At 44.0% G+C, this 144,179-nt stretch overlaps 1 protein-coding gene and 1 long non-coding RNA gene across 2 annotated transcripts; both read right to left on the bottom strand.

The window, feature by feature from the left end:
- Nucleotides 1–30,180: 30,180 nt before the first annotated feature.
- Nucleotides 30,181–34,425, bottom strand: CXXC4 (CXXC finger protein 4). The gene has a single exon (XM_062636706.1). It carries the CDS (start codon nucleotides 34,341–34,343, stop codon nucleotides 33,138–33,140), a length of 1,206 nt encoding a protein of 401 aa, XP_062492690.1. The 5' UTR covers nucleotides 34,344–34,425; the 3' UTR covers nucleotides 30,181–33,137.
- A 48,428-nt stretch (nucleotides 34,426–82,853) lies between these two features.
- Nucleotides 82,854–125,488, bottom strand: LOC134173034 (uncharacterized). The gene is made up of 3 exons (XR_009968107.1): nucleotides 125,334–125,488; nucleotides 114,771–114,844; nucleotides 82,854–83,799 (listed from the first exon to the last, which is right to left on the bottom strand). It is a non-coding gene; the product is annotated as an uncharacterized LOC134173034 (long non-coding RNA).
- Between the last annotated feature and the right edge of the window lie 18,691 nt (nucleotides 125,489–144,179).

Here is a 144,179-nt window from a genome sequence, read left to right as displayed (position 1 = left end):
GCGAACCCTGCTAAATATATTATTCCCACGGGGGCTTTCACTGCTGCTTGGTGTCAGAAATCAATATGTATGAGGCGCGTGGATGGGAATTTCTAATAGATCTGCCTGGCCCTGTGCTGCTTTTCAATATCTGCCTTGGACTATTAGTGCCGGCTCGGTGCCTGTGAAATAACCGAGATAATCTTTTAAGGTGCACTGTTAAGGTGGAACCTAAATGTTGCCGTTTCAATTAAAACAAAATATATATATATTCATAAATCAGCCCACACGACGCATAACCTTGTGTGTAGCCCGATTATAAACAATGATGGGGATTAAAGTATTAGGGCAAGTATGCTAATACCTAGATTTCTGAGGAAGAGCTTAGCTCCTTTCTTATTTTTTTATTAACAGAGAATTGCATAGATTCACGCAGGGGTGGAGGGGAGGAATTAAAAGTGGAGGGAGCGAGGGATGACACATTGTCTGTGCAATCACCTCCATGCCAGCAGAGCGGTGGAGGTGAAAGAGCGAGATCGCTATATTACTGCAGATAACGCACCCATTTTACCTAGGCGACACCAGACCGTGGTTCTGCAACGCTCTCCATTTTAAACTGGTTTGTGCACACTGAAATTATTGCCTGAGTGATCCTGAGTGCGGTTTTATTATTATTACTATTATTATTATGGAGGGTGGGGAGAGCTTATTTTTCCTAGTCATTGCATAATTGCACCCCTTCCTCTTTCAGAGGTGCTGAAGAGAAGGAGAGAACAAGCTGATGGGGACCCCCTGCAGACCCTTGCACCCAGGGCAGAGTGCCCCCCTCCCAACACCATGCAGGCAGGCAGGCAGTGGAGTGAGGCTCACATTTGAGAGCTGGCTGTGGGGAAGGCTGCGTCCTGCTCTTTCATTCTCCTTCTCACTCTTTGTTTTCAGTTGAATGCACAGAGGAAGCTGTCTCAGCTCAGTGCACAGAGGTGCAGCGCATAAAAGCAATAACTTGCTAAAGGACCTCTTGCTCTCCCTTCTAATTTTTTTCTCTTTTTTTATTAGGGGAAAGGTAATCACTAATCCATGTATATGCTCCTCCAGTTTTACAGGCAGACAGGCTGAGTTCAGCCCTGTGCTGCAGATGACAAGTGGAGAGTCACCACCCCAGAGGACCTGTTTTAGCCACATTTAGCTCCACTGTCCTTGCGAGGTTGTCACCCCACCAGAGGCTGGAGAACTGGCATGCAGCCCTGCTGTTTTATCTTCCCCTCTCTTCTCCCTGCACACTCCACTTAGCATGGCCCAATCCACCTGACAACTCTTCGAAATGCCCTCAACTGCTTGTCTGGCCTGAGCTGGAGGCAGAGGGTGGAGGGCAGCAGCCCACAGTTAAAGACATGGGCCAGGGGAGAGGCATAGGGAGAAATCTCTAACCTAGGAGTGCTCACACAGTATCAAGGCCATCCATCAGGATAAAAGTGAAGGGCTCCAATAGGAGGTTTTGCCCACCCAAATTTCACCGCAGCCCCTGAAATGAGGAGAAGACAAAGTGGGATCCGTTTGGTTCTGTTTTCCGTAACACCTGCGATTTCCTCCGCAGGTACCATAACCGTGCAGGATGCGGCTCTGCTCCCAGAGACAAAATCCCATCAGTGTTACCTAAGAAACATGAACATGGCTTTTCAGACACTTGTCTGGGTCTGCTTCAGCTGTGCTCCTTCTGGTTAAGCATTAGCATGGTACACAGCCATAAAGTGGGAGAGAAAAAAAAGATAAAAACCCTGGGTGGTTTTTGGAGGTTTTTTCCTATGCTCATCTATAAATAAGCCACAAATCTCTCCAGTCCCTAAAATATTTCACCTGAATATACTTCTGCCCCCCCACATTGTATGTAAATAGATCAGAGCTGCAGAGCTCAATTCTAGATTTAAACACTCACATGCAAGGAGTGTCGGTATTTACATCAGGGAGCAGTTTACCAGCAGCTCCTCCGGGAAGCAGGACTGGGTAGGCAAGGCAGGGGTGCATGCACATCCTGGCAGCGCTGCCTAAGCTCCTGTCCCAGCTCAGAGGCAACACCACCCCCGACCATGGGAGATAAATTCCAGGCGTGTAGTTTGGATTAACTATCCCCTGCATCCGGAAAAATGCAAATGTTTATAAAGGGCTCCACCACCACCGGCAGTTTTATCCCAGCTCACTCCCCGCCTCAGCTCCTTGCAGTATTTATAATACAAACACTTCTAATCTAACGCACGCAATTCCCAACAGTTTAATAGGGCTGAAGTTCCCTTCCCGCCTCCCCTTTCTCAACCCATCAATTAGGTAGGTATATGTGAAAACAAACAACCTATGTGTTTTCTGCATCTCTAAGGAGGTGTAATGGTGCAAAGTGCTGGTTATACTCATTTACTGATGGGAAAAGAGGAGCTGAATGGTCTTTGTAAACTGCAGGCTTGGTTCTTCCACATATGCTGAAAAAGAGCTTGAAGGAAAGGGCTTGCACAGGTGCTGCAGCCTTGCAGGGTGGCCACAGTGTCACTGGCAGTGGGAGAGGTGGGAATGTGACACAAGACCTAACCGATGCCCCAGATGGGGCAGGCACCAGGTTTCATCCCGGCACGATCAGCCTCCCTGGGTGTGGAAGTCCTTCACCTGTGTTTTCCATATCCATGTAGTCTCATGTTTTTATGCTTATGGCAGCAGAGCAGATCATGGGAGTCCCTTATGGCCTACAACTGATGGTCACTTTAAGTTTACTTTGCTTCAGTCCACGTTGACCACCAGAGCTCAACTACAGACCTGAGTCTGTATTTAAACAAAGAGATATTTTAAATCAATTTAAAGAATCCATATTTATATATCAGGGAGGTTGCACACCCTCAGTTCTCAAAGAGGCCTCCAGAGAAGCAAGACCCCACATGAGACACGTGAGACACAAGAGAGCGACACATGAAGCATCCCTTGGTCTTCCGAGTAACTCTCATGGTACAAAATGCCACCAAGGTGTAAAAGTAAGTGTGCACATGTTGAAGCAGCATGCAAGCCATTACTGGGAAAAACACCTGAGCTGTTAAGGGGAGCAGCCAGTGGAAGGTGAACCAGCCACTCACTCCTCACTCTTGCCACTATCCCGTGCCAAGTTTGTGCCATTGCAGCATCCGGGCAAAGGCCTGCCTCGGCAGAGTGCTTCTTTGTCTGTCCTTTTGCCATGCCCTCTGCATTATTGCCTCACAGCCCAAATCTGCAAAGATGGGATTTGGCAAGAGGTGTCACGTTCCTTCCATCCTAAAGGCAAATAATTGTCCCTTTCGATCACGGCTGTCACCCACTGCTCATTGCTGAGCGACACCCCAGCCCAGCAAATTACTCCTACCCCAGTTGCTGCCAGCAGCTGAAATGCAGTTGACTTGGAGACACTCCTGCATGAAGGCAGAACCAGAAGTAAGCCCAGACTGCAGGTCCACCTTGCAATACTCACATGCAATGTAGATAACACTGGCACCCAAACAGAAGACATATCACTTTTCCAGTAACTGTGCCCTTTTCGAAGGTGGGCATTACACATCATGCTGTTAAGGGAAACACAATTAAAGCAAATCACTAGAAACCAGCTGGTGGCTGTAAGAGAAAACACGCGGGTTTGAACCAGCCCACTTCTCCTCTCCGTGCTGCTCAGCACAGGTTGATGGCTCAACACCATGAGCAGTTGGAGGCCCCTTTCCCTGCACATGTGAGCACAGCCATGATGCTGCCTGCAGCCCTGCTGGTAATGGCAGCGGATGATGCCCCAAGAACCTGGGAAGGGAGCAGAAGAGGGGTGCTGGTCTGCAACAGCAGCATGTGAAAAGATAATAATACTTACTCGCATTGATAGATAGGCAATGAAGCCCATGGCACAGCCACTGACCAGGAAGAGCTCTCCAAATTCCTTCCCTGGTTCCCTACCTAGGTGCTGTGCACACCTCTGTGGGCCAAGAGCCAAAACTAAAAGCAGGCTTGAAAGCTGCCTGTGACAGGTGTCCATAAAAGCAGGAACGAAGCAAAAACATTACCAAAACCTGAAACAGATCGCCCAGAGCAGCATCATATAGTGCAGAGCCTTGGAGCCAGGGCACACAGTTGTGTCACACTCCAGCTCTCTCATGTCATTCCCATGTCTGGAGCACGGTGTCCATGCAAGGCCTTTCCCAGAGACATGGTCATATCACTTTACACCCTACTGGGCTCCTCAGCCTTTCCTCTATGGGAAGGAATATGAAGAGCATCGTTACCTCTTGTGGGGCAAGGGAGAGGTGGGTCCTCAGTTGGGATGGCTGCCACAAGGATGGAGAGCCCAGATGGGGCCATGGGCAGAGCCAGGAGTCCTGGTGCACTCACAGGGACACAGACATGCACCCACACCCCATGCTTCACCCCTCCATATGCACCAGGCAGTGCTTGTCAGGCTTTTTTCCTCTTCCCTTTCCTCACCACCACCTTCCTCTGATGCAGGGATGGGTGACATACTGACAGCACATTTCCCAGCACAGCAAGTGCTGCTTGCATGCACTTGGTTAGGGCTGTACTTAGGGCTTTTTTAGCACCTGATTGCTCCCCGAAACTTCCATACCTTTATTTGTGGGGGCACATGTTTTTAAGCAGTGTTTCAGCACTCTATCCCTGCCTAAAGCATCCTCATCAAAAGCTTTCCTCCACTACCACAGCTCTGCTGGATGCCCTGACAGCACTTGTGATCCCAACCCAAACCTGTGCTCCCCATTAAAAGCCTCCTTGGAGCAGCTCTCCCATGGGGCAGAGTTTCCCTGGCAAGGGGAAGCAGAAAGCACAGGCATGGCTGGGGCTGAGGCTGGGCTCCCCCCGCTGCGGGGCCTCTCCAGAGGCAAGGCAATTCATCTTAGCCCTTCTCAGCAAATCACTCCTGTGACCACACAAGGCGAGCGGCCATTCAGGCTGAACCCTGGCTGCGTATTATCCAGCAGCAAATCCCACAGGGCCCTGGCAGCTCGTCTCCGCTCCTGCAGCTCGCCCTGCCTCCCAGGAAGCATCTCCCATGAGCTGTTACTGCTCCAGAGGTGTAGCTCCATCCCCCGGAAAGGAGGCAAAATCTGACATCCCTCCACTTCCCCCAGAAATTATAAGCACGGCTGCTGCCACACTTGCATTCATTCCAGTGCAGACCCAGCTGCTGCAGCAGCAAGCTGGGGGTGCCAGCAGAAACATCCCCTGCTACGACACTGGTGCACGGATTTCCAGGTAAAGCAAGACCAGCCTTGATGGGGCTGCTCAGCTGCACTAACCAAGATCTAACTTCTTCCTGGTGTTCCCTCTTTTAGTCTCTTGAGGAAACAGGGGTTATTGAACCATTCAGTGGCAAGGGCAGGAGGGGAAGGGAGGAAGGAAGGGAAGGAGTGGGAACCAAGCCAAATTGCATGGTGTATCTTTTCAGAAGTAAAAAATAGTGTCAGAAAAACAAACCTAATCTTCAGCCCAGTGCTGCCTGTCAACATTCACACATCCACACACAACGAGCAAGTGCAAACGCTCTGGGACATGGTGCACCAATAGGTTCAACAGCAGAGATGGTCTTTGGGCTGTGCCTAGTGCACTAGGCACAGAACAGGCTGCAGGCACACCTGTAAGTGTGTGCATTGCCACATGCCCACACAGATATCTCTTTCTGCCCCTGCTCCTCTGCCTAGAGGTGCCCGCAGCCCCAAGCCCCAGGAGCAGAGAAGCCCTGTCTGCACAGAAAGCACAGCCTGTACCTCCCAGCTCAGCTCCTGTGGTCGCCATAGGTGAGACCAGATTCACTGGCCCCCAGGGCTCTTTCGCTGCCTCCTCCCTAGCTCTTAACAGAGGTTTTGGACAGCCCAGTTAGGGCAGAGCCTTGAGCAGTCTGACACCTGGTTTCCATGGCCGTTGGCTGCTCTGGTACCCAGCTCAGCCATGGTCTATGGCAGTGATGGCATTAGGCACAAGCACTTCCCTGGTAGGTGAGAGGGGGAGTAGCTCCTGGGGACAGTCCTTTCAACAAGTGGTAATGACAGTGCTTGAGGCACTGCAAAACAAATGGAATTTAAGAGACAAACCTCATGTCCAGGGCTAAAAAAGCAAACAAGAAGCGCTTTCAGTGCAAGTTTCCCATTCCCATTTCCTCCAGGTACAGCTTGCAGCTCCCGAGCTGCCTTCCCCCTCATCTGCAGGCAAAAGCAAGAGAAAGCAAGCAATGCTCCGAATTCAGAGTATTCTAAGAAAAATGCCAACCTGTCACAGCTACCAAGATTGCTTTTGCATGGCTCTGTATTCCAGACTATACCACTTTGATGCTTAGAGCCTGTGTTAAAGACCACCGAGGCTTGGCACAGCACAGTGCACCCGCCAGGGTGAGCACAAACACTCATATAGCAGCAATGGCCAAATGCAGCATCCTTGGGTGCTGAGAGCCACATTGAGTTTTGTGTCCCACATCTGCAAAGGGGAAAGAGCAGATCCCAGTTCTGCAGGTGTGGTAATGGCTGCAGAAGGCACTTGGCCACAAAACCATATTTGAGGGGAAAAGCAAGAAAAAGCAATCTCTTTTTGGGAGAGACAACAGACACTGGCAACCCCAACACCCTCTTTGTTTAAGCAGAAAGTATTTGAAGGAGCAGTGACAACCCACAGGTGCAAGATCCAGGGTGCTGTACATCCCACATCTTGTGCAGATCGCTGCCACATCAGTGGGAAGGTGACACTTCACAGGGAGAACAACAACTTTAAAATAATAATTAGTGAATTATTACTGACAATTGGAAAAAAATAAAAACCCCAGTCTCTTGTACAAATGAAACTTGGCTTCTGGAGTTTCTAGTGATAATAAATATTTAAACACCTTCCTTGCTTTAGCACAAAGCAGAAGAGAAATGCAGTTACTGCGGAGAGAGCAGTGATGTGTCACAACAGCAGCACGGAGCATCGCATCAAAACACGGCAGTGGCTCGTGCCTCAGCAGTGGGGAACAGGGATGGGGCTGCAGCATGCCCCAGCACAGCTCTGACCAGGCATCACCTCCGGGAGGTTCCTTTAAGCAGCCACCCTGGCTATGACCTGCCTCTGTGGCACACCAGGGAGGGAAGGGGATGAGCTGGGCTACCAGCTCTTTGCAGGCAAGCCAGAGGACAAACCATGGCAAAACCCCATGTGGCACATGTGCTGGGTGAGCATCAAGCCTGCCTGCTCTCTGGGGCACAGTTTAGCAGCCGCGGGGAGCTGTTTGGCTGGGCCTGCCTCTGCACCTCTGCTTGCCCAGCAGCCATGCTTTCCATCATACGAATGGTGGGTTATGCTAAGGGGATGCCTTCCCAGAAAGGCACTAACTCACCTTAGCTGCCTCCAGCCTTGCTGGCAGAGATCTGTCCTGGGTCTTCTCATGCAGTGCTGTGGAGTTAATACCCATCTCACTCTCTCCTTTTTCTCCCAGCAAAGCTGATGGCAACTCCTGCAGCTCACATCACCTGAAGTACCTATTACAAGGTCCTATTTTTGGTGTTTTCTAGCTTTATTCAGACCTTTAGTTCTGCAGGCTGAAAGCTTCAAGGTGAGGTGTCTGCCTTGAGCTGGGTGTGCTGTCAAAGTCCTAGCAAACCCAACTCAGCTGTTTCCAAGAAAACAATTAGGGAAAATCTAGCTAGGGCTTGCCTTATTTCAGCCTCTTTCGAAGGCTGAACTCTGGCAGGGGAAAGCTTAGGAAATGCCAGTGATGGATCAAGGACACATCTCACTCCCTGCCCTTAGATTTGGTCAGCACCAGTACTTCAGGGCAGAAATAGCCTATGTATTCACACATTGCAATCTGCATTGGTCCCACACCCTGAGCACTGTACCTACCTTGAGGTACTCCAGCCTCTGGGGCCTCAGGTCTGTGCAGCCCCAACACCTTCTTGGGACACAAACCACAGAGCTGGGGATGCGCAGGCAGGAGCCATGGGAGCTGCCTCCCTCCAAGGAAGGCAGGAGTTAAAGGAAGGGAATACAAGGGAAGGGGCAACATAAAACAAAGAAAGAAGTGAGCAAGTGATGTTTTTGCTCTGCCTGTACTGCATTTTTCCCTGGCTTCTCCTTTCAGCTGCTGCAATTCTAGATTACGTTACTGGAGTAAGCTGTGATGGGTCACAACGGGAAAAAAGAACAATCAGCTAATAATCCTGCTTGTGCTTCACCTTTGTGGTGAGATTGCCCCAGGATCATCCCTATCTTGTAAAAGTCACTCTTTCCAGCATAACTAGGCAATGGAAGGCAGGGGCCAGACTGATGCCCCTCAAAGATTCCTGGCTAGGATGGCTGTGCTTCTGCCAGGCTCAGCACAGATGGAGGCTGGGTCCCGGCTGGTCCAGCTGCACAGTTCAGTGATACTTAATCTCACTGCTTGTGTTCAAAGCCTCAAAGTTGACAAAGCATTAGCCCTCCTTCTGCTATCAAATTCCTGAATGCTCTTTGGAAAGATTAAGATAACATGTGTGCCCTGGGCCTCCAGTGGCCTGAAAAATACAGCTTTTATGCGTAATGTTTGTGACGCATCAGATTAACACATGGAAAGGGTGCTGACTTCTTTACATCGAAGGACTACATGGAGTTGTGTGCAGGCATCAGGCCAATCTATTCCTAGCCTTGCTGCATCTCCCTGCAGAATGCTATTCCATTGCAGCAGTCCCCTTGAAGAGAGCATTTAAAGGGTTACCCATTACTGCCAGCATACTCATCTACTGAGATACCTCAAACACAAGAATTCATAGTTCTTCCATTTTCTACACTTACAACCACCACTTCCAAGCTGTGTGAGACTGAGCTGGCCATCTAAGAGAGAAAATACCTCCACCACCCACAGAGTCTTTTCTGACCAGGCTTTTGCAGGTCGGGAAGTGTCAGACCCCAGGAGCACAGGAGGATGCTGGCCCTGGACCTCTGTGTGGTGAGAAGTCACCTGCCAGCACATGCTCCAGCTGTCCCCTGCACTAACACAAGCATCACCCAGCCAGAGCCAGTGAGCCAGACTGGAGGCAAATGCTCTGCTTAATTGGTCTCAGCAGGAAGCTGCTCTATGCATGCCAGCGAAGAGGAGCGGGCACTGGAGTAAGCATTTAAAGAAACCCCTGATTTCCCTTCCCTCTCTCTCCCAGCCTCAAACACTGAAAGTCTCCTTTATTTTAAACAAGGAGTGTTTCTCACTGTCAGGGAAATCAGCTCAAGAATAAGATTTTGCTATTGGTATTTCTAAGTTTACTGCTGCTAGCAGCTGTGGAGATAGCAACAGAGACCTGGTTAAATCAAGTCAAGATTTGCTCCCTTATACTCCATTTTCGTTAATTTTTTTCCTTGAAAAGCGGCAAGAAGTGACACAAGGAAACACTTCATCCAGTTCAAATCCAAGTTTATTAGCCTGTAAAAGTTTGTTTCCACACAGTAATCATAATAAATGAATGAATGTTTATGGAGCATAGCATAAAAATATACTGAGTCAGCCACAGGTTGGAGTCTATGACTGATCACAAAAATTAATCAGCAGATCACATGGCATTGCATCAAAAAGACAAATCAGTCCTAGGAATGCAAACAATCAGGATGAAAAGGCAAAACAAGTAAGAGCAGAATAACAGAAAGCAATAATTAGTTCACAGCTCCTAATGTGGGTGACAGATTTATTTAGGCCAGGTTATTTACCCACTAACTCCAAAAACAGGTTGAAAGCCGTTGTTATCATTTTGCATTAAACAGTACATTCTTGGTCAACACACCACCTGGTCAAATTCACTATCAGTCTCTAGGTATGACTATTAAAATGGAGGCACATAAGAGACTAGGTGTACTCAACAGTCCGACTACTTCTCTTGAAGCCTGGTGGCCTCAGACACCCACAGCTAGAAATCAGAAGCTAAGACAAGACATATGGGTTGAGATACTCTAATCACTGTCTGGACGTGTAAACCCTCTCTCTTAAGAGCCCTCCAGCATGCTATCTGCTCATCAGATCTGGGAGGTTCACCTCTCTGCTGGGCACAGGGGAGGCGAAGGGGTGTTGGACATCTGGCACAGACTTGTGTGTGTTGCATATACCAGGGAGGTCATAGTGGGAATGTCCCCCACTGTGTCCTGTTTGCTTTGGTGTTGATCTTCTGTAGGGTTGTGTCCAGTTGCCAAGCTGATGTATAGACTGCTCACAAGCTTCATCTGATGCAGAGAACACTCGTGTTAAGAGATTTGGGCAAGCAACAAGGGACTTCCACATAGGCTAACTCTTCTCTCTCTCTTTCCAAAGGAAAATGGCTTCTTACGTTTGTGTTTTCCTGAAGAAGAAGGCTGGTTTTATACAGCAGATGTAAAGGAGTAAAGGAAGAAAAGTGTTTTCTTCTCAAGTGTGGGATGTTTATACACATGCTGGGGAGTACCGCACTGAATAATTAATCCGGACTCTCACTGACATTGTGACACCTGCAGATCTTTCTACAAGAACTCTGATTTTTTTCCTATCCTTTCTATCTTTCCATCCAAAGATCTTTGACTCTGCAAGGCAAAGGGACCTTACACAGGCCAATGCACTCACATCTTATGGGGAAGTCCTATTACACTAGGAAGTACCTTCAAAGTTTCTTGGGACATTAATCTGTTAAGGCTAATTCCTAAAATGCTTTTGCAGGGAATGGGAATGACAAACTCTTCCTGTTTATTAGATTAAGAGTAATGCAACAATCCTTTAATATAGTTTGAAAACTTAAAAGAGCAATGGAAATACTTCCCTAACATCACAGCTTCTTTAGGCACTCCAGATGCTTGTATTGTAAGATTACAATTTGGTACCCATAACTCCTTCATTCTGCCTGTCTTAGGCAAAACTGCCTTGCTGAAGGACCCAGCTACCCGAACGATCATGTCCATCCCAACAACCAAATGTCAAACAGAAACAAAGCAATGGTGGGAGCGGATGCTAACATCTTTGCTGATGCTGAACTTCACTTTTATTTCCTTAGATGTTTCCAATGGTCTCAAACTCTATTTTATGTTCTATAGTTATTACCCAGAAAGTGTATTTCTTACCTTTATAGATTTTGGGGCCATCAATCTGTGCTCACCACACACTAGTGACTGAGTACATCCTTACAGCGAAGTAAGGCAGAACTTACAACTAAGTAAGTCACCTATATAATATCCTCCAATTTCAAGAGCTATCTAGTAAAGCCCATGGGAATGTGGGGAGAACTAGGGCCTCCCAGAAGGCACATTGCCCTGTATCACTATACCGTTCATAATTTCAGACTTGTTCCTTGGAAAAATATAAGAAAGCACTGAAATGGCTAGTGGCAAAACCAAATTGAGTCCAGGACAGCCAGGAAGAATTGAGCTTCCACACAAAAAGGTATTTTCCTTCCTTTTAATAGGCTCAGTAATGAGTTTGTCAGTTTTGGCTTTGAAGAATTACCTGCTTGTTGTCTGCGGTTTTCTTCAATTTTTTTTTTTTTTTAATTAAAAAATAAAAGCTATAAAAAGCTAGAGGTAGTTTTCAACTGCAAGGTTCATATCTGGGGAGAGTATTTCTCTGGAGCCAAGGGACGTTTTTCATTCAGACTAGTATAAAACAATACTCGAGGGGAAAAAAAGTTGAAAGATAAAGCATTAAAGGAATAGGAACTCAGAGACCTCTTCCCGCTTCCAAATCGACCATCTCATGAAATGAGTGTATTTCCTCCCTGTGAATTCTATATTTAATCCAGAGAGATCACTCACTCTGCCTGAGCAACCTGGCAGCCCTTTTCCTCCTCTTCAAACAGACCTCAAGATTCACTCTTGGCACCGTCTAATGAGCAGTCTATGTCTCCCAAGAACATATATCCTTATGGATTTCGATGAGAGCAGTCAGGATCAGTGGAAAATCCACTTCTATTCCCATCACTTTGTTGCTTTCTTTAAAAAACAAAAGGATGCACCGAGGCTCTCCCTGGAAAATCAGTTGGCATTGAAAGAATCTCACAGACTAAAGAACCTACCCCGGGTTTCAAACCCTTTCAGAATCCTGTTTTGGCACCTAAGAGCAGACATCCTGTTTATGAAAGGAATATTTGCAGAGAAATGATATTCCAAATTTCACCAAAATCAGATGACGTGCTGCCAGCACAGCCATGACCTATCAGAAGTTGTTTTAATGTTGGCAAGTAGCATGGGGAAATAAAATGGCAAGAGGAAACCCTTTCTTTTGCTATGTACAGTTTGTAAGACAGGTAAAGAGCAGAATATTGAACTGAGAAGCAGTAAAGCTAAATGGAAGATACTATTGTCATTCTCTCATAAACTGTATTTGTAATCCCAAATACTCCAACAGCAACAGGATGATCTCATCTGAAGTCTATTGTTTGTTGCAAGAGTTAGACATGAGATTTCACCTTCGTATGGTTTTCCCTACAAAGCTAACTGTAAATTTATCACATCACCCTCACTAGTCCACTCTTCTTACACAACAGAGGTCTATGTTAAAGGGTTGAAGCCTTTCCTGCAATCCACTGTGCTCCTACTTCACTGAACCTTTTCATAGTCTCAAAATGTCAACATTCCTAGTCTTAAAAATGTGGTATTTTTTTCTGCTGTTTTCAAAAATGCAGAGTATGTTACCTTCAGGTATACAACTCATGGGGTTTCCATCGACTGCTAATTGAGAAGGAATTAGTTTTGTAGCTATTGTGCCATCACTTCATAAGCATTCATTCCCATACACAAGGCTGAGGTCAGCATTTGGAATTTCTCACTCATTTTGAGGATTGTTTTTTAAAAGAGGTATTTTTTGTTTAAGATCCCACAAACAAAACCTGTTTATGGAGAAAGAGAGATATTTTGAATACTAAAGTCCTTTATTCAACAACACAGAAATATCACAAAAACAACTTTACTGGGCAAATTGAATGTTTTTATACAGTTTTGTACATGCCCCATAAGTGATTATTCTTTTTTTTTTCATAAATACACTGTATTCCAAAACTGTTTTTTTTCCATAATTGCACAAGCATACATACACCTTACACAAATATCTATTAGAAAATTTAATAGATAACTGCACAGCTCAGAAATAGGAGAACACTGTGAAAGGAGTACATTTCTGTGGCCCGTGTTTCTGAAAAACCCCTCCTGGTTCCCTGCAATCGTGAAAATGGAGTACGTTCTAACATAGGAGCTGTCTTTTATTCACTAAGAATACAGAAGAGCTCAGCGTGAAACTGCCAAATTTAATAAAAACAAAATCTGAAACATTTAGCTGTTACATGAGAACCCACTGTTTGATATCACTATGCATCTAACCATGATCAAAGACCCACTACTGCTTTTTGCTGAATGCATTCGACCCTGAATGGTATGTTCATTTAACTACTTTCTTTCTTCATTATTTGATTACAGATATGGCCCATTTGAAGACTTGATATCCTTTAACATTAATTGTAGGACTTGCCTACCAGGGGTTCTGTACAAAAGGGAGCATCTTCCCTTGTAGGGAGGGTCTGTTATTAATTGACAGAACGGGCACATGTGCCTCCCTTTCAGCCTTACCATTTTTCATAAGTTTATCTGGGGTATGCCAAAAATGCTTCCATTAGGCTTAGTGCTCACACCTAGAAGATGGCAAAAGTATGCTCTGCTTTTTATTTGCCCCCTCCCCCCCCCCTTTTTTCCTTTTTTTTGCATTGTAAGAATGAAAGACAGAAAAGAATATAAATTTTCTCATGGAAAGTGGTATCGGACCTTGTGAAAAACACAGGTTTGGTAATTAGAACCTGATAATAACCCAATTGACAAATACATGTGTAAACGGGGAGTGGGGGTAGGGTTGCAGTGGAGAGAGACAGGTCGGAAATGGGATTTCCTTCTTCAAACATCATTAATTAAGATGCTCTATGTGCACTACATCACATAAACACTGTTTCAGCAAAATCTAAAAATCTGAAGGTGCAAAGGAACAACATCCGAGATGAAGACATATGGGTAAATCAAAGAAAAAACAACTCTTGTTCATTTTCAATAATTAACAGGTTTGCTTGGTTTGCTTGTTTAACAATTTTGAATCGACATGTAAAACACCACAATTACAATATACAGATCCATCAGTTCTTGAAAACAAAACAACAAAACAAAAAAAGAAACCACATCAAGACATGCAACATTAGGGTATTAGACAGTAAGCACATTTCTATGAGTATCTTTGTACACCTAATGTAGCCTGAACTTATTTTTGCCTCTGATTCTGTAAGAGCAATCACAGTTTTCCAAAAAGCAAGGCAAGCTTACCAGCCAGATGTGCAAATAAGGCTTCAGTGTGTTCAGCGTTTTAGTAGAGAACACCTTACAGAGCTCGGATGGGTCTAGCGGTCACTAACAGAGGCCCTAACCAAAAGGTCTCCAACACAAAAAGAATTGTACATGGCTGCCATACTAACAGACATAAAGCTCATCGGAGGGGTATTGGGTGAGTATTCAACTGAGGATCTCTCAGAAACTGTAATAGGGGCACCATGATGGAAGCATTTCAAGTGTGACATTCCAACTCTGAAGCCATGACATCTTATGATGTACAGACATGGACATGTGCATTGATGTTGAGGACGCATGTGTAAGCCCAGCCCACCCCCACTCTACCAGTTACCCAGGTCACTCATGCTCTGCCTATCCCTGCTGACACACACGTGTGGCCTAAGGGGGTTTCTCCTCCTCTGTCCTTCAGTCTTTGCTTTCTGGGCCATTCCAAACAACCACCAGTTCCGTGAGTGAGCTCCCCTGCCAAAACCAGTACCTCCCCCACCTGCACAGGAACAACACTGCAGAATTCCCAACCATCCCCTTTGTGCACCAAGTGACTGTCACCAGTGGCCAAAGGCTGATGTACTTAGCAAAAAAAGGATAAAGTGCTGAAACAACAGGAGATTTGAACATGCTGTGCATCATTATCTGGTTATTTCCATGCCCAGCACCTTGTCTGTGAAACTGTCGATAGTCCTACCTTGAATAAAATGGTAAATCAATCAAATACATGGCACAACAGCATTTGCTTACTTTGATGGGATGGCCTTCTCATTCATGATTGGTATGATGAACCCAAGCAATAAAAAGTAATGATCAACTGATAATAAGTATCCCTAAGTTCAGTATCGTCCAATTTTTTATGACATGTGAGCTTATACCCCTCGATGTGCTGCCTTTTTGAGGAGCAGACACTTCCTTCATTCAGCTAGAGCAGGAAGAACAGCAGAGCATTCTTCTGGGGGCCTAAGGGACCAGCTGTTCAGCAAAGCCAAGATCAGTGGACCAAGAAGCATGTGGGGAGAAGTGGTCTGTTTTAAACATTTTTTCTTTTAAAGTTCATTTTCGTACTGCAAAAATATCCAGGCTCTCAAAAGAACACAAGTGCAAGTGAGACCCAAACCAGTCCAACTGTCAAAAACTCACTTAACTGCAATGAGCTTTACTTGGACCAGCAATATGGCATCCACTTTATAAAGTATTTACTCCATTGGCTGAAAACCTTACATAAGAACTCAAAGGTGAAGGGTAATTAAGCCAAGCCATCATTTTTCTAAGGTCTCGTACTCATTTTGCTTTGCATTCTAGAGCAACCTTTGTATAGATGACTGGCTTTGCACATTCGCCCATGCTGGGCATTCCACGCCAGAAGACAGTGAAAGGCGAGTCAGACACCAGACAGCATTTTTGGAGAGATACCCCTCTGTAAAGCTCCTTTGGAAGCAATGCAAGTGCACAAACCACTACTCTAATACAGTGCTTTTAAATGTTATGTCTTCCCCTCTTACACCACCACGACAGAAGGCAATTGCTAGATGCATCACCACCTTTTTATCTTGGGAAACTTGGCATCAAGTCTCTATGGAAGGATGCATGGTAAAACAGTGTCGCTGTTGCTGCTGCTGCTAAACAACTAGCAAAATAATAGTTAAAGCTAGAATTTATTGCTCCGGATTTAACTCGCAGAACCACACCATCGTGTACAAACCATTAATCTCCATTGATGCTCAGACGTGATTGTCTCCTTGTGTCTAAACACACAAAATACAAGCGGCTATCTGTACAGTTTACAGTACCGAAACACATATATTTGAAAATGAAGTATAGATATGTTACTTTGCAAAGATACATGACTTTATAGCAGGGGTTTACCCAAACTTTTTTTTTTCTTTTTTTTTTTACAGCCACTTTAAAAATAGACAACAACTTCACTAGAATAGCTAAGTTACACCAAAGAAAGAGTCGGTGGACTGAACGTGAAGAAGCTGGCCAATTCCCCAGGCTCCCGGATTTTTGACTTTTTGCTTTTGAGGAAACCCCTATACATAAATGAAAATAGTATCTGAGTATATTCTTCAATGGTGGACTAAGCAGTTTCTTAAAACAAGACTTTAGCTTGCCATTCACTTCCGAATGCCTTGAAAATAAGATACACTACTGCTTAAAAGAACCATCGGAATGCTTCAGCGCTGGGAACAGGTGTTCTCTAAAAAAGAAGCAAGAAAACAAGTTAAGCTTTCTTTTGCGGCATTGGCATACTTGAGTTCTTCTAGTTGTTCTTTCCTTTACATTTTAGGCATAATTTCAATTATCTAGGAACAGCATGATGCCTCACATTGCTTGACAATTCATAGACACATCCTTTCCCCAAACACACCATTTTAGGATAACACGTGAGACATCGTATTCAGTATACAACACACCTAACGTGCTGTCCTCTCCTTAGTTAAACAAAATAGTCATGGAAATGTAAATATTGCTAGAGAAAAGAACCCTGGAAAACAGTGCTTTTAGAATAACCACACAGTTGTACAATGGTTTCTCCCTGTGCCTTGCCATACTGGATATACAGTTATGTCGCGGTGGGTTTGCAGGTTAGGTACATGCTTTGGTAAGAATACTTTTGATAGGGGAATAATGAAGGCATGCATCTGCCATTCAGATCACTTTGTGCTGTGTCTACAGATGCCTTGTGAGGTGAGGATGATGTTTTCAAACCTCAGGCTGCTCGCACCATTCCACATTTAGGTTGCAATGCAGAAAGCACTTAAGCACATCCTTGACTTAATTTCAGAGAAATAAACCTCCTAACTGACTTGGGTGGGGGGGCGAGGGGGGACTGCACAAACTGACGAAGTACTTTCTTTCGCACACATGCTGGACCTTGACTTACGTAGAAATAGTCTATTTGCAGAGTTGCTACCCCTGCTTCTCTCCATGTTGTTCCCTCCCAGAGGATATCATCCACTTGCATTCAGGTGCCTCCACGCACATCTAAGTATAGGCAAGTTCCTTTCACAACTTTAAAGTACAACATACACAAGACACTGAAGTGTTGAGCATGCAAGGGCTATGTCACCCCTGTGAGGTACTTCTGGCCCTCAGTTTTCTTCAGAATCAGAAGATGCTGAAAGTGCTCTTGAAATCATCCAATCATCTCTTCTGCAGAACTCATGACTAGGCACTGACCAGGGAGGCAAGAGCAAGCCCTGAGATGACTTTGTATCAGCCAGTCCTAGCTCACAAGTACTTTTTTCACTAATAACTGTCCACAGATAGAAGTATCACACCTGACCATGTCCCCCTGAAAGCAGAACTCTGGGAATTTGCAAATAAATATTTGTAATGAAAGAGTTTTCACTGATTTTGCTGGTGTCACACATAAATACTATGTCTCCCTTTGAAGGAATTCTTTCATTTTTGTTTCAGAGAGAACCTTTTAAATGTTTCCCTAGTTTTTAAATAAAAATCCAAGAAATCATGGAGCCTACAGTGTGCATTGTACTTGATGTCAGAATATTTCTTTCTGAAGTGCAGGAACTGCTCATTAGTATGGCAAGTATTTTTTGTTGAATAATTAGCCCCTTTTGTGATAATCAGGCTCAAGCAGTACATAGCTCCTCTTTTTGTAAAAGCCATATAAAAAGGGAGCTGTTATTGTTACATTTATCACTCATGCCCATGGAAATACCAGAGACAAACATACTTCTGCTGTGTCACCAGAACTCTGACCTGTGGTCAATTCAATACCCGCTTCCCCTCAACAAATGTTAAGCTTTAATAAATCATCCAAAAATTAATTTGCAAGGACAACGAGCTTTGTTTTGAGGTTTGTTCAATACATCTCCCCTGACCACTATGAGTTTTCTATGTGTCAGTGGTCCAAAAGTAGGAATTGCTCATACCCATCTTCACCAGTCCCTGTTCTGCCCCATTAAGGGTGTTTAGCGTTAAACACAAGTAGTGACAAAGCACAGCAGCCAGGCTCCCCGAGTACACGAGGAGAGCTAATGCAATTGCTAGACCATCCGCACCAGTCTGTGTGGGCTGTAAGATGGCTGCTGAGAGTGAGGTATACAGATTTATAATTTATAAGGAGGTTGAACTGCAGAAGAGGCTGGAGTTCAGAATGACAGGAAACAATCACACAGATAAACTGATCTCAAAAGAACAGCCAAACGTGCAAACATATTAAACTCAATAGACTGTCTTCACCTGAAAGCTAAACATAATACTCCACTGTGGGTCCATCTGCCTAAACACAAAACCACAACTAGACACGGAAATTTAAAGACATAGTGACTGAGATGGCCTTTATTTATTTTCTTGCAGCATCAGGTTGAGTCACGGTCAGACATTGTCATATCAGCTGGAAGTAAAGGTGCAATGTCTGATTAAAAGGTCATTCAGACCTTTAAATACACAGAATAATACTTCTGAAGGGCAAAGCTGTGGTTTAATATGTGTGCTTTTGAAAAGCTACCAGATAAGGAATTTTGCATCTGCGTACAAAGTTCTAATTAAAGATACACATTTACAATTAAATATCCATTGCGCTAACTCCCTATTTTTGGAATGAATTATTATCCACGCTTAAACAAAAAAGAAAGCTTTTAAAATTGAGGAGGTGGATCGCATTAAATCTAAACCAATTTATGTGATGAAACCCATAGATTTTACCATTCCAAGGATCAAGGTTATTTCCAGACAGAAAGAGACCCTTCAGCCCATTTAGTGGTTCAGCACACCAACATACAAGCTTAAGTGCAATGACCATCTACCGCCTGGCTGTATAAATCCGGGAGTCCCAGCTGGGGAATCAAATTCTTGGCAAGATTACAGCACATTTCTGGATCTCTAAGCTGCCAGCGGCGAATCATTATCCTGAGTGACAGGAAAGACAGATTCCCCCGGAAGCCTGGGGAGGGGTGGTGAGGAGCAGAACCCAAGCTGATCAGCGTGGTTTTGCTGTAAAAGCCTTCACTACTCGTGCCGGTGCAAATGCTGACAAACGGCAGGCTCGCTCCCAGGAGGATGCTCAGAAACCCACAGCCCTGGCTCCTCCGAGCGGGTAATGCCATAAAGCGTGGTGCTCGAGAGGATTTATCCCTGTGCAAACCCAGGATGAAATGACCTCCGCACTTTCAAACTCCCTATTCTGTTTCCCTTCTTGTCAGCTTTCACTGCAAAAGATGCAGCTTAAACATCTGAAATTTGAGATTTTAATTGTTGCCTTGAAACTTCAGCTTCAAATGGGGCACCAAGTACATTTTTGAAGGAGGAGGGTAAAAAGGGCAACCTAAGTCAACAGAATAGTTAAAAATCCCTTCAATTAAGCAGCAACACAAAAATGATACCTACTCATCTGTCCTGGTTGCCCCTCACAGAAATGTAAAAGCAGAGCCTTGCCAGATGTGTGTGCATGCATGCACTGGCAGGTGCTGTGAATTCCTCACCAGATTCTCCAATTTGACAGCTGAGCTCTATATCTTCACTGCAAAAGCATTCCTTAAAGAATGATGCTTCCCACATTGCCCCTCCAGGTGGCCACCAAACTGATGGAGTAAGGCAAGGGGTACCAGCCCCATCCCTTGGCAAGCTCATGACTACAAAACCTGCCAGAGATGCCAGCTGCCTTGGCTCTCTGTGTCTTGCAGCTCACAGCCACCTTAAAGAGATCAGGAAAGTTGTCCGCTGCTGCTCAGGATGTCCCAGATTCACAGCTGCATAACCAAGACTCACTGTAACTCATCTGTATGTATTATTATTTTCTGCCAGGCTAGGGAATCAGATGTGTTGAGGTGAACCACATTCAGAAATAAAATAGAATAATAAAACATATCCGAGCACTACATGATTATGACCTAATACTTTACCGATGTTAAAAGATGTTGCTTTAAGTAAGAATCCTTTGATGTTTGATCCATGAGCAAAAATCCTGCCCTCATTGAAGCAAACTCGCATGATGGCTACAGCAAATTATTGGCTCTCCTTATTCCTCTTGAAGAGCCCTGGCTGAAATGATCCAGTTCAACAGAGGCCTTTCAGACAGTATATGGCAGCTGAGGTACATTCAACAAGATCCAGGCTACCTGACAGTCTTTATAGAGACCTGCACAACCACACAAATAGACAGTGGCGAAGGAACTTTGCCCTTAATGAAATCTTAAACTCACACGGCAAGGCAAATAAACCAGTGGATTTCCCAAAGCAGTGGGACTGGTGCTGGGCACATGGGAAGAAATGACCTCGCCAAGGTTTGCACAGAACCCCACATGAGCTTCTCACCCTGGAGAACAATCCCTTCTTGAAATACCTTCCACAAGAGGAGCAGTTTGGCACTTAGGCCAGTGGATGTATAGCATGAAATTTGTCCTGCTAAATTATATACGTATCTATGAGTGTTCATGTATCTCAATACACATGTACGTATACAGACCTATGATCAGAGGCGGAGAAGTCTGGTGCTCCATGGCGGCCAAAAGGTTCAGCTGGAAAGTCACAGCCCCTACACAAAATGCAATTTGGATCAATCAGCAGCCCAGCCCAGCAAACGCTGAGCACCACTGGCCACAAACCAGGGACTGTATGCTTTTCTCACACCTGTTCAAACGTTGGGTACACACCTAACCAGTCCCCCAAACCTCACACGACTGCCCACAAGAAAGCAAACTGTCCTTTCACATGTAGCCTACCTTGTATTCCCAGCACTGCAAGTTAATTTAGGTATCAGGTTGATCATGCTGGAAATGACATCAAATATACACACAGCATTGCTCTCACATAAACAGAGCAGAATCTGGTGCGAAACCATGTGCTCCAAAGCTCACTTTCCATACCCAGATTCCCTCTGGAAAAACCCTTTACCCAGCCAACCATCAGGCTGCAGGGCACATGTGGTGGCATGGACCCAGCCTCGGGGCTGGCATGGGGCTGTGTCTCACTGACACACACCAGCACCCAGCAGAGCAATGGGATCTCCTGACCCCATGGCGTCAGCAACGCCATGTCCTGACCCGCTGGCAGGTAATGTCCCAGTGGCAAAGGCAGCTCACTGCCTGGCGGTGCCGCCTCTCCTGTGCCAGCCTGCTCTGCCACTGGTGAGTGTGGTCTGGACAGCATCTCCCCTCTTTACCTGCCTAAATACAGAGCTACCCTGACAGGAAAGTGGCCTTTGAAAGTATCTATGGCCTACTTTGTTCCACTCATAAATATACATTACCTACAGCAATGACTTTGGGGAAAACCTCTTGATGCTCAGATTCAGCTCACACAAGAGTCTCCTTGAATGTTTTTCTTCAGGCAAGGAGGCTCGGGGGCAAGAAAACAGTGTGAATTGCATCTCCTGGAAATGTGGGAGGAAGGAAAAAGCAGAGCCCAGCGCTCAGAAGGGTTCTCCCAGCCCTGGATGTACACCAAGAACCCCACCATGCCGTCACGGAGGGGGCTGGCTGTGGCTGCAGGGGGACGAGATGCTGCTCCTGTGCACGCTACAGCTTGGGCACACGTGCACGCTGGCTCTGCATGGTAACAGTTCACACCTCAAATCCCTGGCATCCTCCCACCCAGCCACAGGCCCACAGGGGGGACATGCCAGCTCTGGGTGAGGTGTGAAACAGTGCACGAAGCTGCCGCTCCCCACAGCTGCCGAAATCCCTGGCTGCCCACCAACGCCGCGCTCCTGCTCGCTGTACGTGTTATCAGGCAGTAACAGATGTCCTCTAATAACAAGCTTATTATTGGACTTAGCAGATAAAAAAGGACACGTATGCCAGGTCAGAAGCTCGGTTGTGAGTTTGCTTCTGTAGCCCACCTTAAAATATCTCCCCCCACACCTGAGTGAGGGGCCTGTCTCCCTGCATAGCAAGGAAGAGATTTAACATTTATTTTAAAAGTCAGCTTTATTTGCTCCGAGAGGACGTGCATCTGCGTGCTGGCAGTTATTTTTTCACTTGTGCTGCGTATCTCTCAGACCGTATTTGAGACAAACCAGATTTAGAACATACCAGATTAGGAAACTCATTTGACTTTCTCTGCCGCCAGCTCCAGCAAGTGAAAAGTAAACCTCTGCCACGGGACACTGCAAACTGAAACCTAAAAAATGTACTCCTAAGTCGGGGCTGTGTTTTGAAAACCCAGCTCCTCTCAAATAGCTCACTCAGAGGTAACCTCAGGGAGCTTCAGTGGGGATAGCTGAGGAATAAAGGATTTATGCCCACGGGCATAGAAACCTGCCAGTGTAGGGCCAGATCCTGCCACTTAGACTCTGCACCAGCAGCAGGCAGTAGCTCCCCAACTAAATCAATAGGATTAGTCTGAGGAGTAATGTGTTTCTCCACAGGAGAAAGAACAAGCAAACGTGTCCCTCATTTACATTCAGTATACACCATAGTTTATTTTATACATTAATTTTTTTTTCACTTTATATATGAGATTAAATTTAGGGAATGGGTAAACAATTTCACTTTTCTGATCTGAAAAAATGCATAACACCACTGGGGAAAACAGATGGCAAATACAGATCAGAAATCATAAGGAATCCAGACTAATGCTGTCAAAGAGAAGCAGCTCAGTCCCTGGAAATGGTAGTGACGGAACCCCTCTCACCTACAGCTAAGAGCAGACATGCTAGCTTTCAGCGGAGCTGCTGACATACTCCACCACTGGCCTTGAAATCCCCAGGGGGCAGCTCCAGGCGCTAAGCATCGCTTGCACGGAGTCTGGCAGGCACAAGCATCACCCCAGGATGCAGGCAGAGCCCTGGAAAGGAACACATTTCCTCTCCCCTTTCTCTCCTGGGCTGGGAGTAATTGGCTATGGTCGACTTCCAGCACACTCCCTCCCTTGTGCCAGCACAGCTCTTTTGGCCAGCAAGATAAGGGATGGAGCCAAGACTCCACCTCTGCTGTTCTACTTGCTCCCAAGGGGAGCAGCCGGCTTGGCCGCTGGCTTCCCCATGCCTGGCATCCCGCACGTGGGGCTGGCAGCACCGGACAACCCAGGGTCAGGAACTCCTGCCGTCTGCTACCCTGCAGCCGTGTTCCAGCTGGCCATGCTCTGGCCTCAGATGGGAGCTCCTAACAGCTTTCTGGCAAAGGCAGCAGTGAAGACATCAGAGGTTTGGGTTTTCAGGTTACGGGGTCTCTCATATCTCACTGCCAAAGGGGATTCACGTTTCTTTCCCTATTCCTACATCCCTCTTGACTTGTTTGTGCAGTTCCTCTGGGTTTTCAGCTATCCCTGTACCTGAGGATGGAGCTGCTAAGCCTGTGGCTATTTTGTTTTTTTTTTATTATTTATTATTTGCATTCCGGCAGGATCCGAAGGCCTCAGGCAGGGTGAAGGACTGTTTCTGTCGGTTCTGCTTGTCCGGCCTCTCAACCAGTAGGTCTGGCCTGTCTCCTGCTTTTTCAGGGATGGGGATGGGCTTGTACTAGCTCTAACAGTGTTACTTCAGAGCCAAGACTGATGCTAAGCAGGTCTGAAAATCCGTCACTCAGTGCTCCCATACTGACTGTGGGAATCAGTATCAAATACTGACTGTGGGAATCAGTATCAAACAGCCAAATGTTTTATCAGCACAAAGCAGAAATCTCTGCTACCGAGAAAACTTTTACAGAGCAATTCTTGGATGCAGGCTTGTTGCCACCATGCAACATGAAACTCAGAACCCCACAATGCCAAAGACAGTAAAAAATGGAACATCCACACCACCACTTAGCTTCTGCTTTCACCTAGGACCTGCCTGGTTACTTCTGCTGACTCTCTTCTGTCAGATATTATCAACTAGAAGTGTGCCTGCCTTCTGCAATGTATGTACCACATGCATACACCTCCCCTCTCTCACACACACACATAGTTATTCACCTTTTCCCTAATCAAATCTCTGTGAAGACCATCCATCAGTCCCTATCATTTATCCTTCCCACACACACAAGCTCACAAAACAGAATTATTCTTGTTAACATTCATTCCATTAATGAGAAATCCCTGCTGGTTCGTCATCCAGTGGTACAAGTCTTTGCACTCGCAGGCTGACATCTCTATCATCATCCAAACTGCTGCTCTGGGGTACGGTAATCTCTTACAGACTGGTCTCCAAGCAGAGGGGAGGCACGTTTCTTAATACCAAACCTAAATTTAAATCTCTTTCCCCTAGAGCTGCTGGGGCTTCAGCATCTTTTTCTCCTGCATGGAACCTAAAACCGGCTATGATGCCTCATTGGTTAGCTAACTGCTTCTGTCCTTTGGGATTTTTCACACACTGTTGATAAAACAGCCAGTGAAAAATATATCCAGTAAATGCCTGGACTTTGCTTGTTTCTTTTTCTGAAAAATCGGGGGGGAGGGGATGAGGAGGAGAATAGAATGATTGAGAAAAAAATATATAAATTCACCCAAATGCAGTAGTCAAACCTGGGCTGAGGGAGTATTTTCAGCCAATGCCCAAGACTAATTATGGGTGCCAGCCTGACTGACTTCCTCAGAGCCTGAGAGCAGCATGCATTGTCCCATTAGATGCAGGGAGAGGATTGGCAATGCAAACTCTTTTACAGCAGGTCACCACAACTCCTGACTGGAGGGGGAAACATCTAAAGATTATTAACGGCTCTGAAGCTCATTCATTCCTGGGTATGTCTTCTGAAATTTTCAAGGATGACAATTAAGACCCACCTCAGTGATTATTTTCATGACACTGTCACCTCTGCTGGACTTTGACCTCCAATTTACTTTACATCAGCTTCCAAGCAACCAGCCAACTGTGATCAGTGCCTCCCAAAGCTCAGATGAACGGGTGACTTAGAGAGAAGAGGTTTTACATCACTACTAAGCTTGTGTCATTGAGTCCACACCCACCCGCTCCCTGGTGGTTAGCTATTCAAACCCACGACCCTTCTAAATATATTTTCCCCTCTTTTGCTCACTCCAAACCCAAGAGCCTTTGTTTGACTGACGCCGCTCACTTTGAAGATCACATATTTAACAACATACACTCCTTGCCTCTCCTTCTCCATTACTGACCTCTCTAACTGTACCATGACAATCACGCTCTGCCCTCCTTGTCCCTTCTACACAGACAGCTAAAGCTCTTCAGCCCTCTGACAAGCCTGTAACTGCCAAGGTGGCTGCACCACCTTTGCAATCCTCAGCTGTTAGGATGTGCAGAAGGATGGATGCTAATGAATCACAATTGGTTTGGGATATTTCTTTCATGGCAATGAAGCAAATTCTTTGTGTTAACATAGTGCAGACTGATGTGTTGTCAGAATGCTCCAGCCTCCCTAGGACACGCAGTACACACCACTGAAGAAACCTCTAAGTCCTCATGCAACAAACCATTATTTTCAGCCACTCATTTTCAAGCATCCTCTCCCCCTTTCACATTTGTCAGCCTGTCTGTCTGCCTGCCTGCTTTTATCATTGCCTTAGGTCTTGAAGAACTTGTTCGGATCATGCAACTCCTCCTATACCACTTCCTCACCCTGATACCCGAATTGTCTCCAGAAATTCTAATCAATTAAAAAAATCAATCAAAGCAACTGGATTACTTTATCAACAAGGGCACATGGAAAGCCTCTTCTGCTGTATGAAGTCTTGGCCTTCCCCTGAAGAAGTGCTGGGAAGAAGGTTACCAATAAGATCTTCAACTGCCTCACCTGAATTGCTAATGGCAAATCTCCGGCTCATAGCAGCATTTCATGCTCTTTTCACCAGGGAGATCTCACTGCCATCTTCAGCACTACCACTGTACCCAGACCACAGCAATTTGGAGCTGAAAGGAATATTGCCCTGAGACAGGAGAGGTGCAATGTTTTAAAATGTCTAACACTTCAGAGAGTGAGATAAAGGAAAATACTGAGTAGAACACAGGAAAGAATAAAATCCTATGGTGAGTAAGGGAAAGCCATTTGATGGGTTTGCTGCCCACCAAGAATGCCGTATGCAACATGACCCTTTATTCCTTATATGTTCTCATATCCCACTTGACACCGGAGTGTCTGGTTAAATAGAAAGGAATAGAGAAACTCTGGAAAACTGCAAAGAAAACAGGCTTCATGCATACCTGGCTCTGGATTTTTATGGTGTTAATTAAGAGGATGCCTAGGAGTTCCAGGGAGGAGAAAGTATTTCCCATAATGTCTGAGGGTAGAAGTTAACATGCCTGCCGGGATCTTTTTAGCCCCTGCAGAGCTAAGGCTTCAGCATTATTAAATGGCTGTCACATCCGAAGTATGGTGCAGCATAATTCAGTACACAACAGAAAGCACAGGATGCTGAAATGGGGGATGACTTTAGGTTACACCGCAGAGCAATTCAATTTCAGGACAGGTGTTTGCATGTGACTGAACAAGATACGGCTCTGCAAAAACAATAAAGGTGCGCAAAAGAAGGGAGAAGACAGACACAGCAGGCTGGGCTCCCAAACAGCAAAAAAAGTGTCAAATGAAACCACATGCTTCAAGAGGCTGTGGTTCAGTACAATCACTCAAAGCAGATGAGCTATCAAAAACTACAGACACTACAGAAGCAGAGAAGCGCTTCCTTCAGATGGTGGTACTCCTCAGAAGACATGGCATCTGCTGGCACATAATTTTTTTAGCACATAATCAAGTGACTCAAGAACTGTAGCAACTGAGGCCCAGTGGCTACAACCAACCCCCAAGGACTTTCTTACAGGGACATAAGTTACTTTCGTATTGCTCCTAGCTCACTTGGGTACAAGTGAAAAGCTTATCTTAGAGCCTTTCCCTACACAAGCAGCAGCTGCTTCCCATTGCAACCAGCGATCAAAAGGATTACACTGTATTTGATGAGACTTTAAGGTGTACATTCTAGGTTTGCCTGCTCAGAAATATTTCACCAAGCCTAACCCTTAAAATACATGCATGTTAAGCCAGTTTTCTTTCTACAGATACGTTTTTTTTAGGGTATTCGGAAAGGACTTGTTCTTAAGTCATTGCTATGCATCAAATGCGTGACACAAGGCGTACAGAAATTAATATCTACCTTTTGTTTAACTCCCTTAGAGCACATTTCTTTTAAAACCAAAAACACAGTAAGCAAGATGCTGCTCTTCAAACGGGACTGCTTTCTAACATCCTAATTCATTCTCCAAGTGAGCAAGGTCTTCCCTGACTTCAGTGAAGGTGTTAGGTGTCCACCTAGCAAACGGAACTGCATGGGAAGTGCCCAAAAACCCCAGTAATATGAATATACATAATCAGGCAGACAAAAATTGATATAGCTGCTTACTGTTACCCACCCCAAATCAGCACTACATAACATGATACTGACAAATCTACCAGCTTAACTGAGTTTCTCTATATGAATAAGGCATTATGTGTATAGTCCACAACATTTTGTATGAACATGGAAATTGTAAGATCTTCCAAAAGTCCTATAGCTGGCAGAAGAGTCCAAGTCATAATGGTTCTATGCACCTCTAAGTGAAATACATAGTCCAAAGTGACTTAGACAATTGGGGGGCAGGAATGAAACAAGTACTTATTATGGTAATTACTGCTCTAGGAAAAAAACTGGCTTCATTCATCATCTTTCTCACGACACAGGCACCTTGTCCAGCCTAAACAATACACAGAGATTTCATTATGTCAGCTTATAAAAGTAGACTAACCGGTCATGACACTGAAATCCAAAGTCTGGCACGGAACCCCGACACCCCAACTACATAACCTATATGAGTACTTAGAAAAATGAGCAAAGAAATATTCAGTGCAATCACAATGCAGAATCACCACAACCAGTTAACCTCTCTTACAATACGGACAATTTCACTGCAAACAATCGTAGTTCAATGATTTAAAGCAAGAAATTTCCAATACAAGTAGAAAGCAGTGTTCATATGAAAGAGGCTGTGAAGCCCTTGAATGGCCTGACATTTTGCTGAGGCCCTTGAAATTCTTTTCAGCTCAGTACCAAATCCCACCACTAAGAGGTTTCCTTAGGCAGGAGAAACTTCATTTTTGCCCCCATTTAACAAACTACACTATATCAAACAGCAGTTTATATAATGTGCATTGTAAACTGAATGCTAATGTCATGGGATTTGAGCACTTTCCTTGCTTTGTAAGTATCACACCAGGAAAGGGAAACAACAGCATATAAAACAGTAAACCAGATGATATCCAACTCCATCTCTGCGGCTATCCCTTGAGTTGATAATTTGGCAGAACTCTCCAGTAAGGAGACCAAAGGCCAAACTCCTCTACATTCTTAACATCTTTCTCAACCCCATGTCTCCCACCAAATGCGATGAATTCCTGCCTTGCAAGATGTAATCCTAACACAGAAGGTCAAAGAGATTCAATGAGACTTCCAAGTGGGAGAAATCAAGCACCAGAGAGCAAAGATGCCTGCAGCTGCTATGGACACTGCTGGAGGTGGCAGCAGGGGACCTTGCACTGTCCCCAAGAACCTCCAGAGGTCACAAGGAAAATTCATCACTGAACGTATGTGTACCCCAGACACATGAAATCTGGATGAAGGTGACAAAAACCTTTGCAAAACACTCAACTAAGGTCAAACATCACTCTGCCTTTTGACTTCCCTGCTCCCTGTCAACACCACAACTGCGTTGGAAGCCCCAACTGAGAGCACTGCAGTCACCTGGTGAGGGCTCTTGTGTGGTGCCAGCAGCCAGTTCCAGCACCAGACACGCTCCCTGCATGTTCAGGCCTTGGAACAGATAAACAAGAGCATCCTTGCAGGGCACAACAGGCACACATATGGAGGACAGAGTTAAAAAAAAAAGCCCGCATTCAAGGCTGATGAGGGCTTTACAGTCAATAGCCAACATGAATGCAGCTCAGGACAGACTGCAGCTCTTGCTCCAGACTGTAAAGTCCCTGGGACAAGGACTGCTTTTTTGCTTGCTTGCATGGTGTTTTAACATGTGGAGGCTTGGCCAGATGGAGGGCATCCTGGGCATGAGGCAGCGGCAGGAAGGAAACAAACACTGCCATACAGCAACACTGCAGTGAAGAACAGCCACACAGGCTACAGGGTGGTCTTTCTTTCCACCTTCCAGCCAGCCACTTGGATCGCATTAGCTGCCTGCTCCTTATCAAGCTCTTCAGTTCCCCCTCATGTTACTCAATTCCATCATGCCGTCACTTAACTTATGCATGTAATTTGGAGTTGGACAGACAGCAGGGAAATTGCTTCCTCTGAGGCCCCTACTAATTGACCCCTATCCACAGAGCTCAGCAGTCTTCCCTTAACAGCACTCACATGCGCTACCACAACACGAAGTGCAAGTTCGGAGGTTGCCAGCGCAGCCTCTCTCCCCCGTGGCAATGCCATATGGTGTTAAGATTTTCAGGATCAGCTGCCGTTCCTGCTGGAAACAATCATCACAACCCTGTCCCCAGCAAAGTCCATCTCAGACTCTCACTGGCTTGAAATGAGGTGAGGTGCCTCGGACTTGGATGCTTGCATTTACTATTTCAGGTCACTACGCAAATGTTAATAGCGCACATATCAATTAGTGGGGCTGTTACAAACAAAGCAAGTGGCACCAGCTATGGTGACAACCTGCCCAAACAGCAGAGAGTTCACGTTTCGGCTGAACCCGTCAGACCCTGCCAGTGTGAGTCAGCCACTCCACCTGACTTTGCTGCCACACTAATGAAAATGAGGAGAGGGGCAACTGAGATTCATAGAGTGAATCAGGATGGTTTACTTCAGAGGGAGGGGGACATAAAGTAACATCAGGCTCCTAATCTTCATAACCTGCAGCAGAAGTTACAGCCATGTATACCAATCAGAAGAAAATAAGTAGTCTCTATGGATAAATAAAGATTATGTCTCTTTAAACCAACTGTAAATCTGAATGAACACAGAATATACATACACAAGTAGGCAGCGTGCAACGTGACGTCAATCTTATTTTTATAGATTTATTATTACTGTACATAAAATTTCCTAGTAATGATAACATTCTATGAAAAATACTAGAGCATAGGGACACTTTTAACGTGAAAATGGTACAAGAAAAATAGAGAAAAAAATAATTCAAGTGTTCAAAAAAAAAAAAAACAAACCGCTGGGAGGGAAGCATTCCATTAAAAATGCAAGGGTCAGGGGCTGGAAAGCATTCATGTGAATCTTTCTTTGATTCCATGTATTAACCTTGAGAGTTATATCCTACGCCTTCATTGCACGAGTAGAAGAAGAGATTTAAAGGAAAAAGAGAGAAATGGTTTCCTTGGGATCAGCCAGCTTACTGTTTACTGGTTATCATTCTCATGCTTTGTTTATTTCAGTTTTAAGCACAGTTACGCCCCCCTGCCTTGAATCATCTCCACAACTTGATGCCACTGTTGAGCCTGATTCACAAATCTCCCGAGTACATAGTGGAATGTGAGCCCTGGGACCATGCCTGCAGGGGTGACCAGAGATTACCCACATGGAGCGGCTGCCTTTCCAGGAGCAGAGGCCAAAGCAAGCTGCCCTCACTGCCAAGCCCTCAGATAGGCCCTGCCACTCTCCAACACCCTTCCAGCTGGCGGCCTCAAAGCCAGTGCACTGCAGCTGCACATGTGCTTCAGCCCTGCTGTCACTCTTCATTAGTTAATTTAAATAAAAGGAAGAAGGAGAAGATACAAGGAAAACTACCACATAAGAAAGTTACTCTGCCTCTCCTACTGACAAACCATGTTTCTGCATAGAAATTAGCCACATCCCGTGACAGAACTTTGTGATGGGCCACAACCTGAACAGAAGCAATGCCTTACTGACACCTCCACAGCTGGAATGAGAAACCTGTTTTCTTCCACTCACAGTACAGCAGCAGAGGAGTTTTTGTGTTTATGTATCCATCAGAGCACAAAGAGGGGAGAGTGAGTGGGGGAGAAAGAGTGAAGAAAAGAAATGAAGACAGGTGGTTATGAGAGTACACAAGTGGCTAATTAAACCATGGGTTTTACTAGTCGCAGTGGTTAAAGAGTTTTAACAGGCGGCATTCTCATAACACACCTGAGCAGTTTTTAAGGCTGTCAAAAACCTCTGCCAGGAGCGAGGAAGTTCTGGAAATGTGCTCAGAGATGCACACAAACCCATAGGAAGATCCGATAACACACAAATTCGTTTCTTCCAGATATAGCTCACTCTCTGCACAAATCAATAAGCCATCAGAACCCATCATTTATCACAAGCGTTAAATCCCAGCAGCGCCCTGGTCTGCAAGCCCAATGAGGGACCTGGCGTACAAAGGCACCCCTGCTGTGGGGTGGTGTGGGAGGGATTCTCTACATCTCTGGCTGGGGGGAGTCTCTTTTGGGCTGTACTCATTATAACCCATTATTAACAGATCAGGGCGTAAAGTGTCTTCCTTGCAAACTTGCTACAAAGTCCACAAAGGCATATCATTGAGAAAAACAAGGGCTGAAAACCCCGTCCTAGTTTCTAGCACCTGGGGAGTCCATCCTGGTTTCTGCATAGGTGACGGTGGGTCACCACACGCTCACATGAAAGAGCTAGGAGGATGGTTAGCTACAAATGGAACTTCCAGCAGGGACAGTTCACACTCTTGTGAGGAGGAATTCATTGGTTGGTTTGATGGGGCTGGTTAGGGTTGGGAAAGAGTTAATGGCATCAGCCAAATGTCAGTTAAACCCCACAGTGCTGCTTTTGTCCCATGGCACTATTGCTTCAAACTCCGTTATTCTATTTATTTAATGGTGATCAAATTAACGGGCTCCTGGTGTTGCTTTTTCCCTGGAATCCTTTACCCCACCTCCTTCTTCTTGAAGAGAACTCCTACAAGCAGTGAGTAAGGGAATAGCAGCCCTGCTCACACACACACACACACAGAGGGAAGTTGCAATTTCTCACTTAGTTGCTGATTTCTGTGACTACAAACCTCGATGTCACCCAGCATACATTGCTCCTTTGTACTAAATCCATTATCCCCGACACCTTCAGATGCATCTGTGTGTCTTATCAGCAACACTATAATTTTAATAATGACAAGGGATTAAGGATGATTACTAGTCTTTCCCCTCGCTTGTTTCCTTCGCCAAATGGTATCAGCCCATTGCTGTTTTGTGTATTTGGGTTCCCATTGTCTGTTGTACCCACTACATGAACTGGAATGTCTGTGAGACGGGAGCTCCCTGTCTCTTCTACATCCAGCAAACCTGAAACCTGTCCTTACAGCTTTGGGAAACATAATACGTTGTCAGTGCCGAGGACGCCTCGTCAAAATAACCGTTAGGTGCAAATCAGTTTGGTCATCCCTGTGCTAAATTTCCATTGTGTTTTATACACAGTGAGCGGGTTATTTCGTGAAAGACACTGCCGAAGGGATTAACGTGGGCACATTTCACAGACTACCAGGCTCTAGGGCCAGCTGTCTCTCTCGAACAAACTGCTACCAGCCAGCCTGGAGATGAACTCGCCATTGCTTTTCCCTGAACTTCCGACGGCGTTCAGCTAAAACTTTCCCTTTCCCACCTCCCTGTCCCCGCAGAGGGCCACGAATCGCCATTAAAAAAGGAGAACGAAGAAGAAAACGAGAAGAAAAGGAACCAGAGAGAACCAGCAGTCTTATGGGAACAGCACGGCAGGTACACCAGGCGAGCAGCATCTCGTCACGGCCACGGGCTGGCGGGGAGGGGCCGGCGCCCGGCGGCCGCCCCCCGGCTCCGCAGGGCCGGGTCGCCCTCGGGGGCGGCTCTCCGTCCCTCCTCGGCGGGGCCGGCTGCCGGGGGGGGCGCCGCGCTCGGCGGGGCGCCACGGGGGGCGGCGTTTCTCATCCCTGCGGGGCGGAGAAGGGGCGGGCGGGCGGCGGGGCAGCGCCGCGGGGGGCCGCCGCGCCCGCGGCGGGGGCACCCTCAGAGCCTGAAGGAGGCCTCGGAAAAGGGATGCTGCATCTTGAAGCTAGACAAGAAGCACTGGAGGGGCGGGGGCAGGGGGTTGAGGAGGGACGGCGGGAGGCTGGGGAAAAAGAAATCATCTCCTCTGACCTCTAGCGAAGTGCCCGGTTTTTTCTTAAGCTCTTCACATTTCCTAAATTTGCAGATCTGGTGTCCCGTTTTGCGGTTCCTGCAACTGCTGCAGACTCCACAGTTGATGAGCCGCTTGCAGGGCACGCACACCCCGCAGCGTTTCCGCTTCTTCTTGGCGGGGTTGCCCGCCCCGGCCCCGCTGCCGCCGCCGGCCCCCCCTCCGCCGCCGCCGCCGCCGCCACCACCGCCGCCGCCGCTGCCTCCGCCGCCCCCCGCGCCGGCGGCGGCGCCCAGGGCGGAGGCGGGCGAGGCCGAGGCGTGGCTCTGCGGGCAGTCCGCCAGGTTGGCGATCTGGAAGGCGCTGTCTGTGACGGCGGCCGAGGCCGCGGCGGGGGAGTGCAGGGCCGTCATGACGATGACCCCGGGGGGCAGGGAGAGGCCGCCCAGCGCCGGGATGGCCGAGAAGGTGCCGACGCGCTCGGGGAGGTTCATGATCTCGGCTTCGGCGGCGCCGCACTTGAGCTTGTTCATGCACTCGCCGGCCAGCGGCCGGCAATGCTCGGGGGAGAGGGTGGAGAGGAAGTTGCCGTTGGCCATGGGCAGGGTGGGCTGCTCGGCCGGCGGGCAGCCGGGCTTGCCCAGCCGCTGCGAGTCGCTCCGGTGGTGCATGCCGCCCCTGCCGGCGTGCAGCGAGGAGGCGGCGGCGGCGGCCGCGGAGGCGGAGGCGGCGGCGGCAGAGGAGGGCTTCCTCGCGCCGCCCGCCGCGCCGCCGCCGCCGCCGCCGCTGCCCCAGAGCATGGCGGTGGCGGCGGCGGCCGTGGCGGTGTCGCAGTTCCAGGGGGACATGCCGATGCGGGCGGCGGCGGCGGCGGCGGCGCTGGGGAAGATGGGGGTGGTGATGCGGGCGATCTTGGCCGCCTGCGGGAAGGCGCCGCCGTTGGTCTTGTAGAAGGTGGCGAAGGAGCGGTACCTCTCCATCTCCGAGTTGTAATCCACAAGGCTGTTGAGGGCCCCCTCGGGCAGGTGGCTGTCCTTGGGCAGCCCCGGCGCCTCGGGGTTGGGGCCACTCTCCACGCACACGTTGGTGTTCATGGTGGCCGGGGAGGGCGGCGGGGAGGGACGGGGCTGGAGGGTGGGGGGCCGAGGGGAGAGGGACGGGGCGAGGGGGCCTGGGGAGGCTGTCGCTTAATCCTCCTGCTCCGGGCGCATTCCCGCCGTCGGTGCCTGGCCGGGCAGCCGCTCCTCCTGCATCCTCACGGGAGCTGCCGCAGCTGAAACACAGAAAGTCATTTCCGAGGGGGTGCGCGCGCGCGGGGGGCGATAACGGCCACCGCGGGAGAAGAGGGGGACACCGACACACTCGACGAGACACGAGGCGGGGGGGGGGGGGGCCGCGAAGGGGACGGGGATGGGACACGGGAGCTGCCCACCTACCATCTCCACCGGGGGGTGCGAAAAGGCAGTGAAAGGGAAGGAAAGGATAAATAAAAGGATTTACAGAAATAAAGAGGAAAAGGGGGGGGGGGGGGGTAGGGGGGAACCGCCAGCTGCTACCGTGTCCTTCTGCGCCCGGCGGCCCTGAGCTGCCTGCCGGCACCGGCGTTCGCTGCTCGCTGGGGATGGGGGTGTTGGGGGGAAGGTTAAAACCCGAAATAATAGTAATAAAATAAAATACTTAAGGCGGCAATTTTACAGCCTGCGATCCCGGCGCCCGCAGCTGTGCTGAAAGCGGAGTGTTCATCCCCATCCCAGCCTCCGGGGAGGGTTCCCCCGCCCCGGGGGGGGGGGGCAGCCCGCGGGCACGGCGCTGTACCTGCCGCCCGGCCCTCTCGGAGTAAGGCGATTTTCCGCTTCGGGGCCAGGAAAGTTTAGGAGGGGGCAAGGAGACAGTGCTGGTTTTACCCCCCCCCTCCCTCCCCGGGAGGTGAAGGGGGGTATTTTAGTTGATGGCAATGAGAAAGGGACATTATAGCAGCTTGCCTGAACTAAAGCAAAACATAAACATAACTTAAAAAGCTCTCAGTTTGTGAACACTGCCTCTTTGTTTTCCAGATGCTCTACCTGAATAGTTTATAGATATTTCCAGCATCTTTCCTGATGCGGGGCTACAGATCAGAAATGTTCACTTGGGAGGCACTCGTGGGGCTGCGTCTAGTTTCCAGACTCCGGTATGTTTAGATCAAAACGGTTATCAATTACGGTAATTACGATCATAATTAGATTAATGAACCGTTGGCAGCCCGACCTACCGAGCGCGAAAACTTCGCCTTCCCCCGACGTCGTGCACTAAAAGCGAGCTTTATGTAAACAAATCCAGATGAGGGGAGCGTCAACCTACAGAGGAAACCTCGCCCTCGGCTGCATTAGGGGCCGGCGGGCGTCTTCCCGTCGCAAAAAAAGACAGACCCCGAGCCCGCAGGAGCCACCGCCGCGTTCCCACGTCAGGGGTAAACCCGGGCTCCCGTCGCCTCCAGAGCTCTGGTGGCAATACAAAGGCTGCCCCGGAAAGCTCTAGGCTAAGCGGCGTCTTCTGGAGGGATGCGAAGGATTTGCATATAGGGGAAGGAAAAAAAAAAAGAAAAAAAAAAAAAAAAAAAGGAAAAAAATCCCCTCTCCCGTTTCCAGAAAGGAAAATCTAACCGCACGTCCTCAGTAACAACTCCTCAATAAAACTAGTTGTGCCAGCCATGTGTAGGAAAGCCACGCATCTGGTAAGGAACGAAGCGTTGGCGTTCAGCCCTTTATGCCAGAAGTCGGGGAACATTCGCATTATCTGCCCTGTCGTCTCCCTCCCCCCCCCCCCCCCCCCAACCCCCAGCGTCAAAGTGGCTTCTCTCCACAAAGCTCTCCTCACTGCGACCGCCTCCCTCCAAAGGTTTATTGCCACCAGGAGCGAGAAAATGATGGTGCCCACCAGCCGGGTCATTATTGTTTAATCGATGCAGCTCCGGAGCATGAAAAGGGCACCCGAGACGCAGTTATGGATTTCTCCCCACCACCACCCCCTTAACTATCGCCCTCTTTTCCGCGAATGAAAGGAATAAATAGAAATCGCCAGCCGGGCTTCGCGGTTCTGTCCCTGCTTGAGCTAAATGTGACCGTATATGTTCAATATTGCACGTCTGCTCTGCCAAAGACAGAGAGATCAAAGGTCATATTTAACATTCAGGAGGAGGGGCGGGTGCAGATTAATTAATAAATTAATATAGCGGTGCCTTTTATTGCCCAAGTCTGGCATTAATCTACTTTTACGATTCCAGAGCACAAGAGCGAGAAAGGAAAAAAAAGCCCCGACAAAAACACAAAATTAAAAAAAAAAAAAGAAAATCAGAAAACCCACCCCGTAAAAAAAAAAAAAAAGATAATAAAACCCAAACAAGAACCCACGACGGAGAAGGGGGAAAAGAGGACGGGGGGGAAAAAGCAAACCAGTCACTTACCAGGCTCTTTATTTGGGGGGGCTTGAGTGTGCAGACGCTACCAGCCTGCCTGCCTTTAATTAGTTGCACATCAGTCCCTAACACAAAGAAGAAGAAGAAAAATATCCAGATGTGCCTTGGCAGCTCCTCAATTACAACTTTGATACTTGTAAACAAACTGCGAGGGGCGTTGGGGGGGTGGGTGTGCGGGGGGGATAAATTAAGCCGCCGATCCACTAAACAAATACCTGTGAGTGGCTTTTCTTCCCCCCTCTCCCTCTCTCGCTCGTTGCAGAGAAAGGAGGAGGAGGAGGAGGAGGAGGAGGGGGGGGAGAGAGCAGGGGAGGCGGCGGGGGGCGAGGAAGGAGCAGGCACAGAGGGAGGGCGGGATGTGTGTGTGTGTGTGTGTGTGTGTGTGTGTGTGTGTGTGAGGGAGAGAGCGCGCGTGTGCGCGGTGGTCTCGCCGCCGCGCTGCTCGCCGCCCGTCTCCCGGCGCCCGCCCTCGCACACAGCGCCGGGAGTGCGTGTGCGTGTGGCGGAGCGGGGGAGGGGAGGGGACGGGCGGGGGGAAGGAGGGCGGGCGGGAGGCGGCGGCGGTAGCGGCGGGGCGATCGCCGCCGAGGTGAAGGAGCGAGCGCGGGGCGGGCGCAGGGACGCGGACAACGGGCGCCGCCGAGAGCTGCCGGGACCGCCGCCGCCGAGCGGCGCGCACGGGCCGCGGCGCAGCGCAGGGCAGCGCGGGGGCCCGCAGCCGCCCCCCCCTCCCTTTCCCTCGGCGCGGCGGGGCGCTGCGGACGGCGGCCGCCCGGTGCGGGGCTGCCGGCGGGGGCGTGGCCGCGCCGCGCCGCAGAGGGGAAGGGGGGGTGCGGGAGCAGCGGGAGGATGCGCCCCGCCGCGCCGCCCGCTTCGCCCCTTCCTCACCCCCGCCTCCCCGCTTCGCCGCCAAAGTTTGTGCCCCACTAACTTTCCCCCGCCTCGTCCAGCCCGGAGCGGCTCCCGCAGCAGGAGGTCGGCGCCCAGGCGAGCGCACGGCCACGCAGCACTTAATTGTTCAAGCGCGTTTGCGTATCCCCAACAGCCACCCCCCACACCCCCCCGCCGCTATTATTATTATCTTTGTAGGCATGTGAGGTGTTGCAGGTTTGGGGCATATTTAGGTGAAACGGAGCCAGGTGAACCGTGGATGTTCACAAGTGTCTCGGGCATCACTGGAAGCCCTTCCCGAGTCTTTCCCGTGAGGATGTTTGTGCCAGCAACCAGGAGGCACGAAGCACCTGTCCATGCAGGCCACATGAACCCCGCACCCAAGCACCCAACATTCAACCAATTCTCTCAACAAGCTGCTGACATACCGGTATGCACGCAAACTCAGCAGTTCTTAAAGAATTTCATCAACTGAGAGCATAAAAAAAAAAACCCAGCCAAACCCACCTGCCTTCCCTGGAGTCCTTGCAAGCACAGAAAAGGGCCTGTGTTCACTGAATAAATTATGAATCACAAGTTCTCCATCCAGTTCCTCTTTGTACCTCCAGAGCAAGCGCTGACACTCACAAGAGACCTTACTGCAGCCAGCGCAGGCACTAAGCAGTTAAGAACGGGGTATCTCTGCCAGGGAAATAATTTTAGCCATTTATAAATTACAGGAAAAGAAGGGGAAATCATACTGTTTTATTGGCTTTATACAAAAGGAAATGAAGGCTTTATTCACAGATGGAAGTTTCACTTCCTTTGCTCCAATCTGAATTCAAGCTCTGGGTGCTCAACGCTGGGGAATTACCCACAGTAAGGTGTTGCAGGGACTTTCTCCCAGGAGTGGTAAGGAGAGGTGGATTTCAGCAGCGGGGTTTGGCTATGACCAGCAGCCTCGTGGTTATTGCTCTCACAACTGGTACAGAAGAGGGACAGTTATGGTCAAGCGGGTAGCTAGCAGATCTCTTGAGAAGTCTCAGCACTGGCACATTATGGACTGGTATGCTTTATTTGGAATCAAATTATCCAACTAATAAGCTGTCTCTAACCACTCGACATACATTTTAAAATCTCCCAAAACATGTATTTACATAATAAAGCATAACCTCTCAACTAGATAGCGTTGTCCCTTGTGATAGTTCTGCTGCCTTTTTCAAAGTCTTTTCTGTTTTGATACATTTTAAAATGAACTTATGGGGGAAAATACAAATGAGGGGAAACAATGTTTTGCTAATGTCACAAAGTGACAAAAAACAAGCGCTTTTCCTGTTGAGGTTCATCCCCTACCACTTTTATCCCAAACTAGTTGTCAAAAGCCACACATAATGCTGCAAATACTAAGGATGTTTTTCAAATAGACTTCTCCTGAACTCCAAACTTCCTTTAATCACAACCCAGGTCTCACTTAAGCAATCCTTTCTGAGTTCATTTATTACTCTTGAAGGGGTTACATTTTTAATAACCTAAAAGAGGAAAAGGGGAAAACGCTGATAATCTTTTCTCATGCATAAATAAGGCCATTTCATGTACTTTTTAATTGCCATGTGAATTAAATTGCAGCACTATATATAGCTTTTCTGCTCTGGCCTGGAATAGTTGTACACTTCCCTGGTGTTGGGGAAGAAGAGTGGAATCCAGTTCAGGTGGATTTTCTCTGAAACTTTTTGCTCAGTAGAGGTTTTTGTTGTTTGTCCTCAGATATGAATCTGTTTTCTCCTGCAGTCTGCCCTGAGCCTGGCAGCCAAGGAGGATTGAAAGAATGGAAAGTGCACAGGTGTTTATCGGTGAGGTAGCCAACCTTCCAGCTACAACTTACCTCTGATGAGTCTTAAGAAACCAATTCCAGATTGTCCTTTTCACCATAATCTGTGCTTTGATGGCAGGGGTGGAGAGTTAAAAATCACAGGCTTTGTTTTTCATCCAGAAATCATTCCTATTTTGCTTTTAGCAGGAATCCAGCGAGAGCAGTATGTTGCAACATTGTCACCATGGGAGCTGCCCTGCCTTTATAAATATTAAGGTTGTTCTGAAAGAAAGTTGCAAAAAAAGAGGAAACAAACTTAAAATACACTTTCTGTTCTTGTTTGTTTTGTTACTGACTCTACTGTATCTGCAACCCGGCTGTTGTAGACCTACCCTGATCCATCAGTATTACATGCATCCCACCAGAATTAGAAAAAGGAGGTGAAGTAAGCCCTTGGGGAATGCAGCAGTTCATTACAGACTGCTAGCTGGGTCTCTTTTTCTAATATTATTACTCTTTCCTTCTGTGAGCTGCTTTTCCAGGGCTCCTAAAGTCCATGGAGCCACTGTCAGGGCCAGACTCTTGCTCAGCTGCTGCATTCGGGTTCCCTTCCCCTGGGGCCAAGAGCTCTGAAACGTCCCTGACTGCAGGCCCTGCAGCTCTGGCTCTCCCCTGGGTGCTCCCAGTACACACCCTTAGCAAGCTACCCTTGGGGCATGGACCTCTCTTACACAAGCGCTGTGGATGGGGACTGGAAAAGCAGCTGCCTCGTCTCCCCTCTGTTTCCCTCTCACTGGGAGGTCTCCTACCTCACACTGGAAAGGGTAGATTTTCATTGAGGACCACATTCTTCTATCCACCCCCAGCTCTGTGCTTCACTCCTCAATGAAAATGGAACTGGTGGTTCAGATGTTTTCTGTCCTTGAGAAGAGGCACATTTATGGCACAGTCTTTCTTCTGGTACCAGTCTTGTGAGCATTCTGAATGTATGGTCTGCCCCTTCTGAGACGAGGTAAATTGAAGAAGAAACACACAAGTTTCCTCCACGTTTCAAAACAAATTTATTTTTTATTTCTTTGGTGCAAGAAACACATGGAAACCTATGGAAATGTCTTGTACAGTAGCCACAACAGTAACAGCACACCTGCATCCCTTTACCTGGAATCCCTCATAGCTCTTTAACGTCCTTTGAGCTACAAAGTATTCCATGGACTCTCTGGGACCTGGGCTCCAATCTAACCTGGAAGCTGTCTGTTTGCACTGGCATGGCCTCAAACCTGGACCCTCTGAGCTACAGTTCATCTCCGTGACTTCCAGCAGTGCTAGGCACCCTCCTTCCTTCCTCAGTCGATGCCCACCTCTCTTCTGGCACATATGTACCATCCCTCCTCCTCGCAGCTGTAGCCAGGCACCTCCTGAACACCTCCCTCATGCCTGCACCCACTGCTTTCCACACACACAGCCCATCCCAGTTCCCTGCCAAAGGACACCTTGCTGCTTGCCAGTGACAGTGGAGTTTTTCATCAGTAGAAGGAAAAGACCAGGCACAAACTAGGTTTTGTGTGCTGCAAGAAAAGATATTAGAGAACTGCTGTAACACACAATCAGCCAGCAAAAGTAAGGTTAAAACCATCCACTAGAATGCCTTGCTTATCCAGTATAACTGAAAACTGCTCTCCTTGCTTTTGTTTGAAAGGAAATGCAGTGATTACCCTCCTATTACAGACACCTACAAATATTTACTAAAATAATGTAGCAGAGCAATTTTTTAAAAAGTTGCCATAGCTTTAATATTCACATTACTTTGGTCAGATTCTGCTTCAAGTACAGTTGCTTTCCTGCTGCTTCCTAGGCAGGAGTCCAGGTTGCTGATCTCCAATTATGCCAGTTCCCAGAGGGCTTGATCCGTCACTGATGCAAGTCACTGTTGCGGCACTGCATTCTATGGGATGGTGCCAGCTGAGAAACAGCAGTGCCCAGGGAAAAGAAAGCCCACAGCAATCCTCATACCCTTGATGGCTGGATCCTCAGGGGGCGCAGACCAAGAGCTCTGAAACCTGGGTCCAAAGAGCTGGCTACTAAAACCACATGGGTTTGTTCAGACCACCTCAGTATCTCCAGATGTCTCTCCTCTGTGAATGATGGCCCATGCATCAGTGCCACAGTTTCATTTCTTTCTGGTTCTTATAAAACTGCCCTTTATTGGAAAGGGGCTAGAGTGGCTTTTACCCTGTGAATGCTGTATGAATCTGAACAACACGCCAATAATGTCATGCCAGCAGCTAACAAGGGTATTTAGAGTAAGTACTTGCTGGCCAGTGCACAGCAAGAGTAGGCTTGTTCACCTAATCAGCTTTAGGGCTCCTAGGTGCTAAGGGGGTTGTATTCTGGTTTCACCAAACAGCATCACACAAACACTCCTCTGGGGCAGCTACTTAGAAAGTGTATTTGTTCTTTTGGGGTGTGCATGTCCCCCCAAAACAGTAAGAAAGGTTTGTATCACTGTTGCTAGCTCAGAATGACTGATAGCTTGTTTGTATTTCTTCTTTCAGACCGTATCTTCAGATATTAGTTTGCCAAGTTTCACCTCTTTGGACTAGAAGTTCCCTGTTAGAGATGTATGCGGTCTCTAAAACCGCTGAGCTGATTTCCACACTTCATTCTTCACAAACACATTTTCTGTGCTAATATCTATTTAAGAACTACTTTTCTAAGGAGCTCCAATGCCTTTGCACTTAGAAGGAAAAGTTTGAAATTTGGCCATCATGAACATACATGGCTCATTCAGCCAACCTGCACAAACTTCTGAGCTATAACAAGAAACTCTTAGTTCACATGTAAGAGAACTGACAGCAGTGCAGCAGGGGAAAATTCTCTGAAGTGTCCCTTTTTGGCTGATCTTTGAAAAAGATTCCCTCTGTAAATGCATTCTCTAAACTGGAAATGCAAAGTGGTCTGACAATAGCAAAAGGCAAGCATCTGCCACAGAGCATTCAAATTTAGTGATCTCTAGAGCAAGTTCAGATGTGTGAATGAGGGGGTATCAACAGTATAAGAAGTTATCCTATAGGAAGTTGTGTTTGCCCCATCCCTGGAAGTGTTCAAAGTCAGGTTAGATAGGGCTTTAAGCAAACTGGTGTAGTGGAAGGTGTCCCTGCCTGCGGCAGGGGGTTGGAACTGGATGATTTTTTAAGATCCCTTTCCAATCCAAACCATTGTATGATTCTACGATTCTACTTACCAGGTTGTCAACAGAAGGATGATCCCACTTCCAGAGTGTGGAGACAGACTCACTGGTGTTCAAGAAGCACACAGGTATCACAGAAAGAACCACATTCTGGAATATGAATGTGTGGAACTGGGGCAGCTTTGTGAAGCAAGAGAAGGCTGACGCTGGAAAGGGACCACTGTCTAAATGAGGACAGTCCTGCAGGAAGACTAGTATGCAGTCAGACAACGAAGAGGCTCATCAGGCACATGTATCAAGCTGATAAAGTAAAGACTGCATGGGTAAACTCATCTCAGGAATCTCTTAGCTTTTGAGCACTTTAGTCTGTGACCTTTGCAAAGATTCTGGAGGTTTCTACCCCCTTGGCTTCGTACTTTTCAAGAAAATAGATGAGTTTTGCCAAGTTAACACCAGCTTCAAATGAATGACAGTCATCTTGCACCAGATTTTCATTTCAGATCATGTGCATATCACTGTGATCAAGAACCCTCTAGTAGCTTATAGTAATGAAAAATTGAGCTCATACCACTATTGACTGAGCCCTGACTTTGGCCCTGGAATGCCCAGGATAGCTACATCAAGCTATTCCAGTCTTTTTTGGACTGGAGGAGCATCTGAAACCAAAATAGTAACTAAACCCAACTTTTTAAATACATCATAAAACAACAAAAGAAAAAAATACCTGCTTCATGTGATTTCTATAGGATGGAAATTCGAGTGAGATTTTTTTTCCCAGAGACAAGTCCTTCCTCTGTAGTTATAACGTTGCATAGCTTTGGTCACCTTCTCATTGAAATAGCCAGACATTCTGTTATCATCACTGTTTTCACACTCTTGACAAAAGGCACATGTATATTTTACAATGCAGTTTTGTAAATGCTTTGCTCCCCTATCTGTTGTCACATTTTCACTATTAAAGATTCAGGCTCATCTGAAATAGGGTTATGTTTTTCAAATACTTGATTTCACACAATACCATTATTTATGGTTAAGGCCTCATTGGGAAGAGTGACAATCAATCATGACTCAAAAATGTTTTCAGTGCCAGAAGCACTCGTATACTCCCACAGGCCATCATTCTGACTTAGAATAAGCACCAGCAGGCAGTGAATGGTCATTTCCCTTACTGTCCCCTGAGGCCATGTTAATCAGCCCTCAGCTGTACTGTCAGAAGACATAAAAATGGGACTCTACATGCTGCACAGTGTAGGACTGACTGATGATTCCAGAGAAGTACTGATGATCCTCTATCAATGTCCCCAGAATTTGTTTCCTTCTCTGATTTCAGAGGTATCCATGGATGAATAGGGGTACAGAGGCCAGCTGGCTGCTTCACACATCAGATGGTTTAAAAGATGTCAACCAGTAGCTGGATGTGGACAGCACAGTGTGTCATCTAGATGACTGCAACTAAGCACATCCTTTGTAAGGCAGGACATTCAGCAGCTGGTATTGTCTCACAGAAAAGGTATCTGGTTTAGACAATACCAGTTTCCATCAGTTTATGACTGTCACCCCACTTCCCTGACTGATTTTCAGTACTCACCTACTTAGAGCTGTGGCCCCAGACATTCAAGAAAGAGGATGCTGGGAAAGGGAAATGATACCCCAGATGCCAATGCATGGTCAGAAGAATATGTTATGAACGGCAACAAGATGTGAGCTACTGGACTTGGGAGGGAAAAGAAAACACTGAAAGGCAAACAAAGAAACAAAAAAAAGCTGATGAGAGTAGTGGAAGAAATATGGATAAACTGTATTGTGGGTATTTAACAGGAAAATCAGGGCAGAACAAAACACAGAAGGCACCACAAGGGACATGAGGAAACTTTCTTGTTTCAACAAGATAACTATCCATTCTGACGTGTGTGCAGTCCCGTCCAAATGTACAGTCACATAAATATTTCCAGCAGCTCACTCCTGCCAGCAAGAGAGTTGTTATTACGGCAGCCAGTGCTGTGCCACCTAGATGAGCCCCCAGAGAAAGCCCTCTCACCTCTCACTCACTCACTGGCATGCCAGCCAATTCCTTGCACACCTTACTACGTGCTCTGAATGACGGCTACATTTCAGTTAGTGCTTCAACCCTTTGTGGGTGTAACTTTACCCCCCTTGAGCAGACACGCACCTGCTTTACACCTCATCTGCAGAACAGAAGAAACAAGGCCCTGAGTACAGAGATCTTGTTAAAACATGCTACACGCAGGCCAGCAGATATTATCAAGCAACTGAACAAGGACCAATATACCTTTGGTCTTGAAATTCTGTCTTGTTATCCCTGCTCCACTGGATCTGCTTGATTCCAAGTTGCAAAGTGTTACCCTAAGCAGAATGCCAGAAATGCCCATTGTTAATTAATGTTATTATTTTATTATTCTTGCTACTTAATGGCCCAAGACATTTTAGCTTATAATTGATATCAAGTAACAGGATTATTTCTTTTATACCTGGACTGTATTATTTATTTTATTTTATTTTTTTTACAAAGCTATGCAAATACTTTAGGGTAGAGATAACTCAGTGTGCAGAGTTTTCCTTAACACTTCTCAAGCTCATTTAATATTCAGGTCTGCTGTTACACAAAGCAATAAACTGACCAAAAAACAATTGCCCTCATAGATAAAGTGAACATTAAGGCTTTAATCAACAATGCTGTCAAAGTATTTAGAAGAAATTAGTTTATCATGCACAGCAAAGACAGGTTTCTTGAGACTTCTAATGAAAGCTGATATAGCCATTAACTGATTACTGTAAGGTACACTCAATCATTAATACAAAAGTCCTCTTTAATGATTGTTATTTTATGGCCACAGCTTCTTCCTAGGAAGAAGCTAGGAGGTGGGAAGGGGAAAGTATTGCTTCTTGCTTTTGTTTATGCCAATTCTAATGGGGTTGTGACACTGAAGAACACTAATTTGAGACTGATACTTATTTCTTGGCCCTGATCACAAGACGTGGGTCAGACTTACGAGAGGTCAGCAGAATTTGACATCCTAAGGGTAAAATGATGTTATTCAAGAACCAGGGTAATGGATTAGAAGCTGTGCCAGCCTTCTGCAGCCCTGGGGATTGCCTCTTGGCATAACAAGATGGTGTGATGCTCCCCACCACAGAACCAAGTCCTACTATGAGTAAGGCATCTGCATGGAAATGATGATCTGCTCTTCCGTAGCAAAAACACAGAGAAAGTGAAGACGTATAAGGGCTCTGGTAATTTATTTGTTACAGCAAACTGCATTCTGTTGTTATTTTGGTGCTGGCTTCTGCTAATAATTCGCACCCAGTTTTTAAAGAATAGACCTCGAAAGAAATCTGTTGGCATCTGGCTCAATCAAAATGGAAAAAGTCATAATAAGGAAACTGTCTTTCAAAAAAAGGGAGGACTGTGTTCTCTGAATGTAGATTTTTTTAATGAGTTTGGATTTTGCAGATTGTAGTCATTATAACAGCTATTTATGAGGAAGTGTTATTGTTGTCTTTGTCAACAATAACAGTAAAAGCCTTGAGAACACTGTCTGTCACCTAGGATTAGTACTGCCACAATAAATGTTCTCTCAATATTTTTGTGGATGTTTTCACAGGGTGGTTAGAGAACCTGAACCCCACTATTACTGCAAATTAAAAATTATTTAATAGTGCTGCCTGTGAAAGGGTGTTGTTTTTACAGTTGTCACAGACCTCAGACACTGATCATTTTGTTTAACAATACATTATTTTCTTTTTGTACTTCTCGACAAATTGCAGGTGTTATGATTCTTTAAATGTCTGTTATTGTAAAAGCACTAGTATGAGTGAATAAATAGTTGCCTAAAATAGGTATTGATTTTGCATCTTTAAAAGCAGGGTACTGAGAACATCCATAATATGTTTACCTCAAAAATATGACTGTCTTCATGTACCATTCAATCACACTGCAAGTTTTAGAGCTTTGTATCTCTTTGGAGAGAGCTCCTACTGTGTATCATTTAAGTCTCACGTAAACTTGTAGGTTAAATGGTATGTTAGTCTTGTTTGGAATCAGAAATTAAATGTATCCTTTGGGAATGCTTCTAAATATTTTGACTTGAATGACTGTATCTATTTTGCCTTTCTCTTTGTTAAAGTCAGCTTTTTGTTCCTCCCCTCATCATTCCTTCTCCTGCCTGGAGAATCTCAGCTACTAAAACCCACCACTGCCCAACCTCCTGCACTGTGGGCAAAAGAGAAAGTTTAATGAAACAGAACACTCAAAACTCCCATTTGTGCCATGCTGTGACTATAAAACAATGGAGTTGCAGCAGACCTATAGAGTATGTAAAAGAAATGGACCTTTATGGAATGTACGTTTTCACACAGTAACAGGGGTACTTAAGTTCACACATTTTCTTACCATATGAATTTCATCACTGCGTATAATTCTATCTACATTCCTGTGATTCACTTCCTGCTGCAGCCATGATAAATGTCCTTTTATATTTAGGGATTTTAGGGTTACTCATCTTTCATTTCTGTTATCAAATCTGTATTTCAAATATCTGTCTGCATCCTTCTTGTTCCAGCGTGATATACGAGTCTACAGATAATACATGCACCCCATGCTTAAAAACACTCATGCTATATGCCTCCAGAAGTGAGTTCATTGTTCACTTTGGCTGCTATTCTTCCTTGACCACTGCACCTCACAGCAATCACTTCAGCACAGTTGGCTCTCTTGACCTTCCTCTGCATTTGATCTGACTCAACAAACCTATTCATTTTTCCTAACAAAACACTGGAAGTTTCCAAATGATTTCTGCCTCCCAGGGTAGACTTTGAAATGAATATATACATATACACATGTACATTCACATATGTATGATGGCTGCTTGCACAGTGGTCCTCAGGGAGACCAAACTTGAGCTGTCAGTAACAACCTGCTTCAGAGTAGAGGTCACAGGTATGTCTCAGTGGCATCTTAAGCATTCTTATCTATCTCCCTTCACTCAGATTTTTATGTTAGAAGGTAAAGTCAGGTGAGATGAATCCAACTCATAGTGTCCAAATGATCCATTTGCAGTGAAAAGGCTGATGCATCAAATGCTGTAAGACAGAGTGTGCAGGGCAAGGACAGGTTTCCAAAGTGCAATCCAAGACTGATCCAGAGAAGACTCAAAACTCAAACACTGATCAGATTTACAGAAGACTTAATTTAAGAAGCAGTACAATTAGCAAGGGTGGGAAGAAATGAAAAGGGGAAAAGGGGAGAAGGGGAGACGAAGAAGGGAGAAGAAGGGAGTAATAGTACTACAGTCCTATGTTCACAGCAACTATGCACAACGGGGTAGTTGTGAATCAAGGTAGTTTTAGTTATTACTGAGTGTGGTTTATGTATGATCTCATTAACTATAAATAAAATCAATTACCAATCAAGCTAGGTACCCTTGCAAAGCCGGCTTCTTCAAGCATCGCATTAAAAATTGGATTTTGGAGAAGGATTTAAAAGGCAGATGCAACTGGGATGGATTAGAGATCCTTATGGGAAGAGAGGAAAACTACTATTGTCATGGGAGGGAAAGGCAGGCATGATTTGACTCATTGGTGTTGCTTCTATCTGGTGGCCACATAAGATCATTCTGTCTGTCCCTGAGGAAACCTGTTCCAGTGGTAAGAAAGATCAACTGTACTACCCATCTCCAGGAACCTCTAGTTTGCAAGTCTTACTTTCTTCCTCCTTCAAATGCCTGTTAACATTTCCCTCAAAGTAAATCTTGTCACCAAGAAGAACAGATATGCTAATATTAATGTACAATTATATCAATTGCTCTAGCCCAACCTGTACACCAGCTCTTCAGTAAGTTTCACAACCCATTCATGTACAATCACAAGAGTGTTCTCCACTGACCCTGATGTGTTCCCCATAACATTTTGGAGGGAGCAAGGCAGTGTAAGAGGGAAGAGGCAGAGATATATGCTGGTCAGAGAAAGTAGTTGCATTCCAGAAAAAATACCCTGAAGAACTATTTTTCCTATTTCAAGGACTATCTTTTCTCTACTTTAATTGAATTTTCTCTGTTTACTGTTTATTTTCTCTGTTGCTTTTTAGACTTTCACAATTAATATATCATTCAACAAGTCAAGAGTTTTCAGGATTACATTTCCCACACTTGCTTCCCCTTTCTATGCTTCCACTTACTGAACTAAAAAAATACTCTTTAAAGTTCACATTTATTGTTATATTTATGTAATCTCTCTTTCCCCTAAGTAACTTGAATTCCTGAATGTTTCCTCCCTATTTTATGTGATTCTAATTGATTATCCATTATGCCAATAAAGTAATTAACAAGACAAAAATGAGTGGTACTCCAGCGTGAGAAGCTGTCCTAGAGCTTTAAATCACGTTGATTTAGGGCGCTGGAGAAGTCAGTGATGTAATTAAGAAAGTCTCCCAGTGTTCATCAACATCTCAGGGTTATCCTCCCCAGACCTGTGTCTTTTTCCTTTCCTTGACATTCCATGCCCTGTCTCTGCCAATACCTGCCACGGGAAAAACAGGACCTTCATAGCTGGCCTTTGCCATGCTTCCAGCGATCTCAGTCAGCCAGATATAGGATACTAAGGGTGGATTTAATTTATTCTTTCCTTTTTATCTGGTGTAAAGGTGCAAAAAGGCTGAAACTTTCAACTTTTCTGTCCTCGTTAAGGACAATGTATTCAGATCTCTCCAAATAGAAGTGCCTAGTACTGTTCGTATGTTGTACTAGGGAAAGAGCATCACCACTGCATTGCTGGAAAGTCTAAACACATTTAAGTCAAAGGCAACAAAGTTTCTAACATCTTGTGCAGTTCCTGTCTTGGAAGATGAATTGCCATAAAAGACTGCCCAAAAAGGGATTTCTGGAGATACCTTTTGTACACTGAGTGTATCTTTTAAAAGGTTTATTTTTAATTGTTAAGGAAAGCCTTGGAATACATGGGGATCTGCATATACACGTATGTCTCTAATACCACTTAATTCCTCCAGTGCTTTTTACCCAAAAGGAGTTATCTCATAGCCTCTGAAATAGACCCATCAAGCAGGGAAGTCTGCTGGCTCAATAATAGCGATAAAAGTCAAATATCATAATGCTTCCATTTCATTAGGAAGCTATCTGTCTCCTGGTTGTGGCTGGTTATGACCCAGGAAAAAGTGGATACATGGCCTGCTTGATACAGCATAGGAAACATAAGCTATATATTAATGATCTCATGCCTTTTCTATCTCAAAGACAGTTCTCTCTGTTCTAGTTGTACATTGTTTGGTTTGGCAGTAGGAGGAAAGGGAATAGATGATTCAGTTCCTATAATCTGTAAAAAGCATCAACAATTTTAACCTGCATTTTCCCTTCAGTCGTACTCTCATCTCATTTAAGGCTTCTTGTTTGACATTTTCCTCCCCTGACTATGACCATCCTTTAAGACACTCAAGATGAAGTCAGGTACATCAAATAGAATATGGTATCATCTGCGTACGCTGTAACAGCATTAACATACATCAGTGAAGCGAATGGATTACTTCCCTATTCAATCTAACTCATTTTTGTCCGCAAGTGCCAAACACGTATGGCAGACTAAGGACAAAAAGGATCAAGTGACATTAATTGCATGGTGTAGGGTACCATTTAGGCTAGCTGTAGCAGATAATTAGACAGATAAAGATTTTTGTTTAGAAGTTTGTGTGCTGGTAGGGAAGTACAGTTTTTCAGCTGGTGTAACTCAGTCTCCCCAGTATCATTTTGGTGAGGCGGGGGTGACAACTGCAGTGCTGCAGTGCTTTACCTCAAGTAATATGTTGAGAACTGTATTTTGGAAGACATTAAAGCTCTTCCTGCGAAGCCCTGTTACTTTTTTCATATATATAGAAGCTATATTAGTGTTCATTCATACTGCTCAAGAAGAAAACAATACATCGACCTAATCCCACATATTCACTTTGCATTATACCTTCCTTCCTATTTATTATTAACTTTTCTCCCTCTGCAATAAATTGATCCTTTTTTTTTTTTTTCCTGATTCCCAGCCTCTCACTCAGCTTGATTTGCTGCTTCTGCTGGGCCACCTAAACTATGCCATGTGCATTACACCTCAGGGTAGATCATTAATCCCTACCTCTTTGATTTAGCTGCAGTCTCAGTCAGATTCCTGCATCATTTTATCTCCCTTGATTTTTTCTGCCAGTTTGAAACTCAGCTTTGGTTCTGCCTCCTTAAACATTACAAGAAAGTACATTTCTTTTACTTTGACCTCATTTTCTCACCTGACAACACTTGGCTTTTTTACTGATGTCTCCCAAATTATGTTTTTTCCATTTAGTACTAAGGATAGCATTTCCATGTTTCAGCAAAAGCAGCTATTTGCCTTCCTATCATGTTCAGAGTCATCCTATGCATCTGCCTGTGCAATTCTGAGTTCAGTGCCAAAACAATTTGGGAATTTGTATTAGAGCTAGAAAGCCTTTCTACTATCTTGATAGCTTAGCTGTATTTACTGTCACAGTATTAATACAGGCCAATTGAATCTGCATTCCTCAGTACATTTCTGTGTTCTCTCTTGTGCTCTGAAGCACTGTTAGCCACTGGTTTCTAATCAAACATGTTCATATGCAATGACACATTCATCATATAGCTGTTAAAATTTCTGTTACTATGCAAAAATTTATATCTCTAACTTCCAGGCTAAATCTACAGTCCAACCATTTTCGTATTTAATTCAGTACTAATTTCCTTCACATTTTACTCATTTAATTTGAGTTCATATTCATGCCATCCTCAGAGTCATGTCCAATACTGTACATTAGCAGTCCTTCCAGCAAAGTTAGGATAATGAATCTTTCTTTTATCAAATACTGCCACCAAAGCTTAATTGTTAATGCTCTTCAGCTTAGATGGTCCACAATTGCTTGTCTCAGTAGTTTTAGCTCAGTGTAATGCTCAACAAGCCACCACATCCACTGCAGATTCATCAAAAAAAGCATCTGATTTAACAAAGTGGAAGCTGGCCTGACAACCCTGGGGATCAAAGTACACTAATGTATTTACAGGAGCCAAACATGAAACTGTACAATCTTCTACCATATTTAACTCTGTAATGTGTATTTCTTTTTATTCTGGGAGGCCACCTTTACAGGTCAGTTGTTCAGTTCCAGTACCCATTTAGTCCTGAGTCCAGGAAGCAGATGACATGCTAGCTAAGGTTATGATTTTGCTTTGTACATATCTATTTATCTTTGACTTTAATCAAGGCACCCAAACCACATCAAATTTTATCAATCTTCAGTTACTAGTAAATGAGGCCACCACAATACTGATCTCCTCCATCTCTACAACCACCATCTGTTTTTTTAAATGACATATAGATCAGAATCATTTTCTCTAATAAAAAGCCACAGCTGTGCCTACTACATAGCAGGGATGACTTAGGAGCTCATTTTCACAGAAGCACTTTGCAACCCTCATCACTACGCACTGTAGAGATTTGTGATTGGGAAGATTTTGTTCTCCTTGAAGAGTGTCTTCTGAGTACGGCTTCAATGCATAGACAAAACAGACAGCAACAAGGGACCAGAAGTCATAAACCCATAAAGCCTTAGTAGAAAAGCAAAGTCTCAACTTGCCATTAGGCCTAACCAAAGCCAAAGAGGAGCAGTTCGAAAGCTTCATGACAGGATTTTTAGGGAGAGGTACAGCAAAATGAAACACCATTTAGTTGTTTTGACTGGGAGAGACATTATTTGCCAGAGCAGCCAATAGGCAGGTTGTCATGGATGTCATTACCAGCACAAAGCAGGCAGGAGTTATTGTCTGTGGCATGTGTACTTCTGACAGATGGAGTGACACCATCCACTGGCCTGTAGGAAACTTTTCGTATTCTGCCTCCCTTCTTGCCCCTGACACTTATTCCTCAGTGTGCTCAGTCGTGCCCTGATCATCAGCCCTTGCAAACTCAGCCAAACAGGCATTCTGGCTCATGGGAGAACGTCCCCTGTATTATCTTGGGCTTTGCATTAGTGCAACACACTAAGAGCTTTTATTTTATTTATTTTGGCTGCAGAGTGGGTGTGGATTAAGTGCATAATACTGATTTACTCCAAGGCTCTTGTGTGATCTCTTGCTTTACAATCCAGCTACTGGTTGGAATTTCCCAAAGGCCTTGCAGCCCCCACAGCTAGGACTAGATTTTCAGATTTCTGCTCCCATGTAAGCACCTGAATAAATGTCAAGATTTTCCAGGAGCCCTGCATATTGAGGGCTGAGTGGACTGGCACTATGAGAATGGCTTTTGAAAATTGAGCCCTGTGAAGTGGAGATTGTGCTATTTACTGTTTGTGATGCTTTTTCAAAGGAGACTTAAAATCATTCCCAGTATTTTTAGTCATCAGAGACATAAAGAGCTATATGCCACATAAATAATTACATCTCTGCCTGCCTCTTTTTCTCTGCAACTCTCTGTAGAGAAGATATTTCTTTCCTAGCAGAGACTGGCCCACTCATCTGTGACACTGGATCCCTATGGTTCATAAATGCCTCACCAGATGCATTGGGGAGGACCAGATCTATAATATAGTTGGCACAGGTGCCTGAAGTGGTGGCTTCATTTCCACAACTGATGTTTTACTTTGGGATCCATGATAGTGAAAGATGCTGGGTTTGTATAGGTTATTATTTATGCCATTATGTCAGCTGTATTGTTCAAATGGATTCAAATAAATTAGTCTTTCTAAGACTTGAACCAATCTCTGAATAACTACATAAATTATTGAGTAGTCTGCATTCAAACTTTTTAGAGTACTGCCTGGTTCATAGTTTGGGAGAAATGCCACATTAAAATTACATTTATAGTGATAGTTCATTGCTTCTGAAACTTTTCACACTACCTCATTTCTTGTAGCCATTCCCAAGTCATGTTTTTATCTGCCAAGATGACATATTCAAAGAGCTTTGGCAAAGCTTGTACGAAAAATTTGCATAAAAAAATACAATGTTGAGTAGCACTTCCCAAATGTGAAAGAGATACAGCAGAGTGTTTTAGAGGCCAATTAATTATGGAATAATTCCTGCAAACTGTGGCAGTAATTAATGAGCGAGCAACATGCAGTATTTAGAAGTGAACAGCAGTTAGCAAACCCTATGCATCCTTTTGTGATCGTAATACAAGAAAAAGCCCTGTACCCATTTATTGATTACAGGTATTAACAGATTCCCCTAGATAATGATGTGTCTTGTGCTTATATCATCTAGTTATAATCTGAAATGTGTCTATATAATAAAAAAAAATAATAAATAGCACTCTCTTGAACTCATTCACAGGAGAGAAAAGCAAGTTTCCACATGAGTTTGCTTGGGTTGAGAAACCAGCTGTGATTTATTCAGAGAAGATAGTTGCAGGACCACACTAGCGCAGAGAAATTAAGACTTTACTGCACATCAGGAAGACTGCATGATACAACTGGAGAGCTCAGATGGCTTTCCTTTTACCTATTCCCTGGGGGGTGAGTGGGACTGTACCCTTTCTCTAGCTTTATGATATACCCTTTAAGCTTTGTGAAGCAGTTCATACACAGCCCTGAAAACAGGATATGTGCAACCTGTTCCCTTAGCTTATGGTAAGGAAAGTCTCCCAGCCTCTGTACACACCTCTGATGCAGTGCTAAATAGACTTTTTCAATTTGTGCGTTAACTATGACATTTTATGATAGCTTGTTCAATCAGCCCCACCAGTCAAAATCTACTGACACATCAGTGACCTGCAAGACTTGTTTTAGTACAACTCAGTTGTCTCCATCTGGTTTTAGATCATCAAGGAAGAATGTCAGGGAAGGGACCATTTCTTCTACTATGTTTGTACATCACTTAAGAGAGCAAGCAACCAACATGAATTGGCAAGTCTATGAAATAGTTTACTTCATTTAAAAAAATAAAAATAAAGATGGTGATGAAAAATAAAAAGAACAGAGACATGACCATCAAAACCCAGCCAAATCTGGAGAACAGCAAGTAGCATTTTAACTTCTAAACAGAAGTAAGCTGCACTAGGAATATATACAAGAAACACAGAGAACGTTTTTACATAGAGCGTCACTATGCTTTAAAACTCAAGGTTGTTTTAGCATTGCCCTTTAAAGATCCCAAAGAGAATCAGCTCATTGAAATGCATTAAAACTGGTGGTTTTCCATTAACTACTTCCAATATGATGAAAAAAAGTAACTGAGAAAAGGAAGCCTTTTGTAAGGAAACTTACACCTGCTACCCAGGGGTCTGCCCATCCACTGGCGAATGTTTAGGTACATTCAAACTGGACAAAGTTGAAAAACACTCCTAGGACAGTAGATTTATTCACCCAAAGAAGGCATGCAGAGATCTTTAAATGCATTAAATATTCTTAATGCTTACTTTTTTAAGCTTTGAATTGCTTAGAAAAATCATGAGTGAAACTTTTGGGTCCTGTGATTTATTTTAGATACCCTGTTTTCCAGATTGAAAGAATTTGGCTAGCAGTAGCAAGGACTTCAGCTCATCTGACTGCTCTGGGGTAGGTAGGTTCTTCTTCCTAGCTGTCTTCTGTAACATGTTCTGGGTTTGCTGTCCTGTCAAGAATGCAACCTTACTACCAAAATAATTCAAGATTTTAATGACTGACTCTTGAAGAAGGTGCTCAAATCACAGCAGTCTTCCAGGCTACAAGCTCCTTCCTGAGGGCACCTGTGTTTTGGTCCTGCTTCATGGCTACAGCCTAGCGGCCTTAGAACTGGACAGACTGCACATGGCACCCTACTCAACATTGAAAAGGGCCTGATTTTCAGATACGAAGGAACTGCAACAGTTCCACTGAAGTCAAATATGTGGGTGCTTGCCACTTTGGAGGGGTATTTTTATGTGTCTGAATCCAGTTAGTTGAACTTATTAAGACCCACTGATCAAGTGTGTGTGCACACCATTGGAAGAAAAAGCATGTGATGCATGTGGTACTGTCAAAATATTTGCAAGATCAGTAGTAATGAATTTAAGCTTTCACATGTGTGCTGCTTTTTTGTTTTTTTTTCCTTAGATACATTAACAGTCTTGTCAGGAGGTGTCAATCTGAACCCAAAAGGCGGCTCATCTTTCCTCACAATTCCTCCTTAAATTAAATAGTGGAAGTATCAAATATGAATTATTGACAGGTTGAGATTGATCTGTCACAAGAGCATTAAGAATTTATTGCTTATTTCTGGGGAGGGGAGGAACCTACTTTTATAGCTGCCTAAACTGCTTTTATTTTGTCAAAGAAGAAGAAAAAAGACAAATGCTGAATGTATGTAAAAACAACCATGGGACTACATCTCTTTTTCCTCATTTTCTTATGGAAAGGGGAGTGTTAAACTACCATCCACTAAAAGCAGTGATTTTATGCTGAGGTCTCCAAGTCAGTGAATTTACATTTTGTAAGAACACCCTGAGGGGCTTTCAGCTACTTTGCTTAAAAGGTAGACAGATACATATACAGCAGTGCATGCAGAGTTCCATGTGCTAACATGGCCACGTAGCTGCAGATCCGCTCTCTGGCACATATGTGCTAGGGGTGACTCAGTTCTAAGCAGGTAATGCATCAGGACACTTTTATGTGTTGGCTGGGAATACAGTTCAGTAAAGAATGCGACTGTAATTACCAGTAACAAGGGTATAAATTTCTGATCCCTGCTTTGTTGGCTGAATTTTGCTAGTGTGCTTAAGCATTTACATTTTACAATTGCCTTATTTATAGCCTGAAATTTGGTATACTAGTTTTTCATGCATGTGAAATGCTTTTTATTGCATGTGGTAGGAAACTACTGCCTTCACAAGCTAGCCTTTCATAACAGTGTTTTAACCCATTTAGTTTCAAATATTTTAATGATATAATAGATTATTGGAGATTTTTAGTTGAAACACGTTAATCCTATTGATTTTTTCTTATTTCAAATAAGTAAAAATCTTATGTCATTGTGCTCAAATTCATAGTTGCTACAAAAAAATAATCTGTAAATAAAAAAACCTCTCTCCTGCATTGTATCACAAAACTGGGTTGTATCTGCCAGCTGGAGTTACAATAGGAAATCTGGCATATTAGTTCACCCACAGCTTCAACCACCCAATGTGCAAGACAGCAGTTTTTCATTTCCGTTCCAAAGCCATTCAAGCAACTTGCCTGTGCAAACCATTCCACCTTCATCACAGCAGTCGAGCAGGAGCCAGGCTGTCATTCACAGCAGGACATTTGGAAACATCCCTTTATCTGATGGTTAAGCTTCCCAAGACTAGAGACACCTGGAAGGTCTGCATGTTGCTAGGCTTGGACAACTGGACACAGCATAAAGATATCCTATGAGTACTGTAATTATGAACTAATACCTGAATATTCTATGGCTCCCCTGCACATGGAAAAGTATATGGAATGAAACCTGTCCTAATCCTCTGTTTTTTCAGCACTCATCATACTTTCATCACAGTCTGGGACTAGGCTGCCCAGTCACTGCAGCAATAATACATTTCAAAGCTCTTCCCTTCTGCAGGTAGAGCAATGCCTGTCTTCAATAATATTTTATATCATTTGAAGAATAGCTCAAGCTGACTGAAGTCGATGCCTTAAGGGGTCACCTTGCCTCAATAGTCAAGTCCTAAATCAAATTAGCAAATTAATATGTACCTTTGGCGTTGACTTGGCTGCCCTCGACAATGAACCAGGCCCTTTGTAGACTCTTGTTTTCTGAGACAGAAGATAAAATTTCCAGGGCTTATTTTGGTTTCAGCTCTTGACTTCAGCAGAGTTGTACCAAATTTATATATGTAGCACGGAGAGCAGAGTTTGCCTCTTCATATTTTTCTTTGAAAACAACTTCAATGGAAACATCTAAAGGTGAGTCTTTGATTCTGTGTTTAAGTGGTTTATCTTGAAGATGTCAGTGATAGCCCATTCTCTTTAAAATACTTGCGCAGGATAGGCTGCAGTTGGCCACGAAGGATACTAAGGAAGGGAAGAAAAGAAAAAGCAGAGATCACAGCTCCTGCATGAGCTGTCCATGGAGCAGCCTCTTACAACAGCAGGGCCCAAGAAGAGCCTGCTCATCTCTTCCCACCTGCGTTAAAGAACAAATAGCGTGAAAAGAGGCAAGAAGGAAGTAGACCATAGTCCTGCTCCTCTCTGCTTTGATATATAGTGGAGTGAGAGTGCAAGAGGGTGTTCCTGATCTGAAAATGTGGGTGACAGCACAACTATGCATTGTTAATTATAGCATTATTTTTGTTAGCATACTAGGCAACTCAAACATAGCAACAGCCAGAACCTGGCGCTGACACCAACCTTTCCTGTCTTTGAAATGAAGCTAACTTTTGGCTTTTACTACATCACATTAGCAGCTACTCTCCATAGAAAAGCCTGTACCATCTACAACTGTGGAGAAGAGCACAAATGAAGATACTCCTTTGTAGGCATGATTTCCCCCTCTGCGCACCCAAACAAATAAACCCCTGACCACTATATAAATCCTGCAAGACTGAATCTAGCATCTGGACTACAGCCTGTTTCATTTTTGTTTTACCCGATGGACAGTGCACTTCAGAAGTCATGACAGGAATGCAACAGTTTTGTTTCAAAGACAGGAATGAAAGCCCAGTTTCAAAGCTGACTTTCATTAAAAGTTAAGAGGGACATTTGGGCATATCCACCTCAGGCCCACTAATAGCCAGGTGTCCAACTTGCTTGCTTAGAAGTGGAAAAGCTGAGTTTAAATCATTGTCCTGCCTTTACGCCCACTGGAAGCTTGGCCTCTCTACCCTATGGTGGATACCAGGAATCTAACTGCTGGTCTGAAGAATAACCTTTTGGACTGGAGAATGGTAAACTGTTCACAAAACAAAATACCTCTGACAGAGAAAAGTGGAAGAGGCAGGCAGATAGGCAGATGTGCAATATAAATCATCTCTGCACCCACGCTTGACAGTATGTGGGGTCACCAGTGCCCTAGGTGGTCACACTATTTCCCAGACAGTCATTCTCTCTTTTTTCCTAAAAATTCCTGAAAATTTCTCATTGAAACCAACACACTCCTATGAAGCATTTTGTATCTTTGTAAAATGCTGTATTTTGACATGTTTTCTAGATTCCACCCCCCGCCCCCAACTGTCATGACAATCTCTAATGGATGCTACGGGTGTTTTTGACAATCCAGATAACAGAAATATCAGCTCAAAAGCAACATCAAATCTGAGCTCCTGATTCTGGAAAGGCCCATTGCTCATATTGACACTGAGACTGCCAGCATCAGTACACTGCCTCAGATGATTACTCTGCCATTTTTACCACATAATAGCAGAGAGTTTGGGTCAACACATACCACTCTTCCATGCCATCACAGTACCTTTAAAAGCCAAAACTTCATTCTCAAAATATTTCACCCAAAATACAATGTAAAATTGATACAAAGAACAGAGAGCTAATGTTCCTGACCACATGGACTCCTCAGAGATACCACATCCTACTGACAACAAATTTCTGTGGTGCCAGCAGCTGTGTTCCCCCGAAACCTAAGCCACAAGTCTGAGGAAGTTTAGAAGGGACAACCTTCCATGCAGTAAAGAACTTTTCAATGTACTAGTGGAAACAGAAATCCTTTGCTTTTCTCAAATCTCAAGACAGTGGCTTTTCATCCTATGTTCAATCAGGGCTCAGCAGAAATATTTAAAAGGAGAGAAGAAAGGCTTTGTTTTTACGTGGCCTTAAAGCTGCTTCTCCCTCCTCCCCAGTACTTCTGACAGACTTTTAGGCTCTGTAACATCAAGCAAACTTTATTAGACTTGGATTCACCATGATTTTATAGGCAGGTGTCTACATTTAGAAAAACCTACTGTGTTCAACTCACATCCACATTTAAGTGGATGTGACCTTCTGAAAAAGTCAGATTATTGTCTTATGCTTGATTTCTATGTGGTTTACACCAGCAGAAGTGTGATCAAAGTGTAATTTGCAATATTGTGAGCAGGTTTTAAAGGGGCAGAAACAGCCGCATACAGGCTTCCCTGGGATTTCAAGTTGACTTGATTGGCTTTTTGTGCAGGTATTCCAGGTGTTGCCATTAGTTAGACATTCTGATTCTTGCTTTCTAATTATATAGTCCGCAATTACTATCACCTTCCACTTCATTCTTTACATGACATGATCTATTTCTAGATATATTTTGGGTACTCCAGGAGCTAGAGCTCCAGCTAGGTATGATGCGACATAAATTGCATGATGCAAATTATATGTTCAGGTCTCAGGAGCACGGCATCCTTTGTCAGCCTCCCAGAGGGGCTAGGAAGTGTAGCAGTGACAGTCACTTACCTGCTTAGCGAGGAAAAGGTATTGAGGCAGCTCTGCACCCAAACAGGGGTGGAAGGATGCAGCCCGTGATTTGAAGGGCTAGCTGTTGCTGGGGAAGAAGGACACGGGGGAATCCTCAAGAAGGCCCATTAGCTGGAAAAAATACACAAACAAACACAATGATTCTTCCAACCCCAGTGTTGAACTGAGTAGTAGGAGACAACCAAGACCCTCATGAGTCTTTCTGGCTGCAGTGGTAGAAGGCTGGGGCAGGAGAACAGGCTGGCAGAGGAGCGGATACTTCGTCTACCTAGGGTTCCAGTGCTAGCCAGCTGCACAGAGAGGACCTGTAATGTCATTTCTACAGAAACAACATTCAAAGTACTCCCTTCCTCGGGAATCCTGACCAAACACAATATGCTCAAATCCCAGGGAATTTTGCTTGTTATTTTGGCCTCTCAATAGTATCAGTTCTTGAGGCAAAATGCTGCTATTGCTTAAACAGGCCCCTAGCCACCCTCATAAACTAAATCACCAATGAAGCAGTACATCTTCGCATGTGGGAAAGAAACAGCAAGTGCTGCACAGAAGTACAACCATGTAATGCTTGCACTTTAACATAAATACCAATATTTAGCACCCTGTAGGCACTAAAAACCACCTACACTGGGTGACAGAAAGCCTTATTCACAGACAGCAAAATTAAAACCAACTGAAATGAAAATTTCTGTATTTCTTTTTTAGACTAAGTTAAAAGCAAGTCACATCCAGAGATATACCAATGTATTTAAATCTCTAATGCTGCTTAGTGGTACTTCCACTAAAGACCATGACAAAGAGCATCAGCAATTATTCTTCCCTCAAGTGACATCACATTTTACATTATTTATGCTTTTGCTGACTGAAAAAGCTTAGCTGGAAAAACAACTGTGTGCAGTAGTGCAACACCTTATTTCTATTTTGAAATTAAACTGGAACGATCTTGAATTTAAGTTGAAAAAGCCTTGGCTAGAGCAGAGCATGCTTTCTGCACGTGTCAGCAATATATTTCTGGTTTCCCCTTCCTTCTTTCTTCACTTCCTGAGCCTTCTAATAGAGCACACCCACCCTCACAAATTGTTCTAAATGTCTTTAGGACATACTGTGAGACGACCATTTACCAGGACTTGAAACATATGAAAGGACAGCCTGACTCCACAGTGTTCAAAATTTTCTTTATGGATGCTATTTAAAAGTGACAGCTGTTTAAATAGCACAGATCACTCTCTGTCCATCAATCCCATTCTGCTTTGCTAGTGATGTTGCGCAATCAGTGCCAAACGAGGGAGTACTGGTTTGGTTCAGAGCCTTTCACCTGACAACCCAATACTTAAAAAAACCCAGAAGAGCTGCCCTTCAGTCTGAGCCCAAGGCTGAAGTCAAACTTAGGCCTCTGCTTTTAAAACATCCTAACTGCAGGGTCTTTGAGGATCAGAAGTGAAGTCAGGAAGTGGAAGAGGAGGAGGAGAAGAGGACAATTTCCATGGGCCGCTTTCTGCATACTGTCTTGATCTTCACTGAATCCAACTGCCCCTGGAGTAACTGGGCTGTACCTGAGTGATACAGATTTTACACTGGAAATGTACTAAAAGGAACGTGTTGTGCACAACCTGACTAGGAAGGAGGTATGAAGGACAGCATATACAGAGAAAAACATATAAAAGACCATGGCACCAATAGTGGGAGAGTTTAATTATCTAGACCTCAGAGTGGATTACGTTAAGCGGAGAAAGCAAAACTTGATCTGGTACAGGACTGCTTTCTAATTTAATGTGTACCTAAACCAGCAAGGAAGGGAAGAATGCCAGATGTGGTATTAAGCGACACAGAGAATGTGATTTAGGACATTAAAGTACGAGGGAAAAAAATTAGAAAAGGTAGAAGGAGCAGTGACTCCTAAGCTAAAACAGCTTCTGCAGCAACATTCTCTACTCCAGCTAAAAGCCTGATAGAGCCTCCAAACAGGAGAACAGAGATATGAGCTGCCTGTCTATGGGTCTGTGCTGGAACAATAGCTGGGCCCTTGAAACCTCTCATCCACACAGCTCTGCTCCAGTGTGGTGCAGGCGGTGTGTGCTCTGCAGCCAGCTGGCAAACCTGTGTATGGACCGTCTTTCAAGCAGGCTTACAGAGACCTCACAGTTAAAGTGTGGTAGCTTTGTAACGCCTCTGCCCTCTCATGATTGGCTTACTAATCTGCAAAAACAGGCGAGCGATGCCTGCAGGCTTGGGGGCCTGTTTGTGTTTTAGTTACCTCTTGAAGGTGCTTTCCGAATCACAGAGCTGTCAGGAGGCACCTTGTTTGCACACCAGAAATATCCCTCCCAAAGCAACTTCCTCCATGCTCTCCCTATATAGGGAGAGCCTTACAGCAGGTCTCTGAAGTGTAACATCTTCACGCGTAGAAGGCAGAAGTTTATCAGATGGGGACTCAAGCTCGTAATGACAGTTGGATGGAGCATGACACAGTAAATTAAACACAGCCATGTAATCAAACACAAAAACTTAGAGGTGCCACAAAATATCTAGCATAGAAATGCAGCAGTAATAACCTTCTAGGAAGGAAAAGGGATTTATTTCAGAACCAGGTCAGATTTTTATTTTTTTTCCTGAAGCAATATTTCCTGAGCTTTCTTCCAAAAGGTGTTCTGGCAAGTTTCAGGTTTCCTTGTGAATGCCCTACAAAACATTGTTTAGGGGTCTTAACACCAGGCAGCATTGCTGCTACGCCCTGCTAAAAAGCCTCAGGTAATTTATGAGCTATTTCACGTCCAAGGCCAGATTCTGGTCTCACACCACACACTGTAAAACTAGAACCACTTCCACTTCAATACATTCAGATCCAGACAAGTTCACTACTCGGGCTCCTACCATGGTTTCAGTTTCCTCTATTGCATTATTATGGTATTACTTAGCAGGTCTGCCGATGACATTGCATTCAAAATGGAGCAATTATAAACACTGGCAGGAAACGCTGGAGCAGCAAATGCTTTTTAAAAAATGGCAAGGATGTGAAGAAATTCAATGGAGATCTCTCATCTGATACGTGAAAAGCAGAGGACCGGGAAAGGAATCAGTGGGGCCGCAAAAGGGAATGAGTGAGAAGTCAGTGACAGATGAGACTGATGCTGCGCTGAGCCTGAATTAATATGCTTTGCCTGAGTATTTACAGAAGAAGCTGAAGGTCACATCCCGGAAACAAGGATCCATTTTCTTGAGGGGGAAAAAATGAAATGTTAAAAGGCTTTTATGATCCAATCTGGACAGGTAGTTAATTAATTAGAACTATTAAAAGTTGACAGGACCCAAGACTGAGATTAACTGCATCTCTAAAGTTGGAAGGAAATAGCAAGGGAAATTGGCAAACCTTTAGTAATACTGCTTGATAGCTTCCTGAGCAAGGTGTATCTGGAGATGCCTAGAAAGCAGCTTCTCCAGCTTTACTTTTTAAAAATAATAGTATTCAAAACCACTTTTTGTTTGTTTGTTTGTTTTTTAAATCAAGGGAGGATTTAGGAATCCACTCACCAGTAATCCCAACCGCAGCCACAGAACGGATATTGGAAACATAAATATGGGACAGGGTTATGCAACATGTAGAAACAGCCAGCCCGCGGAAGGAAAGGCAGCTGGATTCATGTCGTGTCTGTCAAACATGCTTTAAGTCCTTTCAATACTTTTCTCAACAGAGAGGCAAAAGTGAAATGATGGGCCTAATTTATCCAGATGGAAGAGATTCATCTGGTGTCGCACCCCACAAAGAGACTGATCTGTGGAATCAGTAAAGCACTGTATAGAAAAAGTGCAATAGCAAATGGCTTCAAAATTATCCATGGGACAAGAAGCAAGGTGTCAGCAAAACGGCACGGTTCAGTGTGACTAGAGGGACAGGAACAAGGCAATACTCCCAAATTTCAGCACTATACCCACTTTTGTTCAACTTTTACATAAATGGCCTGCAGGGGATATAATTTTTAAAGTGGAATTTTTTGCTGATAGCATATACGTGTAAAATGGTGCACAGAGCAAGCAAATTTAAAATGATTTGAATAAATTAGGCTTATGGACAGATAAAGGGCACATCCATTTCAGTGTGGCAAAGTCAGATATAATGACTGCGAGGCACCAAATATTATCACAGTCAGGAAAAAGAAAGGAGAAGAGGTAATACTGACCATGGGAAAGAATAACAGATAATTACTGATAAAATACTAGATTAATACTCAGAATTAGTGGGAAAAACAAAGACAGGATAATTCTTCTTGCTCAAAAAGACAAATTCCTCATATTACATGCAGACTTGTCTCTTCACTAAAGTTGAACTGAAACACCTCTTCCAACACTCAAAACCTACTGAAAGATAAAACCCCAAGAGCTTGAAAGTAAAGAGCTGGATTGTCTCAATAGAGACACAACATGGTAAGACTTTTAAAATATATTTTCCCCTCCCCCCCATCAAACAAACAAGCAAAATCACTTTCTTGCACTTTGAATGTTAATTTGAGGTCTATCTCTGTAAAAAAAACACAAGCATAAATAAACTGAAAGGTAGTTATTACCGGTGAAAACAGCCTTTTTACTGCAAAGGTTATGACATTAACCCAGGGAAAAATTCATGAATATTCACAATCACCATTTGTCATTAAGAATCATAAAATGAAATGTTGAGTAGGGCTTTAGAAAACTCCTCCAGCCTACTAAATTCCCTCTTCACTACTTGCTGTTATGCTAGCATATATCCCATCATTTTTTTTGGCAGTGCACTTTAGAAACAAAATTCCTGCAAGTTTTTGTTACCTAAGAGGAAAAGAGAATTAAGACAGGAATCACAAAGATCTGCAGAAACCTGCTAAAATAGGAATGACAATTCGGACAAGGACTTACTTCTTCAGGTGTTTGTAACCAAAGCCAGGAATTTCCCCCAAAACAAATATTAAAACAAATATTTCCCCAGAAACACAAATATTAGAAGAGGACGAAGTTACTGGGTTTGCCCCTATATATCTCAGAAACTACCTAGTTTTCACATTTGCATCTGTCAGATTTGTTCCAGCCACCGGGTACTATATAATGCATGTGCAAACACAGTGGAGAGCACTTTGCAAGGGAACAGAAGGGCTGGAAGCCTGACTGGGGAGGGGGGAAGTCAAGAGGCAGATATTTCTCAACCAGGAGCAGCCATAGGCAGGTAGAAGGACCAAATAAAAAGATGAGGTGAGGCACTTCAAGTACAATTTCAAGAGACAAACAGCTCTGACAATATTCTGCAAAGCAATGAAATGGCACAGGCATGGAGGACAAAACTGGGGATCCGCTTACTGAGTGACAGCAAATTCTGCAGAAGGTGGCTTTAGCACCAGAGGGAAGGATTCAAAGCTACAGCAATAACTGAAGAGCTGTGGTTAAAGCGGAAACTACACACATTCAGTGAGCAGTCTCCCTGCATGTGGAGTGCAGCAGAAGTCTATGTGTGGGTACATGTACAGAGACAAACAACAGCTTCTGAAATGTTTAGGAAAGCTCAACTGTTTATCTGCATATCCATTCACCCTCACACTATGAAAACCAATGTGCCAGAGGAGGCTCAGCTGCCAATCAGCATCTGTCCCCAGCGCTAAAATATCCCAGGCCATTTGCATGTTTACCGTGCTCAGTAATTAACACACCACAAGCGTCACAGGGCCAGGATAACCCACAGCAAGAGATCACCTACACTGCAAGAGAAACAGGTACCCAGGTGTTCAGATGAAGGACAGGAAAAAGGAAGTGCATTCCCATCTGTCCCTACACTTTAGAAATAAGGGAAAGCACAAAGCATGGAGTTTAAAACCTGAAGTCTGAGCTGTGTCATGTAAGCTGAGCAGGTCTGGCTGGGCTCAGCCCCGCCAGGAGCCACAGCAGCCCAGGTTCGTTTAGCAGCTGCAAGGGGTGGCTCCCTGCTCTGGTGCCCTAGACAGCAGCTGGAGCTCTGGGTTGCAGGCTGCTCTCTAACCCCAGCCAATGAAGGCCAATCTGAAGATACACTCTAACATCCATCCCCCAGCTGCTACAGAGGCTCAGGAGCGCTGGGTATTTTTGCGATGTTATCTGCACATCACCTAGTCCTACCACCACCATCCCCTGCTTCAGTCTCAGAGTACCTGTGCTGTCTTTGGGAAGCACATTTCCAAGATGCCTGAGCAGCCACTCTTCCCTCAGAGAGAGCAAGCAAAACAATCAGATGTCAAATTCTCACCCTTCATTCACATATTGCTGATGATAGAGCTCACCTTCAGTAGCTAGCATTCCTGTAGCATTCACAGCTTCCCTCTGGCCTATTAATATATACAGGCACTTGTGCTCATTGGCATGGTGACTGTGCTTATGTCAGTCATGCTTCTTTGTATTCTCCCTGCTTAGCCACTTGCTGTTGTGCAAAGGATGTGTGCATCAGCCTCAACACCTGCTAGAAATCTCCAAGCTCTCTGTGCCTTTCCTCTTTTCCCAAACATTCTGTCCTCACATCAACTATTTTCCACTCTTTTTCCAATCAGACTCTAATTGTTTGTTACTTTTCCCTACTCTGTTTTCCAGTTATCCCAGTGTATTTCTCAGTACTTCTTCCTTTGTTATATTTGCAGTATCACTCAGGTTTTGTTGTATTTGAATTGCAGCCAGAGACACAATACTGGACAAAAATAAAAATAATAAAAAAAAATCTAAACCAACCCTAAAAAAATTCCGAGCTTCCCTCCCCTTTTCCCTGCCAACCAAAATTGTCATCTGGCTGGTCTGACTCATCAGCACAATGAACCCTGAAAGCACTTACACACAATAGTAACCAGACTCATGACTAGACCATCACCTTATGCTTACAGGGGTCCTTGCTGCTGCCACCCAGGTAATAGCACCCTGCCTCCTCCAAGGTCTTTGTTCCCACTTGTCCCCTCCTCCTGAAAGCAGCAGCCATGCAATAGCACAAAAAAAACCCTCCAAATCCTGACCCAAAACCTTATCCAGCTTCAAATCAAACCTGACCAAAGAAGACACCTATTTCCAGCCATATCCAATTCTTACCATGGTCTAGATCTAACTATGAATGTATCCTCAGTCATAGATAGCCTGAGCTCACTATTTCAATAAAAGGATTCTGGCAAAGCCCTGACAAAGCCTAAACACTCTGCAGACATCCCAGATTTTGGCAGTGTTTAAACTGAGAATGTTTCTAAGGTTCAGGGCAGATCCTTGGGTTACTTCGAGGAAGACTAATTGAAAACCTAGCCCTTGCTGTGTAAAGCAGATGTTTTGATATGAAATAACATCAGGAAAGCATTTGAAATATGGGCTAGCTACAGTAGGAAATTAAAAGACATTTCAAACCTTTACCACTTACTTTGTCTCCTGAATTCTCTGTTCCCTTTTTTCTGTATTCATTTAGATCCTAAATGGCACAGTGCTATTGGTATGGTTTTATACAGCATATATTACTATAACATTTATTACTATTAATCTTTAAACATATTATTAACACTCAAAGCATAATTTGCCCCCCCCACCCCCCCCGGATTCCTTTCTCACCACAAACACTAGGAATGCCTTGCAGATACAGCCACGCAAAGTTTCCCTGTACACTGCACTTCGTAATTGCCCAGAGCACAACACAGAGCCCCAAATCACAGCCCAGGGTTCAGATCTTAACTTTCAGGAATTCACTTTGCACTGCTCCTATCACCCTGAGGAGACCTGCACAAGGCTGCCCCCCACCATTCATCATTTCCTCTTTCCTTAAAGATTTTTCTTTCCTGCGTTTGCTTGCTGCGTTATTTCCCAGAAGACTGCTGCTGGATTGACTGGGCTTTAATTGCTCAGCCCCGCCAGGCTCAGGGTGGAATTCCACCTTCTCACCCCTCCCTCCTCTCTGGAGCTGCTGCAGCTTTCAGTGATTTCTGAGAAACAGTGATTAGCGCTTCACTAAGTTGGTCACTTTATTGCCTTCATGTGGATATGCATGATGTAGGCCAGCCAATCTGCATTTATTCCTGCTATCCCCTCTCTGCTTTCCAAGAGTTAACTTCCCAAGTGTCTATCTTCCTAGTGTCCTTATTTTAAAAGAAGTTTAGTGTCATTATGACTTTACTCATCACTCCTTTCCTCTTGCTCCCTTAATTAACGGACACACTTTTCATAGGGTTGGTCCTGGTCGGCGCTGATGTACAGTCAGTTCTGAACCATCTTTAGCCAACTTTGCTACTTCCTCCCTATCCCATCCACACAGCTTTTTTTCAGGATACTCTTGCTTTCATCTGCTTGCTTCTCTGTTGACAAAAGGGTACCTTCTGCCCTCATATATACAAGTTATCCTTCTTGCGCCTACAATAAGTAGAAATTTGCTGCCATGGCAGAGAGCTGTCGGGAAAACAGGTAAGGTGAACAAGGAATATCTGCATTATCACAAGCCCTTATAACCTTGGAAGCATTGTTGTCTGTATCCTTTGCTATTAATCATTTCTCAGACTCCTCACAACAAGACTGAGTTGGAGGCAAAAGCTCTGCAATGGGCAAGAAGGTGCTCATTGCAGAGAGTGGCTCAGCTGCTTTTTTCTCCCGCTTTCCTATCCTCTGAGAGGATCAGCACTGCCAGGGGACTAAAAACCCAGGCCGGGTTCCTTGCACTTTCCTCTTTCTGACTGGTTCCAGTTATCACTCCTCACCTGTGTTCAGCGGGTATTCGTACTGCCTGTGCTCACCCATTCACGTGTCCTGGCCTGGACCCTCCTGCTCCGGGACACACAGACCACCCACTGTGTCTCCCAGTGCTACAGGCACAGCATCTCCAACAAACAATCAAGTAGGTCCAAGTCAAAGGTACACCAGTAGTATTTTAAGTCTCAAAATACGCAGCCTCCATCTGGAAGCACAACCTACAATATAACCTTGGCAAGATTTTCTCAGAGGGGATTAGTTTCAGTGACTGCGAGAAAGTGAACCTCCCTTAGCCAGCTCTTGCCTCTTCTAGTTTTCCTGATTGCTTTATCCTCCCCATGAAAGCATACTGTGGCTGCTAAGTATGTGGGAAAAACACAGGGAGGAGGTACAAGAACGAGGGCATACTGAACATCAATCTCACATGTTATATGAGAAAACCAGAGTATAGACTAATGCCCCATTCCCAAGTTTAATGAAGAGCTTGTCAGCTTCCTGCTCTTCCGTCCAAGCCTGCAAGCTCCCTTATGAAAGAGGGAGGAGGCTGGACACTCACCTCTCTGCTACAAGAGGTCTGTGCTCTGAGGGAAGCCCTGCACAGTGCACCCTCACTTCCTTGTGGGAAAGCAAGAGTCCTATGCTTCCACATGAGAACTTCAGATTTGCAGCTGGATAGCCGAACCCTGGTGTTGTCAAAAAAAGCTGCATCTGATGCTTATGTTCAGTGAAGAAGGGGAAACAGCCAGTGAAGATAAGGAGTAAATAGTAAAGACAGACATCTGCATGAAAGCAAAATTCAGCTGAAAAACCTCCAGAAGGCAAAACATACGGGCTTTGGCCTGCACTGCCTCTGCTGCTGGGCTCACACAAAGGGCCTCAGTGTGCAGCAGGTATTCCAGCTCTGTCATTGTACAGATAATTAAAAACAATAATGAAAGGGAAGGTTTTTAATGCCTGTGCTGTAGCCAGAGCTCCTCAGCTGCAGACGCTGAGTGGTCCCTCTGCAGCAACATCTGCATTACTGCTAATCTGTAATTGGGATCCCCACTTAGCTCTATGACTCTCTGACCATTTTCAGACCTTTACCATTCAAGTCAAGAAGTCAAGAGGCTCCTTCCTCTAGAAATTATATTAAGATTTCAAAGCACATTTCCTAATTTAACAGGCTGCAATGATTTCTATTCATATCTACGAGTGCTTTGTTTTCCTAGCATGCAGCTTGAAATAAAACAAGAATCATACCCGTTTCATATTCATACTAAAGTCACATATATCAGAATTTTAAAAAAATGTTGATATTGTCACATCTCTGTCACCTAGGAACAGGAAATAATGATCGGTCTTGCCCTCTCCCTCAGACAGTAAGGACCAAATTCACATACAAACCTAAGTGGATCTGAAGTATTCCACATATAGTAAGCTAGCTCGTACAAGTAAGCTACCACTTACTCTAATTTCTGCCTTCTAACATCCTTCTGATTGCTGTCATTCCTGCTATACATCTCTTTCAGCCCCTCATCATGTAAATTATTCCATGTTAGACTCCTTCAGAGTCAGTTAGACCAAGAGGATTAATTTCAGGGCTGATGCGTAAGAAGGTGTAAATTCTACATAGGGTATGAGAAGGGACAAGATTTTCCACGCAGGCTTTGGCTGTCCTCCTGGATTTACACAGAAAGGAATCCCAATCCCTTTATCATTGTCAAGAAGGGGCTGAGGAATCTAGAAGTACACAACACAGCAGCTTAAACTTACTCAGACTCATCTCTTAGTTTGGGCCTGATGTAAGTATTGCTTAGACTTGTCCCTTCCAAATTTAAGGCCTTGCCTGAAATAATGGGAGATGTTCTTTCTTAGGGAGATGACTCGAGAGTTGAACAAAGAAACAAAAAGAATATATATACCATTCCCAGTATAACTGAGGACACACCCAGATCTCTAAATTCAAGCCACATGAATGTCCAGTGTGACCTAACTTCATTTTTATTCACCTAAATCAGAAGGTCAACAATCAGAGCTGTTGTGTGGCTACAGTCTTCCCTGACCTCTCTCTTTATGGCACTCCTGGGAGAAGAAAAATCAAGCCATTTATTAGGTGACTTCCTATAGATGGAGGTTTTTAATTTCAGTTTTTGCAAGCCTGAATGTTTGTAGGTGATATAAAGAGATGCGAAACAGGTATCAACTAAAATCACCTCAACATTTAGATAGTTCCTGAATGCAATAAAATGTCCCTGACAGAGCGATCAGTTCTCTGCTGGTGCAAATTCAGCCTGGAGATAAACAGGCATGACTTCAGAGATGCCAGTGGAGTTAGCTCCAAGATAAATTTGGATGTGTAAATCCAGTCAGGACACAGATCCCCACAGATATTTCAGACTTTCTCCATCCTTGCTGAAAAGACCATTCCTTCTGCTCTTACACTTTGCAAGGAAGTGAAAGATGGATTGCAGATCCTCAGCCTGGTGTCTACGCTAGCACCTCTCCCCACTGGGCAACCAAAAGTTATCACCACCTAATGGTTATTCAGTGACATCTGCCAAATAAGTTTGATGTTTTCCAGCCAATTTCTGCTGGACAGATGTCAGTATCATAAACTATGCTACGGTTGGCACTAATTGGTATCATCCTTGTCAAACAAAGTGTAGCACAGCAAAATACCCCAGAAGCAGCACTTATAATAATTTCCCTTTTGCCTATGTAAGCTTTTCTTTACATCATGGACACTTTTTCTTATCCCCCAGTTGTTCCTGTACCTTTGAAAAACAGAGGACTCGCCAAGGTAAAAGCTCAGGCTTTTCAAGCAGCATTAAACCCAGTGCTCTGTGTGTGGATCCCCACAGAGAAGACACAGACATTAAATCTCGTTCTAAACTGTGTTTACCTTCAGTAAATATTTCTTCTTGCAAAAAGCATTGCCATGGCATTGTGCAAAGCTGTATAAACAGTTGTAATTTTCGTCCTACTTTTGGATCCTTGCAGCTTGCGTCCAGGTTGCTGAATTGTTCAGTTGTCAAGGGCAGGTTTAAAAATTTTATGCACTGGCATGGCATATGATGTAAGCTCTCATGCACCTGACATCTCACACATGAATAAGTCAGGCACGGCTTGTGATTCACTGTTGAATTCAAAGATAAATCAGAGTAGCTGAGGATACAACACAGTGAGCTCAATTCCTTTGCAATTAGGAATTAATATTCTAAATCTCAAATTAGATTTTGTTTTTAAAATATTCCTTGGCAAACTGTTTTCTGTAAATCATTGTATCTGTGTAACTTTTTCTGTGCAAATATATGTACACTGTGTCCTTTGCCTGTCTTAGATGTGCTGTAATCCACTCTTGACTGACTAAGCTTTTACTTGTCCCCATGCTAGTTACAGTGCTCCTTGTTCTTTCTGTGCTAGTATCATATAATCCTCTTATGTCACACACAAAAATGCTGTCACTGCAATGAACTATGATTTCTCTTAGGACCTTCTAGGCCTACACTGGGTATGGTACTGCAGGACAGGTTAGAAATCCAAAAGCACTGACATTTTAGATAAGTTACAGTCAAACCACACTTACCAGCTCTTAATGCATTTAGGAGTAGCAAGCAGTTGAAGAGTAGTTGCAGAAGAGCTGCAGAAAGTCATCAGTTTAATTTTCCCATAGAAACAGCAGATCAAAACATGCAGAGTAACTATTAACTGGTTTGTTATTTATCTATACCCCAAAGCTGCAAACAGAAGCATGAATTTACCCTAGACCTGTAAGCAGCACCCTGTCCATTGCCTTCACAGCGGGCATTCACATTTAACTATGCAAGTTTGCACAGGGCCTTAATTTGGGAACTCTTGATAATTTTTCACAGACAGGCCTCAAATTTGCCTTCCTATCCTATTGGCTTCAGTGTGAATTATATATGAATTTCCAGGGGGCAAGATAAGGGCCACAGTCATTTCTCTCTTTTCTCGGTTTCCAGTCATTTCATTTATTCCACACCAGCAGTTACAAAAAGTGGGCTGGGGATTGGAGTGCCATTCTGGCAGTGAGTAATAGGGAGTCTAGGTTTGTTAATATGGCTAATCTTCAAAATAAACAGGTAAACTGAAAGATACCAGAGGAAAAGTAGTATGAGGGGGGGAAAAGGGATTTATGTCTGGCTCTGACAAACTGCTAATACCACCTCTCTGAACCAACAACTAGTCCACAGCACTTAGTTCCAAGTTTTTTTTCCAGAGAGACATTTCAAGGCAAAGCTCCCAGAGAGACAATCATGCTCCCAGAATAAGAGATGTGAAGGATATTAGAAAAACCAAAGGCTGACTGAGAAGGAAGATTTTAAAGGGCAGCCAAATTCCCTCCTGTGGCAAACTGGGACATAGCTGTAATCTGTGCTTTTTTTATTTATTTATTAATTTATTTAATCTCCTGGGCTCCTAGTATAATACCTATTTTAACTTTTTTTTTTTTGTCTGATCAGTGAGTATGAGGTAAAGACACATTCACGTCCTTCAGAAAAGGTAGTAATGTGAAGGGTTTCCAACTACCCTTTAATTAAAATATTAATTAATTAACAAAGTGTATTTATGGAATAATTACATAATTTCACACACCATCGATCTTATTTTAAACAAATTCATTTAATTAAGTTGACATGTACACTGCATGCTCTCTGTAGAGTTATTCTTAGAAATCAGTGCATGTCTGCTTTTAAGGAGATTCAAACTGCACAGGGGAAGTTTACAATAGCCCACAGTGGTATTCAGAACAGAAATGAAGCCACTTCATACTTTTAAGTAAATTTAATACCAGTAACTGTATCCCCGAAGGCTGAAGTCCCCTATCTGCATAAAAGGCACTGGGAAAGGAAAAGCCATGCAGGCTTTCTCACTACCAATATCCCTCATCCTGACCTGGAGGGGATGACTTTAATAAACGGTTAATCATTATCCTCTTCGCCAAGCCTGTTAAGCAACTTAAGAAGCTTGGCATTTCTGTGGTGGGAGTCAACTAAGGCTACTAAACCATTTCACACAGCCTGCTGAAAGCCATCATATGTAAATATCGCAGTGTGCCAGGGCAGCATTTAGAGGGAGCTCTGGGTACATTGGGCAGATTTCCTCTTGAGTCATCAGTTTTGCTCTGCCTCCTACACTCCCGTGAGCTTGTGATTGTTGCAGCCCCAGTTCAGGAGACTGTTATCTTGGTTTTCCTTCCAGCACTTGCAGTCTGGTCTATCTCTGTGCTGTGGCCTCCTGCATCCTCACTGTTTCTTAAGGTTAATTCAGGATCTTCTAATATCCCTGTTCACAAGTCTGGGTCTCTGAAATACATTACCATCTATCACTGAACAAAAGATTCCAAATTACCTATGCGACTCCTACGTCTTAAACCTGTTGTGTTTCAACTGTTCCCCTATCCCCTTTCTATCAGGGAATAACTATTGTAGTTTCAGAGTTTTATGCTTTCCAACTACAATATTTCTCATGTTTCTGCAATGGCTTGGTAACAGTTTCTTACTTCCTCATTTAGCATATTAAACAACGTTAGCTTGTTAAACAAACTGCATTAATAAAGCCTGTTGCTTGTGCTCCCTCTCAGAAGCTCCATTCAACTTCATAAAAAGGTGTTTGCTGAACTGCTTTTGGGCATTCACGGCTTTTCCAGAGTACCTGTTCCCTGGGAGTCCTTAGCTGCTGTTCTGCGATGTTCTCCTCTCACAACCTTCCTTCCCACTCCCTGCCACACAGGATGACTCACAGGTTCCTTTGCTGCTTGGTCAAGGACTACTCTGCCTGCACTTGGCAGCCTTCTCTCTGCTCAACAAGCATGACAGTACTTGCCACCATGGTAGTACTTGCCACCAGCTTCCAGTATATGTCCATTTGGTGACAATACAGAATCACAGAATCATAGAATAGTTAGGGTTGGAGAGGACCTTAAGACAACAGCCACATCTTGTTTCATCTGCAGAACACAAACCTCACAAAATTCATCAAGGAAGTCCAAATCTACATAGAGATGCTGACTTGCACTGATGTTAGTGAAGTAATAGGAAGTATACCCATAGGGATCTTGTCACAGCAATGTCACTGAAATGGGCTATTCACAAATGTGACTATCAGAACCTGAATCTATCTGAGAAAAGACAATATAATGTGCCTCTGGATGTTTACAGTCATACATTTCAAACCTTTATGTTTCCTTATGTCTTTAAAGTAATTTTTAGGTCATCAGGACCTGAAAATTCAGCTGCCACTCTTTCACTCTTTTGAGAGTTTATTCAAGTTGTGATGAAGTGCAGAAGAGAAGAACAGCAGCCCTCAAACTGCCCTAATCAGGCCCAGTCATCGCACTTCCAATTATTCATGATGTTGGAGGTCAGAACAAGGAGAGTTGTTGAAGTTTTCAAGAATCTCTTACTGCTGCCTCAATTCTTAAGTTTCTGTTGAGTCACAGCAAAATACAACAAAATCCTGCATTAAAACTGGTAGTTAACACCTGTCATGGTTTAAACCCAGTCAGGCAACTTGTTCACTCACTTCCCCCCCTTCTTGCCCTCCCCCTACTCCCGGAGGGACGGAGAGGAGAATCGAAAAGAATGCAACTCCCACGGGTTGAGATAAGAACAGTTTAGTAACTAAGGTGTAACACAAATCACTGCTGCTACCACCAATAATAACGATGATAAAGGAAATAACAAGGGAAGAGAGTACAACACCTCACCACCAGCCGACCAATAACTCGCCCCCCTCAGCCCGACCAAGCACCAACCGATACCTCCTCCAACCCTGCAGTCCTAGCCCTTCTGCCTAACCCCGGTTACCTCCTGGGCATGACGTGCTGTGGTATGGAATACCTCTTTGGTCAGTTTGGGTCAGGTGTCCTGTCCCTGCTTCCTCCCAGCTTCCCCTCCTCCCTGGCAGAGCACAAGGCTCACAAAGTCCTTGGCCAGACCAAAACATCAGGCCGAAAGTCAAAACACAGCACTGCACCAGCTACCAAGAAGGAGAAAAATGAATGCTACTGCTGAACCCAGGACAACACCACAGGCGGTATAGAATTTGTGCTCCATTTTAGACTATGCATGTCTGCGGAAAACTAGCAGAAGTAAATTACAAGACTAACAAGGTAACACAGATGAGAATATTAGCAGTATACAAACACTTCTCACAAATGTGCAACAGTTTCAAATCATTCATCAGAAATTAAGATGAAACTGATTCCTAACTAAAAACATCCATGCAGATTCCACGCTAGCCAGGCTTGCAAGAGCTCCACCAGCTTGTCTTTCCACTAGCTCAGAGTCTCCTGTTTTTAAGAATGAAAAACTGATTTGGTAACAATCTATTATAATAGCAGTAATCCATGCCTTCTGGTTTCCAGGCATCCACACCAGCAAAGAAGGTAGACTAAGCCACTGCTTCACTTCTTGTTCTATCACATGTGTAAAGTTGTGCCCTTAAATCCATATTTAGATACCCAGGTAAGTGGCCTGAGATTTGACTGTGCTAAGCAGCCAGCAGTTTTTAATGAAATCGGTGCCCTTTTTACCTTGTTAAAAATTATCGCTATGCAAAGCTCTTCACACTGCCTCTTCACAGGGGGAGATGGAAAGGGCCTGTTGCAGATTTCTGAGCATTTTGTCCACAACCAAACAGACCTACGCAGCTGAACGATTCTTAGTCCCTCACAAAGCACAGCATATTTTCTTGCTCTGACAGCCAACCTCTTTCTTCCACGTCTCCCTTTTTCTCACAGCCTCTGCATGCCAATTCCCAGACAGCTCGTGGACTTTCCATACAAGTTGGTTGTGATTGGCCCAGCTTTTCATCTTAACATGTCACCCCAGGATTGCAATTACCTTTTTACCCTTTAGTCTCTGTTTTCAACCCCTTTGTCTTCAGCCTGGCCCTTGAATGCTGCTGTTTTCCACTGTCTCGATCCCTCCACTATTTTTTCTCTCTCTGTTTTCCCTCTCTGCCTTCTCTGGAAGAGGTTAATCACACCTCTGTATCCTCCCTGCTTCACCTCTTTCCCTTTCTCTTTCCCTCTCCCTCTTTCTCTCTCCGGTCGGAGCTCTTCATGCAGGGTTTATGAGCAGGGATCTCTAGTGATGCCCTACAGGAATAAGCCTTGACACACTCTCTGGGCTGCTCAAGCCCTACTGCACCTCTGAGTGCCATAAAAAAATCTCTACACAGGGAGGCAAGAGCAGGAAAGAACTGCTTTACAGCCACTTTCTTGTATGCTATTTTTTCCTCACAGAATCTATGGAAGATTTAGAAGGGGAGAGGAGGGGGAAGCCTAGATTTACAAACAACAATTAAGCAGGTTAATATTCTGCAGTTTAGTTGCAATCAAGGGAACACAAAATGAGTGTATTTAAGGAAGAATAAGACAGAATTCCCTATGCTCATAGATGAGCTAGCAATTTCAAATTCTTCTGGTGTGTCACCCAGTTACCTCAGTACTAATAGTATCATACCCAGAACCCATTTAGCCCTTCTTAGAATTAATTAGTATCATACAGCCTGGTCCAGGCTGGTGAACTGAGAAACTGCTGAGAGATAAGGGCTCAGAGTGAAGGCACTGATAGCATCAGGTCCCAACACTGAGACCACAGACACAAGGGAATGTAAAAATAGCTGTGCTTTGCTTTCAGCTACATTTTCTTTGCTGGTTGATTTTAGGAGAACACTGGCGTCACTGAGAGCAATACTTGGAACACATTTTTAATACTGATCATACATAAGAGGTAGACACAGCTACACCTTAGCTCCTGCAGCGTATATCCCTTGATGTACCCAGAGGGAGAAGCTATACTGGCGTAAGCAGAAATGGAGAACTTCACTGAGCTGCACAGTCAAGTCCACACGGCCCAGAATTGTGTCCAGGATCTTCCCTCCTTCTCTCCCTCCCTGCACCCTGCATTGTTTCCTGACAAGATAGAAACCAACAAGGAATGAGCACATTTTCCTGATGCATGAAGGTATCTGCACTATTTCCCAAAAGGCTTCCATTACCTATCATCATGGTAGCAGGCTTACCCTCCTCACAACTCCTTTTAACTTTAATGTAACAGCAGTGGTCTCAGTTTGGACTTTGAAAGGAAGCAAACACTTATTTCTGAAGATTGAGTTATATCACTTATCTTATGCAGCTTCACAAAGCAGACAAAAGCAGAGTCCAAAGTCAAAGTGAAGCTGAGAATGTTGCAGTAATCTAGGAACCAAAGTTGTACAGAAATCAAGAAAAGTCTGGCTCCCACTAAAGCCAGTTAGAGAACAAAAGCTCTGTTTACTGCCTCCCAGGCTGAAGTGCGCTTTACATAGCACTGCTTTGCTGTGAAGTACTTTGCACTGCACTGCAGAGACAGATGGTACAGGACTGCCACCTGTAATCGAGCTACAAAAGGTCCTTAACAACTTTACTGAAGCATCCAAACCTTCCTCCCCTTCTTAATCATACTCTTTGAAATCTTTAAAGATTCATGCAGTGTGCAAAGAGGAGGGTTGTTTTGCATCGAAAGTACAACTCTGTTGTTGCAACAGCCTGGAAACTATACCTTCTAGTTGCATACACCCATGTAGCAAATAACCTGTGTGTTTCCATATGAAACTCAAGAGCCAGTGATTTGTGGCTGGCACCAACAGTGGCCATACTCCTCACCAAGCAGCTCGCCTGCCTGCCTGCATCCACCATAGTGGAACATCTATCAGAACAACTGATTGCAGAGATGAAGAGACTAAATCTGTTCCTTCTCTCTGTCATAACAAAGTCAACATTTCTCAGGACAATGAGCACTTAGATTTTGATCACATAAACAGTCCAGAACAGTCCATAACTTATTAACATGGAAAGAATTAAAAAACCCCACCCCAAACCCAAGCCTATGTTGGTGGTTTTTTTCCCCTTTTTTTCTGGTGACAATACAATCCACTGGAACAAACCTCAGAAGAAAAAAGGGAAATAAAAAAAAAAAAACTATATGTATGCTTAAAGGATTCTATGTGGGCTTTTTTTCCCTTAATAAATCATGAAAAAGAACATGCCAAAACCTGGTATTTTAATGAAATAGTGTACATTTCTCACTAGTTTTGTCTGCTTTTCTGCATATGGATTCCTCTAAGGTCGCTAAAACTAGCAAACCTGAATGTTTTTAAAGACGTTCCCCTGCAATATGTAATAGAAATTCCTTAAAATATTTACAGTGTTCTACAAGGGAATGTTCTGCAACAATAAATTACTATAGTGTTATGGTAGCAACATTGGTGGCATGGCTGAGAGGGCACTGCAGCTTTTAAATTCCTATTTTTAGCTACATACAATATGCTGAAATTTTTCAGGATTAACTCCAAGTTGTACCTTTCAAATGCTTCCCCTCCGCTTCCCAGTTCAGTTCAGCATTGTACACCAAAAGCAGTTTTCTTCTAAACCTCCAGATTTCTCATACCTAGAACTGAATGAAAAGGGTCGGGTTTGTCTTTTCAAAGGAGCAGAAATTCGAAGTATCTGCATCAGGTAAGAGCATCAATGCTTTTGTGCCAGCCTGTGAGCTCCTCGAGGCTGAACTAAGATGTGCCTTGATCAAGCACAGGACACACATGCACCCACCTGAACAAGCACAGGGATCGTCCCATAGAGCTCTACACATGTTCAGACCCAAACACTTTTCAGGCTATGACCTCCATTTACAAGATATTTAATTCATAAGGTATAACCTCTACATTCCTTCTCATTCTGAGAATAAACCACCACATGGACATACAGAATTTAAATATACACTATTATTTCTTAGGCTTATGATTGATGAGATAAGTCTTAAATATATGGGGCGGAAAGTAACCGCTCATCCCGTATTTTCATATCCTGAAACAGAAGACCACTTCCCTTTCCAGACAGCCTAAAATCTCAGTTATCTGGGGCCAGATTTTAGGGTATTTAGGTGCTCAATTCCCATGCAGCTGCCTAATGAGGTATTCAAACACAAGAGGCCTCCACAGCACTTGAGAAACCATTCTGCGCTCTCCCCATTTTAATTGTTTTTTTCAAGCTTTATCTTTCCTTATAGTTCATTCCAGACTTTTCTTGCTTTTGTCTATAGGTCTTTCCAAGGCTTCCCAGGGTCATTTCCTTCCTTCCCTGCAATCTGGTTTTATACATTTTAAATAATCATTGGGCAGACCGTTCCCCTTTATAGGGCCAGCAGCACTAACATTGCAATGGGGTGCAGAAGCAAAGCTTCTCTACCTTGCGTGAACCATTAGTTATTTTGCAAAGCGATTCTCTGAATGTATATTCACAGCAGAAAATGCTGCTGCACTGCCCTTTACTTTTCGATTAGGAGGAGCAAAAATACAGGGTAGCAACTAAAGTAACAAAGTGGATGGGTTGGATTAAACGATATAAAAGAATCCAAAGAGTTAAATGGCTGAGCAGATAACAAATATGTTATTTTCTGCCAAATTTTTAATGATATTTTTAAAAAGAAATATGCTGCAAAGTAGGTTTATATGCATCTGTGGCTAAGACTGCTTGCAGAGCCAGAAGCCTTAGTTTAGCACAGGCAAACGTGGTTGAAGCTATAGCTAGGGAAATGGATTGAGGACAGTGCTGACCTCCTTGAAAAACAGAAAGTGCTGTCAGCAGAGCCGGCAGGGAAAACCCAAGCGACACCGTGTACTTGGCGTTCCAAAGCGCGTTTGCCCAGCTTCCCCCCCCGGGCTCCATGTCAACAAGCAAAGGCGCCTGACGCAGGTGGCGCTGCGACGCTCGCAGCAACGACGACCCGGACACCGAGAGCAGGAAGGTTGGCCGGGCCCAAGGCCGAGCTCCGGTAACTCGTCTCCCTCCAGCAGCGCGGCAGCTCACATTCGGCTGCGCTCCAGCCCCTCGCACCCCTGTTGGGGATGACAGCTCGGCTCCGGCGAGGACGCGCGGCGTTACGGCCGCGGGGTGAGACGCTCCCTAGACACTCCCGCCCAGGACAGAGCCGCGGGCCCCCGTTAGGAGACCACGAGAGCCCAACGCCCCGTTCCCACCTGCCGCCCGGGCTCCGTGCTGTTGGAACATGCCTCCCAAGAGGTGCAGCAGCGCCCTGTGCTCCAGCCAGGATGCATTACCGGGATAAAATGCACATCTGTACTGCACCTGCCCTCCTCCACCCCCCGGGCCAAAAGACCATATACTAGTATATTTTCTTTCTCAGTAACCCATTACACTTCTCAGTGCACTTAACAGTATCCATAAGAGCAACTATTCCTTGCAGAAACTTTAATTCAACATTCCTTGGAACTGTTGTTTATTGCAACAGGACAAAGACCACGGGAAGAGAAAGAAGCCTTACTAAGAAACGCTTCAAACCAGGCTGAAGAAGTGCTGCTTTACACTATCCCTTCTGACGCACAAAAAATTCACATCAGGCAAAGGATGGAAATGAGAGATATTAACAAAGTAAGGTGCCTGTACCGGATGTCGCTCTCAGAAAGTGATCACACTGAACAGATCACAAGGGAGTTGAGGAAGATGGAACATGTGCCAATTCCAGATTAAAAAGTAGAAGAAGAACAACAGGGCTGGAATATTCTTATTAATATTGAACCAGATTCTGGCACCCATAACCATCGTGGGCATTTACCTCAGGTGTGCAATTCCTGGAAAAAGGTATTCTTAATGCAAATAAAAGTGAAGACTGCCACAACTTAAAGAGCGCAAACAGACTGGGATGTATATTTAAGGGAAAAGAAACTAAAAAGGAGGTAATAAGAAACTAAGAATAAAAACATTGAATGCTAAAGTAAGTCCATTTGAATAATAAGAAAGAAAAGATCTGCTCAGTTGAAAAGGATGGGTGGATGATTCTTCCCCCTCACCCCCACTCCATTGCTGGCATCTGGTACAGAGAACAGCAACTGCTTTCAATGTGCAAAGTCTTGGTTTCCTTTCTGTGAACAAGGGATGTAGCTAGAAATCCACATCAGTGTGCTTATTCCATGTGTATGAACCAGAGCGTATTCTAAATTAACCCTGTAAGGAACAAACCCAACAGACTGACAACAGCACATATAGACTAGAGAAGATATTCAAAGTCATACATTAAAATGATGAATACTACTGAATTTATCTCTTGGGGATCATCTACATTCTAAATAAATCCTGATTTTAGATGACGAATTTACACCACTCATGGGGTCACTGTTTCATGTAGTGACCACCAGAAGATCCACCCATGGACCCAGCCGCTTCAGGATTGTGTCCTCAAGTCACTGAGCCACGAAGCACAATCTGAAACTTTCAGGCTGTGATCACATTAGCGAACTTTGACACCCATGATAGCACAGCACAAGTAGGCAGGGCTCAGGCATTAAAAAGCAACCCACTAACAACTCACAGAACAAAGCTGTCCAATATTCCCTCTTGCCTCACCGTGTCAGCGTTAAAATCTCTTTAGGAGTGTAATATACCATAGAATGCTTCACAATCAAGAAAAGTACCAGTTGGGGCTTGGATGTCAAGAATATCAACTCCCCATGTGAGCATCCAGAGTACGAAGTTTCCGAGGAGGAAGAGGCACACTACAGAAATCTCAGGAAAAGGCCCTTCAAAGTGAGGCGAGATCACAGCTTTCCATTCTCCTCCAAGTTAATTACTTATCTTCCTAGAAAAAGCTGCAGAAGAAATTGCTTACACATGACCTACAAAGAGCAGGCAACATACTTTAACAGAAGTATGCCTCTTGTTTCCAGGCTGACAGTCTGCTGAGGATTGGTCAGCAGCAGGGAACATGGCCCAAGTACCCAGTGACTTAAGGTGGTTTGAGAGAGAAAGCTATTGAAGGGGGAACAGAGAGAAGGGAAGGGGAAAAGGCAAGTTCCCCTCCTCCCCCTTTTTTTTTCATACCCCATCAAAACTGGAAAACAAGCGTCAGAAGCCTTGCCTTGTGTTTTTGTCAGCACTAATTACAACCCTGTGCTGCTGGCCAGTTCTGAGCACTGCATCCCACCGAGGCGAAAGGCCTCCCACCGTGGCAGGCCTCACTCCCTGCACCCAGAATGCCTCCGAGGATGAGCATGCTGCTGTTTTGACAATAGCTTTCATTGCTGCCTGGCAGAGCTCCATCTCATTTCAGCAAAGGCAGTATTTCCACACTCTGTCCTATATTCTGCCCTGCCTTCACAGCATCCCACATTCTGATACCCGTTCTCATTTTCAGTAATCTCTCATTTTCAGTCCATCTCACTGAAACAAAGGAAATGTTAGACCCTAAAAGCACTACTGAGCACGGAAATGCAGCATCTCTACTTCCCCGAGTCTCACTGAAACTGAACAGAAAACAGCAGAATGAGGTTCTCTTCCATGTAAGCAAGAGTGGCAGATTCTGGCCCTTTGATAGCTGTCGATTTTGAGTAATCCTGGTGGGTACATTTAAATCCTTGTTAAGGGCTCCCATATTCATTAAAAATAAATCCGGTAGTTATTTGACTGTGTAATTATTAGGGATAATTTGCAATTAAGCAATTGGCCCCTGATGAAAGGACAGATAATTGATCAGCCTGGTTTGGCATTTTAGAATGGGGTGGGGGCTAATTAAGTAAATCCAGTCAGCTAAATGTCTTCCTTCCCCCTACATCTTTTCCCACCTTTAAATGCAAACCAGAACTCATGCAGCTGTGCAGGCCATGGGAGTCTAAGCCTATTAAAGAAATCTTTTAATGACTGTAAAACTACCACTAATTGAAATAAAAATATTTTCACACTATTTTCACATTGTGCAAATGGATCCAAAGATAATTCTTAATGCAATACATGGTGCACAAACCGCTCTGCTTGACAAGAGCGGCATTTAATTTGCACTAATTAGTCCAAAGCGGGGGCAGTGTGAAATTAACATGATTCATTAATTCTGTGGTTTGTGTTTTACATATGGTGTGTTTACATTTCAAAACTATGAGGTTCTCTGCAACTCAACACACCACACTTATGAGATCTTCACATCCACGAAGTTCTCCCCCCATCTCTTTGGGCACATTCAGATTTCATTTCTGAATTTGCAACTTGTTTATTTCTTTCAAAGCAGTTTCTTGATTTTATACTGCATGGTTTCTTCCTTTGTCCCGATTTTGGCCTCAGCTTCTTTCCAACAGAATATTCTTTTGGGTGGCTCAGGTCACTGTGGGATAAGCATGAACAGAGCAGCAGGTGAAGAAGCAATTTTCAAGAAGCAATTTTCAAACTACTTTATGCTCAAAAAGAATTTAATAAATCCTTCGTATCGACTAAATCTGAAGTTTTCATGATGCTGTTCCAATATTTGCTCCTATAATGATATCGGGAGATGTTCATTAAAGATCTAATCCAGAGCCCCATGAAAGTCAACAGACAGACTTGCACTGGCTTCAGAAGGCATAAATCGGCTAGTACCTCTTTATGCTGCAGAACATGGGACTCCTAGAATCGTAGCATTGGCCAAGTTGTCTTACAAAATATATCATCAAGTGAACAGTGTGAAAAGCATTTTAAAATATATCAGACACAGCTAAATATTAGATTTCTGCAAATGAATGTGCGACAATAATATTTATGTTGTTGGACACACTCACAATGTCAAACTTGGCCCACTGTTTCCCAATATACAGGTTACATTTCTACAGAGACCCAGAGCAATATTACACTGAGAATTAGGTGTAATACTGAATATATAATGAACTTTGTTTGCTCGTTATCAATAGTAATTGGTAATGAAGTAATGATGATGTATGTGCATTGTATTCGACACAAGACTTAAAGGCAGGCCTGTCTCAGAGAGCTCTAAACATCTAGCTGATACTTTGTAAATGGGCCTGCCCCTTGCACACAGAGGCAGAGGCTGTCCTACCCATACAAATACCTCTTTACTAGCCAGAAATTCAGAAAAAAAGATGTCCCAAGATTTACCTTTCTCCTGCAATCAAAAGAAATGAGACTGGCTTTCATACCTGAAGGTACGACAAGGTACCTTGAGGCGTGCAAAAGCAGCTCCCAGAACTGGTGGGACAATGATAGGACAGTGTGGCAGGAAGGACACCTGGATTAGACCATACAATGCTCCAGTCAACAAGCTGATTTTTAGCATGAGGAGTCTGGTAGAGCCAAGAAGGCAGCACAGGCAGAAGACTGGCCACTAGGGAGTTGGAAGCACATCAGCAAAGGTAAGAGGTGCAGCATTAAAAACTGAGCTCACTCAGCTAGCATTCCTGGAGGAATAGGGTGGGGAGTGGTCATTTGAGACTCCTCCCAAAAAAAGGTGATTTCAGGAGGAATGAGTAGCATTTAAAGGACAACAAAAGAGAAAGGAGACATTTTCAATGGTACAACACTGACAAAAGATAATGTCCTCCATACTATCTAAAGTTTCTTGCTAATGTTTGTAAGAACCACCTGAGGCAGAAGGCAGTTAGATTTTGGAAGATTTGTAGGTTCCAAAGTTTTTGGTTTCGATTTCTTTTCCCCCAGTATAAAAACAATGTGATTTTTCTGATCAGCAACCAAAGTCAAGGAAGGAGTAGGAGTAACAGGCTTATTTTCTTCCTCATAGTGAAAAATTAATCTCAGGTTGGTCCCATGTTGCAGATCAGAATATGGCTACATCACTTACCTTGTTGAGAATACCAGGGACAGACCAAATGCATGTACACAGATTCATTGTTAGAAAATGCTTCATTAAAACAAAGCCATAATTTAAAAAGATAGAAAATAGTTAATACACAAGTTCTCCATTTAGCAAGATTTCCTGATTGGCTCTGCATCCTTAAATGGCTTATTTGTGTCAGTCTGTTTCAGGATACATCTGGAGCATGCAATGTCATCAAGTAATACTATTTAATTACAGTGCAGAACTTTGGGTGGCTTTTAGAAAGCAATAGATTATAGCATTATCATGTACCACACATCTCTATGCCACTTAGCAAGTATGAGGCCAAAAATGAACACTCTAACCTTGAAAATAAATTATTAAAGTGCTGCTGTGTAGATTGATACACAAAATGGCTAAGTTTAGTGATCCTTCAAATGCTGGTTCCCTGGTGAGCACGAAAGTTTCTGATGTGCAAGCTGTGTCAGCCAGGATGTGGGGTGTAAAGAATGTGGTGCCTTCAGGAGTACTTGGGCTACTTGGTGTAGGAAGGGCACTTAGAGGAAAAATTATATCCTTTGGTAAGGAGCAGACGTTCTCCAGCATAAATTTAAACCTGTTTTTAAAAGCCATAGTCAGGCAAATGTCCAGGTACAGGTAAACAGTATGATACCGAATTATCCTGAATGAAAGCTGGGCAAATATGGAAACAAGTGGTATTGGTTTAGAAGATAGGGAACTGCACCATGACCATCAACTAACTACATTAATTTCTGCTCTGTTCAGAGAAAGCTGGCTCATTATTTAAAGGTTTCCATGCACCTTGAAATAAATAACATATGAAAATTTTTCTAGCATTATTAGGGGATTCAGCTGCCAGCACCTTATCAGTAAAAGGAAGCATGAACTCTAAGCATCGTGTAAGAAAGCTAAAATACCTCCTGTTTAACACAGAAAACGAGTAGCCTTTTTTCTGATATACTTTTACCATGACTTTTGTCAGAATAAAAAGTTCAATCGTTTTGTCTGTATCTCAAAGTCACTATTTGACTGACACAATAGTTGCTGTCTCCAATGTGCTGTTTCTGTGGGTAGCATAAACATGAATGGCCTAAAGGCAACTAGTTTTCATATATATTAAATGAGCTACATGACCAAATGATATCTGTTGGGTTTTCTTTTGTTTGGTTTTTGGTTTTATGTAGAGAAACTTGACTATATTTGTGCATTATTTTGATTCTATTTAAGTCTGTGAAGAACTCGGCTCTCTTCTAGGTTTTAACTACGTGATGTTTGGTAATTGAGGTGCCCTTTTACCTTTTCAAGTGCATCTTTTAATCCAAAAAAGTACCTGCTTAAAAATAGATCTTCTTTATCTGCATATGCAAATGCACATTTTACGGACATTAGGCTACTGCTATTGTATCTACATATCTATGTATATGTGTTCCTGTCTATTTGACTGCTAGCAATACAGAGACAGTCTTGTGTCAGGGCCTGTTTGAGAGTCAAATGTGAGAAAAGAGGTATATTCAAATCTGGGAGGCGGGGAAAGGGAGAAGAGATGAAGTGGTGTGTTTGTAATTCCACACTATTTCTTTCTAATGGGAAACTTGTAAAAATCTCACTTTCTGTCCTGGAAAGGATTTGCACAGCTTTAATAGAAATGCTTGACTAAGATGGATGGGTCTGGAAGCGTCACATGGCCTTCCTGAGCATAAGTTATGTTACTAAATCAGCATATTGATCTAGGAACACAGCGTCCTGGTATCCTGAAAATGTCAGGCACAGTCTCAGTGCTTCACTTCTTTAAAATCAAGTTAATTTAGCCAGCTTACTCTGGAGAAGAAATTACAATGTCAGATACAGGAAAACAGCAGGGCATCAGGCACTCCAAGTCCCACTGCCTTTGACCATTTTGAAAGCAGACACCCCAAAAGAAATAGCTGGGTTACCCTTTAGTTCTCCCTTGGTGGAAAGAACAACTACTACAGGTAGTGTGCATCTTTGCTTGTGTGAATTCAGGCATCCCACAGCCTCACAGCTGTGGATCTCTGGGGATTCCCAAAGTGAGGGCAATCAAGAGGGTTGAGAAGTAAAATTATATGATTAAATGTGATGATACTAATCCATCTACCTTACCCATGGGGAGATTTTACAGGCTCAGACAGTCCATGCCCTTGTGCTGCGATCTCCAGTTCTCTATGCATGTTTAATCAAGCCTGCTAATCCACAAATGTACGGTCAGGGTTGCAGCGTCTGATGTGAACAGAACACTTTCAGCAAGGAGGGGACATCAGCATGAATAACTTTGTATGCATTAGCCATGTGCTAATGCATACAAGTATGTGGAGTAGTTGGATATTGGCACAATTGTTTCTGGGAAAAAAGGGCCAGTTTGCCAAAACATATTGCAAAGCGGACATTTTCTTCTTACCTGACTTGACAAAACATAGAAGGAAAACATATGTAAGGATAAAGAGGAAAGTTCCAAAGAACAAAACTGATCTATGTTCTTGACTAGAAGTACCAGTGCATGCTGTTTGGACCCCACATGACACCACACCTACAAAGATTCCTACACTACAATATCCAGGTGCAGCATGGGAACCTGAAAGAGACACAAGCTCCAACCCTGCCTGCTGTACATGAAGAGCGGGGCTGGAGAAGCTCTGCTGACCATCAACCCTGCAGACATGGTTTGGCTCCCTGGCAAAGGAGGGGTTGCTATGGCAGAGGCCAGATGTAGAACAACCACCCTAACCTCCCACAGCTCCCATGAAGGCTCCTGCCTCTTCCTGACCTACAGGCTTACCTGGTCAATGCTATTACAGACATCCTCCTTCCAGGCTTTGCTATCCTTGAGCTGAACACCCCTTTTCTGTGTTGAAAAGCTCACTAAAGCTTTTACTAGAAATCCCACAGGTGATACAGGTATCACTACAGTGATCTGAGGGCATCAAGACAGTGGCAAATACATCAGGAATGCAGCCAGAGAAAGAGACAGCAGGACCTTATTGACCTGTACCCTTTGAGGATGAGGTGGGCCGGCTGTTGCTATCTACTGCAAGTGAAAAATGCCCAGCCACAACTTGCTGATACTGTAAGCTAGCAAAAAGTGCTGGGAAGTTTGAATATGTTATCAAGATGGCTACAGTTTCTTCACTAGATTTCAGCATAGAAAAGCTGTAGAAAGATAGCCTGTCAGCCACCCTGCCCTTCTTCTTTAAGGCAATAATGAAATATAACCACCCAAATTTCCTTGCTAGCATAAACTGAAGGATTCATATTGTTCATATTTGAAACAGGATTATACAAAGGAGAACTGAATTGTAGGCTGTTTGATGGGGAACAGGGAAAAGCAGTTCTAAATCCCAACAGGCCAAAAATTCTTTCAAAATAATATAACAAAAGGCAATGATGTTTTCTCTGGAAAACATTATACATGGCAAAATTCTATTTAGCATTTACAGAAACTGAGCAAAAGGGAATACAGATTCTAGGAATTTATCAGGTTCAGTGAAGAGAGTGGGTAGCAGGCAATAACGAACATTATAATGTGCAACATAAATACCTGTGTCCATTGCAGCTAACATGAACAACTCCCTTATACACCAGACATTGGTTTCTCTTTGCCCCTTTTGCCCCTCCGATTGGATTCAGTAAATATAGACAAGCCTTGATGTGCATCAATAGATAGCTTTAGTTTCAGCTCTCTGCTTCTCATTTCTCATGGAAGTGGTACAGGACACCATCCAGGACCTCAATGTTTATTTCCTCTCCTTTTCCTGTGTGCAGAATGACACACAGCCCCACCACCTCTGCTGTACTCTGTGATGTTTCTCCACATCTCCCCTCAGCTGAAGGGAAGGCAATTCACCAGGAGAGGCTTCATCTCCACTGTCAGGAATGTTCCCAGTTCTGGCTGCTCAGGCACACAAAATTGTTCAAAAATATCATTAAATCAGAACTAATCAGATGGCTCCCTGTTCATCTCAAGACACTGTTCAGAATTCTTCATTTAAAACCCTGCATAGATTTGGCTTAATCTGCTTCGCAATTCTTTCCTTTCTAATTCCTCCACTTATCTAATATCGCTTTTTCTTTGTCATTTCCCATGCCCTTCTGACACAACCTTCCTGTAAGTTTTCACCTCATCTCACCATTGATTTTCAAGCCCTGAGGATGCATTCCTTTTCTCCTCTGTGTCTTAATTTCTCTCCTTGAAAAGCAAGATCTATTTCAGCTCTGCTGCCTCAGAGAAGACAGGGAACAATGCAGGCATGCTACAGTCACACTTGTGTCCTAGCCAACGAGGGCACTGCTTATAGGATAAATTGAGATGCAACAACACAGTCACTCTCCTCTGAAGCTTTATATGTTCCTTGGGTGGTCTTATGCTAGACCCTCTGACCAAGCTGGGATTTTAGAAATTGCAAGTAGGTTGCTTTTGATGCTACATTGCTTAGTTCTCACATTGAATATGATAAATCATTCCCATTCCTTAGTCCTGATTATTTTCCCTCCTATATTGCATAAAATAAGCTGGTATTACCATAAAATATGAAATCCCCAGGACTGTATTTAGTATTTCTTATTTTTCACGCCCTTTCCCCCACACACTTGCACGCTGAACCTCCTTTGTAGGCAGTCATGGATTTCTGTCATCTGAGGATCAGAGCACTGTGCATCCATCAAGAAGTGTAAAATATTCACAGGAAGAGACTACAAGATGAGGAAGAGGTCCAGAATGCATATGTGTCAGAGGAACGGATGTACACAGAAAATAAAAGTTCTACAGGCTGCAATAAAAATTTACTCCATGACAAGAACTGTGCATTTTTTCCATGGCTGTCATAGATTTCATGGAACCAGTAAAATCCAGCCATATTCAGAAATCCCATGAAATTTACTTTTTCACCTGAGTCCACATGAAATCAAAATTTTTTCCATAAGAGCCCCCATAAAATTGGCATGTTTCCTTGGAAGACCCCATGAAATTATATAGAATATTTCAGTTTCTTTTAGCCTATTCTCTCATTGCACATTTAAAATTACAACCTCAGCTACTGGATTTTGCATTCCTTTCAGAGAAAAAAAAGGATTATGCAAAAATATAATAGGAATGAAAATACTCTTCTACAGGACTGAAACTAAAATCTCTCATAAATATATTACAATTAGCACAGAAAGTTTTCATTTATATGCAGTGATTTGTTACTAGTTCAAGAGTAATCTCAACTGAACCTTCTTGACTATTGAAAAACTGAAATCACAGAAATTGTCATGAACGAAAACGTAGACGAGTTTCTAATGATGCTCCCTACTTCACTTCTTTGGGGAAAGAGATAAAGGGTGAAGTTACCATTCTGGTACCTGACCATTAGCAAAGATCCACAAATGAGAAAGTGCCACCACAAACAACAACTTCAGGAAGTAAATACAATGTGGTCAATTTATTCTCTGAACACACTATTTGTTAAAATAAATTCTCAGCACTAACAAAGGAGCAGACACTGTGGCACAAGTGTTCATTAAGCTCCCAGAGTGACAGTTGAACTATATGTTCTGGTTGAAAACGAATCAATACACCAGCTCAAACCCTGCCTCGCACAAGTTGGTCAGCACACATCCCAAATCACAAGCCACCACAGGCCCCATTATTGCAGGTCTTAGTTTAATTCAGGGATCCCGTACTTCAGCAAGACTACTGTGCAAGTAGGAACCAGAAATTGAGGTTCCTTCCATAATCTCCAGTTAAACCTTGATCCAGAAGCAACACAACCATTGATGATAGCAGCATTAAACTCTGGCAGGTGACCTAAACTCAAGAGATCTTACGGAAGGAAAAAATAAGAGAACTGGTAATGCCACTGAGAAACTTCTATAGACACAGATACCAGTGCAGGCAAGGAAAAGAAGATGTAATAGTAGGAAGATAATGGCCTAAAAAGTGATAGATTAAAATGCCCTTAAATAAACCAGAGGTATTCAAACTGACTTCGCACAATGAATTCAAACTCAGGATTCTTAAAAAGCCACTTACACAATCTCTGAATTACTGGACAGTCACCTCTCATAATTCAAGAATACAGGGTGCCAAAAGACTGGAAAAGAGCAAGGAGGGTATCTAGCTCTACAGAGCAGGGAAAGCAGAGCTAAGGAGTTACCAGCCAGTCAATTTGTCTTCAATCCTCAGAAAAACACCAGAACAAGTAATCAAGCTATTTGTAAGCACCTAGAAGATAACATGGAAATGCATAGCAGCTAGTATGGATTTGTAGACGATAAATCCCATCAAATCAATTTAATTTCCTTCAGCCACATGGGAAGAGGCCTCATGGCAGACACAAAGCAGAAGAAGTCACATTTCTTGACGTAGTGAAGTTTTTGGTGCTGTCTAAGGTATCACTTTAACAAAATGTGGTCTGAACAAAATGGTTGTGAGACAGGCCCAAAAGTGGTTGGGCATGATGTGTAGAGAAAGGTACCATTTGCCCGCAGTAAAAGCAAGCCATCTAGGGAGACAGGAGGATTGCAAAACTCTGCTGTGGATGATTCTGTTTAGTACTTTTATGAATCATCTGGCCATGAAACAGCACATATGTTCTGCTTGCAGACTACACAAACGGTGTGCATAGGGCAGCTGCAAGTATGGAAGCTCTGAGCTTGAAGACATGTTGACAAACTAGAGCTGTGTCAAGCAAAGGGCTGAAATTCAACAGGGGATGGAAATGAGTGCAAAGCAAAGATGGACTAATTGGAGAGCCCCAGAAGAAAAGCAATGGAAGAAACAACAGGTCCATAAAATATGGAAGAAACAACAGGTCCAGGAGAAAAGATTTCTAAAAAGTTGAGATCTTCAGAGAGAAGAATTCTTGGGAAGGCGATTTTAAGGCTTTGAATGAGCAAAAGCTTGTCACATACAGGATTCTTGCATGTTACAAAGTTCAAACAGTAATGGGTTTAACTTGCAGCAAGATGGATGCACTTCTGATATTGGAGAAAAACATTTATAATAATTAAGATACTGAAGCACTGGGGGGAAGCCTGGGAAAGCATGGAATCTGTAATCTCCATCACCAGACTTTTTAAGAACAGGTTAGAAAATAACATATTCTGCCACAAATGACATAAATATAACCAGTCCTGAAGGACGGGGGCTTCTTGAGGCTTCTTCTAGCCCTATTTTTCTAAATGCCAAATGTCCTCCTATGTTTTAAGGCCTCGAACCACCAGAGTTTATAAACATATAAGTAATCCCATTGACTTCAAAGCAAGTACACATAGGAGTTCAGCATATATTTAAGCAATCTGCCAGATCAGTGTAGCCAAAGGAAGTCTCTTGCAGAAGTGATTCCATTTGTTTAAACTGCCCTAGATATATATCAGCATTATATTTATAATGTGGTTTCCTGGATTTCAGTGACTGTCTATAAAGGAGCACATTACAGATTTGTGCTACAGCCCTCTAAACAATTGCTCATTATAATACAGGGTCTGTATTCACTGAAGCTAGCTGGGGATGAGGAAAGAAAAAAAAAAAAGGAATAGGAGGAAAACCAAAGAGGCAAAAAGGTCAATATGGAGAAATAACATGTTAAGAATTACAGTATTTTCTACTCACAGCAGCACTTCGGGTTTTTTTTTCAAAACCAGGTTGCCTGCAGACAATTTCAATATGTAGTATCTATAATGTCGAGGACACTAGGTTATAAACATGTACAGAGAAGTGGAAAGCTTCTTCTAACTGTCTCCCACACCTCCTCCCATATGTCATCACCAAATGTTTTGCTGTGTGCCAATTTTCAGCAGATATCAGTGTAACCAATGTGTACTTAGCATACACTTGCTAGAGATTATTAACCATTCTCCTCCTCTGTCTCTGCCATAGCTCTACCATATTTTGGGGGGCATGGAGGGAAGAAGCCTTGCACACCAAGTCTGAACAACATTGAGTACCGTCTCACTGAGAAGGATAAATGTGGTTTTGTGCTGCTTCATTTGACCATTGCATTGGAATTGAAATTGGCACACTGGTAACAGAAGATTGAAGGATACCTTGATATTGCAGTACCCTTAAGAACTGGTTGAACAGGAAAAATATGTTAGAGAGTGAGTCTTTCCATTGCTCTGGCTGCATAGGAGCCAAGTAACTAGGTGGATGGATGATGGTAGAGCGGTAGATGTGGTTTTTCTTGATTTCAGTAAGGCATTTGATACTGTCTCCCACAGCATCCTCACATATAAGCTAAGGAAGTGTGGGCTTGATGATCAGGTAGTGAGGTGGATCAAGAACTGGTTGGAAGGAAGAAGGCAGAGCGTTGTGGTCAATGGGGCAGAATCTAGCTGGAGGTCTGTGACTAGTGGAGTCCCTCAGGGGTCGGTGCTGGGACCAGTGCTGTTTAATATTTTCATCAATGACCTGGATGAGGGAACTGAATGTACCCTCAGCAAGTTTGCTGATGATACTAAACGGGGAGGAGTGGTTGACACACCAGAGGGCTGTGTTGCCATTCAGCGAGACCTGGACAGGTTGGAGAGTTGGGCGAAGAGGAACTTGATGAAATTCAACAAGGGCAAGTGTAGAGTCTTGCATCTGGGGAAGAACAACGCCATGTACCAGTACAGGTTGAGGGCTGACCTGCTGGACAGTAGTGAAGGGGAAAGGGACCTGGGGGTCCTGGTGGATAGGATGACCATGAGCCAGCAATGTGCCCTTGTGGCCAAGAAGGCCAATGGCATCCTAGGGTGCATTAGAAAGGGTGTGGTTAGGAGGTCAAGAGAGGTTCTCCTCCCCCTCTACTCTGCCTTGGTGAGGCCGCATCTGGAATATTGTGTCCAGTTCTGGGCCCCACAGTTCAAGAAGGACAGGGAATTGCTTGAAAGAGTCCAGTGCAGAGCTACAAAGATGATTAAGGGAATGGAACATGTCTCTTATGAGGAGAGGCTGAGGGAGCTGGGACTCTTTAGCTTGGAGAAGAGGAGACTGAGGGGTGACCTCATCAATGTTTACAAATATGTAAAGGGTGAGTGTCAGGATGATGGAGCTAGGTTTTTTTCAGTGATGTCCAGTGATAGGACAAGGGGCAATGGGTGTAAACTGGAGCATAGGAGGTTCCATGTGAACATCAGGAAAAATGTCTTTACTGTGAGAGTGACAGATCACTGGAACAGGTTGCCCAAGGGGGTTGTGGAGTCTCCTATGTTGGAGATATTCAAGGCCCGCCTGGACAAGTTCCTGTGTGATGTACTCTAGGTTACCCTGCTCTTGCAGGGGGGTTGGACTAGATGATCTTTTGAGGTCCCTTCCAACCCTTGGAATTCTGCGATTCTGTGATTTACACAATAAATCCTCCTATAAAGATAAGGTGCGTATATTATAAACACCTAAAATTATATATACCTCTGTCTTTCTCAGACCTGGAAAGAAATTGGGAAACTGGAAAAGAGAAAACATAACCCCCAATTTTAAAAAGGGAAAAACTACAGGCCAGCCAGTCTTGCCTCTCTGTCTGGCAAGGGCACAGGGCAGATCCTTTCTGGAAACTATGTGAAGGCACAAGGAAAATAAGGAAGTGATTGGCAATAGCCAGCATGACTTAACTAAGGGCAAATCGCGACTGACAAATTTGGTGTCCTTCTATGATGGGGTCATGGTGTTGGCAGATAAGGGAAGAGTGACTGATGTCACCTATGTGGACTTGTGCAAGACATTTGACACTGTCCTGCATGACATCCTTATTTCTAAATTGGAGAGGAATGGATTTGAAGGGTGGACCACTTGGTGGATATGGAATTGGCTGCTTGAGAGATGGGTCTGTGCAAGCCTCATGAAGTTCAACAGTGTGAAGTGCAAGGCCCTATCCCTGGGTCAGGGGCACAAATACAGGCTGGGCAGAGAATGGATTGAGAGCAGCCCTGCAGAGAAGGACTTGAGGTGTTGACTGATGAAAAGTCCAACATGAGCCGCAGTATGCGCTTGCAGCCCAGAAAGCCAACTGTCTGCTCAGCTGCAGCAAAAGGAACATGACCAGCAGGTCAAGGGAGGTGATTCTCCCCCTCTACTCTACTCCTGTGAGACCTTACCTGCAGTACTGCATTCAGCTCTGGGGTCCCCAACACAAGAAGGACATGGAGCTGTTGGAGAGAGTCCAGAGGAGGGCATGAAGACTATCAGAGGGCTGAAGCACCTCTCCTGCTGAAAGGTGCTAAGGCTGAGACAGGTAGGCTGAAAGAGGGTAGATTCCTATTAGGAAGAAATTTTTCCCTATGAGGGTGGTGAATCACCAGCACAAGATGCCCAGAGAAGCTGTGACTGCCCCATCCCTGGCAGTGTTCAAGGCCAGGCTGGATGGGGCTTTGAGCAACCTGGTCTAGTGGAAGGTGTCCCTGCCCATAGCAGTGGGATTGGAACTAGATGGTCTTTAAGGTCCTTTCCAACTGAAACCACTCTATGATTCTAAGAATTTATATCCCCTAGGAACAACATATCCCTAAGCAAACACCTGGTTAAAGACAAGGCACATCTCTGATCTCTGGAGCCCTATGCAAATCAGCTCTCTTGGAATGGAGAGAGGTGAATTTCAGAGCATGGGATCCCATACTTGTGTGGTATACACACACACAAGTAATACCTCCAACACTGCCTCCCACAGCAGGCTGAGCTTGTGTTTTGTTATCACCACAAACACCAATGTGCTACTCCAGATCTGTGAGGATATCACACAGCCAAAAGCCGTATCACCTAAGGCCATGAAAGGAAAAATGTAAAATCTGGAACTGCATCTGGAAACAGGCTTGCTGAAATACAGCTCTTGTGTATAGAGAAAGCCCCATAAAACCAGAAAAAAAAAAAAAAAATCAATGTGTTTCTGAAGTTTTCTTCAGGCATAGGTCAACACAAGTTTCCCAGGAAACCACAAATTCACACAAAGAGAGAAGAAGCTCGACTGCAAAGAAAAACAAGCTGATTCAGGCACAAATGGAGAGCAAATGAAACAGGCTGCAAGGAAAGCCCCCTGCCTGCATCCAGCTCTGCCATGTCCTGTGGTCTCCACCAGTTCCTTCTACATGGTCTACCAGCAGCTTTGACTTGGCTTCTCAATCCCCAGCAGGGGAAAACAAAACAAACAAACAAGCAAGCAAGCAAGCAAAACCCCAAATCAACCTTCAACACTTTCTTTTTTTTTGGTCATGTTTATCTTTATCTGAAAATATTCCCTGTGAAACACACAGCCCCAGGCAGAATACCTTCTGACACACATGCCCTCCCTCTAAGAGGGCTAGCAAAGACTTGATGACAATAGCCTGCCTTGTGCTCCTGCCCTGACATGAGAATTTTTTGTTTGCTTCTAGAAATGATTAATTTCAATGCATTTAAAGGTTTCCTATCCATTTTGGAGCAGTGTACTTTTAAAATATTTTATTATTACGACTTACAGTCAAGATGCAGAAACAGAACAGCCCACAGAGCTATCATTTAAATCCACATACTTCACATTTTACACAGCTAATACAATCTTTTGACCTACCAATCCAAATAATGTTTAAAAGCTTGAATGGCAAGAGGCTGTCTGCTCAGGGCTGCTGATACAGAAAGTCCCTGTATAAATCACAGTATCACAGAAGTCACAAAAACTGTGAATTCTGGTGTCAGCTGTGAAAATATTCCATCTGGTTTCTGTCTTGTAGAAAAATGTTTAAAATCTGTCTAAGTACAGGAAGTTTATTTTTGCTTCATCAGTGCAGCAGAAGTAAGCAGTGTAAGACTGGCGAATGTGAACAGCACCTCAGAGCCCTGCTATTGCTCCAGGTGCTTGCGAAGTTTCCAAAACAACATTTCAGGTCTCATTCAGACATCCAACCTCACTACTATTTAATTCCATGCCCTTCTTACAGCCTGAGCAACCCACCAAGTGGAGTTGCAATAATTACGCTCTTGAAAACATTACAAAAGCAGTAAGGGGGCTCATAATGTAAATTAGCTGAAGCCAACTTTGACAGCATTTTGGGGAGAGCAGGAATATATCTCCATCAACATGCATTTGCATTTGCTTCCGTCACATTAGGTCCCTACCACTAGTAAGCTATTAGTAAAGCCAGTCAATCCACATACACATCTACTTGCAGATGTAGGAGTTTAGGCAGCCAATTTCAGAAGGCTGGGGCCCTAACTCTTTTTACATAGCTCTTGACAGGGACTGATTTTATGCTTTCACTTTATTTCTTTTTCATTTAGGTCATTTATCTATTTAATGGAAACTGTATAGAAAAATTATGATAAAAAATTACACGAGATATATTACTTTTTAAAACCCCATCACCATCATTACCCCATTCCAGCCAGTGTGACATTCAGGAAAGAGCCTAAGGCTCTTTTTATTTATACTGTGTCACTTCCCTGAGATTCCCAACATCTGGAATCTCCATGCTGTTTCAGTTAGACCTGGTATAAAAAGAGAGCAAGAAAACAACATGAGAAGGAGAAAAACAGTGCTGCAAGAGAAATTCAAAATTTCCAAGGACAAGGCTTTTCACAGGCATTCAGAATAGACTTAAAGGTATTTTCAAAGAAGCTGAAAAAAAGACCAGTACCCAACAGGATTAGGCTTGCTTACCTCTTTTTATTTCTCTCCACCATAACCTTCCTTTCCTTAACATCCCCAGCAAAGGCTTTAAGCATGTGATCAAGTAGAGAGGGCATTCCATGACTCACAAGGGTGGGGTCTGGAAGAGCCTTATAGCCCCTTCTACATCAAACACCTGGAAGGGGACTGCCTGGGAGATCCAAAGGAACTTTTGAATGATTTGATAATTGAATGAGAAGTTGAATGACCTAGGTAAGCCTTGCTAGTCCTGGGTTCTTGTCTCATACCAACACCTTTAAAGCAAAATATAAACTCCCTATTCTTCAATCTGAAAGGCCTCCCACAGGAAAAGCTCATTGTCACACAGGTAGAGGTGCTGCTACTATGGCTTGTTACAGCAGGTAACTGCTGTTTCCAGCCCTCTGTTATCCGGCTGGCTTTTTCCACACCTTCATTCACACTAGCAGGTGTTTTCTTCTCCAGAGGCTTGCTTTTGCAGGAGGAACAGACTGGAAGGAGAAGGCAGGAGGCACCTACCACAGTTGCTTTTCCTTCTCAGGTGGGTCCCCTAATGCACTTTGCATACAGGGGGGGCAAGGTTAAAGAGGTCTTTAAAAGATAGCAGGGAACTGCCATGGTGATTTCAAGATGAAGCCTGCAATTGCTATTTTTGATTGTGGTAACCCAGGCGTAATTATGTAATTATCCACAAAAATTTAGTCAGAGTTTTGCATATCTAAATCATTAACTTTAACAATTGACAGGCTGCTTTGATTAGTATTTTCACAGACAAGCATAGCATAAATTTGTCAGCTTTCCTATGATTAGTTGTAATTTGGAATTTGTTTATGCAAAATGTTTTTATTGCTTGTTTGGGGGGGGGAGGGAAAAAAAGGAGGGCAGAGAAGACATGTTTATCCTGTCAGGAGATCCTACAGAACTTACTACAAATGTATTTTTGCTGTGCTTAAATGTCAGTAATTTTGGGAACTGATACAGCAAACACTGGTTTGTGTTTGTTCATGGGGACAAGAACCCAACCCTGCGTTAGCACCCTTTGCCATGCAATGTCTTTCATTTTTAGATCAAAATTTAAATAAATGAATTCAGAGGCACCTAGCACTTTATGTGACACCATATTTTGAGTCTATTGTTTTCCAAAAACAATACTAATGCACCATGCAATCAGTGTAAACGTTTTAAAATGCTGCTTGTGTCAAATACTATAATGCCAGCTCAGCCTTTTCCTTCAACATTGCAATCGATATCATAATTTAAGATGCAGTTTATTAAACTAAGCAATAATAAATGAGTCTGTCCTGCACCTGCTAGTGGATGAGTCTCCGTGTCAAGCTCTCTGAAAGGGAAATCTGAGAGCCTTCACAAAGCAAACCCTCATGTAGCAGAATTGTGTTGACATGAGGTACCACAATGACTGAAATACTGCGCTGTGCAGTCTCGTGATTCCCAAGTTCCCAATGGAGGTAAAGCGCCTGAAAGGTTTTCACTTTCTTACTTTGCTTCCACAGTAGAGGCCACGTGTGACAAAATGCATCTAAAATAACGTGTATGTTACGTCTAGACATTTTGACTGTATTAGTGCCACTGTTTTTCAGTGGCACAGCTTTTCCTCTGGTTGGCAGGGAGTTCAGATAAGATCACAGTTCTTGTCTTGCGCCACCATTATGACTTCCACATCGTGAAGCACTAACAGTCTTTGTATTATTATCCTCTTTTGTACAAATCATTAAAAAAAATTGGGTAAACTCACTGCTTTTTGTGAAAATCCACCCATCCAGCATCCTCCACCTGACTAGTTCATCAACATTCACATGACTTCTGAGAAGAGCAAGGGAAACATGCTTTGACTTCATAACCAGTGACAGATTGTGATTTACAACGTCATCTGCCCCATGGGAGCTGCAGTTTGAGGTTGGTAACTGCAGTTAAAACTTGCCCACTTCCATCACGATCCACAGGGACCACTGTGATGGGCACAGCATAAATCCCAGCTTTGCAAATCCCACATATGTCTAATACCTGGTTAGGCTCCAGTTTTCTCCATCAGGAGGAGAGGTTTGCTTCAGAAACTACTTAATGGTTAATATGAAAGACACATTGGATAGATAATTCTTTTTAAATACTCAATCATTTCATATATATGTAAATAAATACCATAGTCTTATTAGTAATTATCTGAGCCCCATCAGTCAACACTCTCTGATCAGACACCTAATGCTTAGTTATAAAATCTTGCTTCCTAGGTATAGCTGACTGCTGGCATATTCACTGCATCAGCTCTCAAAAGGCTGGCTTGCTGCTTGGAATTCACAGGGAGCAGCCCCGTCTGTAGGAATTTTGGCTGCACGACTGAGTACATGAAGATCAGGGAAGCCAGAAGAAAAGAATGATCTGTTACCTGAGTTTCTTTCACCATTTGAAATCCACTGAAAGAGAAGCATCTTTGTAGCACAAGCTGTTGGCAACCCCTCTCTCCAGAGCCTATCATCAGTCCCAAGCTTGTGGTCTTTTATTCTTTTAATTTTAATTGGTAGCTCCTGCCTAGAAACCAGTTGGGAATTGAATTGTCTGTGCGCTCCCCATGCTCCAGAGCAATTGCCTGTATATTCCATGTGCCTGCAAGCAGTTGCCAGCCTGCTCCCTGCGTTTCCTAGTAAATGCCAGTAATCTGTGCATTGGTGTGTAAAACTTACAGTACTTGATAATGTCAGGAATAGTGCAGTGCATGTTCCTATTTTCACTTTACCTTAGTACATGCACTGTGTCCCAGCCTTTGGCCTCAGTGCTGTGAGAGCAGCTCAGAGATGAGCAAGGGGAGGCATCTTTAGAGGCCCTGGATTGGCACCAGTTTATGGACAGCCCTAAGAAATGTCCTGGAATTCTTGCATTACTCAGCTCTGCACCTCACCTCCCATCCTGCAATGCTGACTGCTATCATCCTCACAACAGGATTAACAGCTCACAGAAGTTCACTGCTGCAGGTTCACTGTTTCCCCTGAAGCTGAATAGGTCTCTTCCAGGTTCTACCTCGAGGGAACAGTACAGCACTGCTGCACTATCATCTCTTCTCCTTGAGCCTGGTAAAGGCAGAAGGTGCCATGCTTGACCTTGGGCTCACCAACAGAGCTCGTTGGAAATGTGACGCTCCAGGGCAGCCTTGGATGCAGCGATCATGAGATGCTCAAATTGGAGATCCTCAGGACAGTGAGAAGAGCATGCAGCAAGCTCAGTGCCCTGGTCTTCAAAAGAGCAGACTCTGGCCTCTTCAGGAACCTGCTTAGTAAGGCTCCATGGGATACAGCCCTAGAGGGCAGGGGGGCCCAAGACTGTTGGTTGATATTCAAGGATCACCTGCTACAAGCTCAGGAGTGTTGCATCCCAACCAGAAGGAAGTGCAGCAGGAGGGCCAGGAGACCTCCTTGGATGGATAAGGAGCTCCTGAGGAAAATTCAAATGAAAAAAGAGGCTTATAATAAGTGGAAGCAAGAACAGGTGGCATGGGTAGAGTACAGGGATGTTGTCCGGGAAGCTAGGGACCAGGTTAGGAAAGCTAAGGCCCAGTTAGAACTAAACTTAGCTAGAAGTATTAAAGATAACAGGAAGGGATTCTAAAAGTACATAGCAAATAAAAAACAGATGAGGGAGAATGTAAGCCCCCTCAGGAAGCTCTTGGGAGAACTGGCTACACAGGATTTGGAGAAGGCTGAGGTTCTGAATGACTTCTTTGCCTCAGTCTTCACTGGCAAAGGCTCTGACCACACCACCCAAGTCTTGGAAGGCAGACGCAGGGACTGTAAGAATGAAGACCCTAGGCCTGCTGTAGGAGAGGATCTGGTTCAAGACCATCTTAAAAATCTGAACATGCACAAGTCCATGGGTCCTGATGAGATCCATCCACGGGTCCTGAAGGAGCTGGCAAATGAAGTTGCGAAGCCACTGTCCATCATATTTGAGAAATCATGGCAGTCAGGTGAAGTTCCCGATGACTGGAAAAAGGGAAATATAACCCCCATTTTCAAGAAGGGGAAAATGGATGACCCGGGGAATTACAGAGCAGTCAGTCCCACCTCTGTGCCTGGCAAAATCTTGGAGCAGATTCTCCTGGAAGGCATGCTAAGGCACATGGAAAACAACAAGGTGCTTGGTGACAGCCAGCATGGCTTCACTAAGGGGAAATCCTGCCTGACCAATTTGGTGGCCTTCTATGATGGGGCTACAGAACTGATGGACAGGGGTAGAGCAGTTGATGTCATCTACCTGGACTTGTGTAAAGCGTTCGACACTGTCCCACACGACATCCTTGTCTCTAAATTGGAGAGACATCAATTTGATGGGTGGATAAAGAACTGGCTGGATGGCCGCACGCAAAGAGTTGTGGTCAATGGCTCAGTGTCCAGCTGGAGACCAGTAACGAGTGGTGTCCCTCAGGGATCGGTGTTGGGACCGGTCTTGTTCAACATCTTTGTCGCTGACATGGACAATGGGATTGAGCGCGCCCTCAGCAAGTTTGCCGATGACACCAAGCTGTGTGGTTTGGTTGATACCCTGGAGGGAAGGAATGCCATCCAGAGGGACCTCGACACGCTTGTGAGGTGGGCTGATGCCAACCTCATGAAGTTTAACCATGCCAAGTGCAAGGTCCTACACCTGGGTCGGAGCAATCCCAGGCACAGCTACAGGTTGGGCAAAGAAGAGATTCAAAGCAGCCCTGCGGAGAAGGACTTGGGGGTGTTGGCTGATGAGAAAATGAACATGAGCCGGCTTCAGTGTGCACTTGCAGCCCAGAAAGCCAACCGTATCCTGGGCTGCATCAAGAGGAGTGTGACCAGCAGGTCAAAGGAGGTGATCCTGCCCCTCTACTCTGCTCTCGTGAGACCTCACCTGGAGTATTGTGTGCAGTTCTGGTGTCCTCAACATAAAAAGGACATGGAACTGTTGGAACAAGTCCAGAGAAGGGCCACGAGGATGACTGGGGGACTGGAGCAGCTCCCGTATGAAGACAGGCTGAGGAAGTTGGGGCTGTTCAGCCTGGAGAAGAGAAGGCTGCGTGGAGACCTCATAGCAGCCTTCCAGTATCTGAAGGGGGCCTATAGCGATGCTGGAGAGGGACTCTTCATTAGAGACTGTAGTGATAGGACAAGGGGTAACGGGTTAAAACTTAAACAGAGGAAGTTTAGGTTGGATATAAGGAGGAAATTCTTTCCTGTTAGGGTGGTGAGGCACTGGAATGGGTTGCCCAGGGAGGTTGTGAATGCTCCATCCCTGGCAGTGTTCAAGACCAGGTTGGACGAGGCCTTGGGTGATATGATTTAGCGTAAGGTGTCCCTGTCCACGGCAGGGGGGTTGAAACGATGATCTTAAGGTCCTTTCCAACCCTAATTATTCTATGATTCTAAGTAGGTTAGCCTGGGTGGCAAGAGTCCACTTGTTCATGGGCTCTATTTCAAGTCTAGTTGTTTCTTCTGCATTAAGTGGTATGAGTTAGCGCAAGAAAGAAACAGGTATAGGAAGGAAGGATAGAAAACTTGGCTCTTCTATGTGTTCTCCCTATCAGCAAAACCTCCAAGCAAAGGAAAGAAAGACAGCAGTGACTCACTTCCTCCAAGATTAGACAAAGAGGGAAGAAAACATTACTCCCTGAATCACCAATCTATGCAGAGCTCCTGTGAAAGTAAAGCTCCCATTACACACCACTCTTTACTGAGCCTACAGGCCAGACAAGCCATGCAGAATCAAAAGGATATTTCTAAACACTGTTTATCAGCTGCAGTTGCTCACAGAAACCAAAGTAAAACAGGCTGTGTAAATACCTGTTCAGAGGCTACCCCCAGACAGGAGTCTCTTTGCACCAGGCACTTTCCCATCCTAAATCAGAAAAGTTGCCCTTTCAGTCTTTTATCTGGGTCATGGGGACACTTTTGTCTTCTTCTCACTCCCTTGCATCCTTCTCTACTTGGTACATTTTTATGTGACACTGCAACAGTTTATCACTTTGGTGAACAAGGGAGGAGCTATGAATGTCATCTCTCTGAACCCCTGTAAGGCCTTTACACAGTCTCCCACAATACCCTTCTCTCTAAACTGGAGAGATATAGATTTTATTGCTGGACTATTCAATGGATCAGGAATTGTCTGGATTATTGCATTCAGAGAACAGTGGTCAACAGCTCAATGTCTGGATGGAGATTGGTGACAAGTGGTGTCCTTTTAGGGTCTGGTTTGGGTCCAATACTGAGCTGTGTCATGCAGCTGACACAGTAGAGGGACCTGGACAAGCTCGAGAGATGGTTCCATGTGAACCTCATGAGGTTCAACAAGGCCAACTGCAAGGCCCTGCACCTGGGTTGGGGCAACCTCTGGTGTCAACACATGCTGGGGGATGAAGGGACTGGGAGGAGCCCCACTGAGAAGGACTTGGGGATACTGGTGGATGAGAAACTGAACATGAGCTGGCTTCAGTGTGTGCTCACAGCCCAGAAAGCCTGTGCGTATGCTGGGCTGCATCAAAAGAAGTATGGCCAGCAGGTCGAGGGAGGTGATTCTGCCCCTGTGCTCTGGTGACACCCCACCTGGAGTACTGTGTCCAGCTCTGGAGTACCAGAAGGATATGGTGTCCTGCAACAGAACATGGGGTAATAGTTTTAAACTTAGAGAGGTTAGATTCAGACTAGACATATGGAAATTTGTTTTGATATGGGTGGTGAAACACTGGAACAGGTTGCCCATAGAGACTGTAGATGCCCCACTCCTGGAATCATCCAAGGTCAGGCTGGACGGGGCTTTGCACAACCTGATCTAATTCAAGATGTCCCTACTCATCACATGGGGGTTGGACCTTTAAAGGTCCCTTCCAACCCAAACCAGTCAGTGACTGACTTTTTTCACTTCCAGCCCAGTTGCCTCCTGACCTAAGTTCCCATGCCATTAGCATCCCCCTAATGCTAACATTCTTTGACCTGATGATGAACCCCACCCTGCCTGGCCCCATTCAGTTTAGGAGCTGCCTGTTTTGAACCCACTCCCACCCTTCCAATGTTCAGAGCTTCCCTGCTTTAGTGTACTCTAAAGGCCTCAGCAGCAGTAGCTCTCTGCAAGAGTCCTTTGCCCTCAAGGGCTAACCCCATGACGTTGATTGTTTTCTCCTTTATCAAGAAGCTCGAATGGGCTACCTGTATTTTAAAACAAAGGTACTGTGATAAACAAATATCCTAATCAGATAGTAAATCTCAGTTCTTAACATAATCTGAATCTTTTGGAGCCATTCATTACCTGTTACTTCCAGTGCAAGTCCAAATGCTCCCTCTTGAAACAGTTTGGCCCTAGCAGGCTTGCTTCGGATTCAACAGTGTATTAAAATGGTAATTCTTCACTCTGTATTGAATTGCACAGTAGTCCCTTGAATAGGCTGGCATGGGTTGTGTGAATTACAGCTAGTTCACCTCCCAGACTCCTTCCTTTTACAGAGTGGGGAGCTACTTCACCCTGCAGAGCATGCTGCCTCTGCCTTCATCAAGATGAGGCTCCTTTCATTTCCTGCTGCTTCATCCCCCTTTGCTCACAGAAGAGCATCTGGCATCTCTAGGTATGCTGCTGTAATGTTCCTGCTTCTCCTCCTCATGACATGAGTACAAGGCTTGCTGAGAAGAGGGGATGGTACATAACCAGACTTACTCTCCTTCACCCATCTGCTTACCCAAGTAAAGGCTATGACTGTCTCCCTGGTTAGGCTTAATTTTAGCATGACTAAGACAACCCCTGTAATAAATTACAAGCTTCCTCTTCATTTTTGTGTGGTGTACTGCACATGAAAATAATTCAAATTTAGTACCCTTTCTTAGCTTTCCTTTTTAAAAGAAAACATTTATTAACTTACTCCCATTTCCTCCTGCTCAACCCCCAAGTTCCTGTTCAATTACACTGCAGCAGAGTTTAAAATGTAAAGCAAGGCACCTTCACAAGAGGTTCTGAGATGGACTAGTACAGTACAAAACATCAATCTGGCAGTTATGTTGTTCAGTAGCCGTCTAACTAGTTTCCATCAGTGCAAGTGCTCAGATGTATATGAAGGAGAATCCGACCTCTAAAAAAGGGCATATACGCATATCTATGTGAAACACACACTGCATCCTAGGAGCAAAAACGGTAGACTAAACTCTGAACCACTGGCATGTCTGATGATCTTCACTGCACTAGCAGCGCAGGGTTTTGTTGGGTGGCTGCAGTAACAGTGTATAAAAGCCACATCAAAAGGAGCCATTTAAACCCATGTAAATCATGTTCGCTGACGTATAACCGCATCCATCACTCCTAAATGATATGCCAATCCAGAAAGTGGGGCATCAGATTCTTCCATCGTGCTCGAAATGAATACTAACTTACCCTCATGGCATCTTCAGGGAGTTACATGCCTCTCAGTTTAACACAGGTCACAGAATGTGACTTCTCAGTATTAAGCAGAACCCACTACAGGACCACAGTGGCGGTGCTGGCAATGTTGTTCAAATGTTCCTCACTTGACAGTGCCCTTCATTTATAGTTAACGATAATGTGACAGCCTATTCTCCTGGCGTACCATCTAACCACATGCAAAATTCTGCATGTGCCTCAGACAGGAATCCTATTTTTATCAGAATAGACATGTGCACTGAGGCTTTAACCAACAGCTGAGACAGGGTTTTAACGTGAGATTTTCAAACCTGTCTCAGGTATTTAGAAGCACAAATTGCAGTGAAAGACTAATTGAACTGTGCTTCTAAATCCCCCAGGTGCTACTGAAAATCTCTTCCTTAATAACTTAAGAATCTCCTAAAGAATAAACCTCATCGAACTTAGATGGGTATGCAGATCCTAAGGTTAAGATTTTGAAAAATGCTCTGTACTGGCTTAACTCCCATTGACTCCAGCAGGAGTAGAATTAAGCTGACACTGAGCCTTTCTGAAAACTCCCCTCCAGGTGTGTTTTCTCTATCTGAATTTGAATAATTTGTTAAATGCTGAGATTGCTTTTTGATTTATCAGTATAAAGAATTTTACAGTTTCATCCCTTAATTTTTGATGAAATGAAAACTCAAAAAACTGCAGTGCACTGTCACAAAAACTCAAAACCTGGTAAATCTACAGTAGGAACGATGTTTATTTTCTTTCTGTGTTTACTATTATTATTATTTGTACTTCAGCAGCAACACAGGAACTGAAAGCACACACATTATTGTGGGCGGTGCTGTGCACAGGCTGTTAAAATATTTGTACGATACACAGGCAAGCTGTCTAACTTAATACTAATAGTCAGACTCCAGAGTAACCCAAGAATCATAATGAATATCCCCAGTAGGTGTAATTATACAGCAGCATTTCAGTTACTACTTCACCTCCTTGCAGACATTTTCAAGAGACAGGGACTTCCTTCAGCTCCTCTGAATGTTTTAGTTTACTTTTAAAATTAGCCTGACTTACAAGAATGAGGAGAGGTATTTTTTAATGTTGGTGTGCCCCTCACTACAGCTTTGCTGGTTGCACTCTATTCCCAGAGGTGCACAAACCACAAAGTTTTAGGGGTAAAAACTGTATTCACTTTCAATTCAAAAAGCACACTAGGGCCCGAACTTTGATTCTAGGATACAGGTTTTAACAATACGAATAAAAGGAAATAGTAAGGAGCCCTCTATTTTGCAACAGAATCACTAAGGACAGACTCTTCATGCCCCAGATTCCTTGTGAGAAAAAATAGCTGTGCTAATACTGCTTCCAAACAGCATGATAATGATTTCTTTGTTCCCACCAAAGATACAACAGCAGAATCCTGTAAGAGAAGTCATCTGATATGTCAGCTCATTAAATTAGTCAGAATGGGTGAATGAGGAAGAGGAATATATCATTGTAAATGTATGTTAATTAACAAATGCTATAAGAAAGGCATTTAAATGTATTAAAATGAATATTAATGAGATGAAAACACCCAATTATTGTACATTTAATGGTATTATCCAGAGCGTCCAAAAGAAAATGCCTAATTGTCATGCATCTAAGGCAATGGTGCAAACCTTCAGACACAAAGATTCAGTGTACATATAGATCATATTATCACTTTAATTACAGATGTTGCAAAATATCTGCACTGAAATTTGAATTTTGAAGGATTTTAAGTTTTATTGAAAAATTTTAGATTTCACCAATTCCTTATATCACTGTTGCACTTCAAAATGGCATGCTTCTTCTTAGTGCTTCTGAAACATTACACAGAAGTGCCAAAGCGCTTCCACATTTCTGCATGCACATCTACACTTTGCAAGTACATCATCACAAATGCTGGGCTGCAAAGCAGCCTGTAATGAAGTTCTGAGGAATCTTACATGAACTTGCATGAAACAAAATTCAGTCTGCATGAAATTCCTTCCAATGCAGAGGGCTGCCAAAGGAGAATCCCGAGTTAAAAATAGTATGGATTTCTGGAATTAAGGACTGCTTCATAATACACATGCATTAGGAAGCTGAAATAAAATTGTACAGGTCACTTGAATCTTATTATTTCCTAGTTACTCAGTGGTTGGCTTTATAACCTTAATGTTATTTTACTGTAAGTTTTTCAGGATGTTTTGGTTTGCTTTTTTCCAAATGTCATTGCAGATAGAGAGCCAATCTCTTGACCCCAGCTAGAAGGACAGGGAAATTTTGCTTTGTAGAGAAATTCCAGTGTCCCAGCTATCCACATACTCCCTGAGTCTCTAGGGTGTATGCCATGGGCACATTCAGAGAAGGATGTATTTTAACAACTGCTCTCTGCGTGGCATTTGCAGTCCCAACAAGACTAATGTCATTCACACATACAATCAATGAAGTCTTAATCCTACTGTCGAAGCAATTAATGAAAATACAGCACCTTAACTTATTATTGGAGCCAGAATTGATTCCAGAAAGACAGCTCTCTCCTCTCTCAAAATGGAGTTATCAATATATATAAGCACCAATGTGACAAGCACTTTAGCTATACCTTGATATATATATAGTCATTCAAAATGCATTGCAATTCATCATATTTTATAAAAATTATATCTTATCCACACTTTTAATTTTCTTATGAGACTGTTGTATGGAACTGTAAGAAAAATGTTCATGAAATGGAGACACACTATTCTTGCAGATTTACCTTAGCCACTAAGCTTTTTATCCTCTCAAAGAAAGAAATTAAGTTAGTTTGTATGATTTACTTTTAATAAGTCCATGCTGCCATCTATTTACCACCCTTACTGCCATAGTTGCTTCCAAACTGATTGCTTTACTAATAACTCCAACAGTGTGCTTGGTACTGAATCAAAGTTAAATGCACTGGTTTGAAATCACCAGATTTCCTCCCGTTCCAATTTGCAGGTAACTGCTGTTCACCTCAACAACTCAAGTAACAGCAGCAGTGTATTCTGCATTACTGCATGTGTAAAGGTTCTCAGAGAGATTTCTCAACCGCATACATACAATCAAAGACCTCTGCCATGGAAATTAGCAGAGGGCAGAACCAATCTGTCAGCAATATTTTGCACTGCCTGGAATACAGCTGGAATTTCTAACAGAAAAGGAGAGTTTCCCAGAAGTTCTACATCCTTGAGTTAGGGTCACTACATGGAGTACAGTCATGGGTTAATGTCATAGTTAAGCTTAGCATCTGATGTGTGGTATTAACTCAGGTTTTTGCCTATACTCTCCAACTGTGCAGACAACTTCAGTGAAGGGCACCAGTGTGCTTCAGTTAAGCCAGCTCAAGTTAAAAATATGAATAATAGTGTATTTGCTTGCAAATACCTACACTTCTCATTATTTTTCTCTCATGTCTGTTTGAATCTATAGCAATAATTTGTATCAATATGGGATGGCACTCTTCTTACATGTGACTTCTTTGCAAACAACTAGAATTAACTCTACAGTGAAGGCAAGTCTTGAAAAAAACAAGAGCAAATCCTTGCATTTACTGGACTGTAAAATCATATACCATATGGTACAGAGACAGCTGCCCCCAAAAGGATAAACACCACCACCCAACTCTGCCAAAACTAAAATTTTGGGTGCAGGGAAATTATCTATTTCAGACTCAGTGCTGCATGGTGGTTAGCACCTCGACCTGAATGGAAGCCAGTCATAAGCTGTGGTAACCCAGATTTTACAGAAGACACTTGGTCCCTCATTAGCCAAAAGAAAGCAAAAAAACATAACAAGACATCCTTTGTAGAAAAGTATCATGTAAAATCAATCTGATAAAAACAGAAATTCATTTGTAAATGCCCAATTCACACCAAAAAAAAAAAAAAATTAACCCCTTTGCAGAAGGTTTACACAGTCAGTATTAAACTACTGTGTAAAAGAGCTGAAGATATTGATAGCCAGTAATGCGAATGAGATTGTGGTTAATTGTTAACATCTCCTGGGCTACAGTTCTTATGTCCCTGCACGGATGATGAATAAAATTATTTACCTATTCAAGTAATGAGAGCTGTGCATTTTGATATCCACATATACTGTAACTCAGACCTCCTCTGAGACCCCTACCTGTAATTAGGAACAGATGTTGGATCTTGTTCCTGAATTGATAAAAACAAATTTCAGCCCTCCTATGATATGTGGCTTAGTGGCACAGCTAATGGGAAGACTACCTCTGCAGAAGGATCCCCTTGCAGACACTGGACATAATCAACTTCCCTCTGCACAAAAGCCCTACTATTCTAAACATTTCTTAGTGCTTGATTTGGGATACTCACTAAAGCATTCACAGGTGACCCAGCAAGTGCATAGCAAGAAAGTGATAAGCAGTGTTTATATGGCTTCATCTCTGATGAAGAAAACCACAGATCTTACCATTCAAAACTATGGGAATTCTCTAACACATACAGACTTCTCCATGGCAGACTCATTTAAAATTAAGTATACACAACATTATGTGCTTTCAGCAACAATTTTCACAGCTCAGCACATGCAGCGGGGGAACATTCTTCAAATTATTTCATGGGGGAAACCCAAGGTAACATCCAATATAACATACTTATTTTATTCTCCAAACATCACACTACTGAAGGAAAACATGTCCACCACAAACATTTAATGAACTGAAGGTAGTCACATTTCTCTCTTTTTATCAACTGTCTGAAATAACCCAAGGGTTATTTCAAGGAATAGGTACCTGACCATTTTCTTGCTCTTGCTCATAGGTGCCAATACCAAAGCCCAGTGGAGAGGAATGAATGCTCTAAAGGGAATCTGTCATCTAACGATACTGCAGGCTGACCCTTCCTCAGTCAGATGCATCACCTAGACTCACTCATATGTGCTAGGCCCACTGGATACCCTGACAGCAACAGGAAGGCACTGAAGATCTATGGCAGGCCCAACGCATTCACAGCACTAAGCCTGAAGAGGTTCAGAGGAGCTGCTGTGATCATTTTCAGCAAGACAAGTAACACTGCCTTCTTTCATGTTCCTTCCCTGACCACTAAATGCCCTGCATTTGATTTACCCTGATCCAGCAGAGCTTATAATTCCCACTGGCTCCTACCATAAGTGATGAAAATTATGCCTTGTGAAAAGCCAGAAGAGCTGCAACCCCCTCAGGCCCATAGAAGAGAGACAGAAATTTGTATTTACTGAGGTCATCTCAGTACAAGAAAGTTTCAGTGGTTTCATTTAAATCTGACTGAAACAATTCAAGTTAAACTGATGTGAATGCCTTCATACATCTTTATTTAAAGATGTTAAATGGGGGTTTACTTGATTTCAAACCTAATCCAAATCTAAAAGAAGTGACCAGATGAAATAAGACTGTCCATGTCACATCTTGCATTGGTTTAACTAAGCAGGTTTACCAGTAATCTTAGTGCAACTCCCTCATGTATACAAGGTCTGAAAATATATTCACTTTCTAGCTCTACCCTGCTTCATGCCAGGAGAATTTGCAGCTGGAATGGGCTCAGGGGAACCTCAATGCCTAGAAATAAAAGAATTGTGTGGAGGGGGAGGGGAGAATCATAGCTTCTGTGCTCATGGGTCCTCTATGGACATTCCTAAATTAGGGTAATTAATATAGGGGAATGTGTCTGTGCTCCTTAGTAGTTTATAAATGTTACAGGAAGTGGAATGTTTTATAAGTCCCCTGGTAGGTTTTAAATGTTAATAAATGATGTGCAAGGAGGCATTTTACATCTCTTCATTTAACAATGAGCTGACAGCTGCAATTATAGACCAGTCTCTGACCCCAGCTATCCTTCCAGGAACCTGAGGAGTAAAGGGAGTAACTTTCTTCCAGAATAATAAAGTGCATTGGGATGCTGGCTCAGCATTTCAACATCCAGACTCAGAACCAAGGTGAGAGATTTCTAACACCCTCAGAACCCCCTTTCACTGCAGTATGCATTTGACAGTCACTGGTACCTCATTACCTTGTCACCAGAAACTCACTGCTGCTCCTCCTGTGGCATCAAGAGCTCTTCGTCTTACAGGTAGAGGAGAGTGAATGGAGCAACCAGCGAGGCAATTACTTGCTCTGTTGCTCCTCAGATGTGGACTAGAAAAAAAAACTGGCCTGTACCTGTCACATCCAGGACAGCAGAAGTAGATAGCGGTATCACTTTCACTCTGGTTTTAGCCAAAAATCTATTATCACTGAATCACTGCAGCATCCAAAGGGAGCAAAGTGACTGCTCAGCAATGTATGCCTAAGCAGAAAGCCCCAATAGTTTTTTAGTAAGCCTTAGTTACTACCCTTCCCTTCTGCTCTGACCAGTCTTCCCCAGTAGAACAGAGCCTCTGTAAAGTTTAAGGAAGCTTGAAGCAGTATTGTAGTTAGGTATGTTTCAGGTTGCAACCTTCCTTGCAAAGTAACAGCAAAGGGCTTTGTGCCAAGGCCCTAAATCTGCTTGTAACACTGTATGTCTGCACACCTGTATATTTTCACCTTCTCCTTTCTCTTATCTAAAAATAACCTTTGGTCTTGATCCCTACCTAAGCTGGCTGTGTTCACTGTTGTTAGTGTGGACATTCATTAGTCCTGTTAACCACTGAGGTACTGCCTAAGGCAGGACACAGCTGTTTTGAGGCACTTTAGTCCATGCTGTATGCATTGTTTCACTCCATAGGAATTGCACCCTGCTGATGACAAAAGGCAACTCAAGATACTGAATGAAACCAAGCAGAATTGTGAGTAACACCTTGCATTTTCACCACATCATCCTAAAGGAAGGGCAATGGGGCTTACAATTCTATTAAAATCCCACAAGGTAGTATTTTTGCCACTGACAATCTCTTGCTTCCTTTTACTTTAAAAGGGCAGAAGCCTACAGCTTAATATAGCTGATTTATTAGAAAACCCACATTTTTATTATTACCCACCTTTTTCTTTTTTTAACATGAAGGGCTGTAAAACAGTTGATTTCTTTCCTCCTCCAGTATCTGGTGTTGTACAACACTGGTGACAAAAGGACATGTTCAACTATTAGAATTATAGTTTTCTTTCATTTCGTGGTTCCACAACTGCACCTCAGCAAAGCTTAAAAGAAATGTTAGGTGGCAAGAGCAAAGTTTTGTTTCAGATTTGCAACAGAATTAGGTTAACATTTTCACTGCATTCATGCTGCATCCATTACAGCCAAACACCATTTGACATCTTTCACTTACATATTCTTTCTGTTTCACACACAGATTTCTCAACTGTGTCTTAGAAATGGGTCTCATTTACTCCTGTTAAAGTCTAGGCCTTTAGTACAGAATTTCTGGGACTAAGTTACAGCTTTTCTTCAAATCCTGCCTGCATTTGTTTATGCATTTCTTCTGTTTTGCATTAACTCGTATATAAATGGTTATGACCATCCTTTCATTCTTCAGAACTTTACTGTTACTGATTATGGCCAGGTTTCCAGAGCTTTTGAACAACAGGGACCCCATGTTAATACACAGCTTGTCTTCGGCATCATGTTCAACTCATTCTCAATGGCATATGTCAAACATATTCATACTAAGTCAAATAATATTGCTGTGGCTACTTCAGCCATTATTTACAATGAAGCATGACAGTAGGTTATTATATTTGTCTATCTGGCTAATATAATTGCCTGTTAATTAAATTTAGCTAATAAAATGGGAGTAGAAGCAGCACTACCATATGGCTAGTCATATCTCCACAGAACGATAGATACAGGTACTGAAACTTAGCTTGAGAGCTGACAGCCATAAGCATGTGGTAGAAGACTTCTGATGGGAGACACCAGAGCTCAGGAATAGCCACGTACTGGAAACTGTGCCACCAGGAAGGACGCCTGCCTGATCCTGGCTCTCTCCAAAGCCAAATCCTACAGGTGCTGGAAGTTACCTCCTTTGCAGGACCCCTCACTCAGCCCAACCTCTGAGAAGAGGCACTTACAGCCCCTGCTACTTTCATACCTCTAATTTGGGGGGATGGAGGTGAGGCCCAAACAATATTGTGCACACCTCCTTGAAAATTGCCAATGCTTGCAGCTAGGAGACGAGGCAATATGGTAAGGAAGGCCCACATCAGTTCAAAAGAGAGAGACAGATCTTCCTAGCCCTTGTTACTGTGCAGACCTATCTAATCAGCTGCTGTTCTACTGTCAGCTACAGCCAATATTCAAGACCAAATAACAGAGATTACACATCCCTTCTTCAGTTGCAATCTATTTTTTTATGTTACAGAACTTCAGCGACATTCACCGGATACATCCTAAGTGTCCCACACCTGCACAATCAAATTAAAGTCATTCAGCAATAGCTCATCTGCTGAAATGTCTAAACACTGTACCTGTCTTGTAGCTGAAAGGATGGCATTTTCCTACAGGGAAAGGTTGTTTGCCACAGACTTGACTGACTTGGCAATTCCTCTGCTTAGCAATATTCCACAATTCTTTCACATTTACAAAATACAGTAGTAATACTTACCACCTTATGGGGTCCTGTGAGGCATAATTCATTGGTCCTTCTGAAGTGCTCAGAGATCCTCCAAAGAATGCAATCTGGAAAAAAAAATTATCGTTAGTACATGTGGAGAATTTACTATATTCGTCTCCATTACACAAATGATGGTTTTGGGTCTTCGCTCTTGTATGTGTGTATGAGAGCAAAAATTCACCACATTTTGGTATATCTCAGTTGTACCAGGAATCACAATACTCTTACCAGTATTTCTGCTTTTATATTCTTTTCTCTAAAACAATATCAAAGAATTTAATTTAAAAATAATAGCCTCTCTAGGCAATGTAAGTTTGCAGAATTGTCAAACCAATAAAAATTGTATGATCCCATGATATGAAAGACATAACAAGTGAATTTATATATTTACAAAGCAGTACCAGTGCTAGACACCTACTGAAGATGACCTGAACTGTTGCCTGGACATAACTATTGGTCCATTGGCTACCAAGAGAACCCACAGCAACTAAGATCACTAGACACATCATTTACATACCTAATGAGGTATGTGGAGTCCCCAGAGGCAACAGAAATTAGAGATTCAAACCTACCCCAAAATAGACAGTATTTTCAGACAAGCTGAATGCCTCCATGGAAATGTATTCCCAAACTTTGCTCACCCCTGAAAGTGAGCCCATTTCAATTCAGGAGCGCTGAGCTGGGTTTCCAAATCTGACATGAGACTCCAGTATGGCCCCAAGCCAAAACTAGATAAGGGATTTTCTGGCATCCAAGCCACAGGTTGTGAGTCCGCATCACCTGGAAGCAGCTGCCACGCCTATCTGCAGCTTTGAAAACCTTTTAATCTCTCTCTGCCCTGGTAAAATGGGGGTAATGGTAATGTTTTTTCTCCTTTTCCTGTTTGTTATCTGCTTAGTCTGTGAATTCTTGTGGATTGTGTCTGTCTCTCCCATCTTGTGTAGAGGATGCTTAACACACTGGGCCACCCATCTTAGCACGTCTAGGACTGAGAGAGAACAAGCACAGCACAGACACCTCAACTGTGGCAACTGCGTATCTACATGCTGCTCACACAGAGAGAGAAAAGCAGTCCACTTCCATTCCCCAAACACGCAACCTAAAGTGCTGGTCTTTGCCGAACAGGCTTGCGAGCTTAAAGAAATGCCCTGGGCCTCCATGTTTCTTGTCCTTCAGTAGTATCAATACATATATTCTCTACAAGGAAACTGGGAGGGTGTGTGTAATTAACCCCTACTGCTTCACAGTTTTTGCCAGAAACTTGACATAAACCAAGTTTTTAGCACAAGAATTTCGTTCTATTTTTTACCGCATGCTTTATGCATTTCTAGACCTCACCTATATTAGAAATGGATCAGCCAAAGCAAACACACATGTGCACACACACACAGAGTGCTAGGTGCATTTTTCGGAGAGAGAGAGTTTGCTTTCCCAGTCTTTCTGCATCTGTAAGCAGGAAGGCTTGAAAACCTTGCAAAAGAAAGTCTGTTCCCATGAGAATTCCTGCCTCGCTCTCTGCAGATTCAAAAAGCAATCTCTGGCTACTGTGCATGGGAATCCCAGTATTTTGGCATGGTTTTCATATCAGCATCATTAGAAACACTGATTTAATTGTCACCTTGTACCCTACACTGCCAAATGCAGTCAGAATGCCAATTCCTTATCAATGTGAGCTGTTGACATGGAAACAGATCTGCTGAAATGGAAGCAATAAGAAAAAATGTGTTACTCCTCCAAGTTACACTCAGAAGTGGTAAATCTGTGTGTGCTACAACAGATTTAAATACTCAGTAAACTACAGAGAAGAAATAAACAACTATCTGGGGTGACAGTCATTTTAGTTGTTTACATCATAGACTGCATTTAGAAAATCTCCAGTGTTACTATGGTAACTGCTTTTGCTTAAATGTAGTTGTGGACGCACTTTAGGTATGATCTAAATTAACTGAAGATGGAGGAAAAAAAAACTGGAGAGCAACAGCTGGAGGAGTGACTGGCTGCCTCCTATCAGCCCATCCTATCTGCTGCATGCACTGGCAGGGTACAGCCAGAACGCTAAATTGCACAGACACCTTGGCTCATTCCAGTCTACACTTTGAGAGAGAACCTGAAGCAGTCAGAAGCCTGCACCAGGTAGACTTTAAAGGTAACAGACATAGGGCTGCTCATCATCCCTGCACACATCATAGTGCACCTCAGTGTTGCTCATTTTCTCCCCCAGGTCTCCAGATAATTGGTGGGAAGAGGCTCAGGCTAAGAAAGGAGCCTGCGAGAGGTCCACTCTGTACCTCTGGCAGAATTTATAGCTTTCCTCTTTGGGGTCTCTCCCAGGGAAGAGAGCAGAGCTGCAGAAAGTCAAGTCTGTAGCACAAGCCTTACACCAAAAATCTGTGACTTGGAATGGACGCTGCCTCATGATTAACTTCACACAGATAAGAAACCGTCCTAAAAGATGCAACGCAGACCTTTGACCGGCACTGCATTTCCACTAGAAAGATTAAGTCTCTGTGCAGCTGAAGCTCGTTTCATAGTCATAGGGAACAAGGCCAGAAGAGCCACTGTGATCTGCTGTTCTTAATAGGGATTAAAGGAACCTACCATCTCCCACACACCTGCCTCTAACCTGAAAGCAAACGATGGAGATCACTGAGCAGAAAATGGAGGGAGAGGTTCCTCTGCCCTCTTGCCAGGTGCCAGGGCAAGGGGCAACAGAAGAAACAGACACATCTAAACCAACTTCTCTAAACAGGATCAGGGAGGCATGTGGAGCCAGAAACTGTTCAAAGCTTGTGGCTCCTGGCAGTACTGTGAGGCAGTCCAGTTCTGAACTCACCAGGGCAACCCGCCCTCCCCCCACTGCTTCAACTGTGATAAGACATCAAGGCATGCAGATTTTTTTCTGGTCTTCCCTCTTCCACTTTTCACATTTCTGCATGATTACATTAGATAATGATACATACCTCCCAAAAGCTTGTGCATCAATTAACAAGGGAAGGAAGGACACACATGATTAATTACACACTGGCCTGTGAAACATGGACATGGGATATGGCATAATGTTCTAAAAATAGCAGGCAGGCTGCCTTGTTTAGGTCAAGTTTTATTCGAATTCCCATAACAAAGCATCTGATATTAAACAAGGAAGCGGAAGACACACCACTGTTTAGCCTCAATGGGTGTTCCAGACAGTTCTGCTGTAACTTAATCTGCACAGCAAAATGCAAAGCCAAGGAATATAAGTTTACGTGAGCATGAGACAAAATAGCACTTTAAACTTACACAGCATTTATCAACCCAAAGGATCCCAAACTACTCTACAAACCATATAGTAGCTGAAATGTTTCCATCTGCATTGTTATCTTAACATGTCTTACTCCATCTGTATTGTTATCTTAGCATTTGTATTTTGGTGAGATTCAGGAGGTTTTGGGTTAGATGCTGGGCCAAACTGCAGGTATTGCTTCATGCAGTCAGAGATGAGAAGACAGTTTGCTGTCATGGCTGTTCACAAATGTCGTTGTATTGAGGAAATTCTGCTTTTCTCAAATAGGGATAAGGGAACAGAACTGGATGAGAAAAGGACCTGCGGTGCATGTCTCAAGGTACAATTGTACCACATCAGCCTTGGCTACTGAGCAGGATAGCATAATACTTCTAGATCATTAAGGCATGGATATTGGAAGCATACATACTTCTGGGATGAGCGAAGGCCTCTGTCTGAACCTGCATGAAGGCTAAGTAGAATAGATGAATGAAGGACACAGAAAACCATCTTGCTGATACCTGATTTTCAAAGAGGGAGCAGTAATTTGCAGATCATGCAGGAATGTTGCAGAACAGAGGAAAAAAAAAACCTCAGCTGCCCCCAGCATAAATCAAACGACTTTTTAACAAAAAAAAACCACCAACCTTCTTCTTCCTCCAGAGTGGATTGTGGCTTCCATAAAAATATAATGCAGAGGGATAAATGAAAAAAAAAGATGTAATAATGTAATTATTAGTGCAAACTCATAGTCCTTTGGAACATGCCCCATGGGAAACTTGGTTTCCAGGTAGAACAAAAAAGATCATCACTTTTGAAGCTTCATCTGAAAACATAAATTATGATTTTATCCTATACTGATGACAATAAAGGCAATAATCTTCTATATATACCTCCATGTCCAACATTAGAAACCAAAGGTACTGTTTTCTAATGTCCCTAATACATCTGAGGAGCAGATGATCCCCTGAAAGCCACAGTCTTTTGATCCTATATAAATTGGATGCTTTTGAGAATGTCACCCAGAATTCTCATGTCAGTCCTCGGAAAACATAATCTAAACCAAAGGATAATTTTGATTTTCCTCCTGACTCAGCAGATGAGGAGATAATTAGATACGGAAAATGAGTGTTCTTGAGTGTAAATATACCTTCTGTAATCCTACTGCCAACTGAATTAAGGTCTGTCTGCCGCAGTAAGGCATGTGTAAACTCAGCTGGAGGAAAGCTAAGACCTGTCAGATTTCAGAAGTCACTGGTGGTCCTTCCTATGTTACAATTCAGTATTTTAGAGAAAAGAAACCAACAGATAGAGGAGTGAGTGAAACAGAAGAGAGAGAGGAAAGAAGGAAAAGTATTTCTTGTCTCTGTCAGTGGTTATAAGCAACAGCAATAAGAACCCAGCAGCAGCACAAGAAACTGAAGCAGGTGGATTGCCTATTCTTTTCTTCACATCAAATCCAAATGATTCCCTCTTACTGACTAGTAATGTGAAGCAGCTTATTTTTTCAAGCGCTCTTCAGCCTAACCATGACTTCCACCTCTGCAACTGGAAGAATCTCATATGTCAAGTAAGCAAGGACAGGCTATCCTCCTGCAGTGATAGCTCAACGCTGACTGAAAGTCTCGTTTGTCAGAGGAAAGAATTGTTGGTTTTCTTTTTAAATTAACCCAGAAGAAGAAAAAGGTATTTGTCCAGACCCAGGTGCTTTTTCAGTCCTCCAGCAGCTGCTAGTTTGAGAGAATTTTAAAAGGTTGCCCTTTATGAAATGAATTGGTAATCACAGCCCTTTGCCTCACACACTGTAAACTGAATGATTCAGGGGACTAGTAATAGGATAAAGCCTTTCACCTCACAGGCTGCGGTTCAACTGCAGAATAATTCTTAACTTCATAAAGACCATCGCTACATGATGGACATTTGGTTGTTATCATACAATGAATCAGGTGTTTTTCCTAGTGGAAAACTATTCATGCCACAGACAATATACTAATTATTGTCAGTAATTAGCAGCACTCTTGACAGTGGCAGTAGAGGGACCTGTAGAAAATTACCCATATGTTCATCCCTTGGAGGCTGTCATTTCAAAGCAAGGGGTCAAGCCCTTCAGACAGCCATTGTGGCGATTCCTGTAGCTCCTACCCGCCCTGGGTATGCTTTGCAGATAAGCTGAGTTCAGCTTCCAGAGCTGTCAGTCTACCACTTTTATTACCGCTAAATTACTTTTGTTTCAAATGCTGCAGGCAACTTTGAATGCCGGGTCTAATTAGACTGTAATTGTTAGGAGATCTGAGCAACTGTGGCAGATTTGGGTGGAGACTTTGGTGGCTTACAGTAGTTGTACAAACAGGTTGCACAAGCACAAAACCTACAGCTGCTTGGAACAGTGAGCATTTTCTTAGTATATTACCAGCCATGTAACCCAGGCAGGAGAAACTTAAGACTTTCCACATGGAAAGTGACTGATCTGCAAGTCCATATGAGCTCAGAGCTTCACTGGTCAGGCAGTTTTCATGAGCCCAAGATGTTTTGGTGCAAACAGAAGAAAGCAAGTTTAATTACGAACAAATATTTTTGTACAAACAGAACAAAGTACACTTGACCTAAGCAAGAACCAATAGCAAGAAAGAGGTATACATGTCACCATGTTTTCAGAACAACAAAAACCCACACACTAAAAAAAAAATAAATTTCAAACGCACACAGGAGTAAATCCTACCATTTAGCACTAGAAGCCTTATCTTTCCCTCAGGCAAAAACTCTCATGTACAGTCCAGGAACTCCATGCCCTGTTGCTGAATACCATTTTTCCTCTGCCCTCCTTCGGGAAAGCGTAGACCCCCTCACACTTCAACACCCTCTAATATAACACAGTCCAGAAGTCTGCAGGGAAATCCTGAATATCTGAGAGTGAACATTTAAAGGCCAGGGAGCTTCTGCAAGGAGACCCCACGCTTCCATGTAATCTCTGGAGGTCTACCTGTCATAATGACAGCATTACCTCTTTGTGCAGCTCCAGGGAGGGCTGTGCAAATACTGGATTATATGGTTCAATGGCCAAACAAAAAACAATTATGGGCAGAAAAAAATCAGTTGAATCTACTTGAAATAAAAGCTAAGGACAGAGGTCTGGCTAAGTGGAAAAAAAAAAAAAAAAAAGGAAATGTTTGTCTTGAAAGTAGCAAATCCTCTTTAAAAGAACATTTTTTTAAACCTTTAATTTGTTTAGCGGGGGGGGGGAGCAGGGGGAAGGGTGGTGTAATAAACCTTTGTTAAATTTCCTGTCACACCACAGTAGATCTAGTCTCCCTGGAAAATCTGTTTTGTTCAGCAAACCTACTACTTAAAAACACTTTGCTGACGTCTAGCTCTAAGAATTGTACAGTCTGAACTAGAGAGATCCAGTAACCGACTTTTGTTTAATAACCAAGTTTTCAAGTAAGAAAACTGATGTACTCATGTACTCAATCACTATGGATCAAAAAATGTGACTGGCAAATTTTTTCCCATGAAGCAAGAAAAGCAGGGGGTTGCACTGAATGACCTTTGATGGTCCCTTCCAAACCAAAGTATTCTATTTCTATGACCTTTGAAGGACAGACTAGCAACCTCACTTATGCACTGCAAGCACTGACCCCTTTTTTTTTTGCTCTCCTGTAAGTAAAACCGCAGACACAGTTTGGGGCTTTGTTTTGCTTCTACTGCAGTACGTATGTTAAATGAAAGGTATACCGTTCATTTACCAGATTCTACCAGCACATTCCCACAAGCTTATGTAGCTTGGTACTTACATGTGTGGCTGGCAGTGAGCACGCTTGGAACCACTCTTTTTATCGGTTATCGTACAGCTCTGTAAGGATTTTGTTTGGGTTGGTAGCTGGCTCCTCTATTTCCACAGAACAAGTCCAATTGGATTCAGGAGCTTCTGCAGCTGAACTGACTTTGGTAAATACGAAAAGATAACCTCTGCTACATAAGCACATACACCAAAATTAGAATGCAACTTGCTCAGATGGATAAAAAGGAAAAAAATAGGATGTCTGTAGAACTGCCGCTGGTAAATATGAGCAATTCCATTTAGTAGAGGAAACAGGTATATATGTGTATATATGCCAAAACTGGAACAAAATTTGCTCAGAATGACAAAAGTGGGAAATATTGAGAAGTTTCAACATCAGTCTCAAGTCATTAAGTCCAGTCCCCCAGACTTTATGTAAGTGACTGCTGAAGATGGTAGGAGACGGGTAAGTGCTTGCTTAAACCTCCTTCTTCCAGACCCATAATACATGCACAACAAGGCACTGGTCAATACTTATGCTATATTCTACCAACTAGCATGCACAAAAGACTTTGCTGCCTTGGATCAGAAGACCACAATGCAAGTAACTGTTTATTAACCCATTTTCACAGACACTCCCTAGACAGCCAAGGCTTTAAGAGACAGATTATTAAAGCTACAGAAAGACCCACTTACCAAACACAGAAACCTGTGCAAAAAACTTGTGTATGCGTTAGAGGAGTATGAGCCCATCCCCCTGAACAGTAACATTACAGAATATGAACCATTCCCAGGATGACTCTCAGCTCGTTCAGCATTTGCAAGTGCAAACATTCAAAGGAAGAGTAAAAACCTTTCGCCATGCAGTGACACACTCCAGGTAATACTGAGCTCCAAACTGAAGAGGCTATAGAGCATGGGCAACCTGAACACTCTGGAAGTACCACTAGAAGAGACAGCAAGCTCTGATTTCAAAGTTTACCAGCAGCTTTGCTCAGGAAAGGAATGGCTAAAAAGTGAAGCTGTGGAGAGGAACGTGACAGCCAACATGAAGAAGCTGGAAGACACAATGACAAAGCAGAACCAAGACTTCAAACAGCCACAGAATGAAAAAGAAGAAATTCAAAAGGAACTCCAGAAGGTAAATGCGGGGGATTTTGAAAAGAGAATAGCTAAAAAAATATTAAAATGTGCACAGGCTGGGAGCACAAGTGAAGGTCCAATAGGAAACACACAAAAAGGGAAAATAAAATTCTTGCTGTGGATTACAGGATGTTCTCTGACAGCGTAACAGCAAAGATAAATAAATACATCCTTGCTTTCCGTTCCAGGTGACTGTGAGATACCAGAGAAGAAAGCGTGCAGGTGTTACATGGGGAAGAAACTCAACATGAAGAAACGTAGAAGCTATTTAAATACAGAAAATAGCTAGAAACGCCTGTAAAGAAAACCTCTTTAGAGCATAAGCAGTCTTTTCTAGGTGGCCACAAGAAGAAAACCAGAAATATTTGAGAATGGGGTATTCTTAGAAGCCAGGTTTACCTCAAGTCCAAATGCGGAAGAAAAAAGACAAGCAGACTAGGTAAAGAGTTTCTCCTCGTGCTTGTTCCAAGCTCATGTAAAGGTCAGAGAAGCATTGTCCCAGTTCAGTACACAGCTATTTTCTGGGATTAGGGAGCATGCTAAAGTGAAAGGACATGAGAAGCCTTCATCAATCCTGATAATACACAGCAATATCCTGGGCAGTAGAGCTGCCCAGTCCTGTCGAAAATGGCAGTACTACCTGTTGTAAAGGACTGAAAGAGCCCTTTACATGTTACACTACAGCACTAGCAATCAGCAGAAGGTGTAATGTATGGCATCAGTGCTTACAGGACCCACCTAGGGATATAAATCTGCCCTGAGAGAACAAAGCTGCAGAAGAATATGTCCATTAATCTCGCTTTAATAGTTTATGGCACACATGAAGAGACATGCCAAGGCAGATCCCTGTGAAGCCAATCCATGTCTGTAACACTTCTTGCAGTGTATCTGCATCTAAAGATCAGACTGCAGGCACTGCCTCTAAGACATCATTAAATCCCGTATATACATTACGTGTCACACAGGTTTCAGGGAACCTCCCTGCCTTCTCAGCCGTGTTCAGCTAGAGACTAGAACTTGCAAGAGCTAGGAAGAGCTAGGACATAGGCTTCTTAGAAACTCTGCTTATTATGACTTAAAAAGTAAGGTGCCAGCCTTAATCACCAGTACTTCATTATTTTACTTCTCCAACCATCAGCTGTATCTGTTCACAGATACGCACAATGGGTTTGTGCTGTGTAACTCTTCCTTCAGCAGAGTTAACTGTAGATTTACATCTGTTTAAAACAAAGGTGGAAACAACCTGAAGAGTCCAAACCTTTGAGACTAAATTTGAACAATTCATATTCCTACTTCTGGTAAACCTGCAGAAGCATGCAGGTCCCTAGCAAGGCTAATCTGTGTGCTCAGACGGAGAGGAAAACATGAGTACCTACATGAATACAGAGACAGATAGTACTCATCTGATACCAGCCTGGATCAGCAGGACTGCGAGCCATTAGGCCTCAGTATCTCTGTCCCATCTCCCCAGACACACTCACACATTGCATTGCCCCTGACACATGAACTGTGCAAGGTCCAGGGGCCCTGCCACAAGCCAGGTGCAAAACCAACATATACCCTGTGCTCAGGGAGTGCATAAAGCAGAAAACTGCCTCTTAGACAGGCCCCTGGATGGATCTGATGAGAGTGAAGAGAGGGCACTTGGCAACTTCTCCTACTGACCTGTAGCCATGCTGAACTTTGCAGCTCCTCGCCGACACCAAAGGAAAAGCTCCAAGAACCCGAGAAGTAACTTGTGTTATCACTAGAAGTACAGGTACCTACACAAACGCGGGTCTATGGCCTGACCCACTCACTTGGTACATTTTCCTCAACCACCACCCAGCCCTGTCTCTCCAGGAAAATACTAACTTCAGAACAGCATAGGAGCACGACTGGTCTGTGAGGCACCCAGCGCGGCACAAACAGCCTTTAGTTTGTTTAAGGAAGGCTCCTGTGGTGCTCTCTGTCCAACCGCTGGACATCCCCGGGTGCTGTGGCCCCTCGCTGGGGACAAGGGCCACCTCCATGGCAGGGCAGCACCATGGCGGGTGAGGCGCTCCCCGTGTCACCGGGGAAACGCGAGGGGAACGCGGGGACGCCGGGCTGTGGAGGGGGAGCGGGAGCTCCGCGCCAGGCAGCTCCGCCATCACTCGCCTGTACGGGAGCGCCACCAACGCTCGCACAGCACCTACACTAGGCACTCCAATTAAAGATATACATGAACTTTTAACGCTTAATTATGAACCCCCGGAGAAGGCGGGTGTCTCCCCCGCACCTTTCTGCTTCGTCACGCCGGGGGCCGCGACGCCGCGCCAGGGGACAACATGGCCGCCGGGCCCCCCGCGGCGGGGAGGCGGGGAAGCGATGCTACCCGCCTGGCGGCAACACCTGCCTGGCTGCTGCGGCGGCTCCCCCGCGGGGCCGGCGGCAGCGCCCGCCCAGGCATTATGAGCCGGCGGGGGGATGTCGGAGAATTATGGAGGAGCCGCGCGTCGGCTCCAATTAGGATCAACGCTCCCGCCACCCCCGCGCCGCCGCAACGGCGGGGCCGCAGCGCCCCCTGCCGCCGCCCCGCCCGCGGCACCCCGGCGGCAGCGCTGCCGGCCCGGCCCCAGCGCAGGGCGGCGGCCGAGGAAGGCAGCCCGGGGGAGGGCAGGGTTGATCCGGGCGAGGGCAGGTGCCCCGCGGCGGCAGCGGGCGGCGGGCGCCACGGCCCCGAGGGTTTTCTCTGTGTGTGTGTGTGTGTGTTTTGCCTTTTAATCGTATTTTGATTGACATCTGAGGGCACCCCAGGCCCCCTCACTGGAGGGTTTAGGTTGGAAGGGACCTTAAAGCTCATGCAGTTCCAATCCCCCTGCCATGGGCAGGTACACCTTCCACTAGACCAGGTTGCTCAGTGCCACGTCCAACCTGGCCTTGAACGCTGCCAGGGATGGGGCAGCCACAGCTTCTCTGGGCAACCTGTGCCAGAGCCTCATCACCTACATTAATGAGGCATTTTTTCCTTACACGCAACCTAAAGCGCAACCTCTTTCATCTTAACACTGTTGCCCCTTGTCATTACAGGTCTCCATCTTTCTTGCAAGTCCCTTTTATGTATGGAAAGGGGTCAAAATGGTCTTTCTCGGCTTGGTTGAACTTCCTGAGTTTGACATGGGCCCACTCCTCCAGCCTGTCAAAGTTCCTCTGGATGTAATCTCTACCCTTAAGCAAATCCACTGCACCGCCTGGCTTGCTTGTCATCCACAGACTTGCTGAGGGAGCACTCAACACCACTGTCCATTGCATTAATAGAGACACTGAACAGTACCAATCTCGACAAGGACCCCTGAGAAACATAGCCTTGTTACTGGGAGTAACATTTAGACATTGAGCCATTAACAGCAACCCTTTGGATGCAGCCATCCAGCCAAATCCTTGTCCAATGAATAGTCCATCCAGCAAACCCAACTCTATCCAACTTAACGACAAGGATATTGTCAGGGTCCTGGCCTTCCCAGCTGCTGCTGGTGGGGGAGGATGATGCTTGTGTGCAGGAGTGACTGGATTTGGAAAATACGCGGTTGTTATCCAAAAAGCATCAGCTGGAGCAGTTGACACACTGGCCTGGGCCACAACCAGCCAGGACATATCTGGCATTGCCGGCACAGGGTGGCTGCCCCCCACCAGCATCCATATTCAGTCATCTGTGGCTGCTTGAGCTAGAAGAATACATTCCCCTCAAATTACTCAGCAAGTAACAAGCAGCAGCAGCCACCGCTACAGCAACATAAATCCACAGGAAAGGATTTTTTCCCTCCATTTTCCAAGATAAAAATCTCAGAACAGCAGAGACTACACGGTTGACTAGGCTATTAAAATAGTATTTATGGGGTAATCACTTATTTTAACTGCCAGCTACATAAAATTTATCATGGAAAAAAAAAGGACTTGTGGAATTTTATAATTATCATTTACCCTTTTTTAAAAAACTGTTTAACAAATCAAATTTTCAGTCCCTCCACCCAAAAATACATCAGAAGGAACAGAGAGAGAGGCAGCAAATGGGCAGTTGATTGATCTCCTGTGAACAGCTGCAGGGACAAGACTCTGATTGCCCAAACCCACTCCCTTTTCTGCACAAGAAAGACTCTTGAATGGGGCTGGGAAGCCCAGGGTGCCTTGTGTTAGTCTGCCATCCTTGGGGCACCATGAGCAGCATTTTGCAGTGCCCACAGCCTCCGGAAACTCAGAGGAGACCGATACGAGGAAGAAAGGAACAGGCACACAAGCAGCCAACAGAGTTGGCTTGCAATGAAATACACTGGTTTGTTGCAATCAAAACATAAGAGATACCATGAGAGTGGCATCGTGGCACTTGTCCCAACCCAGCTTGTGGTGAATGGGCAAGGCTGAGAAAGCTTCACACAGGATCCTTCTGAGAGACATTCAAGGTGGGACTTTCCTAGATCACTTTAGGCCTAAAGGAAAAGAGATACACATGAAAAGTCTCTGCAGGCCAGGCCATGGGGCAGGGCACACTCAGCACAACACTGGCTCTGCCAGCAAGGCGATGAGCATCAATACACTACCCCTGAACACCAGTATGCAACATTTTGCAAGTGCAGATATTGATTGATAGCAGCACACTGATGCAGTTGACTGTATCACTGTTGTCTCATGGGATGGTGATTACACCTGTGCACTGACAGACAGAGAAGGGGGGGTGGACAGCTGTTGAGGGACACAGCTGCATCCCCACAGCAGGTCACCAGCAGAGCAAGACTTACAGCCAAGATTTTGGCCAAAGGTTTGTTCCAAATCAGAACCTTGCCTATGTGTAGCTTATGTCTGGCAGCTGATGGCTGGGGTTTGGGGCCCTAGACCTAGAGAAAGTAAAGAAAGGGCATGGTGGCAGAGATGTGACCAGATGTGATTGAAGGTCATCCATCCAGAAAGCAGCCCCAGGGATGTTATGTTTTGTCTGGTTTTCAGCTGTCCCTCCTTTATCCATGAATACTCTCTCTGCCACTGCCTGGCCACCTGATCTCTCATGCTTTGCAGGGGTGAGTTGCAAAATAAGCGATTAAAATGGAGGAAGGAAACCTAAATGCATCGTATGGCTTGCCTCATTGAGGCTCTGTTATACCTTTGGCTCTTCCCCCCGTCAACTCATCTGTACAAAGCAGGCATACTGGATTGCACATTGGCTGTTGATAAGAAATTCATATTAGTTCAGCAGGTTTGCAGAGCTAGAAGTTTGCTATGCCACATGCTTGATCATACTTTTAAATTAAAATGAAAGAAAACAACTACCTCCGAACTATGCAAAACAACTATTTAGAGTGCTAGGCTGCTCATGGTACTTCAGTGTTCTCCATGTCAGAGCAAAGGCAAAGGGTGCGTAAGTATTTTTGTCTTTTGGAAAACATTACAATTATTTCTTGCACTTTCTAATGCCTTTTGTTATCCTTTTTTTTTTTTTTTTTTTGGAGAGCTTCCTGAGTACATAGGTAGCTGCATGCTGGAGAACAAGAAGTTTTGATTTCAGTATTACTAAATCAGTTCAGTGTTTGTGGAGAAAACATGTAACTTCTGTGCTATCTGTTTACATGTAAGCATCCAAATATTTTGTGCAGAGTTGTGAAGCCTGTGTGGCTCAAGGATCTCCAGGTCTGTCCTGGTTTTGGATCAAATGTGCCCTGCAGGGGCAATCCATAGAAATCATGGTTTCAGAATGCAGTGGATTGTGTCATCAGTAGAAAGTGTTAGTGGGGTTTTGCCATTAATAAAAATACAGCATTTACAGTAGGTGAGTCTGCTCCAGGTACCAAACATCCAGAAAGAGCCTCATTTCATTCATTCCTCCTTCTGCTGAAGGTACGTCACCAGATAAACTTTGCTGTTTTAAAGGCATACTAAATCCTTGCAAAGGAGGATTTCATTCTGGAGAGAGGAAAATTGGGCAATACATCTGTAGGAGGCACAAAGCGGAGCGTATAATGACTCATTATTTATCAACAAAGGAACAGCCATGAGCAGGATGTGATGGTCTAGGATGGGCTGATGTCACAGCAAGGAGTGGGAAAACGGCAAAGACAATGACAGTATTATGACTATCTTTAACCACATAATACAATCAGATACTTTATTACTATTATTAGTCACTGCAATTCTGTAATTCTACAAACCCACTCCATCCGTGTGAAAAATTTATGTAGCAGATCATTAATTTTTCTTACAAATTCCTTCTCATTTAGTTTTTCTAAGAGATGTCTAAACTGGGCAAAGTGGTTTTGAAAGGAAAGCTTTGAAGTTATCCCTTGGGGAACGAAAAAGTACAGTATTGCCAGCACGATCCATTCAAAAGAATGAGTCAGCCTCCTGGAGAAAGGAATAGTAGTTCAAAACATAGGACTAAATGAAAAAAAAAACTCATATTCTTTATATTTGCTTCTCTTGCTTTGCATACTTCAGGATCACACTTTCAGCCGTTTCTTTGCAGTCACAGCAGCTGGAAACTTGCTTTTTCAATGGAAAACCAGAATCCAGCTTAATCACATGAATCCCAGGGCTAGAGCTTCCTTCAAGGAAGGCTCTCTGTCGTCTTCAGCTTGCGATTTTTGGCAGTGGTGAAGGTATAGACAGCTCTGAGACTTACAGGGATGGTCCATAAGAGATAAGCATTCAATAAGTAATCTTTGGCAATACTAATGGCCTTCAAAGGAGCAAACTTTCATCCCTCTAGAAAGGTTGAGCTGAGCATTACAATCTGACATTTCTCTCCTTTTTGAATCATGTAGGAGAAAAGTGTGGCAGACTGTAAAAGCAGGCAGCTGGAGTATAAACATCTTGCAAGGCTTAGTCCTTAAAGAAAGAGGCAAAGAACTGTCCAGGGCCACCCTTCTGACTCTTAAAGGCATGTGGACGCTTGTCTTCCGAGTGATGTACTGCCTCTCTGACAAAAAACATTATCAGTTTTAAGTAATTTGTTCTGCCCATTGCAAAAATCTAAAGGAGATTATTACAGTTCACTTTTCCAATTAATTTTTATCCAGTATTTTTTTAAATTGCTGCAGTTATCTTTCATATTAACTTTTCTATAAGCTGTTTCCAAACAGGTGGCTGATATACATGAAACACAAGACATACATAAAACCCAGTAACCTTTGTGAGGAACTAGCCACAGAAGGACCATCAACTCCCTATGTGCCATAATCATGATTGAAACGAAGAACAAAATCTTAGATGCTTTTTACCCAGCAAACTGGAAATCAGCAGCACTGTAAGATTTAAAGCACAGCTTGTCAGTACAGCTTCACAATTGTACAGTACCTGAATGACATCCCCAACAGAAAAACAAATCACAAGCCTAATCCTGAGGGAGATCTCTGAATTCACAGTGGTCAGTACCTGGCACCAAGGAGGGAACCCCATGGAGGGAACCCCAGACAAATCCCATGTCTTATTTGTCTCTTTGTTTTCATTCCTTCTGTGACCTGACACATCTTTCTATCCTCTCCTTTACTTAGCTATAATTTTGTGACACAACAAAAATTTGTAAAGATGAAGCCATTTTTATTGACTACGGAGCCATATATTACATCTGCTCTGATCTTTTCTTTAGACAATTAATCAGAGCAGCTCTTCATCATACCCCCATAACCTCTACGTAATAAGTTACTGGCACCAAAATCTGTTTTACCATCCCTTTTCTCAAATTTCCCTGTCACATCCAGTAGAATACTAGTAACACTAGCCCCAAGCAGAAACTTAGGGTATTACATGGGGGAAGCAGAAACCCATATGGGGGAATTTTCCATTGCCACATGTGTTGAGCCTGCTTGATTTCAGCACAGGGAATGTGTTATGTCAGGAGTAGCTGGGGACAGTGTTTCTGCACAGCTGACCTATGTGAGCCAAGAGAAGCTGTAGCAGCACACCAAAACAGATCTCTCCCACCATCTCCCCTCTGAAACACTCAGCTGGTCCTGCTGACCGGGTGGGCAGCCCAGGACTGCGGTTGAGACAGGGGTTGGCTGGGTTTCAGAACATTTTGCTTAAAGAAGCACTCAGGCTGTTTTACAGCACAGATTCCTGCCCTATATATCCTGTCCCAGCACTGGCAATATACACCAGCCAGCAGTGAGAGCAATGGGTTTGCTCCCTCCTGCAAAATTAACACATGGCAGCACGGCACACATCCTCGGGTGACAGTATGCCCTGCCCTGCTGCAAGGACAGAAACTGCTGCCTGCATCTACCCTGGGATAAAGCAGCAGGCATGCAAGATGACTTTTTGCCTCCTTCTCAATTTAGTAGTCTCTTGGTGCTACTCAGGTAATTACACCAGTGAGTCTCTGTAAGCTTTTTTATTGTCCTTATTATTCCCCCGGCAAAGTACCAAGGAAAAATGTCAATTTTCTGTAAGTGCTCCAGCTTAAGCTGGCCACCAGCTATGTAATGTGGTCATCCCTAAAGTCCAGAGTCTATAACTGTAACCAAAATGGAGCTATTTCTTCAGCACTATGAAGAAAAAAACCCTGTAGAATAGAAAATACACACTGAACTGCTTTCCTTTTTGTTTTTCTTTTTTTCCCTTGAGTACAAGGAAGCATTTTTGAGGGCCTATTCTAAAAATATTTTGGTAAAATGCTTGTCTTACAGAACTCAGTGTCTGCTGTCTGGCTTTTGCCATCAGAGAAATGCATATTCTCAGCCCCAGTGCTTCTAGCAGGTTTGGATTGGTGAAGAGGACAGTGTGTTTATCCCAACAGGTCATTTTTAGCATTTACCCACAAATGATGGACAAAAAGGGTTTTGTAGTGAAAGGAGAGAAGCAGGGCAGTGTTATTTAAGAGGAATGTTGGTCAGTTTTTGAAATGTTTAGTAAGATAATGATGTGTCATGGTTTTACTAATCTCTTACTAGATATTTAAAATTACAGGGACCGGCCCTTTCAGTAGAAGTAATAACATTAATGCTAAAGAATAAAATGTATCAAGTGGCTCAAGCTTTTTGATTGTCAAAATATCTAATTTCACTCTTCTGAATGAAGCTTTATTTTTTTTTTCTTTAAACAAGCCAGACATTAAGCTGATCAAAGTGAATATATCTGGAACAAACTTTTAAACTGTAACAGCACAATGTAACCAGAAGCAGTATTCTATGGTACCAGTACATTCTTGGTCCTTTTTGTTTTCCCTGTTAATAAGTGGATTGCTTCTGCACCTATACAGTGCTTCAAATAAGTATGGTGAAGCATAATATGCTTACTTCTGTAAATAGTAAAGCCATATATTTGCAATTTCATTAGTGTCTCCTTCAGCTTTTATACGTGTTCCTCTGAGCTCATCCCATCCATTAACACATTATCCAAAAAACCCAGGTAACTCCTCCCCCCTCATACTATGGCATATATATTGGCCACTCTGAGGGTTAATGTCACGTTAGTAAGTAGCCTGTCACATCCTTTTGAAAATCCTTCAGAGGCAACTCAGAGATGTGCATTTCCCCTTCTCAAAACTTCTGTGAACGAGTCTTACAGTTTAGGAATATTGATGCCTTTGCAGCTGGGGATTTACAGTCACTTTATAGTTCCGCAAATCCTTACCCTGTCTTGGGAGCAGATGTGGCTGGTACAGCCCCTGCCCTGGCATCCACAGGTGAAATTCTACTCTGCCTCTGCAATCCAACCTACTGCTTTTCCAATCCATCCTGCTGCTTGTCTGATCCATCCAGCCACCTCTCTGCAGCCACCCTCCCCTACACAAATGGCAGATAGACTTTCTGGGACACCCTGCATAGACTCTCAGCATTAATGGCATTGTGATTTATTTTCACAGTAACAGAATACATTAACGGCCCATCCCACCCATGCTGGTAAAGGGGCTTAGGTCCTTCTGCTCTTTCTCTAAGGAACATTCTCATTATGAGCCACTCTCATCCATACCCCAAGGTTTGCCCCAATTACCCTAGCCCAAAGGTTTTTCTAGATTATGGGGCTCCCTCTGATAGTGATACCATCTCACTCACTGCATACAATGAGTCAGTCAATGTAACACAGCATCATTTGACACAGAGGTATCTGGATAAAGCTGCATCCTCTCAGTAGCAGAGATGAACTAGGCCTGTGCCTCAGTGCTGTGCCTTTGTCTTTTCCCTCTGATATATCGGGTTCCACACTATCAGAGCTGGACTGCACCCAAAGTGCCTCGGGTGGCTGTCCTCAGGGCTGAATTGTCTTGTGCAGACATACTCTGTTTTTCTGGTGTTTTACTACACAAACAAATTGCTCTTGACCTGCATTTAAGAAGAAAAGGAAAAGAAAATAGCAAGGAATAATCACTACTTAGGCTTGTTAAAGGCTCAGTAGTACTGCCTCCTCTTAGCTGATTCTTGAGGTGAAATTTGGATTTTTTACAAAACCTAAACCTGCAGTAGGCATAATGTTTTTAGACGCTCTATTGCTTCTTTATAGCCTTTCTCACCAAGCTCTCATGGAAAATGTAAGTCTTTAGGCACTCAGAATGCTTTCCAGCCAACGTTAAGAAAACAGCCTTTGCTGAGCTGCATTTTCTATAGCATTTGCATAAAAATATAGTTAAATTCTCAGTATATACTGCAGAACTTGGACACTTTTACTTCCATTATGTTGGAAAATGTCCATATTGCCATATGTAGCTGTTTTATCTTTCCTCTCTTATAAAGCACAATCCATGATGCCAGCTTGCTTCATGGTTTTGCCATTCACAAGGAAGTAAAAAATTGCAGCACCATTCTTGAAGAGACAGCAGCTGAACAATAACTTTCCATAAAAAAACAGAACAGCAAAAATTCACCAAAACTAACCAAATAAACCACCCCATTGCAACATCAAGTTTCAGACTCTGTGTTTTCCTGGATACTGCTGGTATGCAAGAAGCTCTTAAAATGTGATGGTGGTTTCCCAATGCCTCACACAGCTAAATATTTATGATAAATGCTTGACATGCAGTCATTTAACAAAACAGAGCTTCCTATTTCTGGATTTATGTGATACATGGCACTGAAAATTTGCATCACAACAATACACTTCCAGTGGCAAAGCAGAGTATCTGCAAACATTTGCAATACTCTAGTATAAAGTTGGCTCCTTTACCATCTGGGCTGATTTCATGCAGACACAGACCACAGCATCAGCTTTATCGAAGCTATGGGAAGGATAAATTCAACCCTTTTAGTTTGTGTTTACAGAGTCATACATTTTTTATAGTTCTACAAGCAGCGAGATTTCTGTTTAAAGCAGCATTTTTCTGGAGAAGGTTGCAGCACCACCGCATGATTTCAAGGGGATTTGATATAGATGAAATAGAGTTAGTTAATTCAGAAGGCAGCCCCTTGTATTCTTCATTACAAGTGGGAGGTGATGGCACAGGGACTTTATGAGAACAGGCTGAGCTTGAGAGAAGAGCTGCTTTTACTAATCATGCTAATTTTATGTCTCAATGATGATTTTGTGTCTAGCTTTACCATGAACAGACCATTCAGCTCCTCAAAGAGTCCCGGTTTCCCTAATTTATACACCTAATAGCACCCACTGCTACTCAGGCAGTGTAAGGTCTGGTCCATGTCCTCCCTTATGCCTTGTTTGTGCTAAAAATTAATTATTTAAGCCTGAAAAACATAGGACCTTTAGTTTCTTCTCTGTGAAAACACTGACATTAGAGAGCAGAGCTCAAATGAAAACGCTTTCATTTGACTGATTTTGTTAAAGCACCCTTTTGCCATCTTAAGGGGGTTTTAGGGGTTTTGTTTGTTTGTTTTGGGAGGTTTTTGTTAAGGAGACAGGTGCTTTCGGAACATGACCAAATGTGACTGGAAACAGCAGGAGCTTGGTGTGGCACCACGTGCATGGCCAAGTGCAGGGTGGCTGTGACTCTGGCAGCATCATACTGAGAAGTCTGCTTGGTTTGGGGTAAGTCTCCCCAAAATTACTGTCACCTCCATATCACAACTGTAGGGGAGCCCCTGACTCCTTGCTGCTGCCCCAGGGAATCTGCCAGCAGGCACAGGCAGGGAGGTAAGCTCAGGCTGCCCATGTTCCTGCATGCAGGGCTGGGGAAGGGATGAGCAGATGTAGGGGACACTGCTGCTTTGGAAGAGAGGAATGGTTGGAACAGGAGAGAGGGAAATGTTATTTCCTCAGTAAGTCACCTTGAGTTAAAGTCACCCCGAGTGAAAGCCTCTGGGTTGTGTACAACAGCCAAGGCTGATGCTGTCACCCAGTGAGTGATAAAGGAGACGCCAGCTCCCATCCGAGCTTGTTTTTTACTCTTGTGCTCAGGGGCTCGCCCATCTCAGTAGTTCTTTGCAGCTCTTCCTTGTCGCACATTCTGGGTGAGGGCCAGAAAGCCAGGAGGCAAAGCCAAGCCCAGAGGAGAGGAGTTTGGCTACAGTATTTGTTCTGGGATGTCCGCTCTCAAATCCCCCAGGTATAGGTCACTCCCCACTTGGCAAACCGTTCCCTCTCCTCCCATACCTTCACCTGGGACAGCCTCACACACAGGAGGCAGTGGGGAAAGCTAATCTTTACTTGTGCCAACTCTAAGCTCTCATTTGCCAGAGAAAGCAGCTATTTATCTTCTCAGGCAATAAATGACAATTAATTGTTTTGCTGCTCATCAGCAGCCACCTACTTTCTCTGTAGGCAAGAGCCAGCCCTGCTTTTTAACATTCCTCACTGTGTCATATACAAATCAGCAATCCCGCCCAGGTCCAACAAATGCTGTTTGTATCCGGCATCACGGTGCGGACAGGGAGCTGCAACCAGCGCCATTTGGCTCTACTCATTTTGGTATACCGGCATTCTGTGGGCAGGGTCCCTGCTGCTAGTACACGGTCTCATCTAAAATATTAAAAGTGGCAAAACTGCATCCAAACTGCAACTCTTCCATAGAGGCACCGCCAGCACGCCTCGGGGCCAAACTGGGCGGAAGAACAGGGACCTCCCTGTAGCAGCAAAGGTACCAAGGCAGCCACGTGCTGGATGAGGTGAATTTTCCTGAACAGTAACAGGTGGAAATGGAGACTTGTAGAAAGAAAAAGGAAAACAAACTGAACCAAACACCACCACCAAAAATAAAAAACAACCAAACAAACTCAAAACAAAAAAGCCCCACCAGAAATAGGACTAAGAATAAACTATAGCAGGGAAGCTGTTTATGGCAGTAAGAATTAAACTGACATCTTGCCTCACTAATGCCATCATCTTGATTATCCTTTCTGCCTCCTCCAACACTTATCAGTTATCACATCCTCTTACTGACTTCAGATCTTCAGCTGCATCATCTTCCAGCAAATTTGTGCATGGTTAACTACTGGGAACAATCTCAGCTATTAATCTTAGTAACAGTTATCACCTAAATGACTATTTGAGGATTAGGGCCCTGGCACGTGACACTTTCCAGGCAGCAGCTGCCATAAAACCATTCAGCATCTAAAGAGATCTACATGGGTAGTCTAAGCACTGTTAAAACCAACAAACAACCAGGCACAAATCCAGGCACTGGATTTGTGCCTGGTTGCACGATGCTGGAGCTGGAGCCAGCTTTAACCATTGCCCAGCCTCCAGCCCCTGGGCTTGGGGATTAATTTATGCAGCTTTTGAACATTGCCTTTATCAACAAACACCTCAACTTGGCTTTTTATTTAAATGTGTTAATTGCTCATGCATTGAAATTGCAGCACAGCCACAAGCACTGTCATGGATTGATTTCTGCCATGGTGATGCTCGTAGCTATCATTTAGCACGCTTACCTGCAGGCTGCCCCTGTCCTGCAAATTGAACCAGTGATGTGAACTCAGCAAAAAGAAGTTAGAAGAAAGTGGCTTGTTATTCAGGAAGTACTCATAAAGCATTTTAAGAGTACTTTGAATCTGTATTTTAAAGAGAATTATCAAGCTCCAGAGAGGTGCTGCATCAGCAAAATAGAGGCAGTATTAGTGAAAAGATGTCAGATTATGTCAGCTGGAACACTGATCCTGGACTATTTAAAGAAATGCAAAATACAAATACAGGGATAATTCACAGAGGGGGTGACAGAGTGAGAAACTGAAGTGCACCTTGGGTACTCAACGTGTGTGTCTGTGCCCAACAGAAGATAATCAATAGACTGGTTAGATTTGGAAGGAACCTTAAAGATCATCTAATTCCAGCCCTTGGCCTTGGGCAGGGACATCTTCCAGTAGAGCAGGTTGCTCCAACCCCCACCCAACCTATCCTTGAACACTGCCAGGGATGGTGCAGTCACAACTTCCCTGGAAAGCCTATTCCAGTACCTCACCACCCCTCACAGCAAAGATCTTCTTCCTAATAGCTACTCTAAACCTACATTCTTTCAGTTTAAAGCCTTTCTCCCTTGTCCTATCACTATGTGCTCTTATAAAATGTCCCTCTCCAGATTTCCTGTAGTCACCCTTTAGGCACTGGAAGGCTGCTGTAAGGTCTCCCTGGAGCCTTCTCTTCTCCAGGCTGAACAAGCCCATCTCTCTCAGCCTGTCCTCACAGGAGAGGTGCTCCAGCCCCCTCAGTCATATTCCTGGCCCTCCTCTGGACTCGCTGAAGCAGCTCCCCATCCCTCTTGTGTTGGGAGCCCTAGAGCTGAATGCAGTACTGCAGGTGGGGTCTCACAAGAGCAGAGTAGAGGGGCAAGATCACCTCCCTCAACCTGCTGGTCATGCTTCTTTTGATGCAGCCAAGCATACAGTTGGCTTTCTGGGCTGCAAGCACACACTGCCAGCATGCACTTCATCAAGGTCTCACACACTGAGAAACAGCCCGTGATTTTCATAACAGTAAAAGGCTAAATTCCTCCCTGGATGAAGCTTGAAGCAATTGTGCAGCCTCAAAGACAACAAACAGGTAAATCAGATTTTGCCACAGGGCTAAATAATGGAGATCAGTGTGTAGCAATTAACTTAGGCAACTGCATTATCCATGTTTCCTTTCCATATGACAAAACTGGACTCAGAAGAGTGAAGAAATGTAAACTGAGTAATTTCTCCTACATCAGGTCTAGTTCGCTGACTTTGTCAGCCATGATCTAGGTCCCCAAAACCTCCATGCAGAGTTCACCAAGCCTGTTCCATTGTCACACCATTACCCCCAATAGGTAATACAGGGCACACCATCAGCAAGGATGGGTGATGGAAGCCGGTGGAGGACATTTCTCTCTGCTGGCAGGACAAGCCTGCACCTCTCCATGCTGCTGCCCCAGCTCCAGCCTTCACCGCTGCTGCTCACCCCCTCTCCTCCACACCATCCTGGCCTTTCAGGCTTATGTCTCCAGCATTTAAGAGTGGGAAAAGCTCGTTCCTTCACCACCTGGTGAGCTCTGGCCTCCTTCACTTGCATGTCACGCTCCTACAACCTAAGTGGTGACTGGGTGATGGCCTGGCAGCTTGGGAAAAGTGCAGGTTTGCTATCAAAGGCACCAGAGTGACAGGCTGTTTCTTCTGGTTTCCTTCTCCTTCCTTCCAACTAGGCTATTTTTAGTTTGGGAAGGATTCAAGTCAAATGAGAAAAAAAAAAACAACCACTTCTAGGCATATTTATACAATAAGTAGTCTTTTTTTTTTGCCTGCTGGTTTATTTTTGCACTTGCTGTGCTTTCACTGCGGGACCTCTTTGCTTATTTTGAGGGTTTGTTTTGTTGTCTTTTTTGTTTCTTTCAAAGGAAGCCAATGAAAAAACTCATCATCCTAGTGGCCAGTAATTGTCCGGTTAGATACGAGATAAAACTAGAAGCAGTGATACAACTTTTTGGAACGGGTACAGAAACAGAAACACTGCTCATTTTAGCTACTGCACAGTTGCACATTTGTGGCATGCTCTCACAGACTGCAAGCAGACCTAACAGCCCGTATTTTTGGTACGTCACCATAGATCATACTCTAACACTCTGCTTTCCTCCACAGAGCTGCTGCTAAATGGAGCCAACAGCATTTCTCTGCCAGAGGCTAGGTTCATTAGTAAACAAGCAAGATGCACTTAGGGTAAGCACTAAAATTCCCACTCTAGTTTTTTGTGTCAGTCCCTCCAACAGTGTTCAGTGCTTTCCTGGGAGCCTTGCTGATGAGCAGGTTTCTGCTCTGGCCATAAAGACCGTCTGATAGCACCTGCAGCACCCTGGGGAGGGCAGAGGATGGCCTGTTCATCCTTATTCAGATTTATTCCAACAAAGCAACCATCCCTTTCTCTGAATTCACCCCCGCCTGCAGCAGCTGTATGGGACACTGTTAGCCCATGGCTTGAAGGATGCCCTTGGCCACCATGGCATGCATGGCTCTTGCACCCTAATGCACCAACAAGGCTCAGGGCAAACTTTGACTGCTTTGATGAATGTTACACATATTTGCAGGCAACAAATACCTGCTGTGACAAAAAATACAAAACAAGGGAAATAAAATTGCATAGGCTGTTGTTTCAGCTTGGGATAATGACTCCACCGGCGTCTGCAGGCTGACACCCTGCTTAGATTAATGTCACTTTCAAGAACGTGGCTTGATTTTTCCTCTAAATATTTGTCTTTACCAACAAGCCCCTCACCTTAGCACCAGATAATTGACTCTGTCTTGAAGGTACTAGAGCTTGTCACAGTGCTTTAAATATCAAGCTCTCACATAGCTGAGGGAAGCTGCTAAGGAGCCAGCAGCACCTCACCTCCCCGTGCCATGGTGGGGCTGGGCATACTGAACCGCTAGATGCCTGGCAGGCACCTCCTCACCACTGCTGCCAGAGCTGGCTGCTCAGGCTTCCCAGAACACATCAAAGCTCATGGGTTTCCCCTACATCTGCCTAGGGGAGAGGAGAAATGGGAAGCACTGCTTGCCATCTACCCCCTCGTCCAAAGCCAAGCCAGACTCCTCTTCATTGCTTTCTTCCCTTCTAAAGTTTTTTTAATATTTTAATTAATAATGTAATTAATAATTTAAATACACTTTAAGTTCACTGGTGAATATGGCCAAACAAAATCACTGTATAATGGAGCCATTTATTCACTTTCAGACACACATCAACCGCCTTCCCATGCGGGAGAGAACCCGCACTAACAAAATCATCTTGGCTACAGACTACCTCATTGCTTCCTCAAAAGAGATATTTTTCAGCATTATTTAGAGCACAGAAAGGAAAAAAGAGAGGAAACTGTTTAAAGTCAGCAACACACAGGTAAGATCTGTTCAGATAAACATAAATGTGACGGCGTAATTTCCTTTGGTCTTCTTTCTATCAAATCTAAAAACCTATTTTTAATTGATTCTTGAAGCACTTTTTGAAGTTCAATAAATGCTTCAGAAATCAGTTGGGAGCCCACAAATGTTAATAGTATTTAGCTCATTTCAATAAAAATGGCCTCATTAACATGCCAGCTGCTAAAACGTGTGATACCAACTGTGTCCTTCTGCCAGCCTGCAGGGAATCATTCCTACTTACTACTCAGTTTTGCTTTAAAAGAGACCATTTAGAACATATACCAATTTTATTGTATGCACGCATTCAGATGATGATTGCTTCACCACTGCCCTACCCCCAAAAACGAGCTTTAAAAGTCCCTGGCAGCCCTTCCAATGAGGTGAGCTCAGGCTGGCTTTCTTTGTGGATGTTTTTTTCCGCAGGCAAGTAAAACCTCATTCGTTTTCCCATCCATCAGCACAGAAGGAGCCAGGTGAGCACCGTGCCTGTCTGAGGCAAGGCGTTTTTCATTATGGTTCTGCTAAGTGGAAATAAATAATCTTCACCCAGCTGTGCTGCTGTCAAGCCACGGCCAGTGGCTGCAGCTCCCTTGACTGCGTGTAAGCACCCAACCTCCAGCTCTAAAACTTGAGTCACATCACAGCTAACATGAGAGCGGGTGCTTGCTGCCTTCACGCATCTACATGAAATAAGGATGCCATGTTTTGGCTTCATGAATAGTTTTTAACTAGTGCACTGTGGCTGGCTTTCTGAGACCTTCGGATGAAAGCCATTAGAAGCTTTCAGGACTGCAGTGATGCCTGTGTTAGAATGGGTACCACAACTCAGGCTCAGGGCAGGAATAACATTTGGAAGCTCATTTTGAAACTTTTAATTTGCTGCTTTAATCTCCTTAAGCTTTAGTCTGATGCTGCCACCCTCCTGGCTGTCCCTTGCAGGATGAGGACTCCAGGCAACACCACAGTGCTTTAGGGGCACAGTAACAGTAGTAATAATAAGTGCCACATGAAACCATATCATTAGGTCAGTAGTGCTAGATAAGTATTTCCAGAGAAAATGTGAGACTTTGTTCAATAAAGTACAGATCAAGTTTGAGATTGGCAAAATGCAACTCAAAAAGGTCAGCAGCAGGTGGTAACACCAAAAATTTCCACATCGAATACACATCTCCAGCATAAGGTTGCATTAATAATTCAAGATCTCAGCATATATCTTAGCTCAAGCAACACACTCTGGCCGATAAGGACCAGGTTTTGATTCTTAGATTATGCAACTACCTCTTCCTTGTGCTTACATTTGTAACTGTGTGTCCAGCTGGCACCGTACCTGCCAAGCAAGCTGTTCATGCAGTTAAACAAAGCTGTATGTGCCAAGCAACAGTCATTTTACCCAAAGCAGCCTGCATAGTAATACATATGCCAGCCTGCCTGCAAAGCCCTGTCCCCTCTCCACCACAGACCAAAATAGTGTGGGACTGGCTGTGTCACAAGTGTCCCTCAGCACACATGAACGCAGAGGAGGGTCCAAGCAGCCACCCCAAGGAGCACACTGTTTTAGAGCATCTTGATGCCTTGCAGTGACAAACCTATCCTGTAACAGCTATCATAGAGGTTGTGAAGCCTTCATCCTGCTCATATGAAGATTGCGGGAAATCACAGAAGAAACTCAGCCCCATGTAGCTGAAAAGCAGCTATGCAGGATGCAACCCTAAAAAGCTTGAACAGGTTGAAATACCCAGTTCCTCTGAATTCCCTGTGAGATGCTGAGCCAAAGCCTAGCCCAGGACCTTCCAAGGCCATGCAAGAAATCAGAGTAAAACCATGGGGGTTAATTGCACAGGGTTATTGCAAAGGTTAAAGTACAAACAGCTTCAGAAACTGCTTAGATATGCTCATGAAAGGCCAGCCTACCTGGGACCATGAGGCATAATTGCCTCCTTGATATCCTTGAGGACATCTTTAATGGCCAGAATGTGGCCACACATCCACCTGCTGGCCGGCGAAGACTGGCACCTCTACATCCATACCTGTGTCAAATCAGGGGAGAGGACACCAGAGACACCCCCCTCTGTTTGCAGGGGGGAGAGGTGCTGGCCGGGAGGCCACGGTGGTGCATGCAGTACATCGGTGCTGCCTGCTACACAGCCCAACCAGGAATTTCAGCCCCCATGGACAACTTTCAAGAGCTACAGACGCTTTGCTCAACAACTAAATACATTCCTGTTGGGTCTTCACTTCCCAGGCTCTGGGCAAAGGTGTATCAATAGCTGTTTTTTAATTTCTCACCTAAACTCTATTTTAAGTGCAATTATGTTTTCTTTGCCGTTAGAGACTGACACACAGCAGGTTGGCATTCTCCAGACCTACACATTCACACCCTTCTCTTGCCCTGTAAAGCTTCTCTCCCTCCCTTGTCCATGGGATGCGGACTCCGCAGACCGCAGGGTTTGGGGGTGAAGGTGCCCCGGCCCCCTCCTTCCCCTCTCTCCTCCCGGTTTTGTTTCGGGTCACCCGTATTTCACTGGAGAGGTCAGAGTGTGGCAGCACAGCCGCGGCTGAGGCCCTTCCCGGAGGGAGGAAGGTAGCGCGCAGAGCTTTTGAAGCGCGATAAGAGAGAACACCGCAATTAGGGGCTTGCAGTTTCGCCGGCAGATTTGCATTTTAAATTGCGTTTTGGTATAATTGTGTTTCATCTTTCATTTCACTCTGACTTTTGTACCTTTCATTATTTCCTAAGGATGGTTCAAAATGCTCTACAATTAAAAAAGAAAAAACAATTTCATATCAATACGATTCTTTTTTTCCTTAAAATATTCCTCTGAGATTAACCATTAAGGGAAACAAAGTCATCCAAGATGAGAGGGAGCGAACTAAGGTGATGTGGAAAGGAATTTCACCCTGAGGAGGGAGCTGCGGGTTCTGGCTCATTACCCCAAGCTCTGCAGAAAGCAGAGAGGGGCTGTAGCAAGGACTTCTCTCTCCTCAGTCACATTCCAGCCAGGCAGACACCCTGACCCCCCCCCCCCACGAGGGGGAAATCCCAGTTACCAGCCCCTTTGCCCCGGGGATTCTCAGCTTGGCCCTGACTGCTAAATCCAATTATCCCCAGGTCCCATTAAGCAAAGATACCTTAACAGCTCTATTGTCAGGATAGATTAACCCGCAGCCATATAGAGCCCTGGATCCTGTCCTCCCTCCCCCTCATGCCACTGCTGGTTGCATGAAAAGTCACATAGCACCACTGTGGCAGATCTGTTCTACCTTCATTTCTCATCCCCTCCAAACAGCCTCTCGCCCCTCGCCGCTCACTCAATGCTGCCTTCAAAACAGGAGCGGGAGGCTCAGCCCCAGATAGGGCCATAGAGACCCTGAGCCATGTGGCTGGCTGCAGGGGACAGCCCGTGCCGTGGGAAAGACAAGAGAGATGAGAAAATACCCCCAGCTGTCTCAATACACCAAAACCCCCACGTCTGGATCTCTTCAGTGTGCTCTGAAGGGGAAAGAAAAGCCTGTCAAAAGAAAAGGAAAATGCACTTCAATCTATAATAAAACAATGCTGCTGCCATTGTCAGACACCTGAATGGAGACATGAAGGTTAGATGAGCCTGTGTTATATTTAATGCTGTCAAACATTGTTTGAACACAAAGTGCAGCTCGTGTTATTGCCATGCTCCCTGCCTGCAAGGCTGCCCTACAGTTTGAAAGCACCCCCAGCACGTAATGGGCTCATTTTTTTTGTAATTGCAGAATTTGAATCAGAAAATGGTGGGGACTTTGTACTTGAATGTCACCTCTGATATGTCATGGTAATTTTCCTCTTCTAATACCCTCATCTGGATGCTAATGCCAGATGATTATGTTGGTAAATGAAATGAATGCAATAAGGTCTATGTAAAAGGGCACTGATACATAACCCATCAGGACAGTTGTCCATAGGTTTATTGACACACTAGTCCTGATTTTGATCTGAGTTAAGCTGATATAAATTAAAAGTAGCTCTCCTGAAAAGAAAATAATTGGTG

This window comes from Pezoporus occidentalis, unplaced genomic scaffold (assembly GCF_034315485.1).
Source record: "Pezoporus occidentalis ecotype Australia unplaced genomic scaffold, CSIRO_AGI_Poc_V1 ctg49, whole genome shotgun sequence".
Taxonomy (NCBI): domain Eukaryota; kingdom Metazoa; phylum Chordata; class Aves; order Psittaciformes; family Psittacidae; genus Pezoporus; species Pezoporus occidentalis.
Note: the sequence above shows the minus strand (reverse complement) of the source record. Positions and strands in the feature narration are given on the sequence as shown.

Coding starts and splice junctions, on each gene's coding strand:
- CXXC4 (XM_062636706.1), bottom strand. CDS start 34,343: ATGAACACCAACGTGTGCGTGGAGAGTGGCCCCAACCCCGAGGCGCCG.